Source organism: Sphaeramia orbicularis, chromosome 3 (assembly GCF_902148855.1).
Source record: "Sphaeramia orbicularis chromosome 3, fSphaOr1.1, whole genome shotgun sequence".
NCBI lineage: Eukaryota > Metazoa > Chordata > Actinopteri > Kurtiformes > Apogonidae > Sphaeramia > Sphaeramia orbicularis.
In genome coordinates, this window is record NC_043959.1 from 58,141,303 (window position 1) to 58,285,481 (window position 144,179).

The window sequence follows — 144,179 nt, forward strand, 5'->3', positions numbered from 1 at the left end:
CTAACCCTGCTTTACAGAAGCTAGTTTGCATGATCCCTGTGATCAGCAATGACAAGGTAAACTAACGGTTCAAATTCTGTATCAATTACTGATTTATCTACCAGTGTCCTCGGTGCCACGCCCCCTGTTTGAACATGTAAAATGTAGGAAAAATGTAAGCGTTCCTGCTGGCATTCAGACGTAGTAGACCGTAACATTACTTACTGAACTATCCGTCCACATGTACTTCAGGGTACAATTTATGCATCCCAAGGCTCTACTATCTCTTGTAATGGGGGGGGGGGGGGGGGGGGGGGGGTGTTCTATTGTGCATGCGCTATTTATGAATGTAACTCAAAAGTAATACAGGAGTCATGTAACACATTACAATTCTGAGACTATAGTAAGGTAAGGAATTACTTTTAAACAACAGTAACAAGTAAACTGTAATGGATTGCAGTTTGGAAGTAACTTGCACAACACTGACAATGACTGACTGCACTCATTTCTATCTGCATATACGCTAGCCAATTGTATATTATCTTCACAGCACATCCACATGTATATTATGTCCATAGTATTGTCAGTATATATTACATTCACAGCAGATCCACCTGTTTGTATTTCCATGTTTCTGCCTTATTATGTACATACTGCAGATACCGGATATTTTTTTGTACTTGCTGCTTATTGTACTTCTGGTTAGATGCTAACTACATTGTGTTGCCTTGTGTAATGAAAATAAAGTTGAATCTAATGTAATCTAATGTAATCTAATGTAATCTAATGTAGTGTAATGTAATGTAGCATAATCTAATCTAATCTAATGTAGTGTAATGTAATGTAGCCTAGCCTAATCTAATCTAATCTAATCTAATCTAATCTAATCTAATCTAATCTAATCTAATATAATATAATATAATGTAGTGTAATCTAATTTAATCTAATCTAATGTAGTGTAATGTAATGTAATGTCATCTAATCTAATATAATCTAATCTAATGTAGTGTAATGTAATGTAGCCTAGCCTAATCTAATCTAATCTAATCTAATGTAGTGCAATGTAATCTAACCTAATCTAATCTAATCTAATCTAATCTAATCTAATCTAATCTAATCTAATCTAATCTAATCTTATGTAGTGTAATCTAATTTAATCTAATCTAATGTAGTGTAATGTAATGTAATGTCATCTAATCTATTCTAATCTAATCTAATCTAATCTAATCTAATCTAATCTAATATAATGTAGTGTAATCTAATTTAATCTAATCTAATGTAGTGTAATGTAATGTAATGTCATCTAATCTAATCTAATCCAGTCTAATCTAATCTAATCTAATCTAATCTAATCTAATCTACAGAAATTTGAGCAAAAATATATCCAGGATAAAAAAGTCTAAATTATTACAACATATTACACATCTTGTCTCGTGTAGTTTGCGTCAATATTCATTGTTTTTAACTATTTGTTGACATTCTGTTTCATAGTCACAGGCACCAGAAAAACAAACATGTGACCCCAGAAACTTTTGCTGAACAGCTGACATGAGGCTGTGCTCTAATTGGAGGATTAAAGATTCACGTCGAGGCATTCATTTCTATACCCTGAAGCCAATCAGCTTTGTGTAAATCTTTTTTTTGTCCTCATATGATTAGATGATTTTTGCTGGGTTGCTAAGCGGTCTTGAGTGACATGCAACTGCTTTTCTGTTTTAAATGTCACAGTTAGTAAAGTTATGTCCTGTTCAGCCCATTATGCCTCTGTTTAGTCCCTTCCACATATTCTGTTCTGCACAACGACTTCAGTTTAACAGAGAACAGAGTGGAAAAGGTTTTTTTGTTCTTCATGTGTGCAAAAAACCCCAAGACTGAAATGCAGGCTTTTCAGTTAAAGGAGTGATATTTTGCTGTTTTAAATGGAATTATGCATTTTAAAACATTTCCCTGTGGTCTACATAAACTGCATATGCTAAGCTTGGATCTGAATTCTTCATTAATTTTCTTGGTTTTTCCTTTCAAACCACATGTTTGAATGTATCATTTTTATTCAATTGTTTTATTTGGTATTGGTTTATTGTTCTTATTTGTTGTTTTTTTAATTGTACAGCTTTTTATGTTTTAATATATTTTGTTCTTGTATTTAGGTTTTATGTAGTCTGCTGTATTTTTATTTATTTACTTATTATTATTATTATTTTTTTAAATTTTATTTTAACAGTTGTTCTGTCTTTTAATCTATTTTTGTATTTTACTCTGTTTTTTTGGTTTTTATTATTTTTCTGTACAGCACTTTGGTCCACTGTGGTTGTTTTAAAGTGCTTTACAAATAAAGTTGGATTGGACTGGATTGGATTAATTCAACTCCACAGGTCCATCTTCAACCCTATTTCTGAGTAATGACACCAGAAAGGTCATTTTGAGCGCTGGCCCTTTAAATACAAATAAACCACTTAAGGCCCCACCCCCTCCAGGTTGTTGGCTGTGCTGCTCTGTCCCGTTCAGCCACTTGTGTTCGTTAATACAACCAACAACTGAACATTTTAGGTAATCGGCTCAAAGTTTGGACATATTTTCAGTTTTTACTGCAACTGCTGCTGATAAACTATTATAGTGTATTCAGAGAAATGTTCATTGGAAGTCTTGACCTTATATATGCAAATATTGCAACGTAACTAGTTTTAGACATAATGAATTAAAAAGGAATTTAAACAGGTTTTAGAAATCCACTCAATTTTTGCTGGAATGAATATAAAGATAGCTTTGCAGCACCTGGAGGGTTCAAATTCAAACTTTTGGAACTATTAGGGTCCAAATCAGTGGTGATTTCTCATAGACTGCAAGGGAAACCCAGCTTCCCCTAAAATTATGAAATTAAATGGTTAACCCTTTCATGTATGAATTGTGGGAACCTCTGTCAAGATTTTTTCCTTCAGTGTTTTTATTCCTCCTGAGGCAGGAAAAAACAATGCGATCGAGGTTTTTTTTTTTCCTATGGAGTTACAAAAATATCCATGCATTCAATTTTTGAAGTAAAGAAATATATGTTTAAAACCCAATATCAGAAAGTAATATGAAAACAATGAAATAAGAACATTTTTAATGCTGCTAATCTGATGTCTTCTCACATTTTAACATATTCTAATGCTAGTAATTACTCACTTCATGGAGATAATATGCAAAAAAAAAAAATTCTTGTCTAACAAATAACAATTGATTTACACTTAAACATGTCGCTGCAGATCAGGTTTATCAAGAACAGCAAAGTTACAGTAATGGTCTGAATGTCAGTGTATGGGATGGGATGGTGCGTAAGTGTCCACTGTGTTGGCTGATATGAAACTAAAACATCAAAATTAATATACAAGAGAAGAGCTGGAGAAGAACTGTCCACTGGAGTGGCCTATGCATGAAAGGGTTAAATATGTACGGTTGTGTTGACATTTTATTGACTACAAATGTGTTAGAACCTGTTCATCTCAAGGACGAGTTTGTTCAGAATCAGCTTTGTCACAAATCAACGGACTCAATGTTGTTCACTTCTCATTCGATCTCTGTTCAGTGCATTTGTCCGTAGACGCTCAGCGTCCATGCACTTCAATGGGACTGAGTGGAACAGTTTTTTCATTGCCTCTAAACTGGACGGTAATTGGATAAATGCCACGATGTTGTCCCGCCCCTGGACGCCGGGCATGTCTGGGGGTGAATGGAGCTGTGGGCGGAGCTAGGCCGGGCTGGACGCCAGGATTTCACATGCTAATTGGAGGATCAGTCCAAAGGCTGAATCCCGTTTGATTGACAGCTAGTTTGAGATCTACTCCTTCACTGACACAGTTCAGTTTAATACCGTAGCACATTCTGCTGTGAAATGGAGAGAGAAACCACTACCAAATTACTCGTTCATTTCTTGCTCTGTAAATAAAACACACTCCTTGTACTTCCTTGTTTCAATTTAACATAATTTCAACGTTTTCTTCTTCTGTGTTTAAATAACGTGACTTTTTTTGATGTAAGCCGACAATGAGCTTCCCCTGTCTGAAAGACGAGCTGCCGCCACTGGTCCAATGTACCAAAGACTAATAAAAGTGGGTTTAGCAAAATACGACCCCTTTATGAAAGGTTAAATAGATGGGATAATATTGTTCATATTCTGTCACACTCACTAGTCTTGTTTATCACCAGAAACTACCTCAAATGACCCACATTCTGTTCTTTCTGTGATGTTAAATATTTACACTCCATCTAGATTACAATTAAAATGAGCCCATGCATAAGGCTAATACTTTGGGGTTATAGAATTAGTGGCACCTCCAGTCCGCTGTGTTTTGTCAGGACACAGTCAATATACCAAAAATTGAAATGAACTGATCACTCACTTGTCAATAGACTAATGCAGCGCCGTTAGGATTTGTCAGTCTATGAAATTACGGTGGAGGTAAATCATGGCAACGTGGTGTATTTTAATGGCACTCAATTGATCAGAATGTCACCAGAGGTGTGATTAAGTGTGGTCAGTCTGACTATTTATGCTCCAGAGTCCTGATGAAGTAAAGTCAAAACAGTTAAAATAGCTTTATACCTTTATATCTGCACCAGAAGTGTTTTACAGGAGGCAAAGCAGGAAACATGTGGTACTTATCTGTCCGAGAGTTATGACTTGGTGACTTTTACTAACTTTCTGCATGTCACAGCACATATTAAACAAAGTAATAGCAAACACTGCATTTGTCATTGAATTTGGAGAAAGTAAATGAGGCGTTCATACTTTAAATGTTACTTGTGTGAGTCTCATTGACTCTTTCTTTCTTCACTGGTTGTTCATTATATTTGCTCTATTTACAGCTACGAGGGCACAGAGGTCAGGGAAGTCATCCTTCTCTGTCAGCGTGCTAATTGGCTTGAATTTGCTGCCCCTCCTCCAATAAACTTTGTGTATTCAATCTTATTTTTAGCCTGCCTGTCACAGATGATTAGAAAAGGACAAATTTGCAATCTGTACGAGAGTAGAAATGCACTGGAAAAGGTGTCGAACTTTGAGTCTGATCAGAGCTTGATACAAATGGACTTTAGTTTTTGCATTTTAGTAAGAAAACAATGACATCCTTTTTCAAGCAAGAACAAAGAAGGTTTTCAGGGACATAATACCGAGAAACAAAATGCTTCACCTAACACAAAGTTCAATCTAATGTTTGTGTACAGTTGGTTTAGTTCCAATATCCTTATGAGATTAGTGGTGTTTGTGTTATTCTGTTTGCTCTTGGTGCAGCGACGTGTTGAGTTTCAGGTAATTCTCCAGATGTGCTCATGTGGGAACGGCTTGGAATGAGCCAGTTCAGGAATTAGCAGCTCCATAATGGGTTTTACAGTCAGAGGTTATGATGAAGCTATTTGTCTTCTGCTCTATCTCAGATTGTGCCTGATGCAAAACTATGACAACTCTGACATTAACCCATGAAGGCCCAGTGCTACTTTTGCATCAGTTCCTAAATGAAATTTTCCCTACCGTATGTCCCCCCAAAAATTACAATCAGACTTTCTGCATTGATAACTTTCAAAATAATTGAACAATCTAAATGTTTTTTCAGGGTATGAGACTATAACTTGTTACCTACATCTTACAGAAAACCCCATTTAATTTGGTTCAGTGGTCACAGAGAAATGTAGGTCTTTGTAAAGTACGTCATGGGTTAGTTTACTCCAAGTTTGGCACTTGGATGCTCTTGACATTAACCCTTTCATGCATGAATTGTGAAAACGTTAGTCAAGATTTTTTTCTTCAGTGTTTTTTATTCCTCCTTAGGCATGAAAAAAACAATGCGATCGAGTTTTTTTTTTCTATGGAGTTCCAAAAATATCCATGCATTTAATTTTTGAAGTAAAGAAACATGTGTTTCAAACCCAATATCAGAGAGTGATATGAAAACAATGAAATAAAAACATGTTTAATGCTGCTAATCTGATGTCTTCTCACATTTTAACATAATTCTAATGCCAGTAATTACTCACTTCATGGAGATAATATGCAAAAAAAAAACCTTCTTGTCTAACAAATAACAATTGATTTACACTCAAACATGTTAGTGCAGATCAGGTTTATCAAAAACAGCAAAGTTACAGTAATGGTCTGAATGTCAGTGTATGGGATGGTGCGTTAGTGTCCACTGTGTTGGCTGATATGGAACTAAAACATCAAAACCCATTAAAATACAAGAGAACAGCTGGAGAATAACTGTCCACTGGAGTGACCTATGCCTGAAAGGGTTAATATGAATGAAAATATTTTGCTCATAACTGACAGGACGAGTAACAAATGAATTCAAATTCTGTGCATTGTATAATCTCAATGGTGTGTACTTGTATGAGGTTTTGTTGTTGAAAGATGTACTGATCTCTCAATTACCTTTTTGCTTTTGTTCCCTGAGAAGCTAACATCAACTTACTTTTTCATGTCATTCATTATTCATTTTGTTAGTTAAAAATGAAAAGAAACAAGCAGTCACTTTTTCAAAAGAGATATTTTTGTGCGAGAATGCAATGAACAACTTTGTATTTGTAAGGCATGAACACAGTGGACAGCGCATATCCTTACAAAAATAATGAAATTTTGGTGGTGATGGGGGGGGGGCAGATCTGTCTTGGCGGAGGTCTGCGCTCTCCGAGTGCTTTTCTAGTTACTCCAGATTTAGTAATAAAAAAAGAAAAGCACTCGGAGAGCGCAGACCTCCGCCAAGACAGATCTGCCCCCCCCGCCCCAATCACCACCAAAATGTAATCATTCATGTGCCAGTCCGTCCATAACGTTTTGCGTTAATTGTGTTATCTTGCTAACAGACAGACAACCCCTCCCCTCCATCAGCACCAAAATTGAATCATTTCTCCCTTGTGCCAGTATCAACATTTCCTAAAAATGTCCTGAAAATATGTCCATAACTTTTTGAGTTATTTTGCTAACAGACAAACAGACACACCCCGATGAAAACATAACCTCCGCCGTTACACTTGGCGGAGGTTATAAAAATAGCACTATAAAGCGTAATCAGTTCAATATTTTTACACATTTGTTAATTTTGACACTGAATTGAGTAGAATCAACTCTGAAGATTTGACACTGGCCATAGAGTAAGTTTTACTCTAATTTTGAGTGGGGCCAAATGTTATTTGAAATAGAGTTAAATTCAACTCTCTAAGAGTTAAACTGACACTCTGTTTTTTACTGTGTAGAATGATGAAGTACAAACTTCTTATCACTACAAATATGGTAAAATTACCTGCCGCTTAGTTGTTGGTGATGTTTTTATAGACATTCTGTTGGATTTAGGGCCAGGACAGAAAAACATGTGAGAGGTAACTATTTTTTTTACCTTCAACTTTTCGTCCTATTCTAGGATCAGGATACAAAAGACTCTTAAGGCGTTAAACCAGAGAACGATATTGGTTTTCAGCCCACAGTTAAAGAACTGATTTAATGCAGGTGAATGAGAAAGTCACTGCACATGTATAAATAATATGTTTCCTGCTGCCGTCTGTTTGTACTACCATTATTATATTAGTATACATGTGTCCACTAATAGGCTGAAAATTCAAAGAAATTGCCTCAAACGTCCTTCATCGTCCTTTCCGTTTTCTTGCTCCGGCTCTAGGGCGCACCTCCACTCCCCCTCCACGATGTGTTCGCTTGCCCTGACAATGCAGCATTATGGAAATAAATTGTTCCATTAGGTGCATTGTGTTCTGTCATCAGGCCAACCACACTGGGTTATTAATGGACACTGCCTCCGCTTTGATTAAGACTAAAGATTTATGAAAAAACAGGGGCTGGTGGCATACTTTCCTCCACTGAAGTGCTTTCACAAACAGATATACTATGTCACTAAGTACATGTCTCTCATTATGTCGGTAATTTGGCGGACGGAAATAGTTATCTCACTTTTTCTCTGAAGAAAAAACAATATTCTTAAAATAAATACACTATATAATGACGAATGTCAGAACTTCCAAGTGTAAAAATACGTTAATGTACATTTTACTAGTCTGCTTTACACATATCTGATCCTTAATGGGAACTATTCTACAGACAGAGCCCATACTGAAGTAAAATTCCCTACTTGTGTGATATTGAAGACAGCTAGAGCTCACTGAACCTCCTTAAATCAAACATGAATAGTTTCAGATTCCTCTGCAACCTTTCAATGTCATATCAGCGGACTGTTCTGACCATTCGAAATCTTAATGAGCACTTTTCTTTTAACTACAGTGTAAATGTTCTACAAAACCCAACGACTGCATGTATGTTACATCCTATTTAAGTGCATCTGTAGCATTTTTTGCTTCAAGCTTTAGTCAGTCCTCCTCTACAACACAGGTGTGTGTCCTCTGTGTGTGCACAAGTGCGACTGATCCCATTTATCAGGCCAGTTAACCCTTGGCAGCGAGTAGTAATACAGAGCAGGGGACCAGAGGGGGATGCAGGCACTTGTTCTAATTAAATCCCCCCTCCAGCAACCCACCCACACCTACGCAGACAGCAGCCCCTCCTTGGGCAGAAGAGACACTGACCTCCCACCTCAGCCTCCCCCCTTGTATCTCACACCTCTGCAAACTGCAAAGTGACACATGGAAACAGTTTTCAGTCATGATGGGAGTTTACACTTCAATCTTCTGTCTTCTCTCTGTCCAGAACGCTGCAAAGAAGATCCACAAACGGGGGAGATTTCTGGTCTGAGCTCAGGTGAATCAGTAGTGGCTCATTTACTAGGATGTTTATTTATAAATAATAAAAAAAAGTCTTATAAATAACTGTTAATTATTGAATGAAGCAGGAAAAAAAGCTGCTGCAAAAAACAATAATTTCTTTTATAAACAAGCAACGCAAACTCCTAAAGCAAAAATGAACTGTTTTGACCCAACAGGCCAAATGTTTGCTTACCAAGTATGAATGCACAGCATGTGTAAATAAAATTATCTTTCTTATTCACTCTTTTGCCAAGTGTTTACCTGGCACGTTCATATCATGATAGCAATGAAAACAGAAGTTATCAATGGTGGGAGGTGTGTGCAATTTCAAATAATAACCTTGTAATCTCTCACAAGGTATTTAATATTTTCTGTGATAAAACTACTGTAAAATAAAGCTTATGTGAAAGAGAATGATGTGAATGTGTCTGTTTTAAGATGTGAAATTTACATAATGAATGAATGATTGAAGATATTTCATAAAACCTTGGAATGCTTCATAATACAAAATATATGTATTTCAAAGATAAAGTAAAGAAACTCTCTGCCATGGATGGAATAAGACAGGGAATGTATCAGAAAGATAGAGATACAGAAAGATTTTTATTCAAAAGTAAAAAAGTAAAAAAAAAAAAAGGATTTGTAATGATCAAAAACAAGGCAACTGAAGACTGACTCGAATACTAATGAATGTGAAATTAATGAAATTAAATGCAAAGATATTTAAAATAAAACTCAGCTGTACAATTTTCCCCCCTGTTTTGCATCAAAAAGTTATAAATATTCACAATATAAATGTTATTTAATTACACAATGATCCTCTTATAGTAGAAATGTTCATCTGCTTATTATAGGGTAGAAAACAGAAGAGTTGTCTGCAGCTTTAAGAATCTGTTCTTCTATTTCACATGATGAATGAACGATCGGCAAACTGTGTTCTCAAAGCAACAAACAAATCCTTTAAATTTTTTTTGAAAAATGGGAACATTTGTAGCTAATATTTTCCTACACTAATCGATTGAAGCTGTTTTTTTTTTTGTCCTAACTCTATTTACTTTCCCAGGACTTTTGAGCTAATCGACATATGATGATGATGCTTGTCCCCTTTCAACTACGTATGCCCTTACTGAGATGTTGACTTTTTCTAATCCAGCCTGTTTTCACTGAGTGGCATATGATCTTAATGCTGACTCAAAATAAATGTGTCCTTCCTTGACTTGTGAAGTGATGACAGAGAATAAAGTGGCATTAATGTGAATAAGTGTTTGCACTGGTATGAAGGCATACAGTTGGCTTTGTGTGGCATGCTGGGTTCAAAACAGGGTTAAGAGCAGGGCAATCAGTCTGGCTGACAGCATCACAGGCGGCTGGTGTCATTAATACAGTTACAGGCTCAGGCGTAGTCACAGCGGCTCCGTTAACTGTTTGTGAAGGTTACACATGCACTTGCACGTCTGGATGTAAGTCCAGGTGGGTAAATGCCTACAAATCCAAAGAGGAAAATATAACCAAAGCTTATGTTGTAGATCTGGAAAAAGTAGCTTCTACTATACCAGTGTTTCTCAAAAAGTGGGGCGGGCCACCCCGGGGGGGGCACAAGGGCTTGCCAGGGGGGGCAGGGGATCATTCCTAGGTGTTTATTTTTTCTTCAGGTTCCAACATGTAGCAGGTGGAACTAATGTTTTAGCGTTGGAGCACCCTGGACTCATTTTAGGGACGTACAACAAACAAATCTACTGCCATGGTGATCTGTCACTAGACTAGACAAAGAGTTTAGGTTTGGAGAGTGGACAAGGACTGGACTGGAAAAGAAAAATGTGCAATGTTTCTGTTTTTGCACAGTTTGTACAGTTTGCACTTTGATGTTCTCAGATGTGCAATGTAAACAGGCTCATTGCAGCCACTGATATTGTTAAAACGTTCATCTTTGTTACCAAAATGTGTTTGTTGTTCTAAAAAAAAAAAAGTACCTTATTGTCATAGTTGTAAGATAATTACACATTTCCTATTTTTATTTTGAAAAATAATGTCTCAGGGAGCAGTCTTGTTGAGTTCATCTGTACTGTTCAATCAAAAATCTACGCTATTTTTAATTTGCACAACAAATTATTCAAGGAAAAGCAAAAAGTATTCTTATGATATTGATGTTTCTTTCAATAAAAGTAATAATTGCACCACAGGTACAATGTTGTTGGGGTTGAGGGGGGCTCGGAGATTTCTCGTGCTCCAAAGGGGGGCCTGACAGAAAAAGACTGAGAACCACTGTACTGTACCAAAATGTGAAACAGTTGTGTTTTCATTAGTGCAACGTTTATTAGTGCTGTTTAGTGCTGTGTAGTGTTTTTGTTAAGTTATGGGGCAGCTGTGGCTCCTGTAGCTCTGGAGGTTGAATTGTTCACAAACCAGAAGATCAGCGGTTCAGTCCCTTCTGATCCTCTATTGAAGTGTCCTTGGGCAAGACATTGAACTCCAAGTTCCTTCCAGTGGTTGTGTCAGTGGTGTACTAGTGTGTGGAGAAGGAGTACACTGCAAAGGTAGAAAAACATTATACAAATGCAGTCTGTTTATCATTCATTACACTGATCTACAAGGAAAACAGAGTAAAAGTAATGAAACTATACCAAGTTTGAGTCACTAATAAAGAAAAATTATGTGAAAAATACTGGTTGGCTGTAGTTTCTATGATACAGTCTTGGATCAAAATGTGCAATTACGAGAATTAATGAGACTGGGTTTTATTCAAAAGAAATGTCTAAGATTGTCTCAGAACTACAGGATCTATTGTTTCTAGATGAAGATTTATAAATCTATTATTATTATATGTGTAATAACACTTTATCATATACAATGAAAACATCAGCTAACCAGCACTTTTATTAATTATTTTCCAGTTAATCTAATGAAACTACGTAAGATTTAACACATTGAATCTCTGAGGGAGATGATTTAACAAAAAATTAAAAAAAATACTGTAGACCAGTGTTACTGCACTTTCTTTCAGGGGTGTAGTGAAGTGCCATCTTAACTAACCCCAGCTGGTCGAGGTGGATGCTGCGCACCAGGGGCCCGTCTTTTCCAGGGTTATTTTCACCTGTAAAAGACATTTTCCCTCCCCACTGTTGCCGACGTCTTGCTCCTGGAGGATTTGTGTTGGTTTTTTTTTTTTTTTTTCTGTTTTGGATTTTTTAGGCCTTGACCTGAACTTATAAATAAACATATATATATATATATATATATATATATATAATATATATATATATATATATATATATATATATATGTATATATATACACACACAAATATATTATGATGGGGGCTAAATAAATAAAACTGAAACTGAATTGAAATGGCAGTGGATAGCACTGTCACCTCACAGCAAGAAGGTCCTGGGTTCGATTCCAACCGGGGACCTTTCTGTGTAGAGTTTGCATGGTTTCTCTTTGGGTACTCCGGCTTCCTCCCACCATCCAAAGACATGCACTGATAGGTTAATTGGTTAATCTAAAATTGCCCATAGGTGTGAATATGAGAGTGATTGTTTGTCTCTATATGTTCAGCCCTGTGATGAACTGGTGACTCGTCCAGGGTGTACTCCACCTTCACCCATAGGTAGCTGGGACTGACTCCAGCACCCACCGTGACCCTAGTGAGGATAAAGCAGGTTCAGAAGATGAATGAATGAATGAATTTAACTGAATTTGGCCAAAACATACCAAGCTTTTTTTTCTCATTGTTTCAATGAAAAAAAAAATAAAAAAAATCATCATCATCACTATCCTCTGATACAAAAGATAACTCTCCGAATTTTTTTTTTCCACATACATTTCATAGAATGAAAAATTATCTTTAGGAGCTTCAGATTATGACCTTTACAGTGGTGGAAGTCTCTGGAAAACTTAATTATAATTTATCATGTACCAAATCACACTAAAATACATTCAGTTAAACTTTAAATATCACTTTAATTGTCATTATAGGGAACGTCACCCTCTGCCTGATCATACGTATTTGTCTTATCAAAGTAAAAGACACATAAACACTACATCATGTATTCTGTCCTACCACTTTTTAATAAATTCAAGTAATATAATTTCTGCAAGATAACAATAGAATACAATAAATCAGGGATTTCCAAATAGTTTTTCAGCTCAAGGCTTAAAAATAATCAGCCAAATAAAAAATGTTGTTCCCCAGAATTTGGGAAAAGCAGCAATAGGAGGACATTACTTCTTATGTAAACACATAAAGGAAACTTTACCAAAGTAAAAAAAAACAAAAAACTGTTTGATGAGTGCATTCAAAAGCTATGACCTGAAGTTAAAGCACCTCACAATTTCCATCTGCAGGATTTCAGATTTTAATGTTATTTTAATGTAAAAATTTTATCATGACCTGTTGCTTTACGGTTATTTTCATAAAACTTTAGGTGTGCACCTGACAGACACATTCCTCTGAACCTCGTCAGTTCATTTGTGGTTGTTTACTATATTTGTATTCTATTTACATAAAACTAGAGATACCACTATGTGCATTCATGCATATAGAGGGTCACAACAACATCTCATTTATGTAATGGCTCCACATTTATTGCACCGTGACATGAGTGACAGGTGGAAATGACATCACGAACATTTAAATTGCTGTCCTTCTATGTTCAGAGTAATACATCTCAAGTGATGCATATTCCACTAACAACGAGCCGTTTCCACCCTCATCTACTACATCTTTACTCCTTTATCAAAAACACTCATTTTGGTCCACCTCTCCCTCTCTGTAGCTATTTCATTTTACCGTCCCCTACAACCTCAGTGTCATGGTGTTACCCAATTGGCATAATTGAGCCGGGTCACATGATAAAGAGACCTATAACAATCAATACAGGTGAAATAAAAAACATCTACTGGTTATTAGTTTTGTCCTTTTCCAACGTCAATCAAACCCCCTGCCTTAAACACAGACACACCACTTCACAGACCAAGTGTTTATTTGACAAAAAAAAAAAAGCTTTGGCGACTCAGAGAGAGAAGTAAAGAGACAAGAGGAGGTGAAGGCAGAAGAAGAGGAGGCGGCTCAGCAGTATCAGAGCTGAGATAGATGAGATGTGACAGGCTGCCACTCTGCTCAACACCTCCTCATCAGCATGACACAGCTGTCACAGCCCTATTTCAGGAAAATTAAACAGCCTTACGGTAAACTGGCCTGCCTGTGGGGGGAGGGGCTGCAGGAGGCGGAGGCACCAACTATGTGTGTGTGTGTGTGTGTGTGTGAAAATGAATAGGGTTGTAGTATGCAGATGGGATTTGTGCTTCTCCTCCCCCAGTCGGCTCCCCCTCCTCCAGCACCATCCTCTCCTTTTGACATGGTAATGGCTCCAAATTGATGAAGACACTTCACTCATTCAGTGACAACTCTCCTGGCAAGTGACATAAACACTTCCTCTACGCCTCCTCATCGTAACTCACCAGGCCCCTCCCTTCTGCCTGCACGCCACTGGCTGGGCGGGGACTTGTTTAATCAGTTAATTAGCTCTTCTTTGGCCACGGTTAATGACTGTGCCACCTCTGGATTATCTTGTCATCCCATCCTCTTAATCAGTGCTGATGAACTGCTCATCAAACTATTAGCCTCTTTTTGCCTTTGCCGCTCGTAGCAAAGGTTAAAGTCCTGCTGTTAAAACTAATCTGTTGGGTCACATTTCTCTCTTTAATTGGGAAACACGAGTAAGTTCAGCAGCTCTTCTAGTGCAAGAGAAAAGAAGGCAGTAAAACAAATGTGTGAGAATAATTCGAACATTCAAGAAACTTTATTTAATGATTAAAAAAAAAATCTTCCTTCTATATTACTGCCAAAATGTTTGAGATTTGATGTCTTATTTATTTGAAGGTATTTCTAATTTTGAGAGTCAAAAGTGTAGAAAACCTTGAGGATGTTTATAGCATGCACTGGAACTTTGAACCAATTATGCACCTAAACCATAAGTTAGAGTTAGAAGAACAACAGAACTTCCAGCAAAATGTGTGGTGAATATATGTATAAATGTTTTCTACTAAACATGTGTAGTGAGTATTAATCTGCAAAACTGCAACAGTATCATCTGACATTATGACAATATCAACCTTGTCAAAATCTCAAAATAACAGTATATTGCAAAAAGACACATTATTTTATGAGAAATGTAATGACAGGCACAAGACTGGAAAAGGTTTAGCCTGCATCATGGTATTTTTCATTAAAACAATACAATATTCACATTTGGAAAGCAATGAATATGTATGTTTTGTTGCTTGAAAATGCATTTTTGGCATAAATTTAGTTATTTAATGCTTAAAGGCCTAATCGTTTTTGTGGCCACTCCTATACTATTTCTTTTCTCACTGTTTAACCTCCATTCCTAAGTGATTTAACACCATTTATGAAAATCTTCTGCATTTTCTAATTTTTGGTGAAAAGCAGGTATTTTCCTAAATTTAATTTAGTGATGTTGTAGATGATCCTAAAAGTAAAGTTAAGGGTTATTACATAACAACAGAGAAAATGGAAGCAAAATTGACTTTTTCAGCAAAATATAACATTAACTGAACATTAAAACAAACATCTCCAATCACTGTCATCTATCAAACTACATGGTTTTTACGGGTGAATCAATGTTGCTCGAAATGACAGTGTCTCCACATTCACTCCGGAGCCTTTGAACATATAAATGTGTCATATGTGATGACAATGAAAAGCTGAAAAACTGCATTTTACCTGAATTATTACAAGTTATTGATAGGATTAAAGAGGTCATATTTTGCTAAACCCACTTGTATTAGTCTTTGGTACATTTATTTGTGTATTTGGACCCTAACAGTACAGAAAGTTTGAATTTGAACCCTCCAGGTGCTGCAAGGCTATGTTTATATTTATTTTCGCAAAATGACATAAAGAAAAAGAATTAATGACCTTCTTGTGGTTCAGACACATTCTATGAATGAAATCACCTGGTATTACAAAAATGTCTTCATTAAAATTCTACAACCTGTTTTACTTCCTGCTTAATTTGTTACGTCTATAACTAGTTACGTCCCAACATTTGCACATATAAGGTCAAGACTTCTGACGAACATTTCTCTGAATACGCCATAATTGTTTGTCAGCAGCAGCGGTTGTAGTCCATACTGAAAATATGTCCAAACTTCAAGCTGATTAACTAAAATGTTCAGGTGTTGGTTGAACAGGACAGAGCAGCACAGTCAACAACCTGAAGGGGGTGGGGCATGAAGTGGCTTATTTACATTTAAAGGGCCAGCGCTTAAAACAACCTTTCTGGTGTCATTACTCAGAAATAGGGTTGAAGATGGACCTGTGGAGTTGAATTAATGAAGAATTCAGATCCAAGCAAAGCATTTACAGTTTATGTAGACCACAGGGAAATGTTTTAAAATGCATAATTCCATTTAAAAAAGCAAAATAGTTCTAAAGTTATTACACACTTTAGATCAGAGGATGCTTTTGGTGGCTGATGCTGTCTTATGTTTTTGAGAGTGAAATAAATGGGAGCGTGGATTATGATGCGTTTACTTTTCTTTGCCGAAACTAATAAACATTACAGTCTTTTCAACAAACACTCTTAATGGTAGGATGGTCGGAAAACAAATGCAGTCATCTACAGTATTTACACTGGTTTAGATTTGGTAAAAACTGGTCCTGGTGCACCTTTCTTGCTGGTTCAGCATCGTCTTGCATTTACACTGTCGGTGAAAGAGAAGTGATGCCTTTAAAAGAATTCATAACATCCAACCTGTGCTGACCTTATACAGCAAATAAAAACTATCGATCCTCCCTCCCCAACTCCCACTTTAAAAGACTTATTGTGGAGCTCCATTTCATCTAATCACTTGGCAAAAGAGTACAGGGTCTAAATAAAGAAAGAATAAATAAAAAAGTCTCCGGGCCAACGTGTTGCTCTCACCTTTGCAGATGAAATTACCCGAAAAGCTGTTACAAATCAATATAATCAATGCAATCAGCTAACTGACACAGGCAATCTCCTGCCAGTAAGTAAAATACCCCCGGTGGAGATCTTTCAATCTCTAGTGCCATAATTGCCCCCAAGGGTGACGTTAGGGTGTAGCATTTTGTACACTTAATTAAATTAGCGAGCTCTGTGGACAGGGTGGGTTGCAGATCTCACAGAGAACGGATAGGTCTGGCCCGGTGCCAGTAATTAAGGCAATACCTTTCCTGATTACGCCAATCCCCCTTAATGAACTCATTATGCATTTTAACCCAAACACTCCCAAGAATTAATGAGCACAAAGAAAGCTCCGGGATGAAAAGAACTCCCCGATCACGAACACAAGTCATAACTCATCTAGTCAAAGGGGTAGACGTAATGTCCATATTTCTCCGTCTTTCAACTGCAGCCAAAGCTAATTTGGACTTGAGTGACAGCAAAAGTTCTAGGTCTGCACACATAAAGCTTTAAGGAAATAGGATTCATCGTCTGGCGGGTAACTGTAGAAACTTTACTGGCCATCTTTACAAGGTCTAACTGAGATCACATCTGATTTCACCCTGTCTGAAAAGTTTTCCTGTGGCTATGGTACGCACGTACATGCTCCCAGCCGCATAGAATCCAAACATATGTGTAATGATTTAAAGAGACCTAGGAGCAGTGCAAGGTGGGAGCCGCTCTGTGCTGACCCATAATGCTTTGCTAATTAAATAATTCACTAATTGATTCATCGCCAAATCAATAAAGCTTCCAGATGGTTTATGATGTGAGAGCTAAAGTGTGTTTGTATTTGAGGACTGGGACTGGCTGTGTGGGGGGGTGGGATGGGGTGGTTGGGTTACAAATGAAGTACATACGCAGTTACCAAAGCGCCTGTGTGCATCCTTAACTGAATGACAAGCAAAAGCACAAGATATTGGTGCTAAAATACCGGCGAACATTTGAGTTGACCTTGCGCTTGTATTGTATGACATCATTTCAGACCCTCACAGGGAGATGATAGTGAATATAAAAGGTGGGGGCAGAGTGTGAGTGTGTGTATGTGTGGGCACATGTTGAACCCATAAACACAGCCCCCCTCCATCTTGATCCGGATCCCAGGGGAGTCTGGGGTTTGTAGGTGGGCCTGAAGGAGGAAATCAGCTGAGATATATCATTAATTCTAGTGTAATGAATCCTTGGGGTGTTTGTGTGTAAAGGGGCATCTTCACTGTAAATATGCGGTGTGTTATGTGTACTTTACGACTGGTCTTGTAAGATAGGAATTACCTTTGAAAGTAATTGGGACAGCGGTGGACACTAACATCTCTGATCTGAGTGGATGCAAAGGTTGTAAATCCAGCTAGATGAATACATATGTTGCAAATGTGTTTACATAAATATACACAAGAATAAAGGCGTAAAGAATGGAAACCACAGCTCAATACTAACAGATCAGATCAAGGTTGTACTTGTCTCCCATGGGACGGTGTTCAGCCACGACTGAGACGAGATAATTAAAAAGGACAAAGGCATTTACCAAAAAAAAAAAACACAAGACTGTCAATAATTCATTTACCCCAAAACAAGCCAAAAAGCCTATCATAATTTATTTGAGCCGTAAGTGACATCATCAGTGTCTGTTTTGTCTAAAACCCAAAGACACATGACTATCATATAAGATAAACTGGAGAAAACGTTCACAGTTTTGAGGCTACAACCAACCCACAAAGATGTGACAGTTTTAACAAGCCTTTAAAATACCATACCATACCATACCAACTTTATTTATAAAGCACTTTAAGAACTTTACAGCTGGCCAAAGTGCCGTACACCAAACATAAAACAAGGGATTAAATAAGTAAATAAAACTAGTGATAACACAGGGTGTTAAGCGGGCTAAGAGCAACAAAATACAACCAACATACAAACAAGACAAATTAAAAAATGTGAAAAAAGATAAAATCAGCTAAAAAAAAAAAAAAAAAAAGCGGTTCAATAAAATAAAAAAAAAATAAAAAGAAAAAAAGATTCAATACTTCACAGCGATAGCAGACGAAACACTAAAAACATATTTTCATGGTTTTGCAAGGAATGAACGTAACTGAAGTGGATCTTGGTCTTGTCTGAGAATCAGTTATGTCATCAAATCACCACATCGCTTCAAATCAATAAGTATGATGATCACTTCTTGCACTCAAGCCTTAAACAGCTGTTTGATGAGTTACAACATGAGTTACATGAATCCTCAACTAGACATTCCCAGAATCTGAGATATGCCACTAGCATAGCAGTCTTTCTGAACCTGCTCTCTGGGCCATAACTGTTGACTGATTTATGTCATTTACCACAAAAGTAGAAGATCTGAAACATGGTGTAGAGTCATATTCAAGTGCATGACCACCGGGTGTGTTCATCTGAGTACACTGGAAGGCCTGCACCCTGATATCTATTAGGGCCTTCAGGCAAGAAAGGGAAAACCCTGTGAAATCTATGAAAAACACCAATTTCTAAGGTGGGTTTAGCAGAACCCTTAGATACTCTTTTCCATAAATGGGTCAAAAATGACCCGTGTTAAAGTCAGTGTGTTTTTATGGCACATTTGTCAAGTTAAAAATAATCATTTGTGTCATATTTTGCTCCACAAAAGAAGGATTTCATGTTTGAATTTTTTTATTCATTTATTTTTTACGTGATTTAAAAAAAATGTTTTTAAAAATATTTGAAAATTTGAAAAGTATATACAGTATATAGTTTATAATATATAGTACATAACAGCAATAGAACAATGTCAACATCTATTTTGTGAGTGAGTGATATGAAATTCCATTGAAAATGAATGCAGGTCATTTTTGACCCACCTGTGGTAGGTTGGGGTAGTAATACAGAAACTACAATTACATAAAATCTATTAAAGGTAAATTAAACATCTAGAGGGGCAACACAGTGGTTAGCACTCGTGCCTCACTGCAAGAAGGTCCTGGGTTCGATTCCAACACCGGTCGACAGGGGGTGGGACCTTTCTGTGTGGAGTTTGCATGTTCTCCCTGTGTCTGCGTGGGTTCTCTCCAGGTACTCCGGCTTCCTCCCACCACCCAAACACAAGCACTGATAGGTTAATTGGTTCATCTAAATTGCCCATAGGTGTGAATGTGAGAGTGATTGTTTGTCTCTATATGTTCAGCCCTGCGATGAACTGGTGACTTGTCCAGGGTGTACCCCGCCTTCGCCCCTATGTAGCTGGGATAGGCTCCAAGCGACCCCCGTGACCCGAGTGAGGATAAAGTGGGTTCAGAAAATGAATGAATGAATAAACATTTAGAATTTTTTTCTTAATGGTATAATGTCAGTCATATGTTTTTGATTAATACCTGGAATATGAAATAACTTTTCAATACAAAGATATTGAAAAAAAAAACATCCTCACCGTATCATTTTTGACCCACTTATGCATATAAGAGTTGAGATAAAGGACCGGAGGGTTTATACACAGACATGGATCCAATACTTAAGGAGCAAGTTTAGATTTACATCCAACCAACCTGGGGCCAAACACTATGTCGGTATTTGAGGAGGGTAAATTTAAATAATAGAAAAATATGCTGAGACTGGTTCTTCTGGTCTGTTACCTCCCAACAGATGAAAGGACGCTGAACTCAAAACATTTAAGGCATGTCTCCACGGAAGTATCTGATCTGGATCATGCGACTCAACATTCCTGGGTCCATCCATGCTAGGAAGAGACGCAGACAGCACATCCAAATCTGAGCTGGTAAGGCTGGGACAGTTTTCAACAGTATTCACCTTCTAGACCCACAACCAGCATGGAGAAACAAAACCTCCAGTGCTGATTGACAGGTGACGATGGAGGTTGACTCTGAACTTACTTAATGCATTAAACTTCCCCCGGAGCTGATGGTCATGCAAAATCAGATGAAACTAGAAGCACTTGGAGAGCGCAGACCTGCGCCAAGACAGATCAGTGCCCCGGGTTTGGATGAAAATTTCAGGAAATGTTGATACTGGCACAAGGAACAAATGATTAAATTTTGGTGGTGATTGGGGGTGAGGTGGGTGGGGCCACTGATCTGCCTTGACGGAGGTCTGCGCTCTCTTTTCTAGAAAAGCACTTGTAGAGCGCAGACCTCCACCAAGGCAGATCAGTGGCCCCCCTGACCCCTGATCACCACCAAAATTTAATCATTTGTTCCTTGTGCCAGTATCAACATTTCCTGAAATTTTCATCCAAATCCGTCCATAACTTTTTGAGTTATCTTGCACACAGACAAACCAACGCCAACAAAAACAGCCTCTTTTGGCAGAGGTAATTAGTGATTTGCCTGTATCCAATTATGTCCCACTCAGTATATGTTCCAGAAATAAAGGATAAAAATCAGTGGTGTGGAACAATTGTTTGGGTTCTGCTCTCAGAGGTCCCAACAGTGACACACACACACATACACGTTTTCCTGAGTTAAACTGCCATGTGTTTTACATCTCTATATGCTTTGGTTAACTAGATCAGTGCTGTTCTGTCCACCCATCCAACCCCTCTGACAGCTCTATATCCACTCAAATTTTGTGACACAATTACCATCTCTGTCTGTTCACAATAATTTTGAAGAGCACATTGGAAATCTCATTGAAAAAAACATCAGTGCTTGAATCGGCAAATATTGTTTCAAAATTTTAACTGTTGGATACCAGAGATTTCTACCTCAAGCAACACTTTCTCAGTATTTAAATGCACAGATGAGTCAGGTTCATATATTGCTCAATGCAAAAAAAAAGATCATGCACTGAAGATTTAATTCACACTGATCTGAATGCATTCTTTAACAGGTGGTGTCAGGCACAACAAACCTCACCCCTCACACATATTTAGCTAATTATAAGTAAATGGGAATATATATATATTTTTTAATCACAAAAAATTTTAACTTTGACCTACGTTTCCCAAAATGTAATGACATCTCTTCTGGGTCACTGGCAATCTATAAACCCAATCTGGTATGAAATCAACCAATAGTTTTGCTGCTAAGGTGTAAACAAACAAAAAACCAACCAGAACAAAAAACAATACCCCTTGCCTCCCCTTCGGTGGGCGGGATAAAAATCGTTCAACTACTTACATTTTACGCTTGTTTTTTTTTTTTTTAAACTTAAAAATACAAAAAGCCAAAAGAAAATGTACGAGTTGGTCATTACCATCACAGTCATGATTTAACTCTTTGCTAGTTAGATAACACCGGGTTACAAAAACATGTTTTTTGCAAGTTGTCTAGGTTTTTTCAACTGAATTAGGACCATTTTGCACCGCTAAATCCAAAAATGACATCTGTTTTTCTCAATCAGGTCAGGTTTTTTTGCTAATTTGATTTTGAAAAATTTGATCTTCTCACAAAATATAATAATTAATTCCAAAATAAGATTGGTAAGCACACTTTATGAAACTTGTGACTTGATTCCTGTTAGGTACAATGGTGTATTCACCGCAGATGTAGCAGAATACGTCAGGCTTATTTTTACAAGATCTTCTAGTCGAAGCCATTTCATTCACCTGTAATATTAAAAAAACCATTAATCATAAATTGGCAAAAGTAAAATCTTCAGAACTCGTTTATTGCAAGAAATATGAAAGAACTTTGTATCATATGATGTGAAAATGCCCATAAATGTAAGCAAAAATGTTAAGAAGCCAATATGTAGCATAGTTCAGAAAGTTGACCTGATTGAGCAAAATGAATGTGGTTTTTGGATTCAGCACACCAAAATTATCCTAAATCAGCTCAAAAAACTTAAACAATAAATTTGTTGTTGACCAGTGTAATGTTTTTGTACAATGAATGAATCTGATCTATAGCTTTTGTCTGCAGCACCAAACTGATGATCTGGATCATATGGTGCCTTTTCAAACTCCATTGTTTGTCAAAACCTGTTTAACGTTTGCTTCTGCTGATCTTCATTGACACCCTAACATTGCACTGTTTCTACTTTCATTGTTTCTTGTGTTAATTCAGTGAACAGTAAAGTCTCCTTATTGGTTCCAACAAGGCTGTGATTATCAGCTAAATCCATTTCTCCTGCACTTATTCACATTTACCTGTTATTGATACACCACTCTCTCCACTTCTCTAAGGCATAAAAACTCTCTTGTGATATTTCCAATTCTGTTTTCACTCAACTTAAAAAAAAAAAACAAAAAACTGGAGGGAACCATACCCACTGTGTATGCAAACCATTTACTTCTGACACAACACTTATTAAAATAATTTAGTGTTTATATCCAGGATGCAGTTTATTTCACAGACAATCATTTGAAAACTGTACAGAGAGCTACACAACTAATGTGTCATTTTAATGTACAGTGAACAATAGATTAAGAAGAATTTCCCGTGATTAAATAAGACGCTCTTACAGTTATCTTCAAACTACCAGTATACTTAAAATATGCCTTCGTTAATCTGTGGGGTAATACCAGTAGTGGTTCACCAATAACAATCGCACAAAACCATGGTCATGTGACATATCCAAATGCCACATTAAAAACAGAACATATTTCAACATTGAATCAGTTACCATTCCAACAATTAACTGTACAAGTTAACCAAGAACATTTTCAGATCCACTATGGTCCAACATCAACTTACCAAATCAACAAAAGCATTACACTTAACTTAAATGCCCAAAGTATTATTTAATCTAGCAACAGTTTTAAAAAGGTACCAGTTACGTTTATTAAGAAAGACTGTCAAACCCTCGGAGATGTAGGTGAACCCTGAGAGAAAAGAAGTGTGAGCACATCGATATACACACTGGTAAACCCAGCATTTAATACAAGCTTAGGCGTAATGGAAAAATACTTAGATTAAAAACACAATACAGTGAAATATCAAGTTAAAAAGTTAAACTGCAATGGGAGATATGACAATGACTTGACTGTGACTTTTTGTTAATACAAACTCACAACTTATTCCGTAAAATGATCAAAACTTAATTTACTCTCAGACTTGTTCTTGTCCTTGATTTTACTCTCTTCTTGTGTGAGTAGATACACTCTGTGCTCTACAATGAGCTTGTTCACACATTATCCACAACAGAGAGATGTCGACATGTAAGGACTGGTAATGGTGTAGCACCACTGTGTGTTCAAATGCAGCATTGCAGATGTGAAGTACGCAGCGTTTCCTAAGTTCAGATAAAGGTACATACTATGTAAATGTAAGTGCGGACAAAAGATGAGATTGAACTTCTAAATCTAAAGTAAAAACTACACCCAAAACACAAGAATTAAGGCTTAAAAATAAGAATAAATGGGTCCATATTCCTTCTGGGTAGGGAATGTAATCTGATATGTATTGAATTTAGACAGAATCTTTCACCCAATGTAAAGTTTGGCAAAGCCTCTATTTTTCATCCCTTTGTCTTACATCTAAGCCCCTTCATCATTAAAAGCAACTATATCTAGGAGAATGATACTGCTGAGTTGCATTCAAGACCCTCCGTCTTGATCTTTTGATCATTCTGTGAACTTCTATGGACTACAGGTATGCATTATGGTACACAGCATGGAATAAATCCGTCAAACTAAAAGCTGAAACTGTTGCCAACCCCCCAAAGTTTGGTCAAAGCATGTACCTAAGGTTTTGGAAATCACTAAAAAATAGAAATATTTTCAAGCTCAACGGAGGAGATATACATGTGCAAATATAGTATACTGTGCAAGGTCACACCATGTTGGTTTGGGTGTTGGGGCTTCGGCTCTGCAGGTCTTGTACCTGGTCCAGGACCCAGTTGATGTTTGGTCTCTCCTGTGGATTCGTTACCATTATGGAGCTCAACAGCATCTGAAGGCCCTCTGAATATCTGAAAGCAAACAAAGAAACATTCATTTAGCATTACAAGTGTTTCATTTGAACTTCATATGTTGTAGAAATGAACAACTTTGTCACAAAATACACAAACACACAAAACATCTGAGACTAGGTTAACTCAGAGGACCGACCTGCAGGACTGTGGGATGGCCACAGGATTCTGGACCGCTAGAGCAACACTGTCTCCCTTCTGAAAGATCAAGTCAAATGGCCCCTCCAGCATCATCATGCAGTAAAGCACACAACCAAGTGACTACAGGGGTTATGGGGGGGGGGGGGGGGGGGGGGGGGGGGGGGGGCAAAAAAGAAAACAAGATTTAGTCAGTGACTGACCCACAGTCATTTTACCTCATGGTTTTAGAGAAAATCTGAAGTAAAACCACACACAAGCCAAAAGGAATAAAGAATACAAGGCTTTACCCAGATGTCAGTGCGCTCATCGATAACACAGTGGCTCTCGACATTGAAAAGTTCAGGAGCTCTGTAGGAAATAGTGCACCGCTGAGCTGCCCAGTCCTGGATGGTAATGGCTTCTCTGCTTCCCCTAACCTGCAAAACAGTTAGTGTGAATGAATTCTTCATAAACTTAAGATTCACTCAAAACCCCAGATGAACACTCCAACAATGCACACACACCTGGAAAAAATTTCCCCTTTCTGGACAGTCATGTCTGTAGTCATGCCAATTGTGTATGAGGCAAAAGTATATTAGAATGTTTACTATTATTACAAAAACACAATCAGCTCTGGGAGAGGGAAACCAAACTGAGTCACTGCCATGTGTTTAGAGCAATTAAATATGAAATCTGGTATAGTTCTTCAACAAAATGTGAAGTATGAAGTTCAGAAAAATGTCTGTTACTAGAATTAAAAGTGTGACTGACATCTAGTGGTGAAAATGAGGACTCTTAACATTTTAAATGAAGTACGCTTTAAGTCTGGTAACATTTTTGACACAGGGACTTAAAACGCTGACAGGAAATATTATATTGAAATATTTTTGTGATTGAAGATTATTAAATGAGCAGTATGTAAGAATTATGTTCCAAGTAATTATAAAATGGTCTTGACTGTCACCAGACATTAAGGAATCATGTTCATTTCCAATACTGATCTCACTGACAGCAGTAGTCCAGCCAGAATATTTGCATTTGAAAAGCTCAGTGTCAGCCCCGAAATTATGTTTATGTTGTCATTATGTGTTTTGGTCTGATGCTCCACCCATCACCTGTCTTCCAATCACAAAGTCAATAGCCTTTCAGCATCCAGGTTGGCGGTTCCCACTGAGCTGCAGCTGGAACATTTCTGATCATAAATGTTTGACATTAAGAAACCTAACAGGGCTCTTAATATTCCCAAATACGTTGTGACAAAGTGAGAAACAAAACAAGGATATGTATAGGAGATGATTTTGAAACATGGAGACGACTGAAAGCAGACAAGAATTTGAAGACCAACGCCGGCTCTGCCTTAGTCTGACCACCCAGTAAGAACCACTGAGAGCCGGGGCCGTGCTCTCTTCACCTGGTCCCAGACCGGCGGTGTGTTCTCCAGGGGCTGGGCTACGGTCTCTTCTCCTGGCCCTGGTGAAGAGACTGCCGATCCGGGACAGGTGAAGAGACCGGGTACCGGTGTAGGACTTATCACTTGCCATGGTAGCTCCTTGTAGTACAGTAGTACGGTAGCGATCTGTGCCGCTTGTACTTCACAGAAGTAAAAGTGAAACTTAAGGCTCATTTACCTTTTCCCTATCTCTTGAACCTTCGCAAACTTTCATTTGAGTGGGCAGGACGTTTGTCCTGGACTATTTTATAAATACTTATGTATAATAAGTCTGGTGATGATTTTTTTTCGTATGGAATTTATGGTGTGGTGGCAAGGATTAGTGGAAATGCTAATAGTAGACACTCATGCTGGATCTGGCAACCCGTAGTCTGGGGGGAGGAGGAGAGGATACCACGCTCTACAGTATTTTGAATGTGATTGCAGTACCAGTTTTGGCCACAATCCTACATACGGCACCTTTAAATATTGTAGACCAAAAACAACTCCTTGATAAAAACATGAATATCATTAAAACATGCATGTGGACCTATCTTTAATTTCAGTATTTACCTCAATCCTGGCTCGGTTCATAGATCCCAGGTCCATCAGAACTGGTCTGTCATCCTCATCCAGAAGCACATTTGTAGGTTTTATGTCTCTGGAAAATCAAACAACATGCAGTTACTGTTCATTTCTATTATATCGTAAATTACATTAAAAAAAAAATTAAACTCCTAATTTTGGCAATTATTTCACATTTTTAGCATTTTAAAAACTATCTGGCAAGTAGTATTCACTCTGCTTTACAATTTACAAGTAGAATGTGATCAATTCGCCAAACATAAACCAGCACCATTTTATTTTTGCATTTTATTGACACCATTTTATTTGGAAAGTGAGTACTGATAGAAACTAAGCAGTGAAACTGAAAAATAAAATGTTATTTTCTGATTGTTTTCACAGGGACTTTGCTATAGGGCAACACATAATCTCACCCATATCATTGTAAAACTCTGGGAATGTTCAAGAAGGAATGCAGCCAAAGCATAGGCCTCCTCCATCCTGCTCTGAGTGTCTGTGATGAGCAAAAGGAGAGAGGCATCTGTGTGCTTTAACCACGATGTTGCATCTCAGAAAAATCTGCAATCCCACTAAGAGCAGCGAACCGGGAAATACAGCACTGTTTTTATAGTTACACCTGTGTGTGCTGTGTGATGGAGTTATTGGCTGTAGATACAAACACATTGCTAAGGGTCAATGTACTTTAGAAACATGGCAAACTCGGCAAAAGAAGAAAAAAATACTAGAGGTCAGGGTCCATGACCAGCACACACTGAGAGGAATTTGTTACACACTTCCAATGAATTAAAACAAATGCTTTAAAATGTCATTATTGCACAAATCACATACATACACAAATTTTAGAACCACAGACTGCCTGTGCTGAAATGATTCATGGGAACTAAATGGGCTTAGAACCAACAAACTAATTCTCTAAGTCCAGTTGAGGAGTCAAGAGTAATTCTGTGGATTTTTGGGAATTATTTCTTTAATTTTATGACTTTCTATTCCTTTTAAGGGGATGGATGCAAAAAAAAAAAAGAATTAAAACAAAACTATTTCTACTTTGAAAATGATTTATCAGACAACCTTTATACTAGCCTGTGCAGATGTATGTACTAGATGTGTTTATACCAGATGTGCAGACTGCTGTCCACAAGTCAGTTTTAATGATTTCTTCCTATTTGTCATCTACTACCATCATTCTGCCAGTCATTTGGTATTTATTTCCTTTATGATACGCACAGTCAAAACACCACAGGTATCATGTTTGCTGCCAGAAACTTCAGAGAAAAACATGAACTTTTTATATGCAGAAACCCACAAATATATTTGTCTTGAAATGCAAAGAAAATGATGACTAGTTAAGACAGTGGTGAAATATCATTTTAATTTAGATAGTTGAAGTCTTAAGCTTAATCTTATTATTAGTCGGTAGTTAATGTTTTAAGACAGGATTCCTTTGTTTCACTTAGTAAGTTTTTAGGATAGTATGGGTTGGTTGTAACATCTTGGTTAGCATACAAAGCTTATGAACACAGGACTTAGGTTTTCCCTTAGATAAACTTTTAAATACACATTCCCACATAGGATTGTCAATCACAGGAGATAAGATGTAAACACACTGTCAGGATAGGGTTTTATATAGAATTGAGGTATCACATCTGCTTGACTTAACAGTCAGATCGCACCAGCCCATTTTTGGTGACCCAACCCACCTAGCCCACAGGATCAGTGCATAGTTTGGGGATCAGTTCAAAAGGATTCTAAAAGTGATGTGCGTTGGAACATCTGTACCCATTTCCTTCATGGTGTGGGTCCTGAGTACTAAGTAATGCTTGTTTGTGATCAGATCAAATCAAATCAAATTTCTAAAAATGAGACAGACGAATCCTGACTTATTCTTGGAACTTCCAACAAAAGAACACGATAACAGTAGCGATAATAAATACTGGATAATATGGATTTGTGTATGTGGAGAGAGATTACCTGTGTGCGTAGCCTTTATCATGAACAGCCTTGAGTCCTGAGCAGATTCCACGAAAAATCTGTAAAACCTGTTTTTCAGGCATTGAGCTCCCTTTGTCTCGCAGCTTCTCCAGAACTGACCACAGGCTTCCTTTCTGTTTTCAAAAAACACACCATCACAACCTGACCCAAACTACTCCATCAAGGTTATTCCCATCATGACTGTGCCTCTTACCATGATATAAGGCAGAAGTAACCATGCTTCAACTTTTCCCCCACGCTCAACAAAGGCATGTGCCACCAGGCTCAAGACGTTGGGATGATTAAACAGCTGATGCATCTCCACCTCTGTCTGTGCATCCTGACGGCCCTCCCGGTCATGGCACAGGATCCTCTTCAGGGCATAAAAGCGACCATCCTTTGCACCCTCGACCAAATCAACATAACTGAATCCACTGAGAATAGAAATCATGGATACAGTATCATGGAACAGCATTCAAATCAGGAAAAAAAAAATTGTCAATGAATACAACCTGATATCCTGATTTGTTTGTAACTAAGGCCTGTATGTTCCTACTTAGAATGCCAACAGCTGGATAAAAAAAAAAAAGAGTTTAAAGACTTCCTGCTGCCAGCTGAACACTATGTCTAGAACTTCTGATTAAAAATTAGTTGATAGTTCATTTGCTGCAGTAGCCAAGAACAACAGCAGAACAGTGTGTAGGGGGGAAGAGAAAAAATGTCTGATATTAAATAATAAAAGACTATGTAATTCAGTCAGCTCAACACTACAGTCCACCAACGAATAATGTTTTTCTCAACTATGAAAGTCTGATGAGTAACACACTATAAAAGACTATGTCCACACAGATAGTTGGTACTATTTGGACTTACAGAGGGTTCTTGTCTCTTTATGGGATTTGTTGAGAATGGAAAAATGTAGAATATCTTCAGAGTTGTCCTGAACTCAGTTTAAGTGCAAAAGACACAGTGTTAATAATATGTTTTCTTACCCTTCATCTAGTTTCTGAACATAGAAGTATTTTTTGTTGTCAATAGTGATGGAGGTTCTGGAGCATATGCACAGGGTCTGCCCCATCTTAACTGGTACATTGTTTGCCAAAAAAGCTCTTAAACTCCTGGTAAAAAAAAAAAAAAAGGATTAAAAAAAAAGGGATAAATAACAGTTATTTGAAAGCAACTGGACTGCCAACAGTTATTAAAGATTCAGAGAAGTACAAAGAAGTTGCCCAATTACTGTTAGCGCTAGTTAAAAATGTTATTATGAGTAAACTTCTCTCCCGGTGAAAACATATGTTAAAACATTTAACTTAGTGAAACGAGACAATTTAAGGTTCATTGGTGCGCTAGCTAAACCACCACATCAACATCAAGCAAAACAGCTGGCGTCTGAGGTGACCGCATCATGTCTATTTTATTTAACTGTGCAACTTTTGTTAACTACCTAATAGACGAATAAAACAAAGTCAAGTTTCAGTGAATGATGTTACCTCTTTCTTCCATGGATGTGGCTTAATTTTGACAGGTTAGCTTTATGTTTCTCAAGTGACGTTCTAGCCCGTCTTCTTCTTCTTCTTCTTCTTCTTGAGCAGTTCTGCCGCTTCTTCTTCTTCTTCTTCGGTGAAAAACAGCACGTGTTCAGCAGACAGCGCTCGAAGAGGGCTAGCGGCGCGAGCTGGTATGTTTGAAATGAGAAATGATGGCGGATCGTGAGCATAACAGAAGGGGTTCCTCCGACGACGGAGGTGATATTTAAGTTGTTCTGACATGTACAATATGGTTGATCAATGAACAGTATTTTGTGTTAGCTATATTTGCTACCATTCCGTTAAAACGAGCTATTATTGATGATAAACACTGAAAAAGTTGTTTAAATGTGACTAGGCTAAATGGCGCTGGCTAGCTAAGCTAACGCTAATACAGTAACGAATCGTCATTTTCTGTCTAGACGTGTTAAAAATGAGCATATTGTAACTAGTTGGCTTCAGGTATGCCTAAGGTTAGCCAGATACGTAAGTGACGAGGTAGAGCTTTTCGTAGCTTGTGAACACGGTGTTAGCTTAGCTAGTTTGCACATAGCTAAGTTAGATAATGAATGAGTGACACTGCAGCTGATATCACTGTTAAAACAACGTGTCTTTGCATCACAAATGTACATTTTTCCTGGTATTTTGTGTGATTCTTGCACATACGGTCCTTGCGTGGCCTTGAACTCCGTTAATGTTAAACTTAAAATGTGACATAATTTACCTGTAGCTTACTAATGGCTCAAAGTGTAGTCACACAGGTAAAGGTAGTAGCTTTTATTATTTTCCAGTTCCCACAAAGCAGTTGTTCACCTTGGTGAGTTGTCTTGCCTCAAGCAGGGCCGCAGGAGGAGGGAGGCAGAGTGAAAACTAAGCCTGTCTCTTGTAGCACTGTGGGGGGAGCAGCGACCGCAGTCAAACGCACATCCCAGCATCTCTCAACTGATGATGAAGAGGAGACCTCAGCAGACCCACCGGCACCCTGCAAAATCTCCAAAATCGGCTTTAACATGAGCAGTCAGTTGGGGAAGAAGAATAACCCCATATCTATCAAACTTGGAGCAACAGTAAGTGTGTGATCAGGCATGAAATTATTCATGCTGTTCTTGTTTCAACCACTAATAATTAAGAACTTGTTGTAGGAAGGCTGACTTCTATTACAGAGAGCTTAACAACATGCTACTGGAAATGGTTGTATTTGCTTTTGATTGTTATTCATACAATTTGTACCCTTAACCTTTTCTAGAAACCCAAAGAGCCTACACCGTCACTTCCTCCTAAAAGACCTGGGTTGGCATCTGTTTTTGATGATGATGATGATGTAGGTGGAAACGCAGTTATTGCTGTTAAAATTTATCGCGCCTCAATACACATCATGTACTACTTACACTGTCTCTTTCCATGCAGAGTGAACCTGAAGAGATGCCCCCAGAAGCAAAGATGAGAATGAAGAACATTGGCAGGTTAATGATGTTTTCTTTTTATGCTAGGATTTTACTTACTATGTTAATCACTGAATTAAGTTTGAGGTTCCAAATTTTCCATCTTTTCAGGGAAACGCCAACGTCTGCAGGTCCCAATTCTTTCAACAAGGGCAAGCAAGGATTCTCTGATCATCAGAAACTTTGGGAGAGGAAGCTGAAGGCCCAAGCAGATGACTTGTAAATGACAACCATACTATACTGTTTTTGTCACTAATAATAATTTTATATAGTAAACCATGTCAGAAATGTCAGAGATTAGCCATGGTTTTGACAGCTTCAGTGCTTTAAGCCATGTATGATTTCTAATTATTGAAAACATTTTTGTGTTCCAACCACTAAAAGCTGATGCAAAGTTGAGAGACACTAGTGTTGAACCTCTGTGGTGAGTGAGCTAGCGGAGGGATGTGGTAAACAAATTAGCCAGAATTCTTCTTAGCAATCCAAACTCGGCTCCAGTGAATTTCAGTAAAAGATTAAAAAACTCAGCAATTGCTGACTGGCTAATAAGAACATCTAGCATCTTTGTGTGGCCACATTGTTTCTGACATCTTATCTCAGACTGTGCTTATGTGTAGCCCTGAGCAAACTTTCAGTTTTGCTTATCTGATATTTCTGTACATTTCTTTAGAAGTGTGGTGTTTTATTTTTACATGCACATGTGGGCATGTGTTTAAGCATGGAAGAGTGTGTGATGCAAAGCAAATGGGTTATAATTGAATAATGTTTTTGTTTAATGTACAATTTGTTTTCACCAGCTGTGCCACCTTATAGGCAGTTTTGGTTTATGTTTTGTGTCAGTGTTTCTTATTTTGATAACTCAATGTTATCCCCTCTATGTCACTGTGGCTGCGTGGTTATTTTTATGTTGTCAGTCAAAGGATGTATAGAAAGGTTTAGTTGTTTGACGACGATAATTATAATGCCATGATGTGTTCAGTAATTCCTTGGTGGTTAAAGTTTAATGAGATCAGGTAACCTGGTCTTCAAATAAAAAGCCCATATCCTTGTAGTTCATCTAGGACAGATAAATGTGGCACCTCTGTCAGTTACTTTTGTCCCTAAAACTGTTTTGATGGAAAGTCTTGATCAAATGTTAAACTTTGAATTCCTCTGAGTTACTTAACTGTTACGCTCAGTCAACCAAATTAATTATACCACTTCACTGACCAGTTTTATCAACAAAACATTTAATATCCAGTTAAATAAAAGTTTTGGATGAACTGTGTTTTGTTGTGTGTTGCTGGTTAAATGGCTTCAGGCAGCTGATGAAGAGTACACTGGACAGGTGAGTTTTTTTCAGTATGTATTTATTTTTGTTTCTACAATGACAATAATAATCCTCACTGACTGATGTATAACATACAACACATGAAACTGAAAATAATATATACTATTAATCCCACTATGGAGAAATCTGTCAGTTGACCGCAAATACAAAACAGAAAATATACACTTGTGAAACAAAATATAAAGTACTATAAATACAAATAAATAATACATATGAATATATTTAAATTCGATACCAAACATCCTTCTGTTCATTCATATGCTATCATTCCTATCTGAATAAATAATTGGTGATTGTACCAACTGCATCTAATATTCACAACAAAAATTGTCATACAAACAGCCATAAAGAGAAACAATCCGAGCTGCCAGATAAATTATATTTAACAATTTAAACAATTGTGTATCAGCTACATTCAGTGGTCACATTGCATTTATGTGTAGATTAAAGGAGGAACGTGATGGTTTTTACTAATGGATGGAAGATCTTATTGCTATAGCACCATGACGGTTCATCTTTACCACATTAAAAATCACCCTTTTACTGACTGTACTTTGTGAGAGGGCATGACCTTCCTCAAAGACTTCCAGAAGTTGCCAGTGGTGCTTGGAGGTCTTCCAAGGGTCCAGTCCAGACAGGGCAGCACCTTCAAGGCCCTTTGGATGAGTGTAGGCAGTGGTGGATCCAACTGGATAAGGGATGTTGAGTCTCTATTGGTCCATATTAGAAGCACTTTTAGGTTCCACTTGTGCAGCAGAGCCTAAAGATGGATATTTGTAGTAGTTATTGGTAGTTACTGACAACAGCTGCTCTGGTTCTTACCCCCTCAGTCCGCCAAAGGGGGTAAAACAGCTTTTTCTTCACCTCCTCTACTTTCCTTGACCTGAAACATACCTATTTAATATATATTTCTATAAATACAAATTTTTTTTTGTTTTTTTTCTCTTTACATTACATTTTTGACTTGTTATTTTTCTAATTTCTATCTGTCATTTCTCTTCACTCTTATTGTATGTTGCTGCTGTTAACTGTGAAATGTCCCCATGGTGGGATAAATAAAGTCTTATCTATATTATAAAAATCAAGTGGTCTCTGTGTACGTGCATGCATGTATGTGTATCTGGGGGTTCACACAAAATCTGGAAAGAGCTGACTGCTGTAGTTTGGCATACTTATGTACTTTTGGTCAAGGAACAGACTAGTGAAAATGGCAAGTTCATAGGACCAATATTTTGGGAGATATTAGTAATTTTGGAATACAGTAGCCTTACAATCATGTTGCTATGGCCAGAACGCTTTGGCATAGACCGCTGGACAAATGCGGGACAGCAGAAAAAATGCCACATCAAGGTCAACGTGCTTATCTCATCTTATCTTATACCTGAACTCCTGATTCCAGCACAAACACAGCATTGCTGTCGGACAGGTAGTCAGCTGACAGAAGACAGATCAGCATCTGGCTCTGCTGTAGTGCATGTGCCACTTCATTTGTAAATGCTGCAAAACAAAAAGCAACCACCAGTCAGGAACCATCAGCAACAGTCAGTCATAATTCTCTCACACACATACACTGACCTCCTCCAGGAAGCACATCTCTGTCCAGCAGACAGAGGCGATACCCCCACTGATCCTCCAACACTTGGGGTAGCAGTACCTCTAGTGGTCTCCTGGTGGCGTTCTCCATCTTCAGAGGCTCCATGATAGATGGACAAACTGCAGCTAAAACATGTGGTGACTTTACCAGTGCACTGACAAAAACATACATGGATAGATCTGTCAAAGTGACCATGCTGACTTACTTTGCTTTACATGTTCAGGTCCTGATGAGGACGAAGGTTTTGAACCTCCTTCCATCTGTGCAGACGGAGGGCTCCTCACGTAAGACAGAAACACATCAAACTCTTTGTCAGCTGATCTCCACAGAAGCATGGGAAAGTCAGATGGGGTTAAACATCGGTTATGTCTTTTATGCAGGTGCATTTACATATTCTGACCTAGATATAATGTTTCACAAGTGTTCATGGCGGTTTTTATCATTACCACAGTAGGAAACTCAATGCACTGGTTTAAGACTGCTTTATTTTAACCCATAAAGACCCAGTGCTACTTTAGTGGTAGTTCCCAAATGAATATTTCTCTATATTTAACCTTTCTAAAGTGATTTACTATCATTTATTATAATCATACGAAATCATGCATTTTCCCATATTAAATTTACTGATCATGCAGATTTTCATAGAAAGATCAGATTAAAGTTGAGGGAGAAAAGAGAAAATTGAAGAAAAAGTAACTTTTACAGCAAAAATATGAATAACTGAATGTAAAATCAATGTGAATCAATGTTGAAGAAGATGACAGTGTTTCCATGGTAACTACAGAGCCTCTGAACTTCCAAATGGGTCATATCTGATGACCATGAAAAGACGACAAACTGCATTTTACACCAATTATTTACATGGATTGTTAAGATTAGTGGATCAACAGGTATTAAACATTTTACATCAGTAGATGGTTTCGTTTACCTGTGGATGTTTGGGTCTTTATGGGTTAACAAAAAGTCAGGTATTATTAATTGAATAAATGCAAAACCAAATGCAAGTGGCATAGTTTGGATGAAAAACAGGATCTGATGTGTTTTCAGTGTGCATTGCTTTAGATCTATATGTGTATGGTTTTTGCATTTGTGTGTGCGTTCTGACCTCCATCGTGCTTTTCATATTGCCAGCGTGATCTGTAGATCAGTTGTAGCTCCAGCCATTTCACACGCAAAACAAATCCAAGCCCAGCTACCAACAGCAAAGACCCAACAGCGTACTCAACCAGTGTCTGCCATTTTACTGAGAAAGAGATACGGTCATTAGGTTTTATCAAAACAGCAGTATCTTATTCTTACGGCCACCTGGGAACACAGTGAAGGTAAAAGTCACATATTATCACCCACTCCTTTGGTTTAGTCTTGAGGCAAATGTTGACTAGCCTAAATCTGTGCATTCTTAAGCTTAGTATTTGATTTTGAGGACGAGGTTCAAAACCAACTACTGTGTTATAGGAATGTAAATCAAACCTTCAGTCACTGATTTATTTCCTTCGCTGATGTAAAATCTCTGCCATTTAGATGACCAATGTTAACCCAAAAACTCAAGTTTGCAGATTTTATTGTAATACTTGTCATACTCCTCTGGTGTTCCACTTTTATCACAATATTAAGACCAACTGAAGACATCACATCAATAATGGAAATAGTACCTTTGGTTTTCTTCTTGAGCTTGACAGTGGCGCGGTCTGATCCAACTTTATTTGTGGCGACGCAGGTGTATGTGTGATTCAAGTCCAGCAAAGTTACATCTTTTATGACAACCTTCCGTATGACCTTCAGCTCAACATACACACTTTCCATTCTAAATCAGATAAATGATTTGAGTGCAAATGCCATGAACATATACAAACTGAAAGATAGTAATGAGATTGCAGAAACTCACATTGGCTCATGCTGCGTCATGTTCACCATGCTGCCGTTGTAATTAATGTACCATTCCACATGTGCCTCTGTCCGTCTCTCACAGGGAACGTACACCTCACAGGTTAGAGTGTGATTCCTACCTAGAAAAAAGAACACAACGTCTGATGGGGGATGCATGAACAAGTTAAAGCATACAAAGAAGAGACTATACTGTTAAACAAATTATTTTCTTTTATAATGGACTTTAAATGTATGCTTAGGTAAAGCAAAAGCTGATAATATACCATTAAAATGAATAGTTGTACACCAGGTAAAGATCCAGATCTGTATCCTGTTGTGCACTTTATTCTTCAGTTATTACTCATTCATATCTGCTCTTCCCATTCATATTGTGACTAACTTTTATTTTATCATATTTTTCATTAACTTTTTTTTTTTAATTTCTACTATTTTATCTAGTATTTTGAAAGACTTGCAGTTGACACTAGTTGCTTTTCCACTGACACTTTAAATGATGTGAATATAACTTGCGCATAAAAATTTGTCTAATGGTAAAAATAAAATTTCGTCAAAACTCTAATTTTTTGATGAAAAGTTTTTGCACTTGCAAGAGGTGGTTTTCTGGGCTTAGCAAAATTGGTGTATTGCACAAAACTGCAATGAAAAGACCTTTTTGTGCAACTAGAGTCACGTGAACGAAAGCAAAACAAAACAAAACAAAAAAAAGGTTGTTGATGGATGTTACAACAAACAATGAAGAAGAGTTTTAAAACAAACATGGCGCGGTCCACTCCTGATCAAAATTTTAAAACTGGTTGAAAAACTGCAAGAATTTACATTTTGCACTGTTGGATCTCAAGAAGGTTCTAAGTAGTTTCAAAATGCAAAAAGAAGAAATGGGAATGTGACAAAAAAAATATGCGTAAGCATTTTATTAAAAACAGTTAAACAGAAACATCAGCTGATCAAAAGTTTTAGACCACAGCCTTTAAAAGCCAAAAAGTCAAATGGGTCTGCTACTTGTCTTTTTTGTTCCATAACCCTTAGGATCTTTTAAGAAATTCAAAATGACTGTCTTACTGGGTCCAATCTCAGCAGCAATGACGCGTTGCAAGAGGCCTTGCTTATGCAGCTCAACAATCCGATCACGTTCAAAGAGAGAAAGTTTTTTTGCCTTTGCCATCAGGAGGTCATGACAGTGTGAATACATGATAGAACATGACACTGAATCCACATTTATGCACAGATTTAGACTTTTGAAGGCTGTGGTCTTAAACATTTGATTGGCTCATGAACAGCCTATTTCAGTTTAATTGTTGTTTTCAATAAAATGCTTACTCAAATTTTTTTTTTGTCTCACTCCCATTTCTTCTTTTTGGCTTTTGAAACACTACTTAGAGCCTTCTTAAGATCCAACAATGCAAAATGTAAATTCATGCAATTTTTCAACTGGTCTTAAAATTTTGATCAGGAGTGTATATGTGGACACACGAGGAAACCAAATCATTTTTGAATTTAGTATGGGATAGAGTACTATAAAGTACTATCTATAACTCAACGTGATATTTATGTTTGTTGCCATGTTTATGGATTGACTTCTCGTGTCATCTCGCAATAATAAATAACCAAATCATTGCATTTGTGGTTTAATGGAAAAACCGACATTACGCACTTCTATTTTTCCAACATTTAGTAAAGTGACAACTGATTTTACTTCTCCAGTGGGAATCTGAAGGTCTGATATGGACTTGAATTAAAAAAAAAAAAAAGTGAGTGTGTAACTGTGTTATTGAGTCAGATGAAGGATATGGTTTTGCTTATTTGGATCCACTTACCAAGCTCCACTTCCTCTGTCTTGTTGTCTTCAGGATATGTTATCCTTGGAGGGTCGACAATTATTCCTGTTTGGGAAAAAAAGAAATGAAGTCAAATGATGTTTCATATGTCTGTTGCATATATACATATCTGGACTGCATAAGTAACACATATGAGTTCTAGTCTGAGCTTCAGTGTCACCCACAAATGACAAAAAACACTGAACAAAGAGGAAACTCAACAGTAAAAATGGCTTTAAGATGTACAAGTTCTCACAGAAGCATTAGTTTATTTGTGTAAAAGACAAGAAGGGCTTGTATGTGAACACAGCATATGATGGAATAAATACAAAACAACACAGCAGGACCATGGCTGCTCTGTTCTTTACATGGGAACATTTATTTTATTTTGTTTTGTTTTATTTTATTTTATTTTGGGGAATGTCATAAAGTATATAAGGCTCCCCTTGATATTCCACTGTTTTTATTTTGGGTTTTGTTGAACCCCATTTTGATGTCGGACCTGACAGGAAAAAACAGGAGGGAAGAGAGGAAAGGGAGAAGAAAGAAGGAGACAGTGAAGGGGAGAGAAGAAGAAAGAAAAAAAAAGGTGGCAGAGACCCTCACACGAGATAATATCAACAATACTAGTGGCAATAACAACAATAACAATAATGACAAGCGTAATGATACAATACAATGATAATAACTGACACTCACAGGAACTGAGTAAACTGAAAAAAAAAAAAAAAAACCATGAACAAAACACCATAAACAACCACAGTACAAACAACACCTGCAACACAACGGCAGTGGAAACATTTAGAAAGAAAGACATATTTAGGTCAGGGCTTGGTCTTCCACCGGCATCACTGTGCAGCTGTATTTTGTTGAGATGAGACAAAACACAGACACTGAGTAAAAGAAATCTAACGAGCTGTGTTTTGATAAACTTTGATAAGTTTCCTGTTGTGGCCTTTCTTCGTTTTGAATAATAGTGATACGGTTGTTCTGTATGTGCAGCAGACATTCATTTTACAAAATATCTCACTTGAAAGTCTTATCTCTCTGACAGTCCTACGCATGCAACGCTGCACATGAGCGCAAGGATTTCCAGGAACCACACAAACAGATAACTGCTAACTTGGGAGGAAACCTGTGGTTTTTAGGCAGTCAAGTGTGAACCAGTTCAACAGGCGAATGGCCACATGAACACAGGAAGAAAGAAGTTTATGAGAGCACCAGTAAAGAACTGGTGGTGGTCTATAACTCATAAAGACCAAACATCCACCGTCAACCAACGCCATCAAGTGATGTGGAACGTTTGATACCTGTTGATCCACTAATCCTATCAATCCATGTAAATAATTGGTGTAAAATACAGTTTGTCATCTTTTCATGGTCATCAGATATGACCCATTTGGACGTTCAGAGGCTCTGTAGTTACCATGGAAACACTGTCATCTTCTACAACACTGATTCATCAGTAAAACCCATGGGGTTGGATCAATGACAGAGGATGGAGACATGTTTTCTATGTTCTGTTAATGATATATTACACAGAAAAAGTACATTTTTCTTCTTTTTTTTCTGCTTCTGATATAATAAACTTTGAATTTACTCTGAGCTTCAATGAACATCTACATGATCAGTGAATTACATGTAAGAAAACACATGATTTACACTGAAAAATGCAAAATGCAGAGGTTAACGTCATACAAAAAAGGTTAAATATAGAGAAAAAATCATTTGGGAACTGACACATAAGTAGCACTGGGTCTTTATGGGTTAAACATCCTGCATTGAGAAGTGTAAGTGTAACATTTAAATTCACCCTGAATGGGAAAACCCTCCCCACAAACATTAGGAATTTCAGAACTTTGCAGTAAGAGCGTTATAGCATCACTAGTGCGTTAACCTGCGGGGATCCACGGGTTCTAGATGTGGTAGTGTTTATGCTAGCGAGTATTCATGCATGCTGTACCGCATGTGCCCAGCAGTCACCGCCAAAATGTCCTGGCCATAGCAACATGATTGTAAGGCTATTGTATTCCAAAATTACTAATATCTTCCAAAGTATTGGTCCGATCAATTTTCAGTTTTTGCTACTCCTAAAATACATAAGTGTGCCAAACTGCAGCAGTCAGCTCTGTACAGATTTTGTGTGAATCCCCGGACACACACGCACACACAGGCCACTTGGCTTTTATAATACAGATTATTACACTGGGTTACAAAAAAATATTTTTTGCAAGTTGTCTAGGTTTTTTCAACTGAATTAGGACCATTTTGCACCGCTAAATCCAAAAATGACATCTGTTTTTCTCAATCAGGTCAGGTTTTTTTGCCAATTTGATTTGGAAAAATTTGATCTTCTCACAAAATTGATTACATTTTTGTAAACTTTATCTTGGTCACCAAGTTTAATACCAAAATAAGATTGGTAAGCACACTTTATGAAACTTGTGACTTGATTCCTGTTAGGTACAATGGTGTATTCACCGCAGATGTAGCAGAATATGTCAGGCTTATTTTTGCAAGATCTTCTAGTCGAAGCCATTTCATTCACCTGTAATATTAAAAAACCATTAATCATAAATTGGCAAAAGTAAAATCTTCAGAACTCATTTATTGCAAGAAATATGAAAGAATTTTGTATCATATGATGTGAAAATGCCCATAAATGTAAGCAAAAATGTTAAAAAGCCAATATGTAGCATAGTTCAGAAAGCTGACCTGATTGAGCAAAATGAATGTGATTTTTGGATTCAGCACACCAAATGATCCTAAATCAGCTCAAAATACTTAAACAATAAATTTGTTGTTGACCAGTGTTATCAACACATGCACTTACGTATGACTGTGACTTGAACAGACCTTCTGAAAACCCATGTGATTCCTCCATCAGTTATCTTTCTATCACAGAAAAAAACAGCATTATCATTTTTACGGAATGAACCGAGATACAACATCCCGTCCTTCTTCTTGGAGTGTCTCCCCATTTCAGACACAGGTTTGTGACCCTGCAAGAAGACACAAGTATTTTCAGTTTTTTCTTTGGTAGTGATACTCCGAATACTTAGATACTTGTGAAACACAGATGGACAGTTCAATGCATGCAAACACGTCACCTTGTACCAGTCGATGTTTGTGTTGTCGCTGCAGTTGCGACCGGGGCAGGGGATGTCTCCACCTTGAGCCACCACAAACGTTACACTGTTCTCCTTTGGATCAGAACATCTCAGACTGGTTTTCTTCACAACCTGTAGATGAAAAAAACCACTGGACAGCAGAGACCGGGACATTTAATGGAAGTTCACGCAGTTACAGATGGAACATGTTAAAGTTTCTGGTGGCATGAAAACTGTTCTTTGTACATTAAACTCTGTTCACTGCTATATAAGTTCTTCCAAACCTTATAGGATTGGTTAGGAGCATCTGTGCCTTATATATTACTTATAATTTAACATTTAGACTTACAATACATGGAAATAGTTGGTGTAACATGTAATTTGTCGAATGAGGTCATCAATTGAATATCTGAGGTATTTCACATCAAGATTCCATTTTGTGCCAAACTTTGTGCGCTAGGAATATATCCTGAGGATTTTACACATAATAAGAAACAAGCTAAAGTGTGGGACTTTGGACTGTTGCATGCCAGGAGAGTATGGAAGTATGGATAAATGAACTATCAGAGTGAATTGGATTGGAAAGACTGACTTATATTACCAAAGGGAAAATGAAGGAATTTGTACAATTATAGGAACCTTATATGAACATTATAGTATCTGGAAAATAGGGACATGACATCCAAATTATTAATGTTTTATTGTTTACTATTAGGACTGAGCTGCATTTAACTTTATTTTTCCGTATATGTATACATCTTTATTATCTATCTATCTATCTATCTATCTATCTATCTATCTATCTATCTATCTATCTATCTATCTATCTATCTATCTATCTATCTATCTATCTATCTATCTATCTATCTATCTATCTATCTATCTATCTATCTATCTATCTATCTATCTATCTATCTATCTATCTCATTTGGTGCAAGTATATCTGGTGTGAATGGATGTGTGTATCAGTGTTTGTGTTGTTTTGTTTCATGTTCTTTATATTATTGTTTACTTTGTTTACCTTTCATTTTAAAACTTAAATACCAATAACAATATTGTTAAAAAAAAAAGCAAGCAATTTGTCATCTTTTCATGGTCATCAGATATGACCCATTTGGACGTTCAGAGGCTCCGTAGTGAACATGGAAACACCGTCATCTTCTACAACACTGATTCACCAGTAAAACCCATGGAGTTGGATCAATGACAGTGAATGGACACACTTGTTTTTATGTTCAATTAATAATACATTTTACTGAAAAAGTTACTTTTTGTCAATTTTCTCTGTTTTTGATATAATAACCCTTAACTTTAATCTGAGGTTTTATGACCATTTACATGATCAGTGAATTAAATCTTGGAAAATTCCCAATTTTTACTGAAAAATGCAAAATGCAGAGGATAATGTTATACTAAATGGGGTTAAATCACTCGAAAAGGTTAGAGAGAAAAATTCATTTGGGAACTGACACAACAGTAGCACTGGGTCTTTATGGGTTAAAAAAGAAATGGTCATGCTCATTGACAGTAAGTTTATACCTTCATATACTTGTATGAATATAGAGAATAATTACAGCTGCTGAATACTTATGGGCCAGATCAAGACAAAGTGAACATCAGTGCCATAAATTAAAGTTCCACCTACCATTTCTCAAATAGGCAAATTTTTTAGCTTAAGAACCCTGTTTTATGGAACTGTTTTCAAAATTTCAGTATCACTTGTAGAAAAAAAAGATATAAAGATATAATCAATATAAAATGAAACCTAAAAAGGACTAAAATATGTAAATACATTATTAACTTTAATAATATTTTTTCTTGTTTATCTGATATTTCAAGTCTGTGAATCTGTAGGAACTAATTATTCAACAGTACAAGAATATAGAAAGGTTACGCACAATCCAATTATTTGTAAAATATGCTCTGGTATTTGCTGTATATATCACTTCAGCTGTAATATGTGTGTTAGATAAAAGTTTATTAGCATATTTGTAGTGTTTTAGTTCCACCAGTCTTTTGCTCTGATACTGAACAGTGACAAACTGCGCTCCCCGTGTCACAACATATTTGTGTTCATAAAAAAATGATCATTTAAACAATGTTATCCAATATTGATCACAATTGTGGTTTAACATCACAGCCAAACCCCTGTTTCATTTAGCATCTATTTCTTATGAGAACAGCGTATTTTGTACATCTTCACAAAGTGAAAAAAAAGACGTTCATTTTGAGTCACTGTCACGCAGCAGTAATTTAAATATTTTTACCCCTTTAAACTGTAACGTGTCATGAAAGTACTTAGACCTCAAACATGTATTAAACATGGATTTAAGGTATTTAGTTTTCAACACAGAGCTTATTACCTCTGCCAAGGAGGTTATGTTTCTGCCGGCGTTGGTTTGTCTGTTTGTCTGTCCGTGTGCAAGATAACTCAAGAAGTTATGGATGGATTTGGATGAAAATTTCAGGAAATGTTGATACTGGCACAAGGAACAAATGATTACATTTTGGTGGTGATCGGGGGGGGCACTGATCTGCCTTGGCGGAGGTCTGTGCTCTCCGAGTGCTTTTCTAGTTGAACATGAAATATTTCCTTGTGTCACTGCTTGATCTGGCCCTTTTACAATGATTATGGAAAAGGAAATTAATGGAAAAATACTGAGTGTTTCACCCATGCATCTTTAATAATTGTGCATTTTGTTTAACAGACGTCTGAAGGCCAGTGGGAATACAGCCACCCTCCTAATGGGCTCTATGCACAGCCCCACTACCTCCTGAACTTCGGGTGGCCCCTTTATTTTACTGTCTTTCATGATTGGACACACTGATTAATCCAGATGTGCCTAATTAATCAGTAGTCACAACAAGAAATAGCACACACCTGACACACCTGGACTAATCAGTGTGTCCAATAATGACAGACAGGAAATAAAGGAGCCACCTGAAGTTCAGGATAGTGGAGCTGTGCTTAGAGCCCATTGCACCCAGTAGAAGATAGTTTTTAAACTAGGTCATTCCAGCCTCAGTAAAGAGTGAACTTGTCCGTTCTTGAGAACAAACCATGGGCTATTTTGCAACGTGTTGTTCATTCCATGTGTAAAGTCACTCTGACTTCCTGATCTGCATTGTGAGATTGGTGATTTCATAACCCACAGTGAGTTACAAGAACTTTACTGAAACTAATTCACTTCATGAAAATACCATATTGTTAGATGACCCCATCCAGTTCGGTCAAATTATACATTGTTTTATTCATCTTAAGATAATAACGTAAAAAGATAAGAAGTGTCATTATTTACCCTGTGATGCATGAGTATTTTCCAGAGTGTTTTGTTTCAACCCTCAGGAGTTTAAGATCGTTGTGTTTGCCAACCGTCACTTCCTCGCAATCATCAGTCCTGGACCACGCTACAGCCTCGTTCAGGTGAACAGAGGTTATACATGGCATCATGAAGAGTTCTCCTTCCACAGCTCTGTAGTGACGGTGTGTAGCATTCTGCTGAACACCTACAGACAGTGACAGTCACAGTATTTATGTGCTGTATTTAAACTGCACTACAGTTGTCATAATCATACACTTAATTCTTCTGCTCTGCTGTAAAGTTTGTTACCTGAACTCATCTTTGGGTGATGTTTCTCATAACATCCTACCAAAGAAATGGGAATGATGAAAAAAAGCAGAACGTATCCAGTGTTCATCCTGTTTCTCTCTCTGATCTGTGATCTCTGATCACGTTAATGATGCAGTCAGTCGGTCTGTTAAATTCTTGGTATTTTTTTTCCTCCTCATCTTCGTAAGTGTTTACTCCTCTCTCAAATGAAATGGGCATTTTCACAGCTTGACTTCGGTGGTATTATTTGGTTTCCTGTTTGCTTACACTTTTTTTCACAGGAACACGCTGTAGGAAGTTGTTAACCACTTCCTGCTGGAGAAGTTGTGTCATGTAGAATGACTGCAAAATCTCTTTAAAACTACAACTTGTGATTTTAATATAATAACAATAATAGCATTATTATTATTATTATTATTATTATTATTATTATTATTATTCCTATTACTACTACTAATAGTTGTATTCGTACAGCAAAGAATAAAAAGACAACAAATAAAATACAATGGAAAAAGAAGTGCAAGAAATGTACAGAGTAAGATGTAAGGGAGTTATTTTGGTGGCTTGTATCAATAAAATAGAGCTCCTAATTAATTAATCATGCAATTCTTTTGCAGATTAACTGTTTAGTGAATTAGATTAGATTAGATAAAATTAGATTAGATTAAGTTAGATTAGAGACTTCATTGATCCCACAACGGGGAAATTCAATGGTCAAGGCAGCAACAGAATAAAGTGCAAGAGAAAAATGTTCATGCATAAAGATGGTGCAAAAGACAAGCAATATAAAATAATATTAATAGAACTAAGTAATAAAACTCCAAATACATACATATTTGCAATGGAGTGGAATTGCAATATGTCAGACAGTACAGATGAGATATAAACCGGACCTGGATATACTGTTATATTGTACAGTCTGACAGCATTTATGAAATACCAAAAATGACCAGAACCATCTTTCAGTTTCCCATAGTGTGAGATCCTCAGGCTTTCAAATAATCCAAAGCTCATAAATATCTTTCACTGATTCACTGAAGACCCAAAAGGTGCATGAAAAAGTCAAACCATCAAATGGTTGCTACAGTCATAAAGTAAAATACAAAATGTTTAAGAAATACGATATTAGACAAAACTGTTTTTTTGTGTGGCAGGCCTTTCCACTTAATAAGGCAGAGTTGACAGCAGTCAACAAGTGACACAGTTTTTAGAATAAATTTGGGTGTTTCTGTTTGTGACTGTGGTAAAAGGGGCTAAAGTACGCAGTGGTTCAGACCTGGTTCACTTTCATGGCCTGGTTTTCAGATCTCAGTACATTTTAAGGTATGTGAACAGAAAAAACAACTCACTCACACAGTCATAGTCTGAGCAAAATTTTACAATTTTTATATGGAACTGCAGGTGTTTATACTCTTTTCATGTGTGGTTGATCATTTTCGAGTCTCATCATCATAATTGTGATACCAGATGACAGGTGTTCTCTGTGTCTGAAGTATATAAAAGTAAAAGTGAGCATGGAAAACAGAACGTTCATTGCATTTTCTCTAAAACTCTAATATAAACAGTTTTAAAATGCATAGTTGTTTGATAAACAAGTTGGTTGGATTAATTTGACTGATTGGCTGAACTTTTGGTAGATTTTTTTTTACTCAGTCAACAACTAATATTGTAGAAGAAACAGAAATCATCTAGAGGAGGGGTTCAAACACATGGCCCATGGGCCATAACTGGCCCGCCAAAGGGTTCAATCTGGCCCATGGGATGAATTTGTGTAATGCAAAAATTACACTGAAGATATTAACAATCAGTAGTGTCAAAATCATTTTTGTTCAGGTTCCACATACAGACCAGTTTGTTCTCAAGTGGGTCAGATCAGTGAAATACTATCATAATAACCAATAAATAATGACAACTCCATATTTTTCCTCTTTGTTTTAGTGTCAAAAAGTAAAATTACATGAAAATGTTTAAATTAAAAATTGTCCTTTCACTAAAAATGTGTATCTGAACAAATATGAACAACCTGAACTGTCTCAAGAGAATTGCGATTTTAACAATATTCTGCCCGTTATTAAATGTTTTGTGTATTTGTAGATCCACTGTCATCTGTAAGTGGTAATGCACATTTGTAAATGATAAATGATACAAGTTGAAGACCCTGGTGCTAAAAGAACAAAAGAAAGTCACATTTTTGGACAGTTCAAGTTGAACATATATACATTTTGTATTTGTTTAGCGGAAGTCCACCCTATAAATATTTTTAACACACTTTCTTTGTGACTTCAGTACTTTTAGCACCAGGGTCTTCAAATGAACATATCTTTTCATGTTATTTGAATTTATGTAAAAGTTACTTTACAGACGTAAACATTTTCATTATGTAATTTTACTTTTTTCACTGTTATTCAGCTGTATGTGGCCCCTGAACTAAAATGAGTTTGACACCCCCGATTTAGAAATTAAGCCTCACTCATCATGGACAAAAAACACTGTAATGAAACAGAAAATGAATGTTATTGAGTCTACAACTACTAAGACTGAATATGAAAAAGGAATAAGATGAAATAGAAATAGATTAACCCTCGAAGAGCTAAACAGCTGCCAGCATCTACTGATGTAAAATGTTAACGTCAAATAACATTCAGTTAATTCTCTGTTCTGGTATAATAGCCATTGTGATCTTTTATTAACATCAGTACATTGTCAGCAAATTGAATATATGAAAATATTTGGTTTTCACTGAAAAATGTGGAGGATGAAATAATAAATAGTGATAAATCACACACACATTAGATATTTAGAAACATTCAGTTGGAACTCACCATAAAAATAATTCCATGTCTTCAAAGGTTAACCCATAAAGACCCAGTGCTACTTTTGCATCAATTCCCAAATGAAATTTCCTCTATATTTAACCTTTGTTAACTGATTTATCACCATTTATTATAATATTATCTTCTGTATTTTATCAGTATAAATGAAGCATTTTCCTATATTTACTTTACTGATCATGAAGATGTTCAGAAAAACTCAGGTTAAAGTTGAAGGTTATATCAAAAACAGAAAAACTGCAGGAAAAGTGACTTTTTCAGTAAAATATATGATTAACTGAACATAAACCAAGTGTCTTCATCCTCTATCATTGATCCAACTCCATGGGTTTTACTGGTGTTCATAGAGCATCTGAACGTCCAAATGGGTCATATCTGATGACCACGAAAAGACGACAAACTGCATTTTACACCAATTATTTACATGAATTGATAGAATTAGTGGATCAACAAGTATTAAATAGTTTAGATCAGTCGATGCTTTTGGTCTGTGATAGATGTTTGGGTCTTTATGGGTTAAATGATAACGACATGATTTGTAGGCTGAACTTTATTTATACACACTAAAATTTTAATGGTAAAGGTACAAGGATCACAACCAAGATGTGGCGACCTTATTCCTAAAATAACACACCATAGTAATGTATTCCATCATGTGAACATGTTGTCACGTGGGTGCTTAGGACCCAAATGCAGCACACAGAACTGGAATCAGATCAGAATCTGTCTTTACTCAGGTTTTGCACATACGTCACATAATCACGTGGTTTTCTGTTTACGACGCCATATTGGTAGGCAAGCTTTCCTTGGATCATACAACGTGTTAAAGGATGGACCTGCTAAACTCCTGTGTGCTGTTTATTCCTCAGCTTTCACCAGTTATAAGTTCTGCATACAGACAGCTGGGTTCCACTGGTGGCAGCGGTGGTTCTGTTCTGCCCACCGCTGTTTACAGTTATTACCGCGGTTAGCCTAGCTTCTCAGTATTGTTAGCCTGCGTGTCTGTGGCGCTTAGCGGCGTGGAAAAAAAGAATAATCATCATGTGGTACGGTGATGAAGACCCCTTTAAACCTACAGGAGGACTTCCCCTGGACTATCACCTATAGAGACAGAGTGATTGTGGATCTACCTGCTCCCTTTGCCGGCGATGGCAGCCAGAGTTTCCTCAGCTGGAAGTGGCAGTCGGAGCATTGGGGGGTGACACCTCTGAGTTGAGCTGGAGCTGGTGACTATACCCCCACCTGTCTGTGCCAGTCTGCTTTAACTCTGGGACAGCCTTCCTGATGTGGGCCAGTCAAATTATGCGGCTGTGAAAGAGAAGATGGGAGGGGCTTTTGGACACAGACAGATAATGGACCGTTTTAGAGCTAACATATGGGCTCGTCACAGTTCCGGTGTGGCATAAAATACGGACCTTGTAAAATATGGACCTATTTGGAATTTGCGCATGCGCGAGCGCAGCCTTACCGGATGTCAGGTTCAGCGAGGCTTATGAAATAAGTACCTTGCGAGTAGAATTGTGCGCTTTTGGGTTAGGGTTAGGGTTAGGATTAGGATTAGGATTAGGGGTTAGGGGCTGCGCTCGCGCATGCGCAAATTCCAAAAAGGTCCAAATTTTACAAGGTCCGTATTTTTTCCCACACCGGGTCAGAGTCTGGGGGTGTACGGCTGATGTGAGCCGGCTGGAGCTGGTACTGGTGTTTTTGCCTCTGAATTGCACTTGCATCACTGTTGTTAGTGAACATGTAAACTCATCTATGGTGCCTTTATCACAAGCAGACATACTCGCAAATAACAAAACACGCAAACACATGTCCAAAGAAAAACACCATATAAAGCAACTAGGGATGCACCGATACCGCTCCGATACTCAGTGTGTGTATTCGTACTCGTAAAAGTAATCCGATACAAATGCACCAATACCACTTACGGCCGTGTGACATTCCCAGTTCAGTGCAGCAGGTACGCGGTGGTGGAATAATGTGTGTGGAGTGTGAAGAGTGGAGATTTTTCAAAACAAATGACGGTGATAAAAGTAACGCTGGCTGCAAGTAACGTTAAAGACACAGACAGATACAGACGCAGCGTTCTGTCCGTCCTCTGCGTACATTCCATCCGTTTACCGGGTGCTCGTGGATGCGTAAACAGAATGAGAATACCAGTGGGTGACCGCTGCCAACAGAAGTGAAAACCAAACTTCTCACTCATTTCTCTTTTCTCTTCCTGCTGAAGCTAAACTTTTAAACCTTACCAGAGTAAACACTGTAATATTAGTATCACATTAGTGTTGCCTCTGTCGTCTCCGTGTTTGTTATTACTGACTTTCTTCTTCTTCTTCTTCTTCTTCTCAAAAATCTTTCCTCTTCTTCGTGGTATTTGTCCAGTATGGTTAATTCAGAGCGGCGCCCCCTGGTGGATTAATTGACAAACGCTCATTCCAACACATTAAATGTCAGTAGCAGCACTTTGTTCCAGTCAGACTAATGACAACGACAATAAAGCACATTTACAAAAGGAACTAACAACTGGAATGGGATTATTAAGTACTCGTATCGGTACTCGGTATCAGCAAGTACTCAAATGTAAGTACTCGTACTCGGTCTGGAAAAAAGTGGTATCGGTGCATCCCTAAAAGCAACAGTTCTGACTTTCTGGATCCAGATAACATGCCTACCAATATGGCGGTGTAAACAACAATCACATGACCAGTGACGTCAGCCGCAAGTCCTGAATTAAGAAACACAGGTGTTCCCAGGTGATCAGAGTTGGCTGAGGAGGTGGGTGGGGCTAAGTGAGTGAGGGAGCAGACAGATGGAAGGGGATTGGCTGAAAAGCTGTGGCACAGTGAGGGAGAGGAGAGCAGCAGAGACCCAGGTGAAAAGGTCAGGAAGTAGGTGGCAGAAAAACAAACTGTGACATGTTTTATGTTGTGTAGCCACTTCTGTGGTAAACAGATGGTGGGGAAACATGTATATGTATCAAAAATAACTGAGATGATACTGACAGAATTATTTTCCAGTTTTGATGTTTTTCTAAAATTTTTGGATCGGATTTTCATCAGTATTTATTCATTACAAAATGTCTCACATTATTCATATGAAAACACAATGTGCATTTATAACTGGTATTTGGTGTGTGGCTATTATTTTGGGAAAATATAACTTTTTTTGAAGAAGTTACAAAATGTAAAATGTGCTGTGTACAAAATCACATGCTTTTGAGTTGCATAAGTATAAATTACAAAAATAGTAAGGAGTAGAATCAGTCTGTGTCAAAAGGAGGAAACATACACTGAAAACAGTTACACAATAAAGCTAAAATATTTCATCAGGAATCTATACATCACAGTTAAACAATAACTCAATTCAGCATTAAATCCAAATTAAACAAAGCTGATTTAAAGATCAGATTTAAAGCAATTATTTTAGAGTTTGTTATTCAATTGAAAGCAAATTCATTTCACAGTTTTTCACAATAGCTAAGACATATTTTTCCAAAGCTGCACCTCTTTTCTCAAAACTGTAAACACAAAACCCAGAATTCAAACTACATTCACAAAATCAATCACTTTTCTTGCAAAAGCAAACAATTGCCTCAAAACTGTTTTACCTGCACTCAAAAGCAAACACTGCTTTCAGATAACACACACAACCAGGCAACATGTAGACACTACAGAGAGGTCATCACACACTACAGCAAAATGGAAAACACTGCATCCAGCACATGCATAACATAATGTTTATTACATGGTGTAAACACATTTAGCATTTCTGAAAAGACCAAAACTGTAAAAGAAAAGCACATTACTGTTTAACACTCAAAAATGTTGCACATCTTCAAATCAAACTGATGACAGATTCATTCTGCCTCCGCATCATGTCTGTAAGGACTTCATCCACATCACAGGTTATATTGTTCCTTTCCAGGCAATGGGATTAAAACCCTCTGGTGTGTCAGATCCAGCCTTAACAACACTCCACACTTCCATCACCACAGACCACCTCCATTACTTCTAAAAGGTTTTCCCTGGTATATGGGTTTGGGTCCTGGACCTTCCACCACCATGCAGAGAAACATTCTCCTATTGGGTTGAGGAAAGGGCTGTATGGAGGAAGGCAAACCTTTCTGAAACTGGCTGATACTGAACCGCTCCTGTATCTGGACATTGTCCCAAACCACAACACAGACAGAACCATCTGCCTCTCAGGTTGTTTCCATCCATTGTTGGTGTCTGGTGCACTCTGAACCAGGGTTGTATAAAATTCTGAAGTTTGGTGTGAATTTCAATGTCTGAATTTGAATTGACTCCACCCTACAGGATGTTGAATTGAATTTGAATTACAGGAAGTGGAATTGAAATCATTAAGATTCAGAGAAATTCATTCTTATCATGTATCAGTGAGAATGTGATACTTTCAACATACATTTTTCTTCCAAATGGAAGTACAGACACTAACATTAAGCATACATTCTCTTCATGATGAATAATTATTCTGGGAAATGAAGTGCTGTCCTATCATTTACCACAATTTAAAAGTTATTACAATTTTAATGATCAATATGATAGTGTTTTAATGTTAATTTGTAGTATAAAACAAACAAAAAAACAAATAGGCCTATTTACTATAATAAAGTATTGTGCACATAAAATCCATACAATAGTATCGGTATGAAATTCATGTCATAATCATATGTAATATATATGGTAAATCTTCATTGTTAAATACACTTTAATTATGTATCATGAATTTCTTTGAATTTCTTGTAATTCCAATTCTACTTCCTGCGATTTTAATTGGAATTGAAATTCCGTGCCCTGTTTGCAGTCTCAATTCAAATTCAATTTCAAGAATTGAACTGAAATTTAGGGGTCATTCTCACTTCAATTCTGAATTTTGTACGACCCTACTCTGAACTGGCTTATATCATGTACAGTAGTTGTGCCGACTTGTTGACGACTGTGCTGTATTTCTGTTTAATGTTTGCTTTCTGTGGTTTTGCAGCTCTTGTAGATTATAGCGAGAAATATGTTTTAGAGCGTGAGAATGTGTACAGAGTTGTGTAAACAGTGTGTTACAGGTGTGAAAATTCTGTGTAAGTATGAGAATTGGCTTAAGGCTGTGGCAAAAGATTGATTTAATAAATGAGTTTGCACAAGTGGGTAGAATGGGGTTTAATGTTTGAGCGATTCAGAAAAACAGTATCTGCAAAATTGTAACCACATTATAGTCAAAAGTATTAAACCTTTGCTGACTGTGGCTTCTCACCTGAGCATTCTGACATGATCAAAATCAGAAATCAGAATTAATAAGGGGTTATATAATTTAAAAGGAAGAGCTTTTGTGTTTCTGTTCATGTATGAAATTATAGAACGGAATGAATATGATGCCAAAACAATCTCCAACAATCTCCAAACATATTTTAACTTTAACAGATGTATGTAAGATATGATTTTGTGAAGATATAGGGACCATATGTGAGTATCAGTAGGTTTTCTCCTGTTTAGTTTTTGGGAGTGAGGGAAGAAAAAAGGAAAAGTGATGATGATGATGATTATTGTTATTGTCGTCTTTTTCTTCTACATATGCACTTGCAGCTTACCGCTCCCTTTTTGGATTTGTAAATAACACTAAAATTGTTATAAGTCTTCCTTTTGTATAATAGGTTACATTTCCTTTTTTGTTTTAGTTGTTTTCTGTTGATAATTTACTTCGGGCAATTATTTTGTTGGTGGTTGTGTTGTGATTTTTATATGTCCAAAATAAAAAACTTTCATTCATTTGATGTGTTTATTGTTCACAAATCATACTAAATGACATTACATTAAGTGTATTTACAAAGCATATAGCAGTTTTAATACATTATTGTGCACTGAGGAAATCAGAACAGGTATGTATTTATTTCATTAAGCTGATAATAATGCACTTCAGGTAAAAATCAGCTGAAATGAGGCTAAAAAGTACAACACTAAAAGTTTACTTATTCTGCTGAAATGCAAATAAAGCAAAAAAGAAACAGCATCACATAAATCATTCAAGACATGAACATTTTCCCTTTTTCCATTCTTTCTTAGCATGTAGATACATTTACAGGTGGAAGTAGAGGTGTTTACTTCAAGGCAAGGTGGATTTATTTGTATAGTACAATTCATACACAGGGTAATTCACAGTGCTTTACAAAAATGGAAAAGAGACAAATTAAAAACACACAATTACAATTAAAACATAATCAATAAAACATAAATAATAATCAATTAAAATAAAGTAATATAGTAACCCAATCTGCAGTGATATGTTTGAGAGTAAAGCAATTGCTATTTGTTATTAGACTGTAATTGACAGTTTTCATAAACAAACAGGTTTTTTTACAGTATTAGAGTATTTATTTATCTATTTATTTATTTAGAACATGCAAAGAAACAAAATAAAGCAAAACGAAGCAAATTAAGACAAAAACAAAATAACATTTAAATGAACAGAATCTATCTTCAAGTACGTGCAAGTCTGAATTTTGCAAGGTCAAAAAGGAGTAGGAAGAAGTACAAATTTATTTAATCCTAAATCCATTTTATGCTAAAATGTGAGAAAACATCCGATTAGCTGCATTAAAAATGTTTTTATTTCATAGTTTTCACACAGTATATCACTTTCTGATATTGCCTTTTTAAATACATGTTTCTTTGTTTCAAAAATTAAACGCATGGTGTCCAGCTGAGTGGACATTTTTGTAACTCCATAAAAAAATATGTTCATTAAAAAATTTCAATCACATTGTTTTTTTTTCATGGCTAAACAGGAGTAAAAACACTCAGGAAAAAAAACATAACTAGGGTTCTCATAATTCATGCATCAAAGGGTTAAAGTAAGACTTTCAAGATGACTGCTGACACTGTCTTGTGGTTTTTGTGGACCAAAGACAATGACTTCAGAATTGTCTGGGTTTAGTTGGAGAAAGTTGTGTTGCATCCACACACTGATCTGTTGGAGGCAGTCACAGAGTCAGTCCACAGGCCCATGTTCACCTGCTGTCAGCCAGATGGAAATCTGAGTGGCGTCCACGTAGTTGTGGTAGGACACGCTATTTCTGCGTATTAAGTGGCCAAGGGGCAACATGTAAAGAATGAACAAGAGGGGTCCATCCCAGGATGGATCCCTGGGGGACCCCACAGGTCACTGCCATTTGGTCTGACACACAGTTCATGATTTAATGAAACAAAACTGGAGCAAAGCAATAATAAAAGGCATATAAATAAATAAAACACAGACCATCCTCAGAGACCCGGGTCTGCTCCAGGTTTTTGCCTGTTAAAAGGAAGTTTTTCCTTGCTGCTGTCACCAAGGGTTTGCATCTGGAGGATTCTGTTGGTGTCTGTGAATTAGATTATTAACCCATAAAGACCCAGTGCTACTTTTGTGGCAGTTCTCAAATTTTTTCTCCCTCTATATTTAGCCTTTCTTAAGTGATTTATCACCATTTATTATAATATTATCCTGTGTATTTAGCATTTATAAGAGAAAATCAGGTATTTTCCTATATTTCGTTTACTGATCATGTAGATGTTTATGAAAACTCAGAGTAAATTCAAAGGTTATCGGAGGAAACTGAAGACAGTGATTTTTCCTTTAAAATCTATCATTAACTGAACATAAACCCAGTGTGTCCATCCACTGTCATTGATCCAACTCCATGGGTTTTACTGGTGAATCAGTGTTATAGAAAATAACAACGTTTACATGTTCACTACGGAGCCTCTGAACATCCAAATGGGTCATATCGGATGACCGTGAAAAGACGACAAACTGTATTTTACACCAATCATTTACATGTATTGATAGGATTAGTGGATCCAAAGGTATTAAAAAGTTTAGATCAGTAGATGGTTTTGATTATTGGTGGATGTTTGGGTCTTTATGGATAATAGTCTGGTTTAGACCAGCTCTTAATGTAACGTATCATGAGATTACTTGTTGTGATGTGGCGCTATATGAATAAAATTTTATTGATTGATTGACTGATTGATTAACTTTAAAATTTAAACACTGAAGATATCAGGATATCCTACACAGTCTGAGGTAAAAGGTGAATTTTTTGTGAATGCTGTGCAGGAGGAAGGTAATACCGGAGCTGCTTCCAGAAGGAGGAGGATAGTGGTTCAGAGTCTTTGCCCTTCCAGGTGACACAGTGTCCTACATTACTAAGAAGATGTAAGACCTCTCCTAATGACCCTGACCTCACACCCTCTGTTGCTTCAGTTCTGATTAAAACTAAACGAGTCTGCCGCTCCACAAGGGCTTCATGGATGGCAGTTAGCAGGCCGGACTCCAGCCCAGGGTCTGGGGAGGTGGGAACCAAAATCACCGTACGACTCTGCTCTACGCAGTCCAGCACCGTCTCTGCAATAGCTACAACCAAACAAAAGTTCACATTATGAATCAATGGAATAAGTCAGTCATTTTTTATGTGACATTTTAAAGTATGTTTTAAAGTAGGGGACACTGGGTATGGTTGTAACACCTTGGGTAACTACACTTGCCGTTCAATTCAGTTATAAAAGCTACCCACACATGTTTACTATCAATTCAACCTTCTGCAAGAAAATCACAGAACTCATAAGAGGGTAACAGTTTTAGGACGTTAGTAGGAGATAAAATCTGCAATATCTTACATGCAAAATCTTGATAAAAAGATCTGAAATAAATTTATAGTAATGAAATGTTCTTTGTTGTATTAAGGGGATACTTCTTATCTGCATGTTAAGTCTAATTTGTATCCAAACTGTCAACATCAGTAGAAACTATATGCTTTATTTAGTCACCAGTTAGGGTCAAGAAGCAGCTAAATTAATTTATCAAACTCAAATTCATTTATTAGTGTAAATTTTACCTGCTGTAGATCACAGTTTAAGTGTCTTGTTTTAGTTCCTGGTCCATTTACAGCAATACATTCCTTTACTATGTGCTGAGCAGTGTATTTACATAAATCTTTGTTTTACTTACATCCCCCAGAACTGGACAGCACAGATATATGGTTGATAAATGAGACAGAAAATGTGATGATGTGAAACACCTCATAAGAGCTGTATTTTCTATCTGGGAATCCATAAAAATCTGGTTTTGCAGAATTAGCAGGAATTACATAGCAAATGTTCCAACATCAACCAGCCTCAAACTGAATTTGATTTTTCCTTCATTTAAAGGAGTGATATTTTGCTTTAAAAAAAAATAAAAAAATAATGGAATTATGCATTTTAAAACATTTCCCTGTGGTCTACAGAAAACTGTAAATGCTCTGCTTGGGTCTGAATTCTTCATTAGTTCAACTCCACAGGTCCATCTTCAACCCTATATCTGAGTAATGACACCAGAAAAGTGGTTTTGAACTCTGGCCCTTTAAATGCAAATGAGGCACTTCATGCCCCTCCCCCTCCAGGCTGTTGGCTGTGCTGCTCTGTCCTGTTCAACCCACAAGTGAACATTTTAGGTAGTTGGCTCGAAGTTTGGACATACAGGGTGACCCAAAAAAACGGGAATTTTTGAAGTGCGTATTGGCAGACATGAGCAAGTGGCAGCACTGCGAGACAGTGACCTTGAGCAAGTAAACACACCCCCATTTTAGTAACCTTTGGTGACTGTGTGAGAACTGTTTGGCCAAATTTGTCCGTTTGTGATTTTTTCTTGTGGGGCTATCTCAAGAGTAAAGTGTACACGACTCAACCAAGAACTCTGGATGAGTTAAAACAGAGAATTCAGGATGAAATTCACAGTATCCCAGCTGAGATGTTGCAGCGGTCAATGAGGAATCTCAACAGCAGATTTCAAGAATACATTTGTACAGGAGGACGCCATCTACAGGAAGTAATTAAAAAAAAAAGAAAATTCCATCATTGTTTCTTCAATGGCATGTTTTAAGGTTTCAAATACTATGAATAAAATATTTTTCTTCCATCACTCTTGGTTTTATTGGATTGTTAAAAAGTTCCCGTTTTTTTATGACACCCTGTATTTTCAGTTTTTACTGCAAACCGCTGCTGCTGACAAACAATTATGGCGTACTCGGAGAAATGTTCATCAGAAGGCTTGACCTTATAAGAGCAAATGTCGTGATGTAACTAGTTACAGATGTAACAAATTAAGCAGGAATTAAAACAGGTTGTAGAAATCCACTCGATTTTTGCCAAAATGAATATAAAGATAGCTTTGCAGCACCTGGAGGGTTCAAATTCAAACTTTATGAACTATTAGGGTCCAAATACACAAATAAATGAACCAAAGACTACTAAAAGTGGGTTCGTAATTTTACCTATAAGCTTCATCCACTTGAATATCATCCAATATTAACTGACAGAAGACAGAATGACAACCCGAATGTGTTTAAATGAGCTAATGGACACATTTCTGCAGAAGACTGAATACAGAGGAATAAACAGAAGTGAATGTGGGAACAGGAAACGACGCCACAGCTTAACAAGCAGACACTGTGTATACACGTGTTACAACCCACTCAACCGATTTTAACCATAGTTTAGCGATCTATGACGTTATAGACTGAAACTGGCAGGAAAAAAAAAGAATCACATTTCTGCAGTTTTATAAGTACCTAAAGCGTAGCACTAGAAGGGAAATCCCAACAGAATTTCCAAGTGTTTGTTGATATCTACACTGCAAAAATCAAAATCTTACCAAGTGTATTTTTCTCATTTTTAGTCAAAATATCTCATCACACTTGAAGGTGCGGAAGACTTTCATCACCAATTTTTCATCAGATCTGTAAAACCCCAGTCATATCCTCAGAATCACGAATCCGTAAGTCTTTCTGTGATTACACACCTGAATCTCCTCCCTCACGTTGAACAATTTCACAATGCCATCCACCATAAACAAACCATGTGTTTACAATCAGAGCCGGGAGGTAACTCAGGCATCTTCGGAATTTTGTCGCAATGTGCATTGTGGGAAGGGAAGGTTCGCGCTGCCGCCATATGATATTATATGACTGCAACAAACACGACGTGGAAACGGCTGGAGCCTCTGCTTCCCACAATGCAAGTCGCGACAAAATTCCAAAGATGCCCGAGTTACCTCCCGGCTCTGATTGTAAACACATGGTTTGTTTATGGTGGATGGCACTAACAAATTGTTCACCATGAGGGAAGAGATTCAGGTGTGTAATCACAGAGAGACGACTTACGATTTCATGATACTTAGGCTATGAGTGAGGTTTTACAGATGTGATGAAAAGTTAGTGACGAAAGTCTCCTGCAGCTTTAAAATAAGACATAATCGCCAAAAGAGTAACTGTTCAGTGAGATATAAGAACTTATTTTTAGACAATAGATCTTGAAAATCTTATTTCAAGAAATCTTACCAAGATCATTTTCACTTGTTCCATTTGATTTTTTTTAAAGATTTTTTTTGCATAATTCAAGCAAAAAAAAAAAAAAAAAATCTGCCAATTGAAAAAGGGAAAATTATCTTGGTAAGATTTCTTGAAATAAGATTTTCAAGATCTACTGTCTAAAAATAAGTTCTTATATCTCACTGAAAAGTTACTCTTTGGGTAATTATGTCTTTCTTTTTAGTGTGATGAGATATTTTGACTAGAAATGAGACAAATACACTTGGTAAGATTTAGATTTTTGCAGTGTAACACATGGTATCATTGAGTCAGTCATAAAACACTGTCATGATCATGTAAGAATGTGTAGAATTACGGCCGTTATGGTCATCCCAAGTCTCCCCCATACATATCAATAGTCAGTGCCTTACCTTGTCCTGGCAGCACATCACGATCGTTGAGACAGAGATTGTATCCAAACCTGTCCTCCAAAACATCCTCTAGCCATTTTCTTTCAGAAGTGTTGAGTCCTGCATCTGTATCACTCTTGTAACACATCAAATAGCCATCGTAGCTCTTTCCATCTACAGCAACAGCGAGAAATAACAACTCTAAAACTGTTGTCACATCTTCTGAAACCTAACACTTCATAGATCTGCCACAACATCATGACCACTGAAGAAGAGTGGTAGAGAAGTGGCAATAATATTGATTATTTTATTACAAAGGTGCCTTTCACTAGGTTGAGCAATGCAAAATGAGCAACATAAGGTGACTTCAACCAGGTCCATATTGTAACGGTGATGACTGGGTCAGAGCATCCCCACAACTGCAGGTCTGGTTTGTTCCTGGTCTGCAGTGGTCAGTACCGGCTAAAAATGGACTAAGAAAGGACATCCCAGTCTCAGACCGACTAAGGGTCTGTGTTGGACTAAAAAATCTGATCCATGGGAGTCCACCTCTCTACCTCCAGGACTTCAGGGATCTGCTGCTAATGCCTTGGTCCAGATACCACAGCAGACCTTCAGAGGTCTGGTGAAGTCTAGGCCTCAGATCAGAACTGGTTTAGTGGAAAAAGGGGAACCCACACAATATTAGACAGGTGGTCATAATGTTATACTCCTATAGATGCTCAATTGGTTGAGATCCAGTTGTTGTTCTTTAGATATGTTTACCTGTTAAACCCTGACCATATTTTCAGGGGAAAAATGCCTAAACAGACATACCCAAAGTAAATGAAGAATCACTTCACAATAATAAGGTTCATATGGATGTTCTTGGTGTCTGTGGACATTTACAGACCTCACAGAATCTATTCCCATTGTCTAAAATATTGTATCTATTACTATGCCTGAGTAAACTGTAACAAACTAAAAGAGAAATTGGAATTTTTTATCCTCGCCTGTTTTTTTTCGGCTGGATTGACGATGATATGCATAAATTAATTGTTTGTGTCGGAGATTTTTAATAGTATATATTTCACCCCACAAAGATTAAAAATCATGTTTGAACATTAAAGTTTGCACTAAAATACACTTTTGATGTACTTTTATTAACATTAGGGTCTAAACTCTGAGCAAAAGTTGAAAAAAACATTCATTGTCCTGATTTATTATATTTTTTATAGTAGATGAATATTAATATAATTTTTTTGGCCTGCGGGTGGGCTGATAGGGCTAAAGGGGTTACATCAGCATGAACAACAAGATCTGGAGATGCTCTGACCCAGTGATTTGGTCGCAATTTCCCTTGTCAGTTTCTCAGATCTATACTCTTGCCCATTTTGCTGTTTCAAACACATCAACTTCGAGGGCTAAATGGTTGCTTGTTGCCTAATATATCCCACCCACTGACAAGTCCCATAGCAATGAGAGAATCACAATTAATTCCACTTTGCCTGTCAGTGGTCAGAACCTTATGACTGGTGTTAATACAATATATTATTCAGCTGACAGCACAAACAACGTAAATACATAGCTCTTCCACAGAAACTGAATTAAATGTTGACGTAATGCCTACCTGAAATGCTTCGATGGCAGCCAAGCGTATCTCTGATGAAAAGAGTGAGGGAGATTTTATACTTTATATAGATAACCACTGTTAAAGCCATAGTTAGCACAGTGACTACAATGCTGACGGCCAAAGGGACGTAGGAACGACGAGCTGTGGAGAAAAATAGGGATAATAGAATCAATAAATATTTTAAACACTCAGTCAAACTGTGCATTCTCTATGTTAACTCACATAAGTGTGTTCAATCTGCCTCATCAGCTATTATTTTTAATATGTTTTGAGGAATAAATAAGTGAAATTATATTTTTCAGTATATAGGTGACCACATTTTTTATTTCTATTTTTTTAATACCTTTCCGGGCCAGAGTAATTGTGACCACGCTTGACTTCTGTGTTGTAGAATCCAACTTGCAAGAGAAGTTTTTAAACAGATCCTCCTCTAATACCTTCTTGAAGACTAGAGATGCTGTCATGCGTAGTTTTTGGCCGCTTGTGTTTTCCCTGGAAAAGAGAGAAGGAAAAATTAGGTAGATTATAAAAAAGTGAGAACTCTTAGGTAATCAGGTGATGACATAACTTCTGTATGACGCTTTGACTGCCAGTGTATGTGTGAAGTATTTACTCTGTAGCATAGAAGAAGACTCGTGAGTTCTTATTCTCATCCACACTTAACCAGTACACACTGTCAAATTCTGAACACTGATCAGCCGTGCAGTTCACCTCCAGTGGAGAGCCTAGAAAAAAAGCATCATTCATACAAGTGTGAAAAGTTGGAATTTACAACAACCTACAAGACTGTATTATAAGTGTTTGTTTGTGTATCCTCTGAGGCTCACCCAAATCTACATAGAATACGTCTTTATCACGAGGAAACAAAATTACTGGACTTTGTTCAGGCTCTGTAAGAATGAAAGCAAACCAGTGAACATTTATTAAGAGATAAGATAAGACAAAACAAAAGATACGACAAGACAAGACAAAACAAGATAAGATAAGATAAGATAAGACAAAACAAAATAAGATACGACAAGACAAGACAAAACAAGATAAGATAAGATAAGATAAGATAAGACAAGACAAGACAAGACAAAATGAGATAAGATAAGATAAGACAAAACAAAATAAGATACGACAAGACAAGACAAAACAAGATAAGATAAGATAAGATAAGATAAGACAAGATAAGACAAGACAAAATAAGATAAGATAAGATAAAATAAGATAAGATAAGATAAGATAAGACAAGATAAGATAAGACAAGACAAAATAAGATAAGACAAGGTAAGATAAGACAAGATGAAATAAGATAAGGTAAGACAAGACAAGATAAGACAAGACAAGATAAGATAAGACAAGATAAGATAAGACAAGATAAGACACGACGAAATAAGATAAGATAAGACAAGGTAAGATAAGACAAGATGAAATAAGATAAGATAAGACAAGACAAGATAAGATAAGACAAGATAAGACAAGACGAAATAAGATAAGATAAGACAAGGTAAGACAAGATGAAATAAGATAAGATAAGACTAGACAAGATAAGATAAGACAAGACAAAATAAGATAAGACAAGGTAAGATAAGACAAGATAAGATAAGACAAGGTAAGATAAGACAAGATGAAATAAGATAAGATAAGACTAGACAAAATAAGATAAGATAAGACAAGATAAGACTTGACAAGACAAGATGAAATAAGATAAGACAAGACAAGACAAGAGAACATGAAATAATATAAGACAAGATGAAATAAAATAAAACATGACAAGACAAGATAAGATAAGATGAGATAAGATAAGACAAGACAAGACCAGAGAAGATGAAATAATACAAGACGAAGTAAGATAAGACAAGACGTTAAAAGACAAGATAAGATAAGATAAGATAAGGTAGAACATGACTTTATTAATCTCAGCATAGGGAATTTACAGTGTTAACAGTAGCAAAAATACAGAAAGCAAAGTGAAGAAAAGACAGGCAAGAACATTAAAGAGTGAAACATGAAAAATCTGCTCTTTTTATTATTTGTACTGTACATACATACATTTTATTTACATCATTACAAAACAGTTATACATGATGTGATATGGGGTATCAGATATTCAGTGTGCTGTTTTTACCTTCTGGTTTGACAGTCAGTTTCCTTGTGGATGTCATGTTATATATTTGACCTTGATAGAGGTAGGACCTGGTGCAGATGTAAACACCTTGATCTCTGTCGTGCACACACGACAATGAGTAATGCTCTTCTACTGACACCCTTCTACCGTCACCCTTCCAGAAAAAGGAAAATCAGAAAAGCCTCTGGATCACAAAGTAAATACAGAGCAGACATCTAGAAAAAAGTCTGACATACTTTGGAAAAGAACAAAACCATAAAGATCAAAAGTTATGAAAAATACCTTTTGCCATATTATACCATTGCTGGTAATATTTGGGATATTTCCATCAGGGATGTAGTTACCAGGACATGTCAGTGTGCAGGACTCATGCATGTAACATGTGACAGGGTACTCCGTCCCCTCCTTGTATTCACCGAACCTTGCTGAGTATACAGCCAGCCTGAAGGACTTGATGATGGTATTACTGCCATATCATGGAAAAGAAGGTTATAACGCTGATGATGCAACTGATGAAAGTAGAAAACATGTTGAGTGTTATTTTCAGAGCTCAGATATTTCTCTCAGCCCATGTTTTTTGGTTTTATTTTGTTCATATTCTGCCATCATCACAATAAAAGAGACTTCATCATAACATTAAAAACTAGAAGCACTTGGAGAGCGCAGACCTCCGCCAAGGCTGATCAGTGGCCCCCCCCCCGTGGGCCCCCCCACCCCCGATCACCACCAAAATTTAATCATTTCTTCCTTATCCCATTTCCAACAAACCCTGAAAATTTCATCAAAATCTGTCCATAACTTTTTGAGTTATGTTGCACACTAACGGACAGACAAACAGACAAACAAACCCTGGCAAAAACATAAGCTCCTTGGCGGAGGTAATAACATATCTTTGCAGAATTACATGCAGCATATTAATACAAGAGGCTGAGCCTGTGCTCTCGATCACAGCATGATGAGTCTCCACTATGTATCTGTGCTTGTATAACAAGAGACCTCTTATGAACCCATAAAGACCAGTGCTACTTTTGTGGCAGTTCCTGAATTTATTCACTCATTCATTCATTCATTCATTCATTCATTCATTTATTTATTTATTTATTTATTTATTTAGCACTTTTTAAAACAACATGTTACAAAGTGCTTCACATAAAGGGGAGATAGATCAAATCAAATTTTAAGCCAATTTACAGAAACCCAACAGAATCCTCCAGGAGCAAACACTCATGACTGGTGACAGTGGTGAGGAAAAACTTCCCTTTAACAGCAGAAACCTGGAGCAGACCCAGACTCCTGAAGGATGGCCGTCTGCCTTGGCCAGTTGGGGTTAAAGCGAGAAAGTAAAGGAGGAAAAAAGAGAGAGCGATAGAGAGAGACTGGGGGAAAGGGGGGAGGTAGGTGAAGACACATGCACAGATAACTGAACTAGAACATGTATAGAACAGTATAATAAACACTATTGTAATTATATGGATAAGTGAGTGATGACGATAAAGGTGGAGAGGGCAGGACCGCAGCAGCAGGTCAGAGATGATCTTAGGAAAACCTTTGAAGATCCAGGTGTTTTCTCTTTATTTCACCTTTCTTAATCCATAAAGATCCAAACACCCATCATCGACCAAAAGCATTGACTGATCTAAACTGTTTAATACCTGTTGATCCACTAATCCTATCAATACATGTAAATAATTGGTGTAAAAGGCAGTTTGTCATCTTTTCATGATCATCAGATATGACCCATTTGGACGTTCAGAGGCTCCGTAGTTAATGTTGAAACACCATCATCTTCTACAACACTGGTTCCATGGAGTTGGATCAATGTCAGTGGATGGAAATGTTTGATGTTCAGTTAATGATAAATTTTACTGAATAAGTCAATTTTTCTTCAGTTTTCTCTGTTTCTGATATAATAACCTTCACCTTTAATCTGAGGTTTTATGAACATCTACATGATCACTGAATTAAATACAGAAAAGTACCTGATTTTACTGATAAAATGCAAAATACAGAGAATAATATTTTATTAAATGATGATAAATCTGTTAAGAAAGGTTAAATATAGAGAAAATTTCATTTAGAAAAAGACACAAAAGTAGCACTGGGTGTTTATTGGTTAAGTGATTTATCACCATTTATCATATATTATTCTCTTAATTGTGCATTTTTTTTCCAGTGAAAATCAGGTATTTTCCTATATTTGATTTATTGATCATGTACTTGAATCATCACGCCGACATAACATTTGAGCGTTATTATATAAAAAACAGAGAAAATTTAAGAAAAGTTACTTCTTCAGTAAAATATATAATAAACTGAATGTAAAACCAGGTGTGTCCATCCACTGTCATTAATCCAACTCCATGGGTTTTACTGGTGAATCAGTGTTGTAGAAGATGATGGTGTTTCCACATTTACTACGGAGCCTCTGAGCGTCCAAATGGGTCATATCTGATGACCGTGAAAAGATGATAAACTGCACTGTACACCAATTATTTACATGGATTGATAGGATTGGTGGATCAACAGGTATTACACACTTTAGATCAGTAGATGGCTTTGGTTGCCAGTGACTGTTTGGGTCTTTACGGGTTAAAGCAGAGGTTCCAATCTTTTTTGGCTCATGACCCCATTTAACATCCCAAATTTCAGGCAACCCCAGACATTCAAAATCAAACTTTTTTTTTTTTTTTTTGCTAAAATGAATTTGTTTTTGATCATGTAATAGTTTGCTATACTATGTTGCAAATAAACGTTAATTTTTGATGACATTTAGTCTATATAATGTATATTTTTATGGACGGAGGCAGAAAAGCCAGGTGTAGATTACTGAACAAAGTGAGAATTTTATTTTCCTTGATCAGGATATGTACAGTCAGTCCAGCTTGGATTTACAAGGACAATTAATAATGAACAAACAAGAACTCAATTTATCACACTGGAAGAAAAATCCAAGGCACTCTCTTTAAACATTCAAATGCCTTTATTACCATACTGGTTTGACTTCCCGACAAAGGCTTGAAGCCAAAATGTGTTGAAGTGTTTTTTAGGTCTAGATATGACCATGCCATGGTAATAAAGGCATTTTAATGTTTAAAGAGAGTGCCTTGGATTTTTCTTCCAGTGTGATAAATACTTTTTGAATCCCTTTTTCCAAAGAGCACCTTCCTTCCCAAACATTTTTTTAAACAATAACTCAAACTATTAATTACGAAAGAGCTACAGCATCTTAAGCCGACCACAGTGAACATTTGAAAGATAAACAGAACCACAGTGCTTCAGTTTCAGCTTCAGAGTTCGTCTTTTATGTATTGGGAATGTCTCTGTCAACTCACCATATATTTTTATTAGTAAGTTTTGGTTTTTTTTGATCAATTACTAGAAATTTCAGGTGACGCCATTTGAATTCCAGGCGACCCCATGTGGGGTCCCGACCCCAAGGTTGAAAAACCTTGGGTCAAATATAGGTTCACATTTATATCTTAATGATATTCATGTTTTTAACAAAGAGTTGTTCTTGGTCTGCAATATTTATTAATGTCCAAACACAAAAAAATTTTATTATAATATTTTTTGACAGTGTTTTAAGTCCCAGTGTCAATAATGTGACATGTATTGATGGGATTAGTGGATCAACAGGTATCAAACAGTTTAGATCAGGGGCGTCAAACTCATTTTAGTTCAGGGGCCATATTCAGCTAAATTTGATCTGAAGTGGGCCGAACCAGAAAAATAATAACATAATAATATATAAATGATGACAACTCCAAATTTTTGTCTTTGTTTTAGTGTAAAAAAAACCCATTAAATTATGAAAACACTTACTTTTATTAACATCTAAAAAAAAAAAAAAAAAAAAAAACCTGAAAAAAATTAAATTTAAATAATAATAATAATAATAATAATAATAATAATAATAATAATAATAATAATAATAAAAAACGTAAGAAAATTTAGTACAATTTTTACAATGTTCTGCCTTTACTTCTCATTTCCCCATGTGCATTATGGATCAGATCTACACAGACACTAAACACTGAGGAAAAGGCAGAAAATTGTTAAAATTCTGCTTAATTTTCTTTAGACATTTCAGGTTGTTCATATTTGTTCAGGTTATTCACAGTTTAGTGTTACAGGATAGTTTGTAAATGTAAATATTTTCGTAATTTAATGTTATTTTTTACACTAAAACAAAGAAAAAAAAATTAAGTTGTTAATTCTAGATTTTTTTTGGCTTAATTCAATTTTTTTTTTTTTTACTTAATTGAAGATTTTTTTTTTATTTAATTCAAGATTTTTTTTTACTGTATTGAAGATTTTTTTTTGGCTTAATTGAAGATTTTTTTTTTAACTTAATTGAAGAGTCTTTTTGGCTTAACCCTTTCATGCATGAATTATGAGAACCTTAGTCAATATTTTTCTTGAGTGTTTTTTTTCCTCTTTAGGCATGAAAAAAACAATGCAATTGAATTTTTTTTTGTATGAACCTATTTTTCATGGAGTTACAAAAATGTCCACTCAGCTGAACACCATGTGTTTAATTTCTGAAGCAATGAAACATGTATTTAAAAGTCATCATCAGAAAGTGATATACTGTGTGAAAACTATTAAATAAAAAACATTTTTAATCTGATGTTTTCTCACGTTTTATCCTACTCAAAATACTAGTTATTACTCATTTCATGGAGATAATATCTTCTGAGACCCAGGAAATTGACAATTTTAGCTTTTTTACACAAAAAAATTGTCTTGATTGGAAACTGCATAATGCAACCATTTTTTTCAGATACATTTTTAAAATAATTTTTATTTATTTATTGATTTTTTTCATGGAATGTCCTTTGCAATGGACAGCATTTTAGCTAAACTGTTAAACTTTTGTCCCCTATAAAATGCATTGCTGGGTCTCAGGAGAATATGCAAAAAAAAAAAAAAAAAAAAAAAAAAAAAAAATTGTTTCAGAAAACTGTTCATTACACTCTCATAACAATTAGCAATTGATTTACACTCAAACATGTTATTGTAGATCAGGTTTATCAAGAGCAGTAAAGTTACAGTAATTGTATGAATTGCAGTTTTTGGGATGATGCATAAGCGTCCACTGTGTCGGCTCATATGGAACTAAAACAACAAAACTCATGAATATACAAGAGAATAGCTGTAGAATAGCTGTCCACTGGAATGACCACTTTGCATGAAAGGGTTAATTGAATATATATGTATTTTTTACTTAATTGAAGATTTTTTTGGCTTAATTCAAGATTTTTTTCCTTAATTCAAGCAAAAAATTTGTTTTGCTTAATTCAAGACTGTGGAATTTTTGCACTTGGCAAAAACATCCTGGGGACCAAACTGGACCCTTTGGTGGGCCACATTTGGCCCCCGGGATGCATGTTTGACACCCCTGGTTTAGATCATAGATGATTTTGGTTGATGGTGGATGTTTGGGTCTTTACGGGTTTTAAACTGTAAGAGTCTGCCTTAAAAAACAGGGGCAATATTTATACTGTTACTGTCATCTCTCTTGTGATTAAAATATTTTGTTTTTCTAGTATGAATATACATTTTTAATTGCAAAGGAATGCTAAAGAAATGCAAATTGCAGGATTATTTAAACTTGGCAAATCCTGTGGTCCTAGGGGTATCACATGGGCTGAGGCATTACAGCATTACAGGTTCATACTCTGACTTCCAATAAACAAAAGAGTTTTACCCCAGAGAACAGGAGTAATTCCCCTGGTGGATTACAGAGGCGTTGAGAATTATAAAGCTGCTGCGGTGAATCAGAATACCCATCCGGTTCTGCTCTGAGGATGACAGGCTGCTGCTCTGAGTTTTCCCCTGGGTCGTGTAACTGCTCCAGGTCACATTGTGGCTTTCATGATCACAATGCAACGCCACCATCTCACCTGATTTGATGTATATTTCATCTGGCTTCACGGGACACATGCCTGTCAGTAGTTTGAATGATCTGGTTAATTTTGCAGGTCAGATGCATCCACTGAAGTGTGAAACTGAAATCACTAAAATCCTTCCAGTATCATTGTGACTGTGTTATCAACATCTGTAAAAGGCCACAATTTGACAAATATCTGCTTGGGTAAAGCATGTTATATTCTTTCAGGGTGTAAAACTATGATGTGAATATTCACATTTAGTTACATTACAATTGCACTGTAGTTAATATAGTGTTAAAGAACGGCATATTCATGTTAGGCAGTTATGAAAGTGTGACTTCCTGCCTCAACAGTCTTGTGATACTCAGGAATTGCAGAAAAACCACAGTTCAACATTTGTGACAGTCAACACAGAAACAGCAATAAATAAATAGGAAGTATTTTCTATATTTGTTCAAGTAGGCACTGCATTTTTTTAATGTTACATACAATGTTTTCATTTAATTTGTTCATTCATTTTTTTCCTGACCCTTACCACAAACAGGTTTAAAAAATGCAACTGAAATGAACAAATTGATGAAAAATAAACAACATAATTTGATTCAACAGAACTATTTAGACTATTTAGCTCAATTTCTTACCTGTGAATAATGTAAAGAGGCAAAGTACAGGCACCAGAAGGGTTTCTTTCACCTTCATGCTGCTAGACACTTATGACAGCCAGATTTCCTTTTCAGAATGACTAACTGCTGAATTTTAGTGAAGCACTGCTTTACTGTTGCCAAATATATCTTGCTAGTGGAAAATGAAACTGAACAGGGTTTTGGTGTGACTTTAAAACACCCACTTACACTAGAAGCGTTAATCCTCTTCTTCTAGGAAATAGCTTATCAAATTTTGGTAACGCTCTCGATGCGGTTTCTGCCTATACTGGTCTACAAGTAAACTGCTTCCAGAAATGAAAGTAGTGAAATGTGGGTCACTGATGAAGAAAACTCAAGTAAAAAATGCTGGATGGCTAAAGTTTCCAAGAAACAGTCTTGGGTCAAAATGTGAAATTTGAGAGTCAATGAGAAAATGGGTTTCACTCAAAAGTAATATTCATCTGAGAGCTACCAGATACTGTCTGCACATTACAATACATTCACTTTACAGATTCTATCTAGCGGAAGATTTATAAATCTACTGTATAAATGTACATAAACCCATAATGGCACTTTATCATATGCCTTGAAAACATCAGCAAACCAGCACTTTCGTCATTTGTTTCCCAATTAATATTATTAAAATACGTAACATTTAGCACATTTAATCTCTGAAGCAGATAATTTCTAAAAAAAAAAAAATTGTAGACTGGTGTTATCAGTGCCCTCTATCTTCATCTGGGTTCTGATTTCTTTAACCTCTGTGAGAAATGTATATTTTAATTTTATTTATTAGTTTACTTGGTAGAGACAGCACACATTAATGAATATCTGTATTGACAGAATAGCAGATGGAAATATGCTAACATGCTCATTTGCATTCCTATTCCTCAGCAGGTTACAAATAAGCATCATAATGAAAACACAGAAGTAGAATAATAAATGTACAACACATTAAAACAGGGGTGGGCAATTAAGTTTCCTATGGGGCCACATGAGAAACTTTGACAGTTGTTAAGGGCCGGATCAATACACTTGCAGCTCTCCTTAATATCTCTGACCAATCAGTGCATAAGCTTTATACAAGTACAGAAAGTATGTGTGAAAAAATGGTAAATTAGCAGATCCTTCAAAATAAAAGCAGTGGCGTTGTATTGGTTATGTCTATTATGATGATACATATTTGCATTGACTTTTAATTTGCCAATGACCTTATGTGGGCCAGTTAGGGTCAGCTGTCGGGCCGCATGTGGCCCCCGGGCCTGACAATGCCCAGGTCTGCATTAAAAGGTTAAACATTAAAAATGATCATTAGACTGGTTTGCTTTCAGCCACCATTTGAGTAGTGTTTTAAAGGTGGTATATGTGGTGCTTTCCCTTTTTGCAATTGGCAGACTGTTCTGATATTTAGTTCCACTCATGGAAAGTCCATTTAGTCCAGTGCATTTTGACTTCATAAAACAGAAACAAGACAAAAAAATACAACATCCAACATGAGTAGCCTCCTGGCTGTATTGTAAGGGGACTCATTTTAGTGATTTTGTTTTATATGCATCTATCATTTGTACACGATCACCTGTTTGTACAAAATAACAACTTGTGTGGATAAAAGAAGTGTCACTTTTTGTGACTTTAGAAGTCAGTCAAGCTTAAAGACATTGGATCCTACATTTCCCATAATACAAAAAAAGCACAGTAGGAACAAGACAAATGTTCAAATAATACAACTGTGCAACTCAGTAAAGTATTTGTAGTGAAATGAAAATATTTCAGGGTTAAAAGTTCTACACTTTAAAAAAAAAAAAAATAATGAAAAAAAAAAAAAAAAAACAGACAATAACTACCTGTAGGATGTAGTGGAGTCATGGAATAAAAGCATTCAGGGTTTCTGTTACTAAACTGGAGTTCCCAAACTGATACTTTAAGACCCACGACCCACTTTAATTACATCAGCAGGGTTTATTTTTAGCCTCTCCACTGGAACATATTACCACTGTCTGCTGACAACTATTATCTGACATTTAGGTGCAATATCAGTGGGATTTCCTTTGAGGACCACAGCAGTTCATTTACACATTTTTATACCCATAACTACACAGAATAATCTGACAAATTCAGGCAGACCCTTTTAACTAATAACATTATGAACAGTTATGGTAAAACACAACACACACACACACACACACACACACACACACACACACGTAACTGATATCATCAACAGAGTCTGCATGAGGTTGAGTTGTATGTTTCCCATCTGGCACTGGGCCATGTTACCTCCAGTATTTTAGTCACAGGTTGTTCCTGGGAAACAACTGCCTTCAGTTTCATGAGAATGAATGAAAAGAAGAAGAAGACGCTAACCTCAAAACAGATCATGTAACACAGTGCAACACATTCATTTCATAGAGTTAAAGAGATAAAATAAAAAATTAAAATTAAAAAAAAAAAGCTGTACTGAGAGCCTCCAAGAGGGGGCAGCACCACACCAGGACAGAACATTTTATGACGTAAGAAAAGAAACTGTGTTTAACCCTTTCATGCATAACTTATGAGAACCTTAGTCAAGATTTTCTTATTGAGTGTTTTCATTCCTCCTTAGGCATGAAAAAAAAATTGTGATTGAGTTTTTTTTCCTCATGGAATTATGAAAATGTCCATGCATTTAAGTTTTGAAGTAAAGAAACGTGTTTAAAACCCAATATCAGAAAGTGAGATGAAAACAATGAAATAAAAACATTTTAATGCTGCTAATCTGATATTTTCTCACATGTTAACATATTCTAATGCTAGTTATAACTCACATCATGGAGATAATATGCAAAAAAAAAAAAAAAAAACTTTTTGTCTAACAAATAACAATTGATTTACACTAAAACATGTCACTCCAGATCAGGTTTATCTAGAACAGCAAAGTTACAGTAATGGTATGAATGTCAGTGTATTATTATGGGATGGTGCATAAGTGTCCACTGTGTCCGCTCATATGGAACTAAAACTACAAAACCCATGAATATACAAGAGAACAGCTGTAGAATAACTGTCCACTGGAGTGACCACTATGCATGAAAGGGTTAAGGTAAAAATAATATGAATGTTGATAATGTTTTTAGCCATTACCATATTATTCTACATTAAAAGCATATTTATTCTAACCTAAAGTGTAAAATGTAACACTCAGTCATAAGTACAATAACTTTCCTCATCTACTGGTTAGATTACTTGACTATTTTGACTATAGGTTACATTTTTTGACATATATATATATATATATATATATATATATATATATATATATATATATATATATATATATATATATGTATATATATATATATATACACTCTAACACTTAGCCAGTTAATACATAGACAATAATTAGCTGATAAAATAAATAATAAAAAATAATTACTGTAGTCAATAATACCAAGTTATTTAAATCTTTAGATCATGTTTTGATGTGATTTTCTGTCATTGCAGTAGGAAAAAAAATCTCACCAGTGACTGAAAATCGCTGAAGTCACTTCTTTTAAACATGCTGCTGTGTTACTGTGGAGTAGGTTTTATTCTGTGTTCATTCAGTGACAGTAGAGCAGGGGTGTCAAACTCATTTTAGTTCAGTTCCACATTCAGCTAAATTTGATCTGAAGTGGGCCGAACCAGTAAAATAATAACATAACAATATAGAAATGTCAACTCCAAAATTTTCTCTGCGTTTTAGAGCAAAAAAAAAAAAGTAAATTTACAATATGAAAAGGTTTACATCTACAATCTATCTTTTCAAATGATGTGAATAACATTAACAAACTGAAAAAAATAAGTGTAATTTTAATAATATTATGCCTCAGTTTATCATTTACACATGTACATTGGAACTTACAAATACACAAAATATTTAGTAACAGGCAGAATCTTGTTAAAATTGCACTTACTTCTCTTAAGACATTTCAGGTTGTTCATATTTGTTGAGGCTATTCACATTTTTTGTGAAATTATACTTTATTTTAGTGTAAATACATGAAAATATTTACATTTACAAAGAGAAAAATTTGGAGTTGTCATTATTTCTATGTTATTATGATTGTATGTTACTGGTCCTGCCCACTTCAGACTGAATTGGTCTGAATGTGGAACCTGAACTAAAACTTAATGTAATTTTTGCATTTCACAAAGTCATCCCAAGGGCTGGACTAGACCCTTTGGTGGGCCGGATTTGGCCCCTGGGCCGCATGTTTGACACCTGTGCAGTAGAGTAACTGTGTATTTTGTTAAACATTTTAAGGTCTTATCATCCTAACCGTTGTTTCTTTGTTTTTGTGTTGCGGTGGAGGGAGGTAATAGCGCAGCTCCTTACAGAAAGAGGATGACGACAGCCTGGAGCTCATGCCCTTCCAGGTCACACATCTTCCAGTCTTATCCAAACCCTTTAATGACTGACTCCTTTTGGGTCCGTTTGTTTCGGTTCTGATGAATACGACATGACTGTGCTGCTCCACCAATGCTCCGTAGTCGGTCAGCAGACCAGACCCTGGACCAGGATCTGAAGTTGTGGGGATCAGGACTACTGTGCGGCTTTGGTCTATGCACTCTGACACTGCCTCTTCTACAGCTGCAACCAACCAGATTACCACATTATATTATTCATCCAAACTTACACAAAAATATACCATAAATATTTTACACATCTCTACCCTCATAGCATAATTGCCAAAGTCATATTTTGGCCAAATTGTGATATCTGTGTAACTTTACTCTCCTAACACTGTTGATTCAGATTTAGAAAAAAAAAATACTATTTACACTCAGATTATTATGATATGAAATTACTATATAATGTGACCATCATAGATGCTGAGTTTTTAAGGCAAATTTTTGCAATATAGAAATGATGTTGCGATATGATACAAAATTATATCACAATAATCATCATGTTCATTTTTTTTGCTCTGCCCTGTAACGGTACACAAAATTTTCGGTTCGGTACGTTTTCGGTTTTCAAAGGCACGGTTCGTTTTTTTTTTCGGTTCGGTACGGGAAGAAAGAAAACCCCTCAAAATGTCTATTAATGCATTTATGAATTTTTTAAAACATTTTTCCCCGAATTTTTGGAGACAATAGAATATAGAAAAACAGGAATAATATAATTCTGCTACTACAAATCAAATAGAAAATAAAATAAATTATTAATATTACTAAATGCATTTTAAACATTAGTATTGCACTTTTCCCTGAAAGGTAGTTTCGAACAAACAAGAAAAATCTAATCACAGTTCTGTCAGTTCACATTCTGCAGAAAAATAACAAAAAAATTCCACATGAAGTGCAACATTAACAAGAGGACAAACTGGTATTCTGTTGAAACAAACTGAAGAGAAACACTGACAACACAATGAACCAGATTATTTATTTTAGGACAGAGAACAAACTGTTTAGGACACTGTGTATTTGTGTGTGCCTGTGTGCACGGGGGATTTATGTTTTTTTTGTCGGAGCCGGGGGATAGGGGGGGCACGCAGTTACATACCTGGGGGTGCGGTCCATAACTAACGTAACGAACGCTGTTGTGAAACGAAAGTGAAACTTTACATACTTTCAACGTTCTGTTTATTCCTCTATTATACAGCGTGCGTGACAGACAGACAGACAGACAGACAGACCTAGTGTCAGTGTTTAGAACTACCGTAGTTCCTAGGGGCCAAACAACATCCACCTTATTAACGTCTCTTTCCTCGTTATTGTCTTTCACCTGAACCTGAACTGATCCAAACTGGACTGGACTGATGGTGGAGGGTCTTCAGTCTCTTCCTTCCAGGTTCACATCATATTTGTTGTTTTTTTTTAACCTTATATCAGCTGCTATTTCATATTTCGGGTCAATGTGTGCTCCTTCCATATGACTGTGTGAAAGTTGTAAAGTTCCGCATCGAATGACGTCTTTCGTTCCTTTTTCTTTTTCTCATCATACTGTGCCGTTTCGGTACAGCTGTGTACCGAACCGAACAGGTGCGTGCCGAAACGATTCAGTACGTGTACCGTTACAGGCCTACTTGGAATGTACTGTATTCTGTTCACATTTCTTTTAACCCAGGAAGTTGCGTCTGTTTCAGTGTTATAAAAGCTGCTTTGAGTTAAAAAAAAAACAAACAAAAAAAACAAACACTGCTGATTAATTTTTCATCATTAGTTATGAAGTGAAAAAAAAATAACTATGACGAGGCTAACGATATTTATTCAGACATTAGAAACAGAGTACGTACGTTCCTCTGGTAAGACGTCACGGTCATGAAAACAGAGTGTGTATCCAAACTCCTCCAAAATATTTTCCAGCCACTTTCTGTCGTCTTCATTTAGTGCTCCATCTGAGTCACTTTTATAACACATCAAATAGGCATCATAACTCTTTCCATCTAGAAGACAACACGAAATGACACAAGCTCAAAGACTCTGACAAAGCTGCACTCAGAGAGAGAAACGAATAATAAAAAAAAAAAAGATTCCTACCTGAGATGCTGCTGTAGCAACCAAGAGTGTTTCGCAGGAAAATAGCTATGTCAGTTTTCCACTTCACATACAAAAGTGCCATTAATGCAACCACTAAGATCATGGCTACGATGCTAAGAGCCACAATGAAGGTCGATGTATGATCTGTAAATATTTAAAGTATTTCTCAATAAACATCTGAAATGATCAAAAGTATACATCCAGTCACATCCATTAGTATTTAGACCACAGGTGTCAAACATGCGGCCTGGGGGCCACATCCAGCCCGCCAAAGGGTTCAATATGGCCCGTGGGGTGAATTTGTGAAATGCAAAAATTAAACTGAAAATATTAACAATCAAATGAAATGTCTAAAGAAAAGTATGTGGAATTTTAATAATATTCTGCCTGTTATTTAATATTTTGTGTATTTGTAGATCCACTATGATTTACAAGTTGCGGTTCACGTGTATAAAATGATAAACTAAGGCGTAATATTGTTACCATTGCACTCATTTTACTAAAGAATTTTCAGGTTGTTCATTTTTGTTCATGTTACGTTCAAGTACAATTCGTAGATCTAAACATTTTAATCACGGAATTTTAAATGTATTTTTGCGTGTATTGCAGAATATTTAAGCATAATGAAGTGTATTTTTGCATGTATTGTAGAATATTTAAGCATATTTAAGTGTATTTTTGCGTGTATTGTAGAATATTTAAGCATATTTAAGTGTATTTTTGCATGTATTGAAGGATATTTAAGCATATTTAAGTGTATTTTTACGTGTATTGTAGGCTATTTAAGCATATTTAAGTGTATTTTGCGTGTATTGTAGAATATTTAAGCATATTTAAGTATTTTTGCATGTATTGTAGGATTTTTGAGCATGATTAAGTGTATTTTTGCATGTATTGTAGGATATTTAAGCATATTTAAGTGTATTTTTGTGTGTATTGGAGAACATTTATGCATATTTAAGTGTATTTTTGCGTGTATTGTTGAATATTTAAGCATATTTAAGTATTTTTGCATGTATTGTAGGATTTTTGAACATATTTAAGTGTATTTTTGCATGTATTGTAGGATATTTAAGCATATTTCAGTGTATTTTTGCGTGTATTGTAGAATATTTAAGCATATTTAAGTGTATTTTGCGTGTATTGTAGAATATTTAAGCATATTTAAGTATTTTTGCATGTATTGTAGGATTTTTGAGCATAATTAAGTGTATTTTTGCATGTATTGTAGAATATTTAAGCATATTTAAGTGTATTTTTGCGTGTATTGTAGGCTATTTAAGCATATTTAAGTGTATTTTTGCGTGTATTGTAGGATATTTAAGCATATTTAAGTGTATTTTTGGGTGTATTGTAGAATATTTAAGCATATTTAAGTGTTTTTTTGCGTGTATTGTAGGATACTTAAGCATATTTAAATGTATTTTTGTGTGTATTGTAGAACATTTATGCATATTTAAGTGTATTTTTGCGTGTATTGTTGAATATTTAAGCATATTTAAGTATTTTTGCATGTATTGTAGGATTTTTGAGCATATTTAAGTGTATTTTTGCATGTATTGTAGAATATTTAAGCATATTTAAGTGTATTTTTGCATGTACTGTAGGATTTTTGAGCATAATGAAGTGTATTTTTGCATTCATTGTAGAATATTTAAGCATATTTAAGTGTATTTTTGCGTGTATTGTAGGCTATTTAAGCATATTTAAGTGTATTTTTGGGTGTATTGTAGAATATTTAAGCATATTTAAGTGTTTTTTTTGCGTGTATTGTAGGATACTTAAGCATATTTAAGTGTATTTTTGCGTGTATTGTAGAACATTTATGCATATTTAAGTGTATTTTTGCGTGTATTGTTGAACATTTAAGCATATTTAAGTATTTTTGCATGTATTGTAGGATTTTTGAGCATATTTAAGTGTATTTTTGCATGAATTGTAGAATATTTAAGCATATTTAAGTGTATTTTTGCATGTATTGTAGGATTTTTGAGCATAATTAAGTGTATTTTTGATTGTATTGTAGGATTTTTGAGCATAATTAAGTGTATTTTTTGCGTGTATTGTAGATTATTTAAGCATATTTACGTGTATTTTTGTGTGTATTGTAGAATATTTAAGCATATTTAAGTGTATTTTTTGTTTCATGGAATTTACTTTTTCACTCAAAAGTTCTTATCCTATGGTTTATAATATTTTACTGGTCTGGCCCACTTTTTATAGTATTAGGCTGAATGTGGCCCCTGAACTAAAATGAGTTTGACACTCCTAGTTTAGACAGTGTCACTAATGGTATAGGCCCAAAAGGCCCAATCCTAATTTACCCCTTGTGTAAAATTCGTGGTAATGCTAAATGCAAAATTACTTGTTAAAACTCTTGAATTAAAGCTGAAAGTCCACACTTCAGTCACATCTTTAATGTCTGATTTTTAATCCATTGTGATAATGTAGCTACAGTTACACCACATATGTATGCCACTGTCCAGATACTTATGGACCTGACCATGTCTCTCTACATATTCAGCTTACCTTTTTGGGCCAAGGTGATTGTGACAAAGCTTGGAGGCTCTGACACAGAGATCAGTTTACACGTGTAATGTTTGGACAGATCCTTCTCTGACACGTTTTTGAAAATTAGAGATGCTGTCATCTTTGTTTCCTCATCATTAATATCCCTGAAGACAAAGGAGAAGAGGAAACATGAGTAAAATAAATACTCACGTTGGGTGTGTCAGTACTCGCTTTTTCATTGGACATCTGTGCAAAACTTTACCGATATTTATTAAATGTAAAAAAAACAGAACTCCGTTATGTCGGTTTTGGCATTAAATCACAAATGCGGTGATTTGTTTATTTATTATCGCGAACTGACACAAGAAGTATTTCCATAAACATGGTGACGAACATAAATATCGTGTTGATTTACAGATATATTCGTTATTATTATATATTACCCCTCTATCCCGTACTAAATTTAAAAATTATTTGGTTTCCTGGCGTATCCACACATACTGCACCATGTTTCTTTAAAAACTCTTCTTCGCTTGTTGTAACGTCCGTCAACATCCGTTTTTTCATTTATGTGACTAGTCGCAGAAAAAGGTCTTTCCATTGCAGTTTTGCATGATAAACCAATTGCGCTACACCTGAAAAACCACCTCTTGCCAGCTCAAAAAGTTTTAATCAAAAAAGGCGAGTTTTTCCATTACGTAAATTTTTAAAGTTATATTCACACACAATATGAGGGTCAATGGACAAGCAACTAGTGATTTTAGTGGTTTTAATGCTCCAGTTCTTGAATTTTTTTTTCCATTTGTGCCAGTTACGAATTCTATTCCAGTCAGCGGCAACACATATATTTGTCAATCTGAAAGGTAATTTTACAAATTAAGAAAATCATTCTTTGAGGTAAACCTGTGGAAATGGAAGTCATTGAGGTGGGAACATCATGAATGTCAGTCTGGAGATTCAGTGTGCATCACATGCAATGACAGATGCAGTCCACTGAACTGTTTCACACACAACCAGATGCATTGAAAAATTTTCATGTGCAATATTCTCATGTACATCAGTCTAATTATGCCTTTATCTATTATTATTATTATTATTATTATTATTATTATTATTATTATTATTATTATTATTATTATTATTATTATTAATCGTGGTATGGAGTGTACTGAGTGTGTGAGAATGAATGAGATCATGTCACATCATACTAGGAGCATAACTTCAATTTCCTTCAACTACTTTTCTAACAATGTAATAATATTAAAGGCACTTTGATTTTGATGGTACTTTACTGTATTTACCACAAACAATGTTTTTTTTATTTGTAAAATTATCTTTTAAATTTACAAATATGATATGTGTGCCCTTCATATGTACATTGGTCCCACAGGGCACAACAGAAGGAACTTTCTATTGACTAAATATCTATAATTACCTTTCAGCGTATTTTAAGTCAAGTGGTTTCAGAGGAAACAAGAATTGTATTGGGGGCTTCTTAATTGGGAGCTACATATATGATTGACAGCTTAAACATTCAGTAGGATGTGGCTCTACTGCTCTATTCCATGGATGAGACAGTTTGAAAGGGAGTCCACAGAGTCACGGTCATCTATATTTACCTCCGCCAACGAGGTTATGTTTTTGCCAGGGTTTGTTTGTTTGTTTGTTGGGTAGTTAGCAACATAACTGAAAAAGTTATGGACGGATTATTATGAAATTTTCAGGAAATGTTGATACTGGCACAAGGAACAAATGATTAAATTTTGGTGGCGGTGGTGGTGGGGGGGGGCTGATCTGCCTTGGCGGAGGTCTGCGCTGTCCGAGTGCTTTTCTAGTTACATTCTTCTTCCTTGTCCTTTGAAGAGAGCAGACGTGTTTTTCTGAGCTCTGCTATCTGCTGCTTTTTTTCCTGCCTCCCCACTCTGCTTTGGCCTTGCAGTGTCTCGTCTGACTTCCTTTACTTTTGAATCCCCTGCTTGCTGAGCTCTCAAACAGCAAATATGGAATTGATCAACTGGTCACTCAGCGCAATTGACACAATTTTTTCATCAAGGAAGAAAGGTCTTGGGGGGCCCGCCTCCCCTGATGGAACAGTTGCAGCCGGATCCACCCGGGAAGAACTGATAAGACTGAACTGAACTTAAAGGACAATATGACCTACTGGAGTCTCTTTATCTTCGCACACACATTCCACAATTATTACACAGTTCAAGCATCTCCCTACCCCCATTTTGTCTTCACGTCTGCTCTCTGCCTAATGTTCATGCTGTCCCCCAATTCCCTTCAAATCCATGAAAAAATTCCAGCATGTGTCCACGTGTACTGTGTGAAAACTGTATGATGTCTTACATTTGTGCTTTGCATTATCTTCTGTTTTTCACTGCAATTTTCGAAGAAAGGGTTTTGTGGTAGCGCTCTAGTTGTACTCTGTACTAGGAGCAGAGGCCCGATGTCCCGAATCATCGAACTCAATTTCGTTTGATGTACTCTGTACTGTCAAATGACAATAAAGGCAATTCTGATTCTAATCTTATGATTTGGACCTAGAGGTGACAGCTGCAGAGACTGTGTGCATTTTTTTTTAGCCCTGCCACTTTTTCTCCTTAATTTTGGCTCCAGCAGCTTTAAAGCAATTATAAAATCTGTGGATATTTGCAAAGTGCTTACTGTGTCCAAGTGTAGAACACTGATGAGCTGAGATTTCTGTCCACAAATGAGTTTTCACTCAACCACAACACCTCATCAAACTCTGAAGACAGAACAGCAGTGCAGTTGATCATCAGTGTTGAGCCTAGAATAAATAAATAAATATATATACTTACAAATGTCTTATGTAAAACGGTGAAAGTGATTGTGTGTGTTGCCATATAACCGAAGCTCACCCAAATCTACATAAAACACATCTTTTTCTTTTGGTGAAAGGATTTCTGGCTGTTTCCATTTTTCTGTTCAACAAAAAGAGGAAATACATGTTAATGACACTGGTTTACATTGAAAAACATGTTCATATCCACAAAGTGTTATTACCATTTTTACCTCCTGGTTTGACATTCAGTATCACTGTGAATGTCTTGTTGTATGTTTGACCTTGGTACACGTACGACCTGGTACAAGTGTAAACACCATAGTCTTCCTCATCCACACTCGAGAAGTAGTAAACCTCTTTTGACACTGACTCACCCACCTTATCAGAACAAATGAAAAGGAACTGATAAGCATGAAATGAAAGGAAAACAACTCAAGCGGTGAATACAAAATGTTCTTTGGAAAACGAATTACCAAAGAATCTGTGGTCACATCACTTCCTTTTTTCCATACAATACCAGTGGTGGTAATGTTCAGAATGTTTTTGTCAGGTATGTTTCTGTCAGGACATGTCAGTGTGCACGCCTCCTGTGAGTAGCATGTAATAGGATACTGAGTCTTCCTCTCAAGATCACTGGACAGTGTTGTGTAGACTATCAGCCTGAACCAGGACTGGACGGTGGTATTCCTGCATATCACAAGAGAAACTGTTAATTTGAAAGTTTCACTCACTATCAACATTTAATCTTAGATTTAATTAATGCAAAATCAAGATTGAATCTGGACATCTTCTATCAAAGTAAAAACAAAAGAGATTTAAGAGACCAATTTGTAAAATTTCACATACTGATCAAAATTGTTTTGTAATTATGTGCAAGTTATTTTAACATCCATTTTCTTTTCTCATTGAAATTACTTTTGTTTACTTTCATTTAGTTTCATTTCATCAACATTGAAGATGAACAATACATCTTGTTCTCAGAGGAAAAAGACATGTTTCACCAGATTTAGCTACAACCTACAGGGGTTGGACAAAATAATGGAAACACCTTCACCTCAAGATGATAATGCCCCAATCCATACAGCTAGAATTGTTAAAGAATGGCATGAGGAACATTCTAATGAAGTTGAGCATCTCGTATGGCCGGCACAGTCCCCAGACCTCAACATTATTGAGCATTTATGGTCAGTTTTACAGATTCAAGTAAGACGTCGATTTCCACCGCCATCGTCTCTAAAAGAGTTGGAGGGTATTCTAACTGAAGAACGGCTTAAAATTCCTTTGGAAACAATTCACAAGTTGTATGAATCAATACCTCGGAGAATTGAGGCTCTAATTGCTGCAAAAGGCGGACCTACACCATATTAAATTATATTTTGTTGATTTTTTAAGGTGTTTCCATTATTTTGTCCAACCCCTGTAGTTTCCATGTGTGGTTCTTGGGCAAGTGAAGACAAATTAAAAAAAAAAAATCATACATCTATATAACAGCTACAATTTGGGAGGTCAAACAAACACACCATGCCCCCAAAACACGTCCCAAACCATCCCAACACCATAAATCAAAAGAATAAACTAATGCTGGCAATGCTGGTGACTCAAAACACAATTTTTAACTTTAGGAGAAAACACATGAAAATCTAGCCAAGGTTTCGGACTATCCGACTCCATCCCTAAATGGCTTTTAAAGAGAAGGCAGATTGACCAAAGGCACAGGTTCTTGTAGGGACTTGATATCGTCCCACCGAGCTGCTCACCTCGACATTCTGGCACCTGGAATCTTTTCAGTGGAGGAGGTGCAGTTACTGTGAACTATTTTAATCACAAGCCAAATGCCAGCGTGTAAAACTCAATTCCTAAATCATAACATGTTTTATTTACCCAGTAGATTAGATTAGATTAGCCATGAGCGGCCAGGGCTCAGAAGGTAGAGCGGGTCGTCCAATTACTGAAGGGTTGGTGGTTCAAATCCTGCTCTGTCCCACTTATGTGCCGTTGTGTCCTTGGACGAGACATTTCACCCACCTTGCCTCCACACTGGTGTATGAATACATGTGAATGTAGGGCAGGTGTAGCTACAAATGGAGTTTACCACCAACCAGAGTGTAAATGTAAGCGCAAATGAATAATGGATCAATAATGTAAAGCACTTTGGGTGCCTTGACAAGCACTGTAGAAATCTAGTTCATTATTATTAGATTAGATTAGATTAGATTAGATTAGATTAGATTAGATTAGATTAGAAGGTAAAATTAGACCAGAAAGGTCGTTTTGAGTGCTGGCCCTTTAAATGCAAATGAGCCACTTCATGCCCCACCCCCTCCAGGTTGTTTGTGCTGTTCTGTCCTGTTCAACCACTTGTCTTCGTTAATACAACCAACAACTGAACATTTTAGGTCATCAGTTTGAAGTTTGGACATATTTTCAGTTTTTACTACAACCGCTGCTGCTGACAAACAATTATGTTGCACTTGGAGAAATGTTCATCAGAAGTCTTGACCTTATATGTGCAAATGTCATGACATAACTAGTTGTAAAACGTAACAAATTAAGCAGAAATTAAAATGGGTTGTAGAAATTCACTTGATTTTTGCCAAAATGAATATAAAGATAGCTTTGCAACACCTGGAGGGTTCAAATTCAAACTTTATGAACTATTAGGGTCCAAATACACAAATAAATGAACCACAGACTAATAAAAGTGGGTTTAGCAAAATATGACCCATTTAAGGAATGTGATTACTTTGTCTTTGTCCTTACCACAGAGAGCATGAATAATTCCCCTGGTCTTTTACAGTAGCACTGAGAATAACAAGGCTCCTCTCATGAATCAGAAATCCCATCTGATTCTGCTCCGCTGATGACAGGTTGGACAGGTCCGTCTCCTGTGGCGTGTAGCAGGTCCATGTCGGTTTGGTTTCCTTATGACTGTGTGGGCAATGCAGCGTCACCACTTCACCTGCTTTGACATATATCTGTCTTATCTTCATAGGATGAGAACCTGAGAATAGGTGTAAAAAAGTTGATAAATTTGATTATTGGGAAAACTATCAGAAGGTGTGTATTTAAAATCTAAATGATGCTTCAGTTATTAAGACGTAGTTGAACGTGAATGAGTAACAGACTGTGTTAGTGTTGTAGAAATAGAATGAGTTTATGAATATTAGTTTCATATTATGGCAAATAGTGATTCTATCTCTGACATCCTGTCATAATTATTACATAATCAATTATTTGAGATTATTATATTATAATTACTTTTAATAATAATGATAATCCTGTTCATTCATTCTATATAAATAAACAAAAGTAACAGAAATGTATCCATTTATCAATATATACGCATCTTCTTCAGTATCAGTATTTTTTTTAAATTTTTTTTTGTATATTTCTGTGTTAGGTAGTTACATATTTATGTCAGATCTGTCCTTGCTAATTTTGTTTGCAAAGCCCAAAAAACAAATAAATACATTTTAAATTTCTGAGTTCTATGCCAAAACATTATGGTCACATTGTGTGTAAATATAAAGCATCGTACGCTCATAATATACATTTATATTATTACATTTTACAAAACAGGAGCTTCCCAAACATCTTAAAATATACATTATATCTTCATTTTTTTGATGGCTGTTTCACTTGTGATTTCTGATGTGTGTATTTGTGGAATCAATCAATCAATCAATCAACCAAATTTTATTTACATAGTATCACATTATCACAAAAGTTATCTCCTGATCCTTTACATTTACAGCTGGTCTAAACTTCATTCTTAATAAGCCAATTGGAATAGGCTTATTTAAACACTGTGTCTTCACAAGAAATTCTGAATAACTCATTTCATGACTCCACCCCCAAAATACACAAACCTACTTACACACTCCCTTTCATTTTCATCCCTTGCTGTTCACTGTTCAATTTATACATAATTTTTAAAAATAATAATATAATAATAATAATAATAATAATTTCACATATCACAATTTTATATCCTAACACTAAAGATAGTTCATTCCTATTTAACCAACATTTTTCCATACTATATTAAATTAAATTATGCCTATTGAACTGATAGTTTTAAATCCTGTATCAACATTAAAGAGAACTGACACATATTAAGCTTATAATTGTATTTAAAAGAATGTGTGATCTACCTTCTTACATTGAATGAATATGTCACAGAATTTTCTTACCTGGCAAAAGTATTAGCAGAAACAGCAGAAGCAGAGGTCCGTTTCCAGTCATTGTGAGAACAGTTGACAAACACGATCACTCCAGTCCAATGACCAACTTTCATTTTCGAAAACATTCTCCTGACTTGCATCTTAAATAGGAGGTATGACGTCATCAGAGGCGGTGATAAGTCACGCATGATCTATACAAAGAAAATGGCGCAATAATAAAGTATCAGAGTGGATGATCTAATAGTAATGAGGATATGAGTTCTATGGAAAACAAAACAAAACAATGTGCTCAAAACTCGCACAGTCAGTCTTTTCCTTCCCTGTCAGCGGTCACAGAAAACCCCTGTCCCTAAATGCTGCCTTCTCGGAAAATCGGACGTCAGAGCTCCATGTTCCAAAACATCCCCAAAACAGATGATCATTACTCATCAGTGTCTTCCTCTTGAAAGCATTAAGATGTCCTGGAATCTCCCATTAGATTCTAATCAGACTTCCCATTAAAAAGCAGAGTGTTTATATCGATCGTCTCCTGGTTCAGGCCATAACATTTTTCCGGGCATGTCTCCAGTAATCATACTGAGTTGATATTAGATTACACCAGGATACAGAATACATTTTCAAACCCCTCTGCTCTTTTAGAATTAGAGAATTTTAAATTAGAAATCAGCCTTGGTCATAATTATTAAACTGAACTGAAAATAAAGACCTCCTTGTATAAACTTGTATTGTTATTATTATTATATGCTATGATTTTTGATTATAAGTTTTTATTAAACGATTTAGCTATATGTATTATTATATGATATAATTTTTTATTATAGGTTTATATTATATGATTCGTATATATTTTTTATATGATACGATTTTTGATTATTATATCATATCGTGTTTATATCATAATATGCCATGATTTTTGATTACAGTTTTTTTTTTTTTTATATATGATTTATATATATATTATTATATGATCTGATTTTTGATTACATGTTTAGGTCTACATTATATGATTTAAATGTAGGTCTATTATCATATGATGCGATTTTTGATTATATACTTATATTAGCTATATCTTGTATAGCTATATATTATAATATGCCATGATTTTTTTTATTACAGATTTATATACATGATTTGTATATCTTCTTATATTATATAATTTTTGATTACAGGTTTATGGCCTGTTATACAATTTATATATATTATTATATGATTTTTGATTACAGGTTTATAGCCTATTATATGATTAATTACAGGTTTATAGCCTATTACATAATTTGTGTATATTATGTGATTTTTAATTACAGATTTATAGCCTATTATATGATTTGTATATATTATATGGTTTTTAATTACAGGTTTATAGTCTATTATATAATTTGTATATTATATTATATGGTTTTTAATTACAGGTTTATAGCCTATTATATAATTTGTATATATTATGTGATTTTTAATTACAGGTTTATAGCCTATTATATGATTTGTAAATATTATTATATGTTTTTTAATTACAGGTTTATAGCCTATTATATGATTTGTGTATATTATTACATGGTTTTTGATTATAGGTTTATATAATATGATTTCAGTTGCAGTATTCTGGGTTTGGATCGTGGCTTCATCTCTGTCTGTGCACCAGTCAGACAGGAGGAGGAGGGGGAGATGGACGACACGCAAAGTGCTGTTTTGTTGTAGTTTCCTGCGCAGTGACAGGTGGGGGGGGCACGCACCGGCAGGGGTGCATTACCAAGGGCAACCGCGTCTCCGGCTCGACCTGGTCTGTGTCAGCCGCAGTCGGACACGGACTCTCCGGGGTTTACACGGACTGTCCTTGAAAATAAGTAACAACATGACTGATATTCTGCGGCTGGTGACGGAGGCGGACAGACGGACACTGCCAACACTGTCACAGCTGTCGACAAACGGTGGGATCAAAACTTTGAACAATGGAAGTGACACTGAGCACAGAGGGACTCCTGCAGGTCAGAGTTCACATGTTCTGTTTTTACAGATATGGAAAGTATCTGGGCTGAGGTATCTGCCTACACTGAACACCAGATGATGGCGCAGAAGGTTAGTATCTATCTATCTATCTATCTCTCTCTCTCTCTCTCTCTCTCTCTCTCTCTCTCTCTCTCTCTCACCATGGGGTCCCGACCCCATGGTGGGTCGCCTTCAAATGGGGTAGCATGACACTTCTAGTAACTGATTAAAAAACAAACAAACAACTTACTAATTAAAACTATATGGTGAGTTGAGAGAGACAATCCCAATACATAAAACACATGACAAACTGAGTGTGAAACTGCAGCACTGTGGTTCTGTTCATCTGCCAAATGTTCATTGTGGTCAGTTTCAGATGCTGCAGCTCTTTCATAATTGATAGTTTCAGTTCTTGTTTGTTCAGTATTAATTGTCAGCCTTATAAATCCAAGCTGGACTGACTGGACAGATCCTGACCAAGGAAAATAAAATTCTCACTTTGTGCAGTAATCTACACCTGGCTTTTCTTCTTCCGTCCATAATAATGTACATTATATAGACTAAATGCCATCTTACCGTTTTTTTGCAACATAATATAGCAAACTATTACATGAAAACAAATTATTTTAGCAAAAAAAAAAAAAAAAAAAGTCATTTTTGAATGCCTGGTGTCACCAGAAACTTGTGATGTTAAAATGGGGTCGGGAACCACTGTTCTATCTATCTATCTATCTATCTATCTATCTATCTATCTATCTATCTATCTATCTATCTATCTATCTATCTATCTATCTATCTATCTATCTATCTATCTATCTGTCTATCTAATTGGTTAAAACTGCTCTGTACAAGTATAAGAAACAGTAGCAGGAAAGAAATGGTCGATATTGCAAAAAATACACCTAAATATGTGTATTAAAACACAATTATAAATGCATTTTGTACAATATGTACAAGACAAATATTATCAGTATGATTAGTAAAAGAACTGTACATGCATAGATGATTTCCTGTGTCATTCAGTGGTGCATTTAGGTGGAGTCAGTCTGAATGAACATGACTGACCAGCACATCATGGAGTGGGACAGAGGAACTGTCCACTATTGTTCTCATCTTGTCCAGTCTTGTCCTGATCTTGTCCAGTCTTGTCCTGATCTTGTCCAGTCTTGTCCAGTCTTGTCCTGATCTTGGACTCCACTGACCTCTCTGACACCACTGTCCTTGTGGATCAGCTTGTTGAGTCTGTTGGCATCAGCAGCTCTCATTACTCATCTATCTTATCATTTTAGGGGGTCCACCTGGCAGGACTAGGGACCTTTACCTTTTCTCAGCAGACGTTGGACATGGGGAACAAGTCCACAATGGTCCAAAGACCCATCTTCCTTGTGGCTGGGAAGCTGGTCCAGTCTCTGGGTTTAAAACAGGCCAGGCCTCTGGCTGCAGGTGAGGGGGTATATTCTAGTAGGTGACAGTTTTCTACCAGATCAAACAGTATCTGAGCTGCTTAAACACATTCTGTACTGTGTGTGTTCGGACAGTAACCCACCTCCCTGTGGTACAGCTGAACTACACAGCTGTGTCCACAGAGACTCCTTTCAGTCGAGAGGTAGTGGAGGGCTGTATCAGAGAAACTCTTCAGCTCCTTGTCAAGGCTTTGGTGTCTGAACAACATGTATTCCTCTCCTTCCCTGGAATTGGAGTCCTGTCTTTTAAGAACAACAAGGTAGACTGACTACTTATATTTCATTACATTCAAATTCAGAAAACTTTATTTATCCCATATGGCCAATTCTTTTGCAGCTTACCACAGACATCAGCCCACATCCAAAGTGCAATTTGACAAACATAAATACATCAGTGTACAAATACAAGATCTTTGGAAGCAACAACAAATAAATGCATTTACATAATCAACAATAAATAACACTGGTCAACAACAAATTTATTGTTTAAGTTTTTTGAGCTGATGTAGGATCATTTTGGTGCTGAATCCAAAAATCACATTCATTTTGCTCAATCAGGTCAACTTTCTGAACTATGCTACATATTGGCTTTTTAACATTTTTGCTTACATTTATGGGCATTTTCACATCATATGATACAAAATTATTTCATATTTCTTGCAATAAACAAGTTCTGAAGATTTCACTTTTGCCAATTTATGATTAATGGTTTTTTAATATTACAGGTGAATGAAATGGCTTTGACTAGAAGATCTTGCAAAAATAAGCCTGATGTATTCTGCTACATCTGCGGTGAATACACCATTGTACCTAACAGGAATCAAGTCACAAGTTTCATAAAGTGTGCTTACCAATCTTATTTTGGTATTAATTATTATATTTTGTGAGAAGATCAAATTTTTCTAAATCAAATTAGCACAAAAACCTGACCTGATTGAGAAAAACAGATGTCATTTTTGGATTTAGCGGTGCAAAATGGTCCTAATTCAGTTGAAAAACCTAGACAACTTCCAAAAAACATTTTTTTGTAACCCAGTGTAATCAATAAATACCAATGCAGACTAAAACACTAAAAGACCCTACTGGTTCTGCTAACATTAAAAAAAAAAAAAAAATCTCATTAAATGACTAAAATGGCTGCTGTCAGAGTTTAAAAGTGTGATAGCTGAAGGAATAAAAGATTTTGAATATCTGTTGGTTCTCCTCTGAGGTGCATGGTAAAGCCGGTGTGCAGGTATCAGAACAAACTTCTTACACAACACATGGTGAGGACTCCTTATGATGATATCTACACAGCAAAAAGTGGAGAGTTGACTCAACTCCCACAGAGTTGATTTTAACTCTTTTTCAGAGTTTATACAGGTCCACACTTTACAGAGTTAAATTAACATTTTCATTGAAGTTAATTATTTAACACTATGCCAGAGTTCCCTTTTTAACTCAGAAACTTGAGTTAACTTAACACTGACTGATTTAACTACCAACACTCACAAGAGTTCATAAATGGTAAATGGACTGAACTTATACAGCACATTTTCTACATCTTCATGGTGCCCAAAGCGCTTCACAGTTCCTCACATTCACACACGCTCATACAGGGACATCAGAGTCTTGCCCAAGGACACTTTGACACATGGATAGTCAGAGCCAGGATTTGAACCGCAGACCCTTTGGTCATTGGACAACCCACTCTACCAACTGAGCCACAGCTGCCCTTCATAATTGCACTGACCTGGGTTAAATTAACCCATATGGATTTATTATTTGCACTGTCAGAGTTTCTCCTTTAGCTCAAACAGAGTTAAATTAACTCCATGAAAGTAACAAAAATAACACTCATTTTACTTAATTTTCACTCTGAAAGTAGTGTTAATTTTAATCACAAAAAAGTGAATCCATTAAAAATGACTTAAAATTCAATGTGAACAGGATGATTCAAAGAAAGCTGACGCATTTTTTTTTTTAGAACATTTATTTTTCTTCTTTTTTCTCTCTGACAGTGACAGTCTGATAGAAATTGCACAGGTTCACCTGATTTGAAATGCAGGGGCCAGGCTAATTAACTATGGAGAGACGCAAAACAACACTTCTCCTGAGTTAATTCCCACAGGCTTGACTAACTCTTTTCATTAACCCCAACTCCAAGTGACATGTAACTCAGAGTGAGTTAAAACTACACTTTAACAGTGAAAATTGACTCAAATGTTTAACCCTGAAATTTCAACTCTCCAATTTTTGCTGTGCACTTTCCTCACAACCTGAAGCTCCCAGAGGGAAGACAAGTCTCTTAGTCTGACTCCGATGATCTGGGAGCATATTTTTACGATGGCGTGCAGACTGTTCTTGTCTTTCATAGTTAAAACATTGAACCAACAGATAAAACAAAATGTTAGAAGGCTTTCAAAATCTTACAAAAGATTGTTTCACATTAACCCTTTCATGCACACTGGTCACTACAGTGGACAGCTATTCCTCTCTTGTTAAATTCATGGGTTTTGTTGTTTTAGTTTCATATCATCCAACACAGTGGACACTTAATGCATCATCCCATACACTGCAATTCACACCATTACTGTAATTGTTGTTCTTGATAAACCTGATCTGCAGTAATATGCTTTAGTGTAAATCAATTGTTAACTGTTATAAGACTAATAATAAAAGTTGTCTTAATCAAAAAGTTGGGTTTTTTTTTTTTTGCATATCATCTCCATGAAGTGAGTAATAACTAGTATTAGAGTATGTTAAAATGTGAGAAAACATCAGCTGCATGAAAAATGTTATTATTTCATAGTTTTCACACAGTATATCACTTTCAGATGATGGGTTTTAAATACATGTTTCTTTGCTTCAAAAATTAAAGGCATGGTGTTCAGCAGAGTGGACATTTTTGTAACTCCATGAAAAATAAGTTCATTTAAAAAAAAAAAAAAAAAAAAAAATCACCGTTTTTTCATGCCTAAAGAGGAATAAAAACAGTAAAAAAAAAAAAAAAAAAAAAAAAAAAAAAAAAAAATATATATATATATATATATATATATATATATATATATATATATATATATATCAACTAAGGATCTCATAATTCATGCATGAAAGGGTTAAATTATAATCTAATCTGTTATCCAAAGGTGCGGATGAAGTTCAGCAGAGGATTTATTAATGCCATGGATGGAACTGGGAGGCTGCTGTTAACTTTTAAGAATGTGAGTAGGTTTATATATGTGATTATGTTAGCACAGTGTCATTAATGTACCATATATTTATAAAAATGCTCGTTTGGCCCTCTAGAGACCAGGGAGCAGTGCCTCTTTAGTGTCTGGTGGACTGTCCAGGCTTCAGAGGCCACAGACGGTCAACCCCATCACCCTTCCAGCTGTCTACTCACCTCAGCCCGAGCACAAAGACAGAGATGGAAAGTGTTTGTCACCAGCCCCTGACCAGAGGAATACAGGAGGTGAAAAAGGTAGCATTTATGTAAATAGGACACTGAATTGGATCCAAATTGTAGCAGCCCTTAGCATCAATGAAACGGCGTAGAGTTCGACTGGTGCAAATCTTTATTTCATCATCATGCACCGTGAAACTAAAACACAAACATTTGTACATCAGTTATTTTACAGAGTTTACTTAGGTTACATTTTCTTTAAAAGTACAGACATTACAAACAAGACATATTACTCATAATTAAAATTGTAATTTAATACACACATTTCAAACAAAAGAACAAAACATGCCACTACAATTAATTAGTACATACCTTGCTCTGCCTACCAAGGGTGCAAACTCCTCACTCATCCAGTGTATAACAGGTATGCCAACCAAACTGCACTTTAACAAAAACAAACAAAAAAAACAATTCCACATGACTGTCAAGCTTGATATTTGTTCAAAATAATGTGTCAAACAAATTAAACTCAAATGTTTTTCCTGCTCACCTCACTTCTCTGTTCAGCACAGTCCTGCTCTGCTCTGTGGCAACCCAAATGCATGTGGCAATCAGCCTCATTATATCCCAAAAAGGGGATGTGGCAACAATAAAACAAAATGGGAAGAAAATCCAACAGAAACCAAAAATAAATTAAAAAAAAAAAAAAAAAAAAAAGGAAGAAAAATCCAAAATAATAAACCTATCAACCGGCCACTAACACAAATCATGGTCAATCTCTCCTGTCATCTCTTAATATTTTGTGAAAAAGGTGTTTACGTTTTGGACTGAACTGGATTTTCTGTAGCTGTGGGTTTCCATGTGGTCATGAAGACACTTCCCTTCCTTAATCCAATAGCTTGTGTCATTTTTAAAAAAAAGACAATTCAATATTATTTTTGTTACATTTAGTGAAGTATACTTGCACTTCAATCATCCGGTGTAACAAATATTTTACCGATAATTTTTCAGCAATATTTACCCTTTAACCCATAAACATCCAGTGCTACTTTAGTGTCAGTTCCCAAATAACATTTTCTCTATATTTAACCTTTCTTAAGAGATTTATCACCATCTATTATAAAAGTATCATTCGTATTTTGCATTTTATCAGTATAAATCCGATATTTTCCTGTATTTAATTCACTGATCATGAAGATGTTCATAAAAGATCAGATTAAAGTTGAGGGTTATTATATCAAAAACAAAGAACAGTGACTTTTTCAGTAAAATATATCATTAACTGAACATAAACCCAGTGTGTCCATCCACTGTCATTGATCCAAGTCCATGGGTTTTACTGGTGAATCAATGTTGTAGAAGATGACGCTGTTTCCACGGTAACTATGGAGCCTCTGAACATCCAAATGAGTCATATCTGATGACCATGAAAAGATGAAGAACTGCATTTTACACCAATTATTTACATGTATTGATAGGATTAGTGGGTCAACAGGCATTAAACAGTTTAGATCAGTCAATGCATTTGGTCGGTGCTGGATGTTTGGGTCTTCATGGGTTAAAAGAGAAACAAAAAGGGGAAATCTGCACTCTAGAAAAAGAGGCTGAGTGTTGTGCGTCTCTCTACAGAAGTATCCAGGCAGCACCAAGAACTGAAATCCCATCAGACACTGCAGCCTGTGAAGACGAATGCTGTCAACCCGTCCGAAGAATGGAACCCAGAACCTCCAGTGAAGCCTACAGACAAGTACACACAAGCAATACACTCAACAGGCACACTATGGAGGGGTTCAGTTTGCAGTGCACAGATCTGTTGTTGCAGGTAAATGATTCTGTGAGAGCTGAGAAGTCCGAGGTGGTCCTGTATTGTTTTCAGCCCGAGGATGAGTCCAGCTCCATCAATGATGCACAACTACCGGTTGGACAGATTCCTCCTCTGTCATCACCACTTCAGCTTGCAGGCACACAGCTCTGATCTGTATCGTGGTGAAAAAGTAATCAAATTACAAATTCACCCAGCCACATTAACCCTTTCATGCATAGGCCACTCCAGTGGACAGTTCTTCTCCAGCTGTTCTCTTGTATGTTCATGGGTTTTGATGTTTTAGTTCCAGATCAGCCAACACAGTGGACACTTACACACCATCCCATACACTGACATTCAGACCATTACTGTAACTTTGCTGTTCTTGATAAACCAGATCTGCACTAGCATGTTTAAGTGTAAATCAATTGTTATTTGTTAGACAAGAAGGTTTTTTTTTTTTTTGCATATTATCTCCATGAAGTGAGTAATTACTAACATTAGAATATGTTAAAATGTGAGAAGACATCAGATTAGCAGCATTAAAAATGTTTTTATTTCATTGTTTTCATCTCACTTTCTGATATTGGGTTTTAAACATATGTTTGTTTACTTCAAAAATTGAATGCATGGATATTTTTGTAACTCCATAGGAAAAAAAAACGATCACATTGTTTTTTTTCATGCCTAAGGAGGAATAAAACACTGAAGAAAAATCTGTACTAAGGTTCTCACAGTTTATGCATGAAAGGGTTAAAGTATAAGGCAGGGGTGTCAAACATGCATCCCGGGGGCCAAATGCGGCCCGCCAAAGGGTCCAGTTTGCCCCCTGGGATGTTTTTGCCAAGTGCAAAAATTCCACAGTCTTGAATTGAATTAAGCAAAAAAAAATTTAGCTTGAATTAAGAGAAAAATCTTGAATTAAGCAAAAAAAAAAAAAAAAAAAAAATCTTCAGTTAATTTAAAAAAAAATCTTCAATTAAGCTAAAAAAAAAAAAAAAAATCTCAAATTTAGCAAAAACTCTTGAATTAAGCCAAAAAAAAATCTTCAAGTAAAAAAAAAAAACTCTTGAATTAAGCCAAAAAAAATCTAGAATTAACTTTTTTTTCTCTTTGTTTTAGTGAAAAAAATAACATTAAATTATGAAAATATTTACATTTACAAACTATCCTGTAACACTAAAATGTGAATAACCTGAACAAATATGAACAACCTGAAATGTTTAAAGAAAATTCTGCACAATTTTAACAATTTTTCTGCCTGTTCCTCAGTGTTTAGTGTCTTTGTAGATCTGATCCATAATGCACATGGACAAATGATAAGTTGAGGAATAATATTGTTAAAATTGCACTAAATTTTCTTAAATTTTTAAATTTAAATTTCATTTTTTTCAGTTTTTTTTTTTTTTTGCATAGTTTATAAAAGTAAGTATTTTCATAATTTAATGTGTTTTTTTTACACTAAAGCAAAGACAAAAATTTGGAGTTGTCATTATTTATAGGTTATTATGTTATTATTTTTCAGGTCCGGCCCACTGCAGATCAAATTTAGCTGAATATGGCCCCTGAACTAAAATGAGTTTGACACCCCTGGTATAAGGCATCACCACTGATGACTATATTCATGATTAGGGCCACTAATTCTGCCATTATCTTCATGAAGTCCCAAACCTCACGCTCCTTTTGCAACTAATAGTGGATGTAGTTGACTCACCCCATGATTACAAGATACTGAGAAGGAATACAGACATTTTTTGTTACATTTATTCATCTTTTGTCACAATAATTACTTTGTGAATACCCAATAAACTCGAATCAGTAATGTTTATTTTGCTTATATTAAAAAAATCGCTTTAGTGCAGTGGTTTCCAACCTTTTTTGGCTCATGACCCCATTTTAGCATCACAAATTTCTGGCCACCCCAGATATTTAAAACAGACTTTTTTTTGCTAAAATTAAGTTATTTTTGATCATGTAAGTTTGCTATACTGTGTTACAAATAAATGTTAATTTTAGACGACATTTAGTCTATATAATGTATGTATATTATTATGGACGGAGGCAGTAAATCCAGGTGTAGATTACTGCACAAAGGGAGGATTTTATTTTCCTTGGTCAGGATATGTACAGTCAGTCCAGCTGTGATTTACAAGGAGGACAATGAATACTGAACAAACAAGAACTGAAACTATGAATTATGAAAGAGCTGCAGCATCTGAAACTGACCACAATGAACATTTGAAAGAAAAACAGTACCACAGTGCTTCAGTTTCAGCTTCAGCGTTTGTCATGCCTTATGTGGGGTTTTTTTTGTCTCTCTCTACTCACCATATATTTTTTTATTATTAAGCCATTTAATTTTTTTTTTTTTTTTAATCAATTACTAGAAATATCAGGCAATCCCATTTGAAGTCCAGGTGACCCCATGTGTGGTCCTGACCCCAAGGTTGAAAAACACTGCTTTAGTATGTTCTTGTTGTGCATTCAGTATAACAAGTCAAACAACACTGAGTTCATGTTTACTGTTTGTTTACTGTTGCTGTGGTAACAATAACTCTTCTTGTGGCCCATACGTTGGAGTTTTTTGACTCTGACCATTTGTATTATAACTCAAACCATCTGTGCCCTTAATCCAGAGTAATATATGTGGAGAATAACATATTGTATTATTGATTTATTTGTATGTTACATTATTAAATAATCCACTCTGGTGTAAAAGGATCAAACTAACCCTTAAGTGTAGAAAAAAGTGATTCTCATCAGTCTACTGTTATAGGTGCAGGCCCAACACCCCTGTTTCACAGTCAGTGGCAGCTCCTAAAGTGGAAGACCCTCTTGTGAACATGAGCTGCTCTGGCCACACCCGCGCTGGACAGGTGAGAAACCATATGGGATATGGACCTGAAGGAGTACTGGCCTAATATGGAGCAGGAAAATGCATGACAGGCATCATGTATGTTTAAAAGGGTTTAAGTCATTGATAGGTTTCTGGTCTAAAATATTTGACTGGTTCTCCGGTGCGATGCCTATAAAAGGCCTCTTCAGCCTGAACCAGGACTTGCTATTTTTGGCTGTTCTCAGACTATCGGGAATATACCTGCAATACTACAGCATCCACTAGAACTTGAAATGATAATCACTAAGAGGCTGATATTAAAAGAACGGAAGTCTCCAAATCCTCCTTTTCTAATGTGGGTCAATGATATGTGGTCATTAATACAGATGGAAAAGCTCAGGTCTTTGAGGACATGTTCTGTGGATACTTTTCAAGTGCTTGAACTCTTTTTGTATTGTTTATTTTATATGTTTATACCAGTGACTGTCCTCTGCCTCTGCCCCTCTTTCTTTCTTTAAGTAAGGACTGGCTGGTTGATTAATTAATTAGGTGTCACACACATCTGAGCCTTTGTTTTTTGTGTTTTTCTGTCCTAATATAACTCATTCATTCATTCATTTTATCCTCACTAGGGTCACAGGGGTCGCTGGAGCCTATCCCAGCTACTTATGGGTGAATCCAATCTTCTTAACATCTTAACATAACCGAAAACTGCAAAATAAAATAGAAAAAAAAAAAAGGCTTTAAGGAAAATAGATTGGGAAAGATCAGGATCTTCAGCAAAGTCAGGCCAACATTATTAATACTGTTCTGTCAAGAAATACTTTGTGGATTATGGAGAAAATCAGAACAAAACAAAATGAACAGTTGTGGGAGTGATCTAGGGGTATGATTCTCGCTTGGGGTGCAAGAAGTCCCAGGTTCAAATCCCAGACAAGCCCCCAAATTATGTTACGCCCCAGCCTAGGGGTTCACCAGGGCGAACATAATGCGCTCAATTTGTTCCCTCCCAGCTCCCAAGCACACACGTCAGTCAAAAAACTAAAATTCACAATATTTATTTTCAGTATTCTGCTCAACAACTAAGGAAGGGTTAGGGGAGGGAGCAGCTAAAACAACAAACAAAATATCTTCTTTTACAATTTAAACTAAATTACCTACTCAAAATAAATGCACGAAATAAAATACAGCAAACTTGCCTAAACTTCCTAACCAAAAACAGGAGAAAAGGTGAAACAAAAAAGAGCCGACCTCCCCTACCTGAAAACGGTTCAATGTAACAAAACTATTTACAACCATAAATGTACAATCGAATTATCACACGAAGACTGATGGTCACATACACGAACACAGGGTTGGAAGCTGGCAGGAGGCAAGAGAGAGCGAGGATGGAAGCTCCAGAGCCATCTTTAAAGGGGCCAGGCAATCATGCTCCACCAATCAGAAACTTGCAACAAACAGACACAAAAGGGGCACAGCACACCTACAGGACGGGGGAGAACACACACACTAAACAGAAAACACATACATATACATATAAATAGACAAATTATGACCCAGGGTCATAACACTCAAACCGATTGTTCACTTAAATGTGATTTATTGGTTAATTATAAGGTTAGTCGTTGAAACTTATAAAAGGCTTTTAATCATTCTTTGGTGTAACTCAGAAACACAAAAAGTGAAGCAGCCAAGATTGCAAAGATGCAACTTGAGTCACTGCCAAAAAATCTGTCCACGACTGTAGACGTAGACAGGTTTTAACATCAGAAACATAACCATCAACACCTGGATGCATAGTGCATATGTAGACATCTGCAGGACAAACACTGGATGAAGTGATGTTGTATTTTGTGTCCTTGTCCCTGTCGTAGGAGTTGTGTTACCTGTGCATGCAGCGAGCCAAGAGAAACGTTCCAGTGTACGTGAGGGAGGAGAGGCAGGTGGACGAGAAAACTCAGGAAAAGCTGTTACTCCTAAAAGAGCAAGAGAAAGACAGACAGCACATGGAGAGAGAGCAGGTATTTGTTCATCTATTTTTAAGTGTTTGTGTTGATAATAGTCGGGGCTGGAGGCCATATGTTTTCAGGTTGTTAGTTGTGTCTGAGTTGTCATGAGTCGCTCTCTGCATTATTGGGATTTCTTCTAATTTGGTGCAGATGTTCACTTGGACGTGAACTGATTTGATTTTGACGGTCATAAGGTCAAGGTCATATCAAGATTTCATGCACCAATTGAAAAAATGAAAATATGAAAATGAAAAAAAACCCAAAACACATGTATAACAAGTTAAAATGATAAACTGTTGTTATTTTATATAGAAAAGCTTATAGTTAATCTTTGTTGTAACATTATTCTGTAAAAGAACATTTCTGGTCATTAATCAACTCTGTAGAAATCATCTCTAAGTGAAGGCAGCATGTCTCTCACAAGACATAATCAATCAATCAATCAATCAATCAATCATATTACAAAATTCTAATCATTTACAAGATACCTTTTGTAATAGGACATCCCAGAAACAGTCCTCAGCTTATAAATGGGGGCTCTTAAACATGTGATAAGAGACACAATTTACATTATAATCTTTAATAAATTCAAATGTTCTAAATAACTACAAACAGTTTTAAAATAGTTGCCTATCTACCTAAAGCTGATTCATTTCCTTTTCCTGAGTCCTGTTGTGGTCAGCATATTCTAATATTCTCAGATAATTTAATAGTCACATTTGGGGCTTTATCCACATTAAATAAAGAATTTACATGATTCATTGGATGCATTAAGTACATGTCAATGATATAACAATAATTCAAATAACAATATGTACATGATGTGAATCTGGCCAGAGGTGATGGACTGTAAGTCTGGGTATCAGTGTGGGATATATGGTTGCAAAACACTGGAGAAGATCTGTATCTCTTTCTGATGACTGTAAGGTGAATATCAAACTACTAATACTACTTACCTACAGATGATTAGCTTTGTTTAACCCTTTCATGCATACTGGTCACTCCAGTGGACAGCTATTCTCCAGCTGTTCTCTTGTATATTCATGGATTTTGTTGTTTTAGTTCCATATCAGCCGACACAGTGGACACTTAAACATCATCCCATACACTGACATTCATCCCATTACTGTAACTTTGCTGTGTTTGATAAACCTGATCTGGAGTAATATGTTTTAGTGTAAATCAATTGTTATTTGTAAGACAAAATGTTTTTTGTTTGTTTGTTTGTTTGTTTTGCATATTGTCTCCATTACGTGAGTACTAACTAGCATTAGAATATGTTAAAATGTAAGAAAACATCAGATTAGCAGCATTAAAATGTTTTTATTTCAGTGTTTTCATCTCAAGTTCTGATATTGGGTTTTAAAAACATGTTTCTTTACTTCAAAAATTAAATGCATGGACATTTATGTAACTCCATGAGAAACAAAAATGGATCGCAAATTTTTTTTTCATGCCTAAGTCGGAATAAAAACACTCAATAAGAAAATCTTGACTAAGGTTCTCATAATTTATGCATGAAAGGGTTAACCCTTTATAGCGCACTCATAGAAATACATAGAAATAGTGTGTTATTGGAGGACATAATAAGAATGTATTCCTTCTTTGACATTTTTCAATTTTTTTATAATGTAGGAAATCAAGGTCAGTGAAGTTACTGTATTTGGTTCCTTACCCATAAGTGGCAAAAAAATATAAAAAATCCAATAAATAAATAAATAAATAAATAAATAAATATATATATATATATATATATATATATATATATATATATATATATATATATATATATATACACACACACACACACACACACACACACACACACACACACACACACATATATATATGTATGTATGTATGTATGTATGTATGTATGTATGTGTGTGTGTATATATATGTATATATATATGTATATATATGTGTGTATGTCTATATATATATATATATATATATATATATATATATATATATATATATATATGTATGTATCTATATATACATTTATATAATACACAAAAAACACATGTAAGGTGAAAAGAACATGTATTTTAGAACATTCGACCAACATGTGTGCAGATTCAGACCCCTGTCCACATCCACATTATCCCTTTGAACATCATTCCTTACATTAGTACCATTACTGCATGGTACCAAACAAAGTAGGTCCACTCACTGTTCATGCAGAGGTGGACCTTACAGACCCTGCAGACCACATTGGACCTCAGATTGTTGACTCACTGTCCTCACTGGAACTGTTGCTGTCGCTGTCTTGTAATGTATGTAGAAATGACCAAAAATAGTCACTTATCATGCTGTTTGTGACCCTGACTTCTGCTATTAAAATGTCACTTTACTTGAATCTGCAGTATGTAAAAGTGAAATATAGGGGTTCAGTGAAGCATGTTTATGGGACTGAAACATGCTGGAGGACCTGAGGTGAACTGAAGTGGATTTGGCTACACTGACAGGCCCAGATGTTGATCTTTATTACCCATATGTATGTTTAACTACACTCATGATTAAGATGGTTTTTTGCAGGGGATTTCTGTCTTGTGTTTAAAGCAAAAACATGAAATCGACAAAATAAGAAGCAGAATAAAGATAAATGTCAAACCTCAAATTGTTCTTACCCAAATCACATAAAAACAAGGACAAGTTAGAGGTGGATCCACAGGTGTTGGGGCCAGAAAGCTGTGGAAACCCTAATCTGTTCTGAACTGCTGGACACATGGGACGTTAAAATTAAACAATTTCAAGTGCCTTGCAGGTTGTTTTGCCAATATTATTTTACGGTTCAATAAAGTAGATTGGGAAATCCTTAACGATCTCTGAAAAAAGTCTTTTTTTTTTCATTGCCCTTCATTCAATATCAGGATGAAGTCATTTTAACGTACTCTTATCTGGCAGGCGAAGCTGAACGAGCAGCGTGAGCATGCCAAGCAGGTGGCTGTTTTCAACTTGCACATGTCACAGAAGAAAGAACAGACACACTGTCCTCTGTATCCTGTGAGTAGAAGCTATGAGCTGATGTCCAACTCTTTTTTCCAGTAGCAGCAGCCCATTAGATTCAACGTCTCCTTTGGGCTGCTTGTGTTTAGACATCATTCATCTTCCCATCTCGACCCCTCACTCCTGCCAGGAAGATTAAGCAGTGTCACTACATGAACGAGCTTCAGAGTCAGATAGAGAGTCGACGACAGCACGAGGCACAGGACCAGCAGAATCGACTTCTAAATGAGCATCTAGACCAGGTCCAGCTGGCCCAGGAGTAAGTCCGTACTTATGCTGCTGCTGCTCAAACACCTTAAACCGTGATCTGTGGTAATAAAGCTTTGAGTAATCTGGTGTGTTTTTGTGTGTTCTAGGATAGCTTTACAAAAGGCCCAGCAGCTCCAGCAGAAATACAAACGGACTGAGCATTACAAGAGGGCTTTGGACACTCAGGCAAGAAAACACATCGAAAAGATGCCATGATTTATGCTGATTTCTTTTCAGTGTTTACTGTTTTCACTCCTGAAAGATGCAGTGAAAACTCTAAAAGAAATACAGCCTCTGTAAGTCTCTCTTTGATGTGAGACTGTGTACAGCCACAGTCATGTGCCCCTCCGTGCAGATGTTTTTACGTGACATTTTGTTGTTCATGTTGACGAATCATTAAAGGTGCAGGAGACTTTCGTGACCAATTTTTCATCAGATCTGTAAAACCTCAGTCATAGCCTAAGTATCACAAATCTCTAAGTCTTTCTGTGATTACACACCTGAATCTCTTGCATTACGGTGAACAATTTCTTAGTGCCATCCAAGATAAGCAAACCGTGTGTTTACATCCAGACCCGGGAGGTAACTCAGGCATCTTCGGAATTTTGTCGCAATGTGGGAAATGGAGCCTCGTGCAGCCACCTGACGGCGGCAGCTGCTAAAGACATGACGCGGAAACGGCAGGAGCTCCCTTCCCTCTATGCATATTCCTCCAGCCGTTTCTGCGTTTCAGACGTGTCCACATGTTTGTTTCATTCATATAATATCATATGGTCACGCTGCTGCTGCTGCTGCTGCAGGTGGCTGTGCGAACCTCCCTTTCCCACAATGCACGTCGCGATAAAATTCCAAAGATGCTCGAGTTACCTCCCGGGTCTGTTTGTAAACACGTTTTGTTTATGGTGGATGGCACTTCAAAATTGTTCACTGTAATACAAGAGATTCAGGTGAGTAATCACAGAAAGTGTAACAGATAGAGTTTCAGGTTGTCAAGTTGCTATGGCAACACAGCAGTTTATTAACCTGATTATTATATTTTAGATTTTTTGGGTTAATTTTATTTTGCACTTCATTATTGAAATATCTGATTTGTTGTAATTTAAGTTGTTTTGTAAGTCAAGTAAGTATTTGTAATAAGTAAGTTCGTCCTGGTCAAAGGTCATGTACAGTCATGTGGCCTCAACACGTAAGCGAAGGACAACGCGGGAGGAAAGGACGGATCTGGCGGGTCTGAACAGAGAAAACTCTACTCCGTCCCATTTTTCTGTTGGTTATCCAGGCGAACACGGTAACAGTGACTTTTAATTTATGTTTACAGTGTTGTGTATGAATGACATTTAAGTGAAACATTGTTTAATTTTCTGTTTGTATTTAGTTTTCACTGTGTTTTCACGGTGTACCACCTATCTTCTGTGAAGAATAAATTTGCTGTGGACATCAGTACGAAGCGTGGACACGTTTAATAACCAGCAGTTATAGGAAGACTTACAGATTCGTGATACTTAGGCTATGACTGAGGTTTTACAGATTTGATGAAAAATTGGTCACGAAAGCCTCCCTCACCTTTAAGCATCTTTTGACACTGTGGTGACATCTGCAGTAGTCTTTGCCATCGTGTGCTGGGGAGTGGGGAGTACAGACAGAGACAGAAAGAAACTGAATAATCTGGTTAGGAGAGCCGGTTCTGTCTTGGGCTGCCTGCTGGACTCCATGGAGGAGGTGGTGGACAGAAGGATGCTGGCCAAACTAGCATCCATCATGACCAACCCCTCCCACCCCAGTGTAAGAAGGAGCAATTCCGTACATCCTTCCTCCCCACAGCCATAACAGTTCTCAGTAACCCCCCCGCCCACATATCACACCGTTTACATGTGCAAATATAATGTAAATATGTATTTAATATCTAAATTTAAATCTAAATGTATATAAACACTTGCTTTTTCTCTTTATATTCTAAGTTTCACAAGCGTATGTTTTCTGTTTTCTGTCTTTCCGGTACTTTATTTTTGTATTTGCTGCTGAAAAATTTCCCCATAGTGGGATCAATCAAGTCTTTCTTATCTTATTTTAAAGGAAGCAGAACAATGAGGTTACCGCCCATCCTGCCAGTCAAAGGCCCACCGCCCACAAAAACATGCTAAGGCTTGATTTACAAGTTTTTCATTATAAACTTTTGCACTTTAGGTGGGGGATAAAAAATGCAAGGAACTTCCTGTTTGCCAGCCTGACATTCCCCTGTTCAGTAACTGCGGAACAACGACCAGAAACAACGAGAGCCGAGACCGAGCGCAGAAGGTCATCTCTGATTCTAATTTCAACTGCCTGCATTTTTATTAATAGATGTCACGCCATGTTTATACAAACCACTGAACAGAGTCCTGTCACTGTAGTGTATGTCTTTAGTAGTAAATTAATGGTCTTTATCCTGAACTTGGATGATGTGTCATTTTTTCCCCATATATTGTCAGCTTTTCCAGGTGAACTTCAGTGTGGCCTCTCAGAGGAAGAAAGATGAACTGGATGACCGGCAAGAACAGCTGGAGAAGGAGAGGGAAATGATCAAACGCAACCGAATGGAGTAAGTAAAGCAGTTTGAGCAATGTACATCAATAACACTGGTCTACGAGGAAAATGCCTCCAGAATAAAAGTAATGAAATTTTACCACATGAGAGTCACTGATAAAGAAAAATCAAGTCAAAAATGCTGGTTGGCTGAACTTTCTAAGATACAGCCTTGGGTCAAAATGTGAAATTCAAGAATTAACGAGAGAATGGGTTTGACTCAAAAGGAATATTTGTCTCAGAACTACGAGATCTTCTTCAAAACACTGTCTGCACATTAGAATACATTCACTTTACAGGTTCTATTTAGTGGAAGATTTATAAAACTATTCTATAAATGTACATAAACCAACATATATGTGTAATAACACTTTATCATATACCTTGAAAACATCAGCAAACCAGCACTTTTTTGTCATTTATTTTCCAATTAATCTTATTAAAATACATAACATTTAGCACATTTAATCTCTGAAGCAAATCATTTCTAAAAAATTGTAGACCAGTGTTATCTATCTACATACATGGAGTTGAGTTTGACTGGTAAAATTTGATACTCAACATCCACTTGTGCATTTTACCGGTTTTAATTTTCAGGGATGAGGTATAAGATGAGATCATTATGATGCTTTGTTATCAAGGAGACCTGTACAGAGTACTTTTCATTTTGTCATTTTTTCCCCCAACACACATATATGATTATTACATTTTTACACAAAAAAATAGAAACTTTCATTTGTCATTTTTTACATTTTATGCGCAGCATCTGAATCCAAAACATTCCAGTTCTGGGCGTTAAATTGAAGTCAGACTGACATTTTGATATGATTAACTGTGTCGCTCTAACTTCAACTGTAAGTGTTAAATGGAGAAAAAAGATGAGGAGTAAATATGATCTGATCATTGTTGTTGTTTGACAAATATTCTTTAGACTCACAGTTGTTTTTGAAGTGATGTTAAATACTTTTTTTTTTTTAAAACAGCAAACACAAATTACAGCACCAAGATATATTTAGAATCAAAAACAGGTCAGGTATATTTTAATCATGTGTTTTTGTTTTTTTTTTAGTTTACAGCAGTCCTCACACTCAATACAGAAAACACATCTGATGTGCAATAAGTTTCCAAGGAAACAGTGCAACAACAGAATGTATGCTTGTGTGTGAGTGATGGGTTTCTGCTTGTTTTTTCTCCTATTTATTTTAGCTGCTTTTATTTGTATGTGTGTTTTTATAGTAGGTTTTGTATAATGCACAGATTGGATGGCATTTTTAGTTTTGTTGTACTTGTTACAATGACAATAAAGATATTCTATTCTATTCTGTGCTTTTTTTAATGCTAATATTTTAAATCAAATTTAATTAAATCAAATTGTAATTATAAAGAGCCAAATCATAAAATTATCTCATGACACTTTACACTGACAGCTGGTCAAAACCAGAGTCGGGTTAGGATTAGGGCTAATCCATTTAATTGTAAATATTATGGGAGGATCAAACTTAACAAGTGGTGCCAGGCAGAACAAACCCCGCCCCTCACATATATTTCTCCCATTATAAGTGAATGGAAATATTTTTATTTTATTTTATTAAGAAAATTTAACTTTGACCTACCTTTACCAAAATGTGACATCAGATCCAATAAGCTGATGATGATGCTGCTGCTGCTGATGGCGGGGGTGACAGCTGACTGGTCCCCCCCACCCCCCACCCCCGGTCCAATCACTGACCACCCCCACCCCAGTCCGACAAAGGAAAATATAATACTTTTCTATAGCCTTTGTGCTTTTCATCTTAATAGAATATTTCATTTGAATAGTCAGCAGAGTCTTTAAAAATTATGTGTAAAAGTAAAATGAGGCGCAGTGGTCACAGATTTGCATCTGAACACTTTAGATATTGAACTAACATGGGGTTTAAAGCTTTACTGTGACTGCCCAGATAGCAAAGAGATACTGGGACGGATCTGGAACAGAATCGCACCCCGACTCGGCCTGAAACCGTTTGGCAGATCCGTCCCAGTGTCCAAACGCACATCGGGCCAAAACAGGTACTGCTCCAAAACGGATCTTCTACAGAAACAGTCCAGCTCTGGCCCAGCTCCATTCAATCACATCTGGAATATACACAAGAATCATGTTGGCCCAGATTCATATTACGATTCTGGTCCAGATCAGCATCACAACTTTGAAAATCAGTCTTGGTTGTGTGATGGGAGACTGTTCTGGGCCGAGTCTGTCAGCCAGCACAACTCTGGAACTGCTAGAGAGCTGAAAGACGGATCAGATGCAGACTCGGTCCAAAGTCAGAAAATGGATGTAAGCTATAAACAGATGTAAAGGCTTTAATGCAGATCTGGCCCAAAGGTAACTGCTATCTGGGATGGCATCTATTCTGAGTCAGTGGCAATCTATAAACCCAATTTGGTATCAACTGAACCGATGGTTTTGCTACTTAAGTATTAACAAAGAAAGAAAGAAACAAACAAACAAACAAACCAAACTAAAAACAATACTTCTTGCCTCCTCCTTTGTGGGGCTGGTTAAAACACACTGTGTAAATGACGTCTCCTGGGGGACTCACAGTGCCTTCATGGGCCAACAGGGGTCCTTCGCCCATAGTTGATGCAAGCGTAAAAGCACGTGTCTCTCTGTGTGTAAATGTTTATTAGGCTGATTCTGGACCACATTCATCGATTTGAGAGGAAGCAGAACATCAGTAAGTCCCTGGAGGATGATTGGAGTCGCAGTATGAAGCTCAAACACCAACGAGACCATGAGGAGAGGCGCTTCTTAAGGTGTGTAGATGATCTGGGATCTTTTTATTTATTTATTTTTATTTAACCTTTATTTAACCAGGAAGAAAATCCCATTGAGATTAAGAACCTCTTTTCCAAGGGAGTCCTGGCCAAGAGGCAGCACAACACATAGTTACAAAATACAGTTACATTATACAGTTACAACATACAGTAATTTACAGGACCAGTCAACCTATGTAAAATATGTGCAAGTCATTGAGATATTCTCTAACACTCTGAGTTTGGATTTAAAAGCATTCAGAGAGATCAGTTCAGTCAGTTTCCAGTCTCTTAGCAACATTTTCCATGAGCAAGGAGCAGAGTATACAAATGCCCTTTTACCCAGCTCTGTACGGGTAAATGGCACAAAGAGGAACAAATGCTTATTTGATCTCAGACAATAAGATTCAATACTTCTTCTTGTTATTAAACTACAGATGAAGGGAGGCAGTAGCCCAAGTATGGCCTTGTAAATAAAAGTGTACCAGTGTCCCATCCTCCTAGTGGATCTGCCTACATCACTGCCTACATCCACTAAATATCATAAAACATACAATACTTGCTTGATTTTGAGCAAATGTATTATTGTCCAATGACAGTTAGAAATGACTAAATTAGATAAATAACATGTGACAGAAAAGAACTTGATCATGTTCAGGAATGTACAAAAAAATAAAACAACCTGTCAGTGTGTTCTTTTAATCTGATCATATTCCTTGATCACAACATTACTGGATGTTCCTCTGCTCTGTTCAGTATCATGTCTGTCTTCATGTAAATCCGCCTGCTTCTATCTATCTTCTTTCACTATCATTGTCCATTGTATAGACAGAGCCTTAGATGAGTTTGGAAACAATACGTCTATAAAAGGCTCAAATGAGGAGAGCAATTGAACTTTGTTACGTTCCTGACATGTTCTGTTTCAAGGTTGTAGAAGAAAAAATGTTGTGAACGTCCTGTAGCTGTATGGAAGTAGATGAATAAGGTCTGAATACAATACAAATAATCTAATGTTATTGTGTGTCATAATTTTAACTCATTTTACACCAGATAAAGCAACAGATGTCAAAAATCATCAGAAATCAGTGTGTCTGAGGAATTACATTTTAATGTCAGGTTGTTGAAAACATGAGGCTTGAGAAGAATGGGTCCAGTTGATACTTGGTTGACTTTGGGGTGAAGGAACCATTAGATAAACTAGAAGTACTCAGAGAGCGCAGACCTCCGCTAAGGCAGATAAGTGCCCCCCCCCCAATATTTGTCTGTCTGTTTGTTTATTTGTTTGTCTGTCTGTCTGTGTGCAAGATAACTCAAAAAGTTATGGATGGATTTGGATGAAAATTTCAGGAATTGTTGATACTGGCACAAGAAACAAATGATTAAATTTTGGTGGTGATCGGGGGGGCACTTATCTGCCTTGTCGGAGTTCTGCGCTCTCTTTTCTAGAAAAGCACACGTAGAGCGCAGACCTCCACCAAGGCAGATGAGTGCCCCCCCGATCACCACCAAAATTTAATCATTTGTTTCTTGTGCCAGTATCAACATTTCCTGAAATTTTCATCCAAATCCGTCCAGAACTTTTTGAGTCATCTTGCCAACAGACAGACAGACAAACAAACAGACAAACCAACGCCAACACAAACTTGACCTCCTTGGAGGTAATCGGATGATAAACCCAGAGGGCACTGCAACAGGAAATCATTCATGGTGAATCATCCTGTTGTGAAAGATTGATGCCTTGCTTTAGCACTTTAGTCTTCCGTAATTTCCCAGTTTGGGATAAAGTAAGTAAGTAAGTAAGTCATAAGTCACCTGTCTGTCTCTCTCTCTCTTTAACAAAATGATGAGGGTTCTTTGATTAAAGGCCTAAATTTCTTATGCACTGATTCCGTGGTTTGGATGTAATAAAATCTAGATCAGGGGTGTCAAACTCATTTTAGTTCAGGGGCCACATTCACCCCAATATGATCTACGGTGGGCCGGACCAGTAAAATAATAGCAGTGAAAAAAGTAAAATTACATTATAATATTTGCATCTACAATGTTTCCATAAAAGTCTGAAAAACATGAACAACTTGAAATGTCTTAAGGAAAACAAATGCATTTTTAACAATATTCTGCCTCATTTGATCAGTTTATCGTTTACACATATGTATTACAACTTACATTACAATTACAAATACACAAAACATTTAGTAACAGGCAGAATATTGGTGAAATTGCATTTACTTGTCTTAAGACATTTCAGGATGTTCATATGTGTTCAGGTTATTCACCTTTTTTTTGTAAAAGGATACTTTGTTAATGTACACATTTTCATGTAATTTTACTTTTTTACACTAAAACAAGGATAAAAAATCTGTATTTGTCATTATTTATGGGTTATTATGATACTATTTTACTGGTCTGACCCAAATGAGGTCTAATTGTTCCGTGTGTGGAACCTGAATTAAAATGATTTTTACACCATTGATTGTTAATATCTTCAGTGTAATTTTTGCATTTCACTAATTCATCCTACGGGCCAGATTGGACCCTTTGGCGGGCCGGATTTGGCCCCCGGGCCGCATGTTCGACACCTGTGATCTAGATGAAAAACATGTGGTCCACAACAAACAGGGCTCCCATCACTCAGGAACTGTAACCTGTGGTGTGTGTTTTCTTGGGTGCTTTGGCTCAGGTCTGCTGGTCAGCTCCTGGTGGATAAGCTGACAGAGTACAGACGATGCTACCAGTGTAAGAGGAGGACCAGCAACTGTGGAGAAACCAACATCTGGAAGGACTCTAATTATGCTTCTGGTTCACAATTTATGATCTAATAAACTGTTGAACCAACTGGAGCACACCTATAATTCAGTCCTTGTAATTCCACACATGAAGTGATTCCAAATGATACTGAGGTTGTTGTGGTTTGCTGGTTGCACTATTTCATGTTTCTTTGCAATTTTACACATTCACACACACAAAATGGCTCTAGTTGATAACAGTGTTCTTTTTTCTTAATAAAATAGAGTATGTACATGAGGCTGCACTGACTGCATTTCATCTGACAGGTGTTGTATTAAAGGGGTCATATGTAGTATATCTGTTCCAAACTCTAACAGCAGGGGTAAGTCATAAATAAGAGGAAAGAAAACATCAATGAATCAACACAATCAATCAATCAAAGTTTATTTATACAGCACTTTACAACAACATGAAGAAGACCAAAGTGCTTTACATCTAAAAGTATGATTAAATTATAAGATTGAAACAGTTTAGTCAAATACCATAAATACACGTAACTAAGTGTCCACCAACTGTATCACTCACTGAATTAAGTATAAAGCTTATTGTTTACACACATCTGTATTATAGTATTATCGAGGTTTCTTCTTCAAACAAAAGCTTATGTCAGTCCATCAATAAAACCCAGGGTCTTATAGTCTTCATGTGCTCCATCAGCTGATAGTTTACATTATAGCTCTGTTCGCTTAGCTCTGCTTTTAGCAGAGGTGTCAAGTAACAAAGTACAAATACTTCATTAACTTACATTGATATAAATTTTGGTTATCTATACTTTACTGGAGTAATTATTTTTCAGCCAACTTTTTACTTCTACTCCTTATATTTTAAAAATAGCCTCTTTACTCCTATTTCATTTGGGCTTGTTTTCATTCCAGCTTGTCATTGTTCAAATTTAAAAAAAAAAAAACAAAAACAGATAAATGGCACCATACAGATAGAAGGAATTTGATTGTAGTCAGATGAGAAGTATAAACATATACTATTCCAACACCCTATTGGTTTGTACATGATCCATCACACCTGACTTTTTTGCACCATTCCAATACTGATGTTAAACTAGTCATCATATCTTCCGCTCCATGAAACACGTTAATGCTCAGTAGTGCACATATATGGTTCTTTAATACATTTGCATTGGACTAAAATGCCTTCATTTTCAATGGGCATATATGCGGCTGAAACAGGTAGACTAGTGCATCCCAAATGTTTCAACATGAATATTTTAGTATAACATTATAGCACTTATTCTTCATTTACTGCTTCTAACATCTTATTTTGAAAACCGGAAGTCAGACTGCCTGTTCGCCGGTTCGGGACCGTTTGAATGCATTTCCTGAATGTTTAGGATGCGCTGGTGTGCTAACTTTAGTGTCCGCTGTTTTGACCACGGAAAAACGAACGTCCGCTGGCTTGACCGCAGTCGGATGGGAGCATGCGCACAATTCTTACAGGGTAAAAACAATTATGTCACACCGGACTACACCCTCCGCTAGCTGGGATAACACCACAGGTAGCCGAGCTACAACCACAGCTAGCCGTGATAGCACCGCACCTAGCCGGGCGGTAATCACAGCAAGCCGGGATAACACCACCGCCAGCCGGGTTATAAACACCGCAAGCCGGGAATACATCGCCGTTAGCCAGGATTGAACCATTGCTAGCCGGGACAACATCACCGCCAGCCGGGCTACAACCACAGCTAGTGTTAGCTAAAATACCCCCGAAGAACAGAGCAGAAGCTGACCTGAGGATGAGTCTGTGTCACTGCACAGGTAAGTGGACTGCTTCAGAAGGAAAAGGAAATGTTTGATCAACTGCTAACACAAAACAAAGACATTTTTCAGGGATTTACCAATACAGTTATGGGTAAAGCAAACACTACAACGGATAACTTACAAGGGAGCTGCAAAAGCTAAAAATAGGACCAATGCTCCTGTAGCTTATCGGCCAAATTAAAAACTTTGGGAAATGTATCCAGATGCCATTTATTATCACACAGTTCTGTGTATTTATTCTATTACAGAAATAGCCCATGTTTTGCTCATATTCCAATCAGATCTGTAAAAAATTCAAATTCCAATTTGAAATCATTGAAACTTACTGATTTATTGGATCAGTCCACTTCCTATCTGTTATAATGGGAACATTTTTCAAAGTCGCACCAAATCCAGAATCAGATCTGGATCGAAATAATTGCAATACCTTGTGCTGACATCATCATACAGAAGCTGTATACCAAGTTTGAAGTCAATCAGAACTGGAATTTGGGAGAAAAAGACGATTGAAATGTTTTCCCCTTAAGAGCCCATGTTAAATTTTCCATAAGTTCCCGGATCCAGAAGAAGATCCTGATCAGCATGTGGACATTATGTTTTGGTCATCTCCCCATCAGGGCTGGACTGTAGAAATTTACACTGGATATCATTTATATTTACTGAGTTATTATATCGATCCACTTCCTATCTCTTATGATGGGGAAATTTTTCAAAGTGGCACCAAATCCAGAATCAGATCCGGATCCAAATAATTTCACTAACTTTTGTTGACATCATCATAAAGAAGCTGTATACCAAGTTTGAAGTCAATTGGAACTGTAGTTTTGGAGAAGAAGATGATTGAAATTTTTGTAACTGACGACAGACGACGGACACCCCATGACGACAGTAGCTTATGGCCTGTCGGCCGGTAAGCTAAGAATCGGTCTGCAATTTACACAGAAGGATGTGGATGATACAAAGACGCAGTTGGGCAATCCAAAACAACAGAATAACACCACCCAGACAGACTTGTTCAAGGTATATGACAGTATGCTAGTCGTGTCTGATAAAATAGAGTATCTGGAGTCTCAGTCCAGGAGAAACAACCTGATGATAGATGGTGTTACAGAGTCACCTGGAGAAAGCTGGACGGACACAGAACTAAAAGTGAAAAAGCTTTGAAGTGAGAAGTTCCAGTTCCAGAAGGATGTTGAGATGGAGAGGGCTCACCGTGCTGGAAAACCTGAAGGAGACAGACCAAGGCCCATTGTAGTCCGACTTCAGAAGTTCAAGGATAAATCCGAGATACTACAGAGAGCCAAATGCCTCCGAGGTACGAAAATCTATGTTGACGAGGACCACACAGATGCTGTTTAGATAAAAAGAAGAGAACTAATGCCAACGCCAAAAAAACACTGGCCTACATTGAAACTACAATGGATCCACATCCAGAAATGGATCCTGATAATAACTTTCTTTCTACCATAGCAACGGATTGCAATTATTTCACCCAAGAACAGTATGAAAATGATATCAAATCAGTAGATAAGTATTCAATAATATATTTTAACAGCAGAAGTATGTATAAAAAATTTAATTCCATCAAAGAATATTTACAACAACACTCATCCATTCAGTTTCATTGTCATTTCAGAAACCTGGTTTAACATTGATAAAGGTATTGACTTTTGTCTAGATAATTATGAATTAAGATATATGAACAGAAAAAAGAAAATGGGGGTGGGGCCGCGCTATATATTCATAAATCAGTAAAATGTATGGTCTTAACAGAGATGACATTAAAAATAGATGAAACGATGGAATGTGTGACTGTAGAGATCCACAATGAAAAGAAGAAAATGTAATTCTAAGCTGTGTATATCGATCACCTGGTTCAAGTATTGAACTTTTCAGTGAATGGATGGAGAAACAATTTTCTCCTGTAAAAGAAACTAAACTAAAAACTATAGATGACTTCTTGGACATAATGTACAGTATGTCCCTTTATCCATCAATAACTAAACCAAACAGAATAACATCACACAGTGCCACAATTCCAGACAATATCTACTCTCAATATCACTCTGTTTGACTGAGACATAAAGAAAAGTAAAGAAGACATGAAAATTATCTGTAAACCAATAAGAACTGAAGAAGCGATCAATGCCTTTAACAACAGGCTAATGCTCCAGGATTGGAGTACAGTCTACAGGGAATCAGACGTGGAGAGTGCATATGGTAATTTCTTAGATGTATTTATTTCTCTGTATAACACACACTGCCCTGCCAAAGAACTCTGCATAAAGAAAAAGAAAATAAAAACACTCATGGCTTATTAAAGAAATAATAAATGCTTGTAAGAAGAAAAATAATCTCCATAAATCGTTCATTAAGTTAAAAACTAAAGAAGCAGAATAAAGATAAAAGACTTACTGAAATAAATTAACAAACATAATCAGAACTACCAAAAAGCAATATTATAATAAATTATTATATGAAAGTAAGAATAATATAAAAGGAACTTGGGATATATTGAACAACTTAATTAAACAAGGTCCTACTAAAGCAACATATTCTGACTACTTTATTGATAAAAAATAGTGTAAATCACAGCATGAATAACATAGTCAACCGTTTTAATAGTTTTTTTGTAAATGTGTGCCTGGAGTTGGCTGCAGATATTCCCAACCAAGGTGATGACCAGTGTAATGAAACCATTAAAAGGAATCCATATTCAATTTTTCTGTGTGCAACAAATGAGCAGGAGGTGATAAACACTGTTCTAAAGTGCAGAAGTAAGCTATCCACTGACTGTCATGATATTGACATGATTGTTAAAAGAGTCATAAATAACTTTGCAAAACCTCTAACCCATATCTGTAACTTATCCTTCCATTCAGGCCATTTCCCAAATAAAATGAAAATAGCAAAAGTCATTCCACTGTACAAAATGAGAGTAAACACAGCTACACAATGTACAAATTTTCCAGGTCATATGAAATCTGAAGTTTGTAGACATTCGTGGAGGGGGCATGTCTACGATGTCCAGATTTTGTACAAACCCATCGTTTTTAAGAATCTTTGTGACCTAGGTATTAGCGCTCTTTCCTTGAAAATGACAACATCCGGTCTCAGAAAATGAAAACGACAGGCATTTTTGGTCCATTTTTCCATTTCTGTCAGGTAATAACTTTCTTTTTTGTTACTAGAAAGAGAAAACAAACATCAAAGAAGTAACAATAAATGAACAGCATTATGGTTCTTTGTAGCACCGACACCAGCGCCACCACCTGGAGCTCCTACAGTATAGAGGGGATGCACATACATCACTTCTCCCCCGGGCCACGCCCCTCTAAGTCAGACTGAGTGTCTTAAACCAACCTGCTCAACATGACGGAGTATAGCAGTAAACACAGCCAGAGAAAAGGGAAAATGTGAAATCTGAAATTAAATGAAGGACAGTTGGACTGGACATGGATCTGTACGAGCGACCAAAGAACAAGTGGTCCATGAACACTGACATGTGGACACAAATGGAGGATCCGGACATCCAGGGTGGAGGGGATCAGCGCTATTTTTACATGAAGCAAATATACATGGTTTCATCATTACTGACAACCAGGCTCCAAAACTAGGGCCCAGAACCAGCTGATCCAAAGTGCATTTCCAGTAGACCGTGGACTGACCCCAGTGAATATATGCATGATCTACTGGGACTGAGGAGATTTACTGAGTCTAGTTCAGATCCAGTCTTTTATCCAACACAGATACTACTGTGGACCAGCAGGACACCACTGGATTCTGGGAAATTAGCAGATTTAAACCACCTGTTTTTAAATTGCGATATTATTCTTGTAATATTATAGTTTTATTGTTGGAATATGACGACTTTAATCTCATAAACGAATGACATTTTTATGAGTTCTTTTTGTAACTACAACTTTATTGTCATAACATTGTGATTTTTTTTTTTGTATTCGACTTTATTATCATAAAATTATGGGTTTTATATCGATGTTTTATGACTTTATACTCGTAGTCACAAGTGTTTTTATTTTCTTATGTGGTCCGAATACTCCGTCATAGCTTTATGCTCCACTACCCCCGTATTTGAAAAACTAGGTTAGCCTCAGTTTAAGTTAGTTTAACTAATCATGTAGGAGCACAAGGTTCAGAGTCACAAAATGAAGACAAAAACCATGAAAGATCTGATCATGAAACCAAGAGCTGTACTAAGAAGGAACGTTAGCCAAAACAATACGTCATTTAAGGTATAATTTTACCCAAAAATCCAGCATAAATTAATGTTAGCTGACACCAAACAGGATCCACAGATCTAGGTTTGGTTTCCTGGATTTGTGGATCCATCTACTTCTCTTTTCTGTGTCTTTCAGCGTCTGTAAAACAATAGCTCCGACTGCTTTTCAAACCTGTTCATACAATCAATCTCACAACAGCTCTTTCCCCATTTTTTATTAAATATTGTTCTTCAGTTTAGACAGTATTGAAGCCAACACTGTCACTCATCTCCCTCTTTCTGCCACTCAGTGGGCGGAACCGCTGTGACTTCTGCTAGCGCTGACGTCACGTGCAGACCCTCTATTGTTTGCCACAGAAGTTCAAGCCTTCAGGTAGTGAGTACTCCACTTTACATTTCAGTCAGGAGCTTTGATGTCACTTTTTTTTTTAACTTCAATCAAATCACAATCCACCAAATCATCTCATAATGAAGTCCAGTTAAAAGATTGTTGTGTCTGGTGCAGCATTAACCAACAGTATGTGAACCAAGGGAAGCTGGGAGCAGCCGGACTGGGAAGCCACACAACAAAAGAGGTGAGGTGGGAGCTTTGCTACACCGTCACTAGTTTGACATTAACTTTTGATTTATATGAATAATGCATCTCTTCTTTTCTTCAGTACAAACTGCTTCTGTATCTGAGCCATCAGAAACAAGTGACCGCTGCCAAGATCCACCCAGGCTTTATGTTAACGGTGAGCACAAACCCAAAAATGGTTTTTTTGGTGTTTTTTTTTTTTATTTGACACTTTATTTATAAACATTTTAGTTTTACAAAACAAGAACATGAAATTGAGGTCTAGATATGGCGATTATAACATCAAACATGCATACAACATCAAATGCTTTTATTAACTAGTACTGTCACTGTTTGTAAAGTCTGTCCATTTTCTCCAGCGCCTTTTTCAGGGCTCCTCCTGGAGCCGCAGGGTAAAAGTCAGCTGTTCCATCAGTCGAATGTTTTCTGTGATAGAAATAAAAAAGCCTGTTGCGGGTGGCTCTTTCTGTAGCCAACATTTTGTTGTGACTCTTTTAGCTGATGTCAACAGAATCTTTAGGAGATAAACACTGTTTAATCCAGTTTGTCTGGGAAGCAACCAAGATACAGTACAGTAGAGCAACTGATGTGAAACTGATGTTTTGCTGGTTTTACAGACAGATTAGAAACAGCCAGATGAACAAATAGAATAGAATAGAATAGAATAGAATAGAATAGAATAGAATAGAATAGAATAGCCTTTATTGTCATTGTGCGTACAATGAAATTAGGAAAATTAATATCGTTAGACACTTATGGACTTCCTTTTTTGTTACTAGAAAAAAATGAAAATCAATCTGTTTTTTAAAATTTGGTTTATCTGTTTTGACACTGAAAAAGAAAAACACCTTGAAATTCAATTTTAATTTGTCTATTTTAAAATGAAAATCAATTACCCACTAGTTTTTCTTTTGTTTCTGAAAAGAAAAGCCAATTACCAAAAGATACACTGACTCGTTTTTAACAAGCACATCAGAATTTCATTGTGTACAGGGTGTGGAAGCAAAATTTACAATATTTTGAGGCAGGGATTGAAAGACGGTGTATGACCAATTAATTTATTGAAAGTCATGAGAATTTATTTGCCACAAGAAAATTGACATAATAGAAAATGTTTTTATTCTATGTGTCCTCCTTCTTTCTCAATAACTGCCTTCACACGCTTCCTGAAACTTGCGCAAGTGTTCCTCAAATATTCGGGTGACAACTCCCGTTCTTTAATAGTATCTTCCAGACTTTCTCAAAGGTGTATAAAGAAGAATGTGGTGCTTTCCCATCTGTCTGCGAGGAGAAGCTCATGCTGATGAACTGAAGGAAAAGTCAAACAGATGAACAACTTCTCTGCGGTTTCACATTGACTGAACTGCTGCCACAGCTTCACGGAGGACAAAACTACAATCCCTGGTTTTTATTCTGGTCAAAATAACAAGCCTGTAATTCACAGAAACTGCTTTTCTTTAATTGTGTCATATCTTTTGGTGATACAATTTAATATCCAACTGTTTACACAGCACTGTAGCAGATTATTTAGTTGGATCAGCAGTTACCCTGTTGACGTCTGTGGTTTCAGACTGTATCGTGAAATGGTTTTTAATTATTAGCTCACTGCTTTAAGAATAACTTTGACACAATTTTGCTAAATTTTGCTTATATTCATTCCTGAATATAAATGAGATGAAATTGTGGCCTTCATTGCCCATCATAATGTTTTCATTCATTCATTTTCTGAACCTGCTTTATCCTCACTAGGGTCGCTGGAGCCTATCCCAGCTACATATGGGCGAAGGCGGGGTTCACCCTGGACAAGTCTCCAGTTCATCGCAGGGCTGAACATATAGAGACAAACAATCACTGTCACATTCACACCTATGGGCAATTTAGATGAACCAATTAACCTATCGGTGCATGTCTTTGGATGGTGGGAGGAAGCCGGAGTACCTGGAGAGAACCCACGCAGACACGGGGAGAACAGGTAAACTCCACACAGAAAGGTCCCACCCCTCATCGACGGTGTTGGAATGGAACCCAGGACCTTCTGTCTGTGAGGCACCAGTGCTAACCACTGCACCACCGTGTCGCCCATCATCATGTTTTGTTCATGTTAAATCTGGTTTTGTCTGCCATATTTTTGTTAAGTCCTCTGAAGATGTTATTTTCTCTCCTCCATTTGCTTGTTAATTTATTTCTCTGAATATCCACTGCACATATATTCATGAAACCTGGATGAAGCGTAGAGCGTCGGCCATGGATGAACCCAGTAGTTTATGGAGCAGACATGTACAAATTGGATACTACATTTTTTTTTTTTCTCATTGCAAGATTTTGATTGAATTAAATGACTTTCTGCAGAGGTATGCCCTACTTTTTTGGTTTTTCACATTGTTTACATCTATTGTATATTTATTGTATAGTTAATTGCTTTGGAATCAATGAGCCTGGTGCTTGTGGATCAAATATTTGCCACCAGATACCACTGATTTAATTATTGCCTTAAGCCTGGGGAAGTTTTTGTTGAAATAGTAAACTAATTATTATGTTGGAGTTCAGTCTCATGTTAAACTTCAAAATATGGAAATGAACAATCATACCATTAGATTTAAGTGTCAAAACATGAATTCAAACCCAATCAGATGTTTGTTTTTTTAAAAAAAAGATGCAATAATATTTCTAATTTGGACTTAAATCTAATGCTGTTTATTGTAATGTACATAAAAGCCTGAATTATTTAGTTCAAGGCTGCTGTAAATTTGTTTTTCCATTATTATTATTATTTTTTATACTGAAAATGTTGACTTGATGTTGTTAACCCCTTTGAGCCAGCAGGCAGAGCTTAAGGCCCTCGTAAACCGTTATTGTAGCCAAACAGAAGCACCGGTCATGAAGTTGGATCAAAGCCCAAACTGATATGAAATATTTGGTTACAGTCATGTAAAAGGTAGGTTTATTCCAGTGGCATTAGGTTTGGTGTAGGTTTATTAGTTAATTGTTGACCTCAAAGTGAAAGACACTTTTGTATGATTATTTATTTATTTTTTAATTTTTCTCCTTTTTTTCATACTTACAAAATACCGTATACACATAGACCAGAACATGGCATGGAGAAAAAAAAAATGCTTGAGGTGAGGCAGGAAGAAATTAAATACAATTACATAAATGGGTAAGTAAATAAAATAAAAGTAAAGGAATCAACAAGAAGAGAAAAAAATAAATAAAATGAAAATAAATAAATTACAACTTAAATTCTTCTCATAAGGCTTTAGTCTTCACAGCTTTAGGGTTAGTGCAAAAGTTAAGTGTGTCTAGATAGGATTTCAAATAAGATTTAAAGACCACAAAGCTGGGTTTCTGATTGGCAAATTTGCTTGTATGTAAATTAAATTTAGCTAATAAGGAAATGAGATTAAGAATAAACAATTTCCGAACAGGTAAATCAGTAATAAAGAAACCAAATAAAATATCTTCAATTTTGAAGTTAAATGTCCAGCTTTTATTTAAAAAAAAAAGATTGATATCACACCAAAAAATTTGACAAAAGGCACATTCCCAAAACAAATGAGTTAATGTTTCATCCGAATTATGACAAAATGAGCAAAAAGGGTCGACACTGATCTTCTACTTAATCAGAGCTGAATTAGTTGGATAACACCTATGGAACAGTTTGAAGATACCTCTCTCACTTTATTGGAAATAAAAAAAACTTCCTTGGTAATAACCATACCTTTTCCCATTCCACATCAGAATATAAATTACTCCAAAAAAAGATGGAAGCTGGCTTACAAACTGTATCCCTTTGAATCACTTCTCTAATGTTTTTTTTTTTTTTTTTACTCGAGAATGGATGTAAATTCCCTGTGTATAATTCTGATTGCGCAATTTGAGGGGTAATAGTTGTTGAAGGACTAATAGTAGAAGATAGCACCAAACACAATTGCATATTCTCTAGGGAGTACAGGAATTTTATATTCTAACAAAACTTCACTCTAAGTAAATAACTGACCTTCCTTGTTAAACAACTGACAGACAAGCAGTGTTCTGTAATCAACCCAATTCTTTAAAAACAATGACTTACGTTTGAAACATATATTCTGATTATTCCATATCTAACATTTGTGAGGGGAAAAGTTCTGCTTATATACCAAGGACCAACATAAAAGTAAGTGTTGATGAAAATGAGAAAGTTTCTTTTGTCTAAATCTGGTATTTCCTCCCGTTCTGCACAGACATGAATTTGCACGTACTGCCTTTCTTGCCTCTGATTGGCTAGAAAGGCTCTTCCGCCGCGATTGGCTACTTCAATCTTTATTTATTTTATTTATTTTTATGTATTTTGTTTATTTTTATTTATTATTATCTTTATTTGACTTGATCTGGGGCGTTTACTCATTTCCAAGGCAGGCTGTCAATAGTGTTTTTTTTTTTTTTTTTTTAGAACGTTCAGTTGGAACTTTGGGGGACGTAACTGACGTAGTTGACGTAGTGACGTAATTTGTATAAGGGTTAAATACAAACCAAAGCTTCCATTAGTTGGGGTGGCACGTTGGTGAAGTGGTCTAAGCTCATGTCTCATTGAGCGGATGTCGTGGGTTCGCGCCCAGGGCGAGTTGATGTGTGAATGGGAATCCCTACGGCTAACGTACTAGCACTGTAGTGGTGGAAAGCTGGGCTGCGTCACCTGGTCGGCATAGTGCTCAGGGTGCGAGCGGAAGGGCGTGGGGTCAACGGGCTTACTGAGGTGGCTGGTAGGGTGGTAAGTTCCGCCCACGCCTGGAAGAACGTAATCATCCCTGGTCCAGTGCTGTGCAGGCCGGGCTGGTGTAGTGTGGCCGGTGTGTGGGATGTGGTGCTAGTGGGTTGCCAGGGGCACACGTCGAAGGGGGTGGGGCCAATGGGCTTTGTTGAGGTGGTTGGTAGGGCGACAAAGTTCACCCGCCCCTAGAGGCGTGTCGACTCCAGTAGGGTGTGGAGGGAGGGTGTGTGAGTAAGGGTGGGTGAGCATGGGTGAGGGTCGCTGAGCTGGCGTGCCGCCCTTTTGGCTGACGTCAAAATTACGTCATCCATAGAATGTTAAATATTCTATATTTTAATAGGGGGAGAGAATGCTTTTTTTTTTATGCTGTGCAGACGCCTTAATAGGGGTGAATGGATGAATGCATGGGAGGGCCCACAGCCCTTTTTTGTATGTTTAAACCAAATAAATTATATGATATTAAATTTATAATTATTTTATATTATATTAAATTTATAATTATATTAAATTTATAAGTATATTATATTTATAATTATATTAAATAATTATTTTCTATCTTTTTCCTTTTTTTTTTTAATAGACATATAACAATATCATGACACATCTACAGCTTGTAGAACTTGACATTTCATGTTATTTGACATATTGTGACTGACATAAATGCCAAGTTGTCAATAATTTTTAGGGTAAATATCAAAGCAATATTTCTTGTAAGTTTACGTTTGATTAATTGTGCAGCTCTAGTTTTAGCTCAATCCAAAGTACTCTATTAAACTGGGAAACATTTGCAAAACGGAGGGATACCTTTATTTCATGGATGCACCACCACAGGGATTCACATATTCAGTCATTTTGACACTGTTTTGTAGAAGGATCCTCTGTTTGTTTTCTTCATGGAGTGGGCCCTGCAGGTGCCAGCTTATGGAACCGTTGGCAGTGTGCCCAAGGCCACAGACAGTCTGCCCCAGGTGTCCGCACAGCTGTTAGCCGCAGGTCCGCTGTTAGCTGCACTACCTAACTGAGAAGAAACAAAATAAGTGACAAGAAGACCGAAAATGACCGAGTGTGTGTGTATGGAGCAAGTAGGGTAAACAACACACATGTGCCTGACCAAAGATCATTTGAATAAGAAAACAAGAGCTTCTGAAGGGATAGAAATCATTAGATAATTTCTGCCAGTGGAAAAACAGCCCGAACCTTCTAGAAGGATGGAAAAAGGGGAGAAAAGCTTGTCGGCTCTTCTCCGGAGAACCGACCCGTGTGTTTACTTCATGAAGAAACCCATGGAAAAGGCTGCTGAAGACGGGCTGACCCAACTCTTCTTTTTTGAGTCCAAGTGTGAGTTTTTTTTAACTTCTATTAGGAACAGGACTTAGTATTCAGTTCCAGTGAATTAGTTTTAGAATAGAGTGATTTGCTCTGATCTGACGGACGGTTTTCCGTCAGTTGAACCTCCACAAGGAAGGAAACAGAAACAAATGTAAACACACTGAAAAAAGGGGAAAGGGAGGGTTGTTCACTTTTCCAATATGTACTTGGCATATACAGCACAATTGAATTCATAACATATACAACACAGTTTAATTCTGTTGTTCTTCCTAACATATGTCAGTCATGTTGACTTCTTCCAAACACTCCTGGGCTCCTGCTTTAGGAGGAAAACCTCATCTGCACTCGGACATTTTTTCGCTGGGACTCTTAGAATAATGCTGCTTTGGACCACTCTGTACAAGGTAAGGATGAATTCAGTCTTATGCAACGTTATTCAGAATGACTTTATGCACTGTTTTCACAGAGCCAAGCTGTTCTATGCTATTAGCACCGAGCAACATGAATCTGTCAGTGTCAATGCTAAGGTTAGCTTAAGCTACCACTTACGTTAGCTACACGAGTGTTGGCGAGTATTATTTTATATGCGGTCATATTTATTGAAATGTACACACAGCGTATGTTTTGTGTCGACTTCAGTCTAAAGTGTGTGCTTTCAAGAGGGCTGTTGACAACTGAGCTTAGTTTAGTGGGGCAGAGGCAGTTGGAAGCGGTGCAGTGGCTTGGCCTGGCAGAGGAGAGCTAACATGATGGTTCTCGGTAAACATCATTCTGTACATTTACATTACGGCTGAAATTTCCTTAGGGGGTCAAATGAGTGGCCATTTTTGTCAAAAGAAAGTTGGAAGAAATGCATAGAACTGTGTTGAAATAATGCTAATCCATTTATGCACAGACTACTGATATTATTTGACAGTGGAACCTATATTTTCATAAATATTGGATTGTAATAGCAGGTGTATGTGAAAACTTTTGCTGGTGGACGGACGTGACATTACCCATGATGATCTGGTCAGTACCAGTACTTCATTAGTAATAAACTTACGGACTTACTATTGCTAATTCTCCTCTTATTCACACATGTTAGTATTGTGGATCTAAAACAATAACAGCTGACACAAACACACTAAATGTGTCTAAAAGAATAGAATATTTGTTTTTCAGGTAAATTCAGTTAAAATATAACTTGGCCATTTGTGACATGAAAATATAGCATTAATTGTGATGGAACTGGACATTTTTGAGCTGAAAACATAGTTCATATGACCATCAACATGTTGAACAGAAGTGAAATCCTGTGCATTTGCAGAACTTTCATTTACCAACACAAAGTTCCTTTGGGGATTCACTTATATTGATTTCTTATGCACAAAGACAGAAATAAGACCTCCAAGCAAATTTTAGCCGTTTACTGTTAAGCAGGCGGGTCAGTTCTCCGTTTTTCCGGAGGTTAGGTCACTGTGCCATGACAGACCAGGGGTCAGCAACCCTGGTCCTAGAGAGCCACTATCCTGCATGTTTTAGATGTGTCCCTCTTCCAACACAGCTGATTCAAATGATAAGCCTATCATCAAGCTCTGCAGAAGCCTGATAATGACCGTCAGGTGTGCTGGAAGAGGGAACCATCTAAAACATGCAGGATAGTGGCTCTGTAGGACCAGGGTTGCTGACCCCTGACATAGACCGTTTACTGACAGTGAGAGGACGGACCAGCTGAGGAACACTGGGCCCTCTGGATTTTTAACCCTTTCATGCATGAATTATGAGAATTTTAATCAAGATTTTTTTTTTCCAGAGTGTTTTTATTCTTCTGTAGGCATGAATAAAAAAAACAAAAAAAACAATGTGATTGAATTTTTTTTTTTAATGAACCTACTTTTCATGGAGTTACAAAAATGTCCACTCAGCTGGACACCATGCATTTTATTTTTTGCCTTGTGTTCTGCCCCTGTCTTGGCCCTCCCTGATCCAACCAAACCTTTCACTCAGACTGTGGATGAAAAGCGAGGTTTCATGTCTTCTGTTCTGTTGCAGGCTCATGGTGACCGCTTGCGTCTGGTGGCGTATTTCTCCACTAAACTTGACTCCGTGGCTGCTGGTCTTCCTTCTTGTCTCTGTGCCGTCGCTGCATGTGAAAAGGCTGTGGCTGCGTCACGTGACATTGTCGGGTATAACCCTTTGACTGTGTTGGTTCCACATTCTGTCTCTATCATTCTTTTAGAGCAAAAGACCTCGCACCTGTCCGCGGCCCGGTGGTGTAGGTACACCACCGTTCTTCTAGACATGCCAAACGTCACCGTGAAGCGCTGTACCACGCTCAGCCCCGCCACACTTCTTCCCACTGCTGAGGATGGACACCCTCATTGTTGTGAGACCGCTTTGGAACAGACATGTTCCCCCCGCCCTGATACCACTGATGTGCCTTTTTCAAACCCTGACTTTGTTTTCTTCACAGATGGTTCCTCTTTTAAGGACACTTCGGGAACAAATAGGGTTGGTTTTGCGGTGTGCACGTTCGTTGACACGGTCTCCTCAGGCCCCCTGCCCTCACATTATTCAGCACAGACGGCTGAGCTCGTCGCTTTGACTGAGGCCTGTAAGCTGGCTGAGGGCTGTTCTGTCACTATCTATGCTGATTCCAGGTACGCCTTTGGCGTGGTTCATGACTTTGGGGCCCTGTGGAAACACCGCAAATTCTTGAAGTCAGACGGTAAGCCGATCCTTAATGCATCTCTTGTGGCAAATTTGTTGGATGCTGTTCTTCTTCCCTCTGCTATTGCAGTTGTGAAATGTCACATCAGAAGGATGACTCTGAGGTCACACAGGGGAACTCCCGAGCGGACGCAGCTGCCAGGGCTGCTGCTTCTATGGAGCCTGCCTCCTCCTTTTTGTCTCAGCCGTTGTCTGGGGCTCCTCCCGCCTCCCTTCCCGACACGCAGTCATTTGCCACTCCTGATGAAAGGCGCGTCTGGGCTTCTTGTGGCTGTGCAGTGGATTCTTCTTCTGCGTGGCGGGCAGCTGATGGACGACCTTGTCTGCCCAAACATTTCTTCCCCTGGTTTGCTAAGCTGACACATGGCGTAGATCATGTGTCTAAGGGAGGAATGTTAGAGGCTATTGCACAACACTGGTTTACAAAGGGGTTTACAGTGGTTGCAGAGAAATTTTGCAAGAAATGTCTTATCTGTGCCGCTCATAACACGGCAAAGTCTTTCCCTTGTCGCTCAGCAGGTCATGACCAACCAAACCTCCCGTTTGACCATCTAATGATGGACTTCATGGAACTGTGTCCAGCCGAGGGTAAAAAATATTGTCTGGTGATGGTAGATATGTGGTCAAAATGGGTTGAATGTTTTCCAGCTAAACATGCAGACAGCTCCACAGTGGCTAAGGCTTTGGTAACTGAAATCTTGCCTCGTTGGGGGATCCCAAAAAGGATTTCATCAGACAATGGGTCCCACTTTGTGAACGCAGCACTAACTGAGTTAGGCAGTATGCTAGGTTTTGACCTCAAAACACACTGTGCATACCATCCACAATCGGAGGGGCTGTTGAAAGAGAAAATAGCACCCTAAAATCAAAACTGGCTAAGTGCTGCGAGGAAACAGGGCTTAACTGGGTCAAGGCCCTACCTCTGGTTCTCATGCAAATGAGAATGAGACGTAGGAGTCGAAGTGGGCTGAGTCCGTTTGAGATTATGTTTAGGAGACCCCCATATACAGGTCTCCAGGCCCCTCAACCGAGCACCAACTTGACATCGTTGTCGGAGCATGACATGTTGTCTTATTGCAAAAAACTCTCCTCTGAACTATCTCAAGTGCAGGTATTGGTGAGATCAGCGTTACCGGTTCCTGCAGAGGGGCCGCTTCACCCATTACAGCCGGGGGATTGGATCTTGGTCCGGGACTTCAGACGGAAGCACTGGAAGCAGCGCAGGCGGCGAGGCCCCTTCCAGGTGCTCCTGACGACGCACACAGCGGCCAAGGTTGCTGAATGTGCCACGTGGCTCCACGCGACCCACTGTAAGCGGTTTCTGGGAGAACCGCCGACTGCTGCAGCCGAGGATGGGCCAGACCATCGATGGACAGCGTAGACCCCGGAGCTGGAGACCCTGCATCACGCACCCACACTCACAAGACTCACTGGTTGAAACCTAGCGGTGATAACGACCCCAGTGACGTCTCATACACACTATCCTTTGCCTGGTCGCTGGCGAGTGACTGAAGACCCCTGCCCCACACATACACTGATTCGACGACGATGTAGGTGATCAAAGGGTCAGCGGTCATCTTCATGTGTCTGTACATATGGTACCATGGCACATTCTGTCAGGTAACTGATCCTTCTTCAACGCATCACACTCCAGTCGTGCCCTGGTCTGTCGGAAGACAGCAAGGGACAGAAGAACCTCGGAGACGTCACGGACGTGACCTCCACATCATTGATCACCACGAATATAATGATAATATGTGGTGGAGGGTGACACGTGATCTGACACGGCGTGTCACTAACCAGTCATGCTGTGTGTGCAGTTTGATGCCACACAGCTCACACGAAGGTACTCTGTTTATTCCTTATCCGCTCCCGATCAATCACACTTTATTGACACTGATAAAGTGGACAGTGGGAGATTGGCCGAACATCACATCAATATACCCCTGGCTGGGGTGGAAACCCAACATGATCGTCAGAGACCCAAGAAATTTTTCCAGAGACACTAATACTTCTATGGTACAGAAAAATGTTGTTTTTAGGCTCAGAAATCTCTCTAATCCTTTTTTCATTCCACAGCTGTGCTTCCATTCCCCAGTCACAGAACACACACGGTATCATCTGGGACACACATCAGGGTGGAACATTACTCTTAAGGTAGCCTGTGGGTTAGCAAATTGCGAAAATAGGACTGATAAATTTACCTTTCCTACGACAGGGACATTCTCCCCTTCTCCATTTTTGGTCCTCTATAACATCACTGCATTGCTAGGTACACCATCCCTGTTGACACACGTTGATGCTAAAACTAATGTTACTACCACATATAATGCCACCGTAGCTCTCACCCCTTCTGATTATGGGTATGGCTGTCCCACAGATATGGTGTGGACGTGTGGTCAACACTCATATCTGTACCTCCCGGCACGGTGGGCAGGTACGTGTCATCTCTCTTATCTGATTCCTGCTGTTTCCAAATTGACCATTAGTCCATTAATGTCACCACCTCACACCCGTGTTAAACGGGACCGGATTTCAGGAGACCATAAGTTTGCGATCAGTATCATTCCCCTGTACGGCCCTGCCTGTTTAGCTTGGTATATAGAAGAACTTTCTGTTGAGTTGGAAAATCTCACTGCTTCAGTTGAACAAGGGTTTGATACTCTTACGAGTGAGATGAAGGCCCTCCGCACAATCTCTTTACAGAATAGGGCAGCCTTAGATCTCCTGCTGGCCGAAAAGGGAGGTGTCTGTCACCTAATTGGAGACCAGTGCTGTACTTACGTACCTGATATTACTGCCAACATGTCGGATGTCCACAACCAACTTGATCATCTTAGACGAGTCCTACATGAGGAAAATACTGCATATAGTACAACAGGCTGGGATTTTTGGGGTTGGTTGCTGTCTGAGGGATGGAGGGCTCTGTTGGTGAAAACTCAAACATCCACATTTTGGACACACCACCCATGTACATATTCCAAATGTCCATTCGCATTTAAGACATGGAATGCTTTAATTGTACATCAGAGTAGAAGCATTCCACACAGGTTAGTCACTTTCAAAAAGAATTGACTTCTTTCAGCTGTCACTTATGTGCATGCAAGAATTTAGCTAACGAAAGGGAGTACTTTGTTCATATCAACACACATCTGAGGAGAAATGAAAATATTTCTTGCATGTTTGTTGGCTGTAGTTTTCAAACCAATGTTTATGGAACGTTTAAGTCTCATAAGAGTCACAGACATACACCTCACACCCTAAGTGATTTTAGTCAAAGTCAGAGTCATCTTTATTGTCAGTTCTGCCATGTACATTGTATACAGAGAGAACTGAAATTACTGAACTCTAAGGCCCCACAGTGCAAGTAAACATAAAGTGCAAATAACATAGAAGAGTCTAAAAGGTAAACATAAAAGAGTGCAGTAGAGCGTAACAAAAGAACAACAATACCAAGTATTGTGAAAACAACGAAATTAGCATCACCACCATTGCATGATTCTTTTTCTGATTGCCAGGACAAGGAGTGCGTGGAAGAGGAAGTTTCTGATACATCACTAGATTCACTCCACTGGCTCCCTATTTTAGATCATTTTCATTTCAAAATTCTGGTGCTAACTTTCTGGGCTCTACTTAATCATTTCTTGTTCGAGTTTAATATCGTTTTGTAGATAGTTAAATCAATCAAACTGTCAGCTAGGCCGGAGTGAAAGGAGCATCTCTTGTTTAAAAAGGCTGAAGTCTTCCACCCACAACACACTGGGCCAAGGCAATCTAAGCAGAGAGGACACTAGTCCAGTCCCTGGAAAAGACGCCTACTTGGTACGATAAGGTTACTGAGCATTTTCTTAAAAAGAAACGGAGGGCCGAATGTATGTTTAAATAACGTGACTTTTTTTTTTGTTTTGTTTTGATGTAAGCCGACAATGAGCTTCCCCTGTCTGAAAGACGAGCAGCCTCCACTGCATTACAGTCATTATGGCCTTTAGAAACATGCTTTTTGGGGAGGTGGGGTAGTGCACTATAGGCCCCTGTGGCACCACCTAAACTTTTGTCCTAATGGCATTTTTTTCTCCTTACATTTACTTTTACACTTTAAGTAGTTTTGAAACCAGTACTTTTACACTTTTACTGGAGTAAAAAGCTTGAGTTGATACTTCAACTTCTACAGAAGTCTGTTTAAACCTTGTATCTATACTTCTACCTGAGGAATGAATGTGAATACTTTTGACGCCTGTGGTTTTTAGACAGAAAACAGTCGCAGTAAAAACACAAATCACCTGTTTTCTGTACGGTTTGTGTTGTCAATAGCTGAACTAAAGATCTGTTTGGAATCAAACAAACAAGGTCAGAACTGTCACAGTTTAGTCTGAACCGTGGATCAACAAATGGCGAACTTATCAAAGATAATAACATCCCATAATAACTATACCTTCATAAGTCTTATAATTAAACTCACCCATGTTGAAGAAATGCTGTGATTTCATCATTAAACTCCATTCTTTTCATTTAGAGCTGTGTCCAGGGGTGGAAACAACAGTGTTTCTAGTTTTCTTTTCACTTACTTTGTTGTTTCTTCGTGGTTCTCATCCCATCTCCTCACTTTCTGATGTTTTGATCAAAGGCCCTGTGGCATCAGTTTTCTCCACCATGGCAGACCAGCAGACTGACTCACTACTTCCTCTAGTGCTCACATAATGCCTTTGGTCCATTGCATAAATGCATTCATCTCATACACCTACAATCCAGCACATTGGCATCTTTGGCAGAAGTTCAGAACTTTTTATTTTAAACACTCTAATGATATTTTAGGTCATGTTTTTTCAATATTTGAAAGTAGAAATACCATATGAAACCCCTTTAGAGGTGCAGATACATCACGACCTTTAACACTTGAGCTCTTCATGAGTTCTGTTTGTTAGAGGTGTTTAAATAAAATTACTGTTCCGATTGGAACGGGTTTATTGAATTCAATTAAAGTATTTTTAACAAATTGCTGTATCTATTTGTTGTTTTTGTAATATTTTATAGCTATTTATTATTTCCATTACATTTAGTGCATATTAAACATTTATATTTATTTTTTTTTAAGTATTGTGAGTATTTTAATTTAGTCTGAATTATTTTGATTATTTTCACTGGTATAATTGTTAATGGTTTTCTTTTAAAGGTACAGGTGAATTTACAACCACAGGCTGACTGTTAATTTGCACAGAGGTAAAAAATAAATGGGATTTTTAAAAATGGTTTCATTTGTAATTTAGTTTTTAGAAAAATATTCATAGGGAAACTACTGATTACTCATTGATTAATTTGCTTTTTAAGTTAATACACTGTACTCTGTTTAATGGCATTAATAGCATGACTTTCAGCTCTGACTCCACCTTCACAGCCCTTTTTCTTATGACACTAGATCTGCTGTGAATTCTGTTAATGAGCCTTTAACTAAAATAATCTAACATTTACAGAAGAACTGGCTCAGGTTTTGCTGCAAGATAAAGACCCGGGTACAATACCTTTGTGGTGTCACTAGACAAAAATTCCAACATAAGTGTTTTCAAGTCATCTGACAGGAAACAAGACTGCTAGATGTGATGTAAACATAGAAAATGTATCTTCAGAGTAATGTTTTTTTTGTAGGTGTTTTCAGAGAGTCGGTTAACTGGGTAAAACAATGATTACTGATTAACTACTGATTTACTTCATTTGATTCTTCTGCTCACCACAGAAACAACATGGCAGCTCCCATAACTGTGACGTTAGGCTTCACTATACAATCATGTCGCAGCTTAATGTCATGTCCATCATACATTTTATATTTGATTTGAACAGAGAGGAGAGTGTTGCAGAGGGACCTTGTGTACTTTCACATTCTGGTATTTTCTGCTGATTTTGCCCTCCTGCAGCTTTAACATCAGAACATTTACACTTCACAAAAACTGCAAGCAGATACAATTGACCTATGCATGGTTTTAAGCCTAAAAAAAATACATCCTGTGTGGTTGTACTGGGTAATTCTCTTCATGAAGAAATGCATGATGTTACAAAATGGGTTTGTTGAATCATTGCTTGTGTTTTGATCATCTGATTTTAACTAAAGTATCTATAGTATCACTAATCTGTTTGCATGAACGTCTGAACAATCAGTCCAAAATGACACAGAAAATATGTAACAGAAGTAAATATTTGCGTATTTGTGCTGTTCTCTGAACTGACTTAGTTTTTTTTTTTTTTTTTTTTTTTTATGGGCTCAGCTGGCTGACAGGCAGCTGTCTGTACTGATAAGGCAGCAGCTGACACCAACTGTACTCCCAGTCATCATTGCCCATTTTTCTGACACCTTTGCTTGTGTATCCTCTTTTATTTGGACATTTTACCAGGGAGTATCTCACACTACTTTTTTTTTTTCCCCCCTCTTCTTTTTTTTTTCCTTCTTTTCTGACTCAGTTTTCAAGTCACAGACCCAGTAGGCTACGGCAGTGGCTGTTGGTTAGTGGTTTGATGCTTGAACTCTGCTCACATGTTGAGCTGTCCTTGAGCAAGGCATTGAATCCCAATGTGCTCCCAGTGGATGTTTCACCGGTGTGTGAATGTACAAATATGAGTAGCATTGAGGTAGAGGGCCACTATATGAGGGAAAGTCCATTTACCATTTGCTAAGAAGTAAAAATAAATGAAAAGTAACTTTAACCCCCCCCCCCCCCCCCCCCAAACTATCAGGTAGTCAGTGCATTCCTACAGGGGCTAAATTATACCTGTCAGTGCAAAAGAATGTCTTTATTTTTAATATGGATTTATCATCACTTTCTGCAAAAATAAGGAATTTAACAACACAGTTTTAGGAAATGCAAGTATTTGGTATTTTATCAAAACATATTAATACACAGTTGAGCAAAAGGTTAAAGGTACATTTTCCCTCCTCATATTAACATTCCTATTAAGATACTAATAAACAAAAAAGCTGGCCATGGAAGACGGATCTAAACCAAAAGACTTTCTCAGCTTCTAAAAAAATATAAAGCCCTCTGAAATCCCATTGTTCGTCAGCACCACATGATGATAAAGGGAGAGGGTCTGGTCTTTATTCTTGTCCGTGGACCACTGAGAGGTCACTGTCGCCCCTGAATTCTCATTGTCTATGTCCACATACAAACCACACAGAGAAGTTCATGACGTAGAGACATGAAAATATGGTCCCACCAGGGCCCCACATGAAACAAAGAATAAGAAGAAATACATTATTATCCATCAGTGTGGGGCTAATCATTAATCATGAAGTATTCAGTGAAGCTAAAGGAAATAAAATAAAACATGGATGAAAGAAAGTATGTGGGTTTGATACAGGAGGGTTCATGGAGTGTAGGAGTCATATAGATGATAAATGTGCTGTAGGATCATGACAGTATTTTTCTGGCTGTAGTCCCAGTTCTCGGTGCAGACACAACTCCCTTAATGAGCTCATGGACTTTGCACTGATCTCTGTGCTGAAACAGATGCACAGTTAACTACCCTGCACTCTGCCTGATTAATTCACTTACTGACAGATCATGTGTGTTGACAAAGGGCTGTGTGTGTGTGTGTGTGTGTTTGGTTGTATGTGAATTGTTTTTTTTTTATATAATGTGCTGTTGCATGGAAACATATTTCGCACATACCTCAGGAAAGAACTCCATTAAAGCCAGTGCATCAGGCCAAACTCACCTCTACTCAGATTAAACCAGGTATAGTTGAGCCCAGGACAGAGTATAGTGGCAATCTAACTACAAAAAAAAGTCACTTGGGGATTTTGAAGCCATTTCCAACTCGTGATGATGTGTAAAAACAAGGTCCGCCATGGATGTGTGTTTAATATTTTATTTACTTGCAAGTCTTAAAAAACACCTGCAAAAGGGGCTGAATGACTTAAAAATGATCTCATATCCAAAAGGACAAAAAAAATACTAATAACACCCATTCATGGTCACACACACACAGGCACGGATGAAAAACTGTGTGGCTTCCCATGGCTCAAAAATCTTCTCTGATCACTTGTGTCTCCCTTATATAACCTCTGCCTGGCTGATTGCTACCTATGCCCACAGGTGTGCAGGTGACCCTAGCAACCAAGTGCCTCACCACAAATACACGCCCACTTTCAGACGTACAAACACACACACGCAGCACAAATCTAAATTGGCTCCAACACAGAGTATAACCTGGGGGATAAACCATCCTGGGTCAAACTACACCATACCATACCAACTTTATTTATAATGCACTTTAAGAACTTTACAGCTGGCCAAAGTGCCGTACACCAAACATAAAACAAAGACAAATTAAAATCTGATAAAAACAGCATAAAAAAACAGACATGTCACTTATTGATTAAAAGCCAATGAGAAAAAGTGCGTTTTTAGATGTGATTTAAAGACAGGCAGAGACTGAGCCTGTCGAACATCTAAGGGTTCCACAGCTTTGGGGCGACAACAGAAAAGGCACGGTCCCCATGAAGCTCCTTTTTAGTTTTTGGAACCACAAGCTGCAGCTGATCTGATCTGAGAGCACGAGGTGGGGGGTGTAGGGGTGGATCAGGTCAGACAGGTAGGAGGGGGCAAGGCCATTCAAGCATTTAAAAGCAAATAGAAGAATTTTAAACTCAACCCTAAAACACACTGGTAACCAGTGGAGTGAAGCTAAAACTGGTGAAATATACTCAGTGCCAATGAAAACGCAACACTTGAATGTGTTTTATTGTTCCTGAGCTGCATCAATATATTTCAGTTTCACCTGTCTAAGATAATCCCAGACAGTTTCTTAACAACCTGAGACAGGTTGAGCTATTGTCACGCTTGAATGAACTTGTCTGCATTCATAAGACTTTTTTCTCATTGCTCAGCAATGAACTGCTCAACTTAAGGAATTGTGGTCAGTTAAGGAGTGGTCATGTTCTGTATATAAAGGCAAGCTGAAAAGCACAAAAATCATTTGCAATAACTCAGCGATGCCTAGACTGACACGTGACCACAGATGCCATGCTATGGGGCTCCTGGAGGCCGGAATCTCTGCTCGGCAGGTGGCGCGCCATTTTGGATGCAATGTGTCCACCATAGTCAGGATGCAACAGAGGCATGAAGAAACTGGCTCAGCTGCAGACAGACCTCGCCCTGGACGAGCACATGTGACCACGCCACAGCAGGATCCCCACATTGAGCTGCAGCACCTCCGGGACCGCTTTGTGACTTTTGGTTTTGGGGGTCCTTGAGTTTCTTTCTTTATCCTTATTTTTTGTCAACAAATTTGGATGTGATTTTTTTATTTTTACTGTATAGAAATGGCCTATGATTAATTCCAAAGAGCTTATGGAATAAAAATCCTCATCAATTTAAAAAAATGTAAGAATCTTCAAGTGTTGCGTTTCCATTGGCACTGAGTATATGTTCATATTTTCGTGTCATTGTTAAAAGCCGAGCTGTGACATTTTGGACCAGCTGCAGTCGGGAAAGTGCATTTTCACTCAACCTGGCATAAAGTGCATAACAATAGTCAAGTCTAGCAGTTACAAAAGCACTGATCACAGTTTCAAACAGATCCCTGGGCAGAACTGATCTTACTTTTGCAAGCTGTGTTAAGTGAAAGAAACTAGACTTGACCACACCACTAATTTGTTGGTCAAGTTTAAGATCGGGATCCATTTTAACACCCAAATTTGACATGACCGATTTAACCAAATGTGATAAGGAAGAAGAGCTGTGTGATTTGAAACACCGGGGCCAAAAACCATAACTTCTGATTTGTCCTGGTTCAGATGCAGAAAATTCAATGACATCCAAGATTTAATGTCATCAGTACAATCCAAGAGGGGTTTTATACTTTGCGGGTCATCCTTCTTTAAAGGTTACCTGGTGTAACAGGCCATAGTATACCCCCAGTCTGGACTATACCTGGGGCTAAAGTGGCCTAGGCTAAACATAATATACCCTGGGTATATTATGGCCAATTCATGCCCCAGTTGTGATTGTAGGCCAGGCCAGATTATACCCCCATGATATCAGTAGTGTTGAGTGATATACACAAGAATGTTTCATCATTTCATTGGGGGTTCAGCTTTGTAAGTTAAGTGAGAAAGCTAACCGACTTAAATGTGAAAACACACACTTTTATTACTGCAACCAGAAAAACTTCTATCAGTAAAAATATTAGACTTCCACAAGGATCAAAGATTACAACCATAGTTTTCCACATTAAAATGAAAACATTTTAAAAACAAAACATAATAATGCAACTGTAATATAATGGCCAATTGATTTGACTGTTCATATTGTCATAAAAGTCATAACATCCTGAAAGTTGAAGTTCTAAGTCTAACAAGTCTTCACTACAATATAAATGTTCAAAGTTGAACACTGATAACAACATCAAAATGATTGTTTTCAAGATTAAGAGCATGTTCTATTGTTCCTGACACTGTAAACTCATCAACACCGGGTCACATAAGGATGCTTCATGGTCACATGATCATGCACTCTGCTGTAATAAGCAAGTGGTGGTGAAAATACATTGATGTCCCACGCCAAAAGTTTGATCTCTTCTATCTCTTTGTAAATTAAAGTGAATAAATATAATGTATAATACAATCAAATCCCCTTTACACAAGAAGGGTACATTCTGGCCCGGCCTGGGCTATTTTACACCTCCGGGTATAGTTCACCTGGGACAGTCTATCCTCGGGCTATACTCTGGCCTGGGTTAAACTATAATGGGTATATAATCTGGGCAGGAGTTGATTTGTCCTGCTACACCAGCACTGAGGTGCATTTACTGGGGTAAACAGATTTCAGCGCGGCCACTTTGTCTAAAATAGCTGCACAGTGGCTATTAAAACTCTGGATAAAAACATCAGAATGGTTCATTTCCATCTGTAAGTATGGTTTAAACAAATCAGACAAACCATCTGCCTTTAGGCTTATATGAGGGGGAAGTTTCACAGAAAAATGTACACTGAAGATCACACAGCTGTGATCACTGACATGAAAGTCCTCCACATACACGTTCAAAGCATTTAGACCAAGTGAAAAAACAATGTCCAACTCTCTGGACCAAATGTCAGAATGTGACCATGGGCTGGTTCAGTAAAGTCCATCTGATCTCAGGTCTGTGTGAATTCTGAGCTCATGAACACAATTGAAAATATTCTATCAAAAGATGAACTGATTTATTCTGTAAAAACTTAAGTTTATTGACAAACCAAATCTTATGTCTGATCTTAATAACTCACTAAAAAAGTCGTCAGATAAAAAATATTTTCCAGTTGAGTGAGTCCAGACAGCACCATCTGCTGGTGGGACACACATATTACATGTAAATGTCACCAATTCAACTGAACTGTAAACCAGGGGTGTCAAACTCAGATCCTCGAGGGCCAGTATCCTGCATGTTTTAGATGTTTCTCTCTTCCAGCACACCTGACGGTTGTTATCAGGCCTCTGCAGAGCTTAATGATAGGTTTATCATTTGAATCAGGTGTGTTGGAAGAGGGATACACCTAAAACATGCAGGATACCGGCCCTCAAGGATCTGAGTTTGACACCCCTGCTAAACATTACTGAGTTAAAACACAGCTGTTTATGGCACAGACCCACAGGCTTATTAAACATCGTTCACTGTGGGGCTTTAGTTTGTATCTGACATTTGGATACAAGTTATTGTTGGATGTGAATGTTCACAACTCTAATATCTAAAAAATAAGAGTTCAGAGTTGGTAAATCTATGATATGGATGGACAGACAAATAAAACATAACCAGGAGATGGCACATGGAAATGACAATGTTATAATCAATATTTCTGGCTTTGGTGAAGAACTTTAATTTTTTAGATTTAAAAAACTGGATATAAAAGTAGCTTTTTTTATCATGAAAAGAAAAAGCACACTGAAGAGAAGTAGTTGTTTCCTCTGCAGAATCTGATTTACAGCATAAGACTGTGTTATCCGTATAAAGATAATGTTTTTCATCCTGGTTCAGCTGAGACAATGTCATCTATGTAAAACATGACACACATGGAGGCTCACTCTGATGCCAGATCTGCTCACTGGTGAACTGGTGGTGCTAACCCTAACCCTAACCACTGGTGACAGGATCACCCAGGACACATTTAGTGCCATCAAGGCAAAGAAATGAAAAATATAAGCAGTATTATATTTATCAGATTTAATTAGGACAAGATAGGTTTTATTCATCACATGCACAGTTACATAAAGTATAATGCACAGTGAAATGTATTTTCATGCCTGCAGCAAATAGTAAAACAGAAATGACACATGCAGCACACAAGATAAAATAAATAAATAAATGTAACATATCTAAAATGATGCTGCTGCTGCTGCTGAATGTAATTCCTTTGAGGCGGATTTGGACAGAGTTTATTTGTTAAAGTAAAACATTAGTTGTGTGTTGACTCATTATTAATTAGACTCTGTGAGGCGGTGTCCTGTAAGCTGAATAATTGGAGTCCATTCTGGAGCGATTAGCGGGTGGAGGACACTGCCTCAGCAGGAGACCAATGACAACATACGATTTGTCAATGACTGCTAAGTGGAGCGGGTTATGTGAGGCTGAGCAAATCTGGATGATCATGGGATAAATGTGTCCTCAAATATTTGGTTGAAATGTGAAGTTAATTCCTCTGGAGAAATTCTGTGAAATGTGTGAAATTAAAGAAACTTGTGAAACACAGTGAACACCCTCTGTTCCCAGTGTTTTGTTCTCAGCCTCTCTTTTCTTCTGTGCGTGCTTGATCATTTCCCAGGCCAGTGGATCTAATGAATATCCATCCTAGTTTTACTGGCAGCCAGTTAGTGGTTGGCTTTTGAACAGTTAGATTCAAGCTTCACTTCAGATCCAGATGTTCCCACCCAGCACACACACCGTCCCACAATGACCACAACACCATCCCCCTTGACCCAACACATCGTGAGAGAAGACGGGCTGTGTCAGAGTGAAAATCAGCATATGATCAGTTGTTTACACTGAGAAAAATTATGTGTATGCCCATTGTATCAAAACTTATGAAATATGAGTAACATTCCGACGATATGAGCAATAACAAAGTTGAGCAATCATGTACTCTTACTCTGTGTACTGGGTCAGAGTGGCAGCTCAGTGAAAACAAATCAAAGTTTCAGTGAAAAAGGTATAAACCAGTGTTTTTCAACCTTGGGGTCACCACCCCACGTGGGGTCGCATGGAATTCATATGGGGTCACTGAAATTTCTAGTAATTGATAAAAAAAAAAGTGAATAAATTACTAATAAAAAATATTTTTTAGTGATTCAATATATACGTCATAATTAAAACACCACACATTTTTCCTATTAAAAATCAAGTTCAAATAAAATACAGGATATAACATCCGAGTGTGCATATCTTGATTGGCCCGATCATGTAACTACATACATTACCACGCTTCAACCTGCCTGGACACAGTTGAAACCAGACCAAACAGAGAATGGACAGATGTCTTCACCTGCCTGGTCCCGCTAAGACATCTCCAAGAGAAAAGTGTCTCCGTTTTGAATGTCTGGAGTAGCCAGAAGTTTGTGATGTTAAAATGGGGCCTAAAAAGGTTGGGGAGCACTGGTATAAATATAACAAAACCAACCCATTATTGTCATTGGTTTTGCAGCTTCTCTGTGCTTTTGTTGTCGATTCCAAATACATGCGGTTGTTTTGGGTTAAAAACAGTCAAAGTATTGAGTATGACCGGTAAATGGACATGACATGTAACCAATCAGAGAGCGAGTATGGACAGCAGTACTGTGACAAAGTTACTCTGAGAACTCTGTGGGTTTTGTTCATGCTATGCTGTACTTGACTAAGCTAAAAAACAGCATATTTTAAGTTCAAACAAGCTGTATCAGTCAGCTGTGTTATTGGACAAAAACTATACCTGTCCATGACTTGGATGGACACACACACACACACACCTACACACGCACATAGTGTGATGGGACTTAACACACCAGAGCTTCAGAGTGTGTACCAAGGAAACCAAGAAGTGTTTTCCAAAGTGCACAATATATCAAAGCATCTATTGACATTAAGATAAGATAATCTTTATTTGTCACATACACAATTATACACAGTACAATGCGCAGTGAAATGTGTTTTGCACCTGCATCCAGTTTCAATAGAAAAAAATTTAAAATAAAGGTTCAATTAAAAAAAGTAAAAATGAAGGTTCAATAGAAAAATAAGGTTCTGAAATATATGTACATATACATAAATCAGTCGAAAAAGCAGAAGGAACACTGTTGTACATTATATAAGGTGCATGAGTGAAAAGGTGCCAGTGTGTAGTGCAATGTCTAGTTTAAGGTTTAAGGCTCGGAGTTGAGTAAACAGATGACCTGAGGGAAGAAACTCTCTCATCCTCTCAGTTGCAGTGTTTATGCAGCGATAGCGTCGGCCTGACGGCAACAGGGAGAACAGAGAGTTTCCAGGATGGCTAGGCTGCTTCAAAATCTTCTCAGCCCTTGACCTGCATCTGTAGATGTAAATGTCCTGCAGGTTGGGGAGGGTGGATCTAATGGTCCGCTCAGCTGAACGAACCACCCTTTTGAGGGCAGAGAAGTCCTGCTTGGTCCAGTTGCCAATCCAGATGGTGATGCTCCCGCACAGGATGCTCTCTGTGGTGCAAGTGTAAAAGTTCCTGAGCACTGTTAACGGGAGCTGGAAGTCTGTCAGGAGTCTGAGGTGGGACAGATGCTGTCTGGCCTTCTTCACAGTGGTCTGAATGTGAAGTGACCAAGACAGGTCTGTGTGATTGTCACACCAAGATATTTGAAACTGTCCACTCTTTCCACCTCAGACCCACTGATGCGCAGTGGATGATAGACCCTCTGCTTTTTCCTGCTGAAATCCACAATCAGTTCTTTAGTTTTGCTGACGTTCAACAGGAGGTTCTTCTCCTGGCACCAGTTCTCCAGGTGGATGACCTCCGTCCTGTAGGCCTGCTCATCATTGTGGGAGATGAGCCCCACAACGGCTGTGTCGTCAGCAAACTTAACCCTTTCATGCATAGTGGTCAGTACAGTGGACAGTTATTCTACAGCTGTTCTCTTGTATATTCATGAGTTTTGTTGTTTTACTTGCATATTTCCCAACACAGTGGACGCTTATGCATCATCCCATACACTGACTTTCATACCATTACTGTAACTTTGCTGTTCTTGATAAACCTGTTCTGCAGTGACATGCTTGAGTGTAAATCAATTGCTAATTGTTATTAGACTGTAATTAACAGTTTTCTCAAACAAAAAGGTTTTTTTTTGTACAATATCTCCATGAAGTGAGTAATAACTAGTATTAGAGTATGATAAAATGTGAGAAAACATTAGCTGCATCAAAAATGTTTTTATTTCATAGTTTCACACAGTATATCACTTTCTGATATTGCATTTTAAATTCACGTTTCTTTACTTCAGAAATTAAACATATGGTGTCCAGATGAGTGGACATTTTTGTAACTAAGTGAAAAATAAGTTCATTTAAAATAAGTCAATCACATTGTTTTTTTCATGCCTAAAGAGGAATAAAAACACTCAAGAAAAAAACTTGACTAAGGTTCTCATAATTCATGCATGAAAGGGTTAATGATGATGTTACTGTCTGATGTGGATACGCAGTCATATGTGTACAGTGAGTCCAGCAGAGGGCTCAGCACGCAGCCCTGAGGAGCTCCAGTGTTGAGAGTGATGGGGGATGATGTGTGGTTACCCACGCATACCACCTGTTATCTGTCGGTTAGAAAGCTGTGGACCCAGCAACACAAGGAGGTGTTCGGTCCAAGCTCACACAGCTCAGTGACCAGCCTGGAGGGCACTGTGGTGCTGAATGCTGCACTGTAATCCACCAGCAGCACTCGTACATGGTTCCCTCTCCCATTGTCCATGTGGGAAAGAGTCTTGTGGAGCATGAGGGCTATGGGATCATCTGTTGATCTGCCTGGGCGATATGCAAACTGGAATGGGTCCAGGGTGGCAGGTAGGTAGGTACGTTATGATGTCTGAAGCCCCACTGGCCGGTGGAACCACATGACTGATTCAGGAAGTGGATCAGTATTTGGTATGAAACATGAAAAAAATGGAGCTGCAAAACACAATGGAGGTCCCCGTCCTTCATGTTCAGTGTTTTCAGATTACTGATTGTGTCTAATTTGTTTGAGCTAATCTTCATATTGAGACAGACCCAGACTGTTGAAAAGTTATTAATACAAATGAATAAAAGTGTTTTGCTGTGTAACACAAGCACATTCACTGTAGTCACACCAGTTTTATTATTTTCATTTTCCCTTTTGACAGTTCATTCATTCATTCATTCCTTTTCGGAACCCACTTTTATCCTTACTAGGGTCACGGGGGTCGCTTGGAGCCTATCCCAGCTACTTATGGGTGAAGTTGGGGTACACCCTGTATGAGTCACCAGTTCATCACAGGGCTGACATATAGAAACAACCAACCACACTCACATTCACACCTACGGGCAATTTAGATTAACTGATTAACCTATCAGTGCATGTGTTTGGATGGTGGGAGGAAGCCGGAGTACCCAGAAAGAACCCACACAGACATGGGAGAACATGCAAACTCCACCCAGAAAGGTCCCACCCCCTTCAACTGGACAGAACATTCACTGAAATAGAAAAATCACAACAAACCAATATTGTCCTTTTTGCATGTTGCACACTTTATGTCCAGACCATAGTTTAGTAAAGTAAAAGGAAATATTTCAAAATCATTTGAAAGGAATTATTTCTAAATTATTCAAGACTTTAATGTGGCAAAAACTTGTTGATTCAAATCCAAGCTACTGTCAGTACTTACATGGCTACAACTTGATCACTGGTGTCAAAAAGGTCTGCTTCTGAATTATGAATTGACAAGTATTTCAAAGTGACAGCTGTCATTGATTACACTGGGTTACAAAAAAATGTTTTTTGCAAGTTGTCTAGGTTTTTTCAACTGAATTAGGACCATTTTGCACCACTAAATCCAAAAATGACATCCGTTTTTCTCAGTCAGGTCAGGTGTTTTTTGTTAATTTGATTTTGAAAAATTTGATCTTCTCACAAAATATAATAATTAATACCAAAATAAGATTGGTAAGCACACTTTATGAAACTTGTGACTTGATTCCTGTTAGGTACAATGGTGTATTCACCGCAGATGTAGCAGAATACGTCAGGCTCATTTTTGCAAGATCTTCTAGTCGAAGCCATTTCATTCACCTGTAATATTAAAAAAAACATTAATCATAAATTGGCAAAAGTAAAATCTTCAGAACTCGTTTATTGCAAGAAATATGAAAGAATTTTGTATCATATGATGTGAAAATGCCCATAAATGTAAGCAAAAATGTTCAAAAGCCAATATGTAGCAAAGTTCAGAAAGTTGACCTGATTGAGCAAAATGAATGTGATTTTTGGATTCAGCACCAAAATGATCCTAAATCAGCTCAAAAAACTTAAACAATAAATTTGTTGTTGACCAGTGTTAGAGTTATTTCCAGCTTGCATGAACCTAAAAGCCAAAGGTAAAGTAGAGAAACAAATAAACCGGTTCCCTTGACCACTGAATATGTATGTGCACACTCATGCAGTATAAACACATCCAGAAGGCATCTGAAATCCAAGTGTCATTTCCTGACTGAAATACACTTGCTCCGTGTAAACCTCCTCCTATCCTGTTCCTCTTCTTGTCATAACCACACCCTAACGATCTGCTATTTTCATTTCCCTCACCTCTCATCATCTTTTCCTGTGTTGTGCACGTTTTCCTTTTCTTCCAAGCTATAGGATGAGCATGTTTTTCTTTCTCACAGTATCTCTTTGACATTCTTCTTTTCACTCAATCTTTTTGACACTGATTAATTTCACTTTTTCCACCAGGCTTACTGTCATTTCTTCTTCATCACTTCATAATGTATTTATCAAATTGTCTTTCCATCCAGCTACAGTTTCCTTCATCCTTTGTCTTTGCCGATCCTCACTTTATTCTGTGAGTTTCCTGTCCGTGTTAATACATCACACATGTCTTCAGTTAGAACCATAAAGACACAGCTGCCACA

The 144,179-nt window shown here is 37.1% G+C and overlaps 6 protein-coding genes across 12 annotated transcripts; 2 read left to right on the forward strand and 4 right to left on the reverse strand.

The window, feature by feature from the left end:
* Positions 1-22,960: 22,960 nt before the first annotated feature.
* On the reverse strand, positions 22,961-30,250 carry stk16 (serine/threonine kinase 16). Its single transcript, XM_030130034.1, has 8 exons — positions 30,147-30,250; positions 29,649-29,774; positions 28,871-29,090; positions 28,657-28,790; positions 26,677-26,764; positions 24,983-25,111; positions 24,694-24,815; positions 22,961-24,554 (listed from the first exon to the last, which is right to left on the reverse strand). Exons 2-8 carry the CDS (start codon positions 29,732-29,734, stop codon positions 24,416-24,418), a joined length of 918 nt encoding a protein of 305 aa, XP_029985894.1. The 5' UTR covers positions 29,735-29,774; positions 30,147-30,250; the 3' UTR covers positions 22,961-24,415.
* Positions 30,251-30,292: 42 nt separating this feature from the next.
* pcnp (PEST proteolytic signal containing nuclear protein) lies at positions 30,293-32,886 on the forward strand. 2 transcript variants are annotated; one of them, XM_030126910.1, is made up of 5 exons: positions 30,293-30,401; positions 31,023-31,249; positions 31,429-31,503; positions 31,590-31,645; positions 31,736-32,886. In XM_030126910.1, the coding sequence occupies exons 1-5, from the start codon at positions 30,353-30,355 to the stop codon at positions 31,845-31,847; spliced, it is 519 nt and encodes a 172-aa protein (XP_029982770.1). In that variant the 5' UTR covers positions 30,293-30,352; the 3' UTR covers positions 31,848-32,886. The 2 variants fall into 2 exon arrangements, with proteins under 2 accessions (XP_029982770.1, XP_029982779.1); XM_030126919.1 differs by having other exon boundaries at positions 31,429-31,500.
* On the reverse strand, positions 32,627-45,181 carry LOC115413785 (interleukin-18 receptor accessory protein-like). 2 transcript variants are annotated; one of them, XM_030126885.1, is made up of 12 exons: positions 44,971-45,181; positions 44,659-44,866; positions 41,360-41,510; positions 41,083-41,251; positions 38,250-38,315; positions 36,434-36,554; positions 36,201-36,352; positions 35,654-35,791; positions 34,754-34,864; positions 34,530-34,667; positions 34,336-34,451; positions 32,627-33,714 (listed from the first exon to the last, which is right to left on the reverse strand). In XM_030126885.1, exons 1-12 carry the CDS (start codon positions 45,056-45,058, stop codon positions 33,487-33,489), a joined length of 1,686 nt encoding a protein of 561 aa, XP_029982745.1. In that variant the 5' UTR covers positions 45,059-45,181; the 3' UTR covers positions 32,627-33,486. The 2 variants fall into 2 exon arrangements, with proteins under 2 accessions (XP_029982745.1, XP_029982736.1); XM_030126876.1 differs by having other exon boundaries at positions 34,530-34,673.
* Positions 45,182-55,637: 10,456 nt separating this feature from the next.
* Positions 55,638-70,865, reverse strand: LOC115413798 (interleukin-18 receptor 1-like). Its single transcript, XM_030126897.1, has 10 exons — positions 69,807-70,865; positions 68,982-69,219; positions 63,554-63,737; positions 63,272-63,425; positions 61,986-62,048; positions 61,772-61,883; positions 61,502-61,650; positions 61,156-61,299; positions 59,568-59,720; positions 55,638-56,204 (listed from the first exon to the last, which is right to left on the reverse strand). Exons 1-10 carry the CDS (start codon positions 69,862-69,864, stop codon positions 55,861-55,863), a joined length of 1,599 nt encoding a protein of 532 aa, XP_029982757.1. The 5' UTR covers positions 69,865-70,865; the 3' UTR covers positions 55,638-55,860.
* Positions 70,866-73,954: 3,089 nt separating this feature from the next.
* On the reverse strand, positions 73,955-85,975 carry LOC115417165 (interleukin-18 receptor 1-like). 3 transcript variants are annotated; one of them, XM_030131180.1, is made up of 10 exons: positions 85,821-85,975; positions 84,388-84,628; positions 82,128-82,314; positions 81,849-82,005; positions 81,704-81,766; positions 81,489-81,612; positions 78,840-78,985; positions 76,311-76,454; positions 76,067-76,216; positions 73,955-74,418 (listed from the first exon to the last, which is right to left on the reverse strand). In XM_030131180.1, the coding sequence occupies exons 1-10, from the start codon at positions 85,870-85,872 to the stop codon at positions 74,087-74,089; spliced, it is 1,596 nt and encodes a 531-aa protein (XP_029987040.1). In that variant the 5' UTR covers positions 85,873-85,975; the 3' UTR covers positions 73,955-74,086. The 3 variants fall into 3 exon arrangements, with proteins under 3 accessions (XP_029987040.1, XP_029987037.1, XP_029987039.1); XM_030131177.1 differs by having other exon boundaries at positions 82,101-82,314; XM_030131179.1 differs by having other exon boundaries at positions 81,858-82,005; positions 82,101-82,314; positions 85,821-85,974.
* A 1,599-nt stretch (positions 85,976-87,574) lies between these two features.
* Positions 87,575-111,031, forward strand: LOC115417164 (coiled-coil domain-containing protein 81). 3 transcript variants are annotated; one of them, XM_030131175.1, is made up of 16 exons: positions 87,575-87,736; positions 87,823-87,884; positions 89,084-89,237; positions 89,333-89,517; positions 92,386-92,460; positions 92,546-92,720; positions 94,272-94,389; positions 97,223-97,322; positions 99,157-99,303; positions 102,202-102,300; positions 102,393-102,562; positions 102,660-102,738; positions 104,737-104,847; positions 105,021-105,130; positions 107,785-107,910; positions 110,591-111,031. In XM_030131175.1, exons 1-16 carry the CDS (start codon positions 87,661-87,663, stop codon positions 110,727-110,729), a joined length of 1,926 nt encoding a protein of 641 aa, XP_029987035.1. In that variant the 5' UTR covers positions 87,575-87,660; the 3' UTR covers positions 110,730-111,031. The 3 variants fall into 3 exon arrangements, 2 of the variants coding, with proteins under 2 accessions (XP_029987035.1, XP_029987036.1); XR_003935093.1 differs by lacking the exon at positions 110,591-111,031 and having other exon boundaries at positions 104,737-104,943; positions 107,785-107,808; XM_030131176.1 differs by lacking the exons at positions 107,785-107,910; positions 110,591-111,031 and having other exon boundaries at positions 104,737-104,938; positions 105,021-105,122.
* The last annotated feature ends 33,148 nt before the right edge of the window (positions 111,032-144,179 follow it).

What these genes read in the sequence shown, in the direction of transcription:
- stk16 (XM_030130034.1), bottom strand. Translation starts at nt 29,734, where the DNA reads ATGGGGCAGACCCTGTGCATATGCTCCAGAACCTCCATCACTATTGAC. An exon ending in GTTCAGAAACTAGATGAAGG is followed by an intron (nt 29,091 to 29,648) that starts GTAAGAAAACAT and finishes TTCTATTCTCAG; the next exon opens with TGGATTCAGTTATGTTGATT. An exon ending in GCCATCCCACAGTCCTGCAG is followed by an intron (nt 24,555 to 24,693) that starts GTCGGTCCTCTG and finishes GTTTGCTTTCAG; the next exon opens with ATATTCAGAGGGCCTTCAGA.
- pcnp (XM_030126910.1), top strand. Translation starts at nt 30,353, where the DNA reads ATGATGGCGGATCGTGAGCATAACAGAAGGGGTTCCTCCGACGACGGA. An exon ending in TTTTTGATGATGATGATGAT is followed by an intron (nt 31,504 to 31,589) that starts GTAGGTGGAAAC and finishes CTTTCCATGCAG; the next exon opens with AGTGAACCTGAAGAGATGCC. An exon ending in AGAATGAAGAACATTGGCAG is followed by an intron (nt 31,646 to 31,735) that starts GTTAATGATGTT and finishes CCATCTTTTCAG; the next exon opens with GGAAACGCCAACGTCTGCAG.
- LOC115413785 (XM_030126876.1), bottom strand. Translation starts at nt 45,058, where the DNA reads ATGAACACTGGATACGTTCTGCTTTTTTTCATCATTCCCATTTCTTTG. An exon ending in AAATACTCATGCATCACAGG is followed by an intron (nt 41,511 to 44,658) that starts GTAAATAATGAC and finishes TCTGCTGTCCAG; the next exon opens with TGGTTTTTTTCATCTACAGG. An exon ending in GCTCAAGAAGAAAACCAAAG is followed by an intron (nt 35,792 to 36,200) that starts GTACTATTTCCA and finishes TCTCTTTCTCAG; the next exon opens with TAAAATGGCAGACACTGGTT.
- LOC115413798 (XM_030126897.1), bottom strand. Translation starts at nt 69,864, where the DNA reads ATGAAGGTGAAAGAAACCCTTCTGGTGCCTGTACTTTGCCTCTTTACA. An exon ending in CGTATTCTATGTAGATTTGG is followed by an intron (nt 61,884 to 61,985) that starts GTGAGCCTCAGA and finishes CTTTTTTTCTAG; the next exon opens with GCTCTCCACTGGAGGTGAAC. An exon ending in GTCTTCTTCTATGCTACAGA is followed by an intron (nt 61,651 to 61,771) that starts GTAAATACTTCA and finishes TCTCTTTTCCAG; the next exon opens with GGAAAACACAAGCGGCCAAA.
- LOC115417165 (XM_030131177.1), bottom strand. Translation starts at nt 85,872, where the DNA reads ATGACTGGAAACGGACCTCTGCTTCTGCTGTTTCTGCTAATACTTTTG. An exon ending in AATTATTCATGCTCTCTGTG is followed by an intron (nt 82,315 to 84,387) that starts GTAAGGACAAAG and finishes TGTGATATGCAG; the next exon opens with GAATACCACCGTCCAGTCCT. An exon ending in ATGTGACCACAGATTCTTTG is followed by an intron (nt 82,006 to 82,100) that starts GTAATTCGTTTT and finishes TGTTCTGATAAG; the next exon opens with GTGGGTGAGTCAGTGTCAAA.
- LOC115417164 (XM_030131175.1), top strand. Translation starts at nt 87,661, where the DNA reads ATGACTGATATTCTGCGGCTGGTGACGGAGGCGGACAGACGGACACTG. An exon ending in GGCCAGGCCTCTGGCTGCAG is followed by an intron (nt 89,238 to 89,332) that starts GTGAGGGGGTAT and finishes GTGTTCGGACAG; the next exon opens with TAACCCACCTCCCTGTGGTA. An exon ending in GAGGAGAGGCGCTTCTTAAG is followed by an intron (nt 107,911 to 110,590) that starts GTGTGTAGATGA and finishes GCTTTGGCTCAG; the next exon opens with GTCTGCTGGTCAGCTCCTGG.